Source organism: Gobius niger (genome assembly GCF_951799975.1).
Source record: "Gobius niger genome assembly, chromosome: 10".
NCBI lineage: Eukaryota > Metazoa > Chordata > Actinopteri > Gobiiformes > Gobiidae > Gobius > Gobius niger.
Genome location: NC_136861.1, coordinates 2,604,486 through 2,748,664, shown reverse-complemented (window position 1 = coordinate 2,748,664; position 144,179 = coordinate 2,604,486). Strand labels below are relative to the sequence as shown.

Below are 144,179 nucleotides of genomic sequence, written 5' to 3'. Positions count from 1 at the left end.
AAAACGGCTCTGTGTCATGTGACCCACGGCAGCCAATGGTGACACGACTCTTCTGTTTCAGGAGCCGCGGCTCAGAAGGAGAACTCGACAGGTAAATACAGCACTCGCTAACAGGGGCGGCGGACTGGGGGGGTAAAGGGTGCTGAGTACCCGGGGCCCAGAGCAGGGGAGGGGCCTCAGGATGCTGCACAAAGCGTTCTGTATTGTACTTTCTAAGTTTCCTCATTATTGATACTATAAGAACTGAACAACCGGCTGAAATACAGTGGTTTCTACACAGAAGTTTGCACAAACAATAATGATGGATAATTTCTCAGGCCCTGAAACACAGCTTTAAACATGAGCCACATGGTTCAGCCACACACGTGTTCAGCACCAGCTTCAGCTCAGCACTGACTCTGATGAGGTGACTCTGTGATGTAATGACTCAGAGCTCTGGCCTCGCTCTCATGTGCTTTTATTTAACTCTAGCCTGTTCTAGCGGAGCTGAGAGGAAACTTTCTGTCATACATGACACTTAAACATGAGGCGAGTCCTGCCTCTGCCTGAGCTGAGTCAGAGTCAGAGTCAGAGTCTGAGTCAGAGTCAGAGTCTGAGTCTGAGTCTGAGTCTGAGTCTGAGTCTGAGTCTGAGTCAGAGTCAGAGACAGAGCTCCTTCTCTCTCGTTTTAACCTCTAAAGTTTCTCTTTCCTCATGTTTATTATAATTGAGCCTCAGGCCAACACAGGGACAAAGCCACAGGTCGCGCACGCTATTTTCACCGATTTAATGATGCTAATTAGCCGCGCGCATTTGGATTCTCACATTTTAAATGAGCAGCTTTGGAGACGAGTCAACCTGGTTCTAGTTAAAGGTGGAGCTCGAGCCGTTTAGTCGATTCCAACGTAACTTTATAGAACAACAATTTACTGACAACACACTTAAAGGCTTCAGATGTGAGAGACTAAATCAGACTGAAGCCCTTGAGTTTTGTGTTCAGGCCTGTGGCCACAGAGACGTCATAGTATCATCATTTTGTGTAAAACAGCATTTTAAAGCCTATTTTAAAGTCACATGTGTTATTCTCAGCACAAACATCCCATGTCCTGGTGCAGTCGTCCTGTTTAATGAGATCTGATAATGGGCCCAATGAAAGTAGAATATTCCCCCTAATCTAAATATCTGTCATTACAACATTAAAGGTTATTCAGTTTCTGTAACTGAAGCCAAATCAGAGGCAATTTCAAGTCAAACATTGACTTGAAACAAACAAACAAACAAACCATGACCTCAGCACATCGTATTGGATGTGTTTGTAAATGAAGCACTTTTTTGGCCGACCCATTTTTCACTTAGTTAATGTAAATATAATAAAGTTATAATAGAAAATAAATGAACTGCACTGTTAAACCACTAAACCACTGTTATCACTGTCATGTGGTCAAAGAACATAGAATATGAAATGTGAGTTTCATATGGGGGGGGGGGGGGGGGTTTGTACCCAGGGCCCAAACTGTGGTGCTTCGCCTCTGCTCACTAACCACTGTGCCACTGTTGTTTCAGAGCCGTGGCTGAGGTTGGTCGATGGGAACAGTCGGTGTCAGGGGCGGCTGCAGCTGCAGGGGGCGGGGCTGCAGGTGCAGGGGGCGGGGCTGCAGGTGCAGGGGGCGGGGCTGCAGGTGCAGAGGGCGGGGCTGCAGCTGCAGGGGGCGGGGCTGCAGCTGCAGGGGGCGGGGCAGGACTGGACTGACGTGAGTCCTCAGTTCTTCCCTCAGGTGTTTGGACACAGGGCGTGTTTGGAGCTGGACTGTGGTCCTGCTCTGAGTCTGGAGAGGAAATCAGTTTCCTTCAGATCCAGCGTTTTCCTGGACTTTCGCCGCTGCGTCGACTCTTCCCTGAGCGACTGTTTCGACTCCGTCACTCGTCGCTCTGACCTCAGTCTGGAGCTCAACTGTTCAGGTGAGTCTGAAACACCACCATCAGAAACAATCGTGCTCTAATCATCTAATCATGCTGTTCTCAGTCATGGAAGAACGACTCAAACAGTTTCAATGAAAGAACACACACAGGAGCAAAGACTTTACTGCAGTAAAAGTATAAAAGTACTTTCAAAAGTAAAGGCAGATCTCTTTCCATAATTGGAATCCGGACTTTGAGCAAGGACCTTCAACAGGGACAGGGGCACAAGCTGGGTGTGGGGCTGAGGGGAGGGAGGGGCTGAGGGGAGGGAGGGGCGAGGCCCTTTATCGCAGAGAGCGGCTTTAATGATTCTTTGATTTTTTGTTTTGTTGGGTATTCAACTCATTTTTGTCACTTTATTGTCATTTTTTGTCATGTTTTGTCACATTTTTGTCAATTTTTTGTCAATTTTTTTTCATTTCTTTTTTCATTTTTTGTCACATTTTTTATTTTATTTATTTTTTGTCCAAAAAAAAAAATCATCTTTTTTGTCACATTTTTTCATCTTTTTTTTTTATTATTTCATTTTTTTTTTTTTTTAATTGTCAATTTTTTGTCAATTTTTTCATTTAAAAAAAAAAAGTCAATTTTTTGTCACATTTTTTGTAATTTTTTTGTCATTTTTTTGTCATTTTTTGGTCATTTTTTGTCATTTTTTTGTCATTTTTTTGTCATTTTTTTGTCATTTTTTGTCATTTTTTGTCATTTTTTTGTCATTTTTTTTGGTCATTTTTTGTCACATTTTTGTCATTTTTTTTGGTCATTTTTTGTCACATTTTTGTCATTTTTTTGTCATTTTTTTGTCATTTTTTTGGTCATTTTTTTGTCATTTTTTGTCATTTTTTGTCATTTTTTTTGGTCATTTTTTGTCACATTTTTGTCATTTTTTGTCATTTTTTTTGGTCATTTTTTGTCATTTTTTTGGTCATTTTTTGTCATTTTTTTGTCATTTTTTGTCATTTTTTTGTCATTTTTTGTCATTTTTTGTCATTTTTTGTCATTTTTTTTGGTCATTTTTTGTCACATTTTTGTCATTTTTTGTCATTTTTTTTGGTCATTTTTTGTCATTTTTTGTCATTTTTTTGGTCATTTTTTGTCATTTTTTGGTCATTTTTTGTCATTTTTTTGTCATTTTTTTTGGTCATTTTTTGTCACATTTTTGTCATTTTTTTGTCCATTTTTTTGTCATTTTTTGTCACATTTTTGTCATTTTTTTTGGTCATTTTTGATGATCCTGTTTGAAGTGGAGGCACTGTGGACGGCCCTCTGTGGTTATTTGACTGGTTGAGCGAGGGGACAGTACGGTGTCTCTACAAAGGATTATTGATATTGTTTGGTTAAATGGGGTTAAATGTGTGTGTGAATGTGTGGTCTGAAACAATAAACAGAAAGAAAGAAAGAATGGTGAGAAATTATTACTAAAAAAGGAAGAAACCGGGATATATAGAAATCACAAAGCCAAAAGATAATGAGGTTTAACCCCTTACCTCCCGCCTGAACCGAGAGCATTTTCTCCAGTTTGGCTTTACCCCAATCCAAAAGCTTCTGGAAAAAAGGTGAGAAAATAGCAACAAAACTGAGACGAAAACAATGATGGAAATGTGACAAAAAGGTGACGAAAAATTGATTTAAAAAATTGATTTAAAAAATGGACAAAAAAATTGACAAAAATGTGACAAAAAAATTACAAAGATTTAATTAAAAATTGACAAAAAAATGACAAAGATTGATTAAAAAAATTACAAAATGGGATAAAAATGTGACAAAAAAATTACAAAAATGTGACACAAATTTGATTAAAAAAATTGACAAAAAATTGACAAAAAATGTGATTAAAAATTTGACAAAAAATGACAAAAATGTGACAAAAAAATTAAAAAAAATTGATTAAAAAAATTGACAAAAAAATGACAAAAAAATGACAAAAAAATGACAAAAAAGTAACATAATTGAGTTGAAAACCCAACAAAAAAATGATGGAAAAAAAATGTGATGACGTGAGGAAAAAGATCCTCTCGGTTCAGGCGGGAGTTAAGAGGTTAAATAAACAAACAGGAAAATACAGAGGTGCATATGCTAATGTAGCTTCAAAACCCAGAACATAAAAATGAGAAAAATAAAGATACATCCACCTTGAAATCAGAAACGCACGGAAAAACAAAGGTAAAAGGGATTTCAGGATTTCTGACATTGGGCCTCATTTCCTCGTTATCCAGAGTGTTGTTCATTTCTGGAGATATTTTTTTTTGTAATTCATGCAGTTCTTATATTTGAAGAGTTCCGTGGCGCTAGGCTAGTGCAAGGCTAGTGCATGTCTATGGTATCAGTTAGCCTGCATTAAAAACAGTGTGACCCGCTCCACAGTATAACACCAGACTAACCATATACACGTCTGTGTCCATAGAATCATTTAAAAGACCTTATATTTGAGCAGCATCAGCCTCGTGGTTGTATGAGCTACGCGGCGGCGGAGTGATCTGAGAGAAAATAGTCCCTCAAAATGCGATCATTCATGTGATGCAGGTCAGTTATATTCCAAACAGACATTTACATGGTTAGTCTGGTGTTATACTGTGGAGCGGGTCACACTGTTTTTAATGCAGGCTAGCTGATACCATAGACATGCGCTAGCCTAGCACTAGCCTAGCGCCACGTAACTCTTCAAACATAAGAACTGCATGAATTACAAAAGAAAACATCTCCTGGGCCCTATGTCAAAAATCCTGAAATATCCCTTCAGACTGTGACCTCATCTTCATACACAGACTCGGTGCGGCTGGTCGGGGGGCGGAGCCTGTGTTCAGGATCTCTGCAGATCCAGGACCAGTCCTTGGGCCAGTCCTGGGCCGGGGTCTGTGAGGGGGCCTTGGACCGTCGCGGGGCAGAGGTGCTGTGCAGGGAGCTGGGCTGTGGGGCTCCTCTCCTCCAGGGGGCGCTCTCTCCTCTGGGGCAGACGTTCCACTGTGAGGGCCACGAGTCTAAGCTGATGGACTGTAACCGGACCAGGACCGGCCCAGAGACCTGCCCCACTCTCACCCTCACCTGTGCAGGTAAAGGGGCGGGGCCAGAGGCGGGGTCTGTAAGGGGGCGGGGCTCACCTGTGTTTGTGTCCAGACCCGCTGAGGCTGGTGGGAGGGGCCAGCCGCTGTAACGGGACAGTGGAGGCGGAGCTCAGCGGACAGTGGAGACCAGTGGTGCCCTATGACCCCTGGGACCTGGAGGCGGCGGCCATTTTGTGTCGGGGCCTGGACTGTGGCTCTGCTGTTTCCACAGAACAGAGACGAGGGTCTGACAGGAGGAAAGTGTGGGGCGTCACCACCGACTGTGTGAAGAAGAGCTCTGCTGTGAGAGACTGTTTCCTCGGGGGGGACTCAGGTGTTTCCAGCCTCCTGGTGGTTTGTTCAGGTACTGCACATTTAAACCCGAATCTCTTCTTCTCCAGAGCTGCTCAAAATGTGACCTCAGAGACGATTCTGCACCTCCAACACTGAGCATCATGGATCAGTGATTTAAACAGAAATGTGTGGAAGTTCTTCTTCTTCAGAGGATCATCTGCTCCTCAACAGGAAGGATCTCAGTGTTCCAGAAGCACACGCTCAGTCCCAGGGCCGTGGGAAGATACTTTGGCTAGGGGGTGCTGAGAGACAAGATTGCCCCCCAAAACGCTATTTCTTTGCTTATTTCCTATTTATTTAACCCCTTAACTCCCACCTGAACCGAGCACATTTTCTCCAGTTTGGCTTTACCCCAATCCAAAAGCTTCGGGAAAAAAGGTGTGAAATTAGCGACAGAACTGAGACGAAAACAATTATGGAAATGTGACAAAAAAGTGAGAAAACATTGACAAAAAATGACAAAAAATGACAAAAAATAAATTAAAAAATCACAAAAAATGAAAAAAAAATCACACAAAAAAGACAAAAAATCACAAAAAATGACGAAAATGTTACAAAAAATGACCCAAAAAAATTACCAAAAAAATTACCAAAAAAAATCACAAAAAATCACAAAAAATCACAAAAAATCACAAAAAATCACACAAAAAAAAAAAATCACTAAATAATCGCTAAAAATCACTACAAAATCACTAAAAAAAGACAAAAAATGACAAAAAATGACCAAAAAATGACCAAAAAATCACAAAAATCACAAAAAAATCACTAAAAATGACAAAAAATGACAAAAAATGACAAAACCCCCCCAAAAAAACCACTAAAAAATCACAAAAGAATCACAAAAAAATCACAAAAAAATCACAAAAAAATCACAAAAAATCACTAAAAAATCACTAAAAAAGACAAAAAAAATGACGAAAAAATGACGAAAATGTGAAAAAAAATGACAAAAAAGACAAAAAAACAAACAAAAAAAAACACAAAAAATCACAAAAAATCACAAAAAATCACTAAAAAATCACAAAAAATCACAAAAAAAGACAAAAAAATGACGAAAATGTGACAAAAAATGACCAAAAAAATGACCAAAAAAAATCACAAAAAAATGACGAAAATGTGACAAAAAATCACAAAAAAATTACAAACAAATCACAAAAAATCACTAAAAATCACTAAAAAATAAAAAAAAATCACTAAAAATCACAAAAAAGACAAAAAATGACGAAAATGTGACAAAAAATGACCAAAAAAATGACCATAAAACAAACTAAAATCACAAACTAAAATCACAAAAAAATCACAAAAAATCACAAAAAATGACAAAAAATGACAAAAAATGACAAAATATGACAAAAAATGACAAAGAGATGACAAAAAATCACAAAAAAATCACAAAAAAACCCACAAAAAAAATCACAAAAAAATTCACAAAAAAATTCACAAAAAAATGATGAAAATGTGACAAAAAATGACCCCAAAAAAATGACATTAAATTTCCAAAAAATTGTTGAATAGCCCCCTCAAAAAAAAAATGGCCTACAGGATTTGGGAAAAGCTGAACTGGAGAAAACACTCCCGGTTCAGGCGGGAGTTAAGGGGTTAGTATTGCTTGTAATGCATAGACGATCCACCAGGGGGTGCTGTAGCGCCCTCAGCACCCTGCGTTCCCACGGCCTTGCTCAGTCCGGGTCCTTCGTCCTCTCCTCTGTCCTTCACCAGTTGATCCAAGTCCACGTCTCAGCCTGATCCTGTTTAAAGTGTTTTATGTGCTGTCGTTCCAGGCCACCAGGGGGCGTGACAGGACACGGAGAGCCGGGAGACGCAGAGCCCGCCCTGAAGAAGAAGAAGAAGAAGAACGCTCTGACGTCGTTTTGGACCAGATGTGTTCATGCGTATCAGAAATGTCAGATATTCGTTTTTCAAATAAACAAATCTATGCGTGAAAACAGTTACCATGGTTACCGTGTCATTGCTCCACTTCCTGGTCCAACGGAGCTTTAAGGTCAGCTCACACGTAAAGTGCATCAATACATGACTCTAAGTCGTTGAGAGTCTTGCCGGGAGATTCCAGTAGGTTTTATTTCTCTGTTTATTGTAGGCACCCGTTTTTTTTTGGCAGCGTTTTAGGGGGGGGGGATTCTGAGCTACATGTCACTCATAGGTCCGACCTGCCGCCATTCAACAAACGCTGGTGTACGACCAAATAACTTAATACCCAAAGTAAACCAAGCATTAAACAAAACGATAATCAAAGTGCTAAACACATGACGTTTGGGTTGACTGGACAATCCAAAAGCTTCTGGAAGAAAGGTGTGAAAATAGCAACAAAACTGAGACGAAAACAATGAAGATGTGACAAAAAAGTGAGAAAACTTTGACAAAAAAAAGACAAAAAATCACAAAAAATCACAAAAAATCACAAAAAAATCACAAAAAATCACAAAAAATCACAAAAAATCACAAAAGACAAAAAAAGACAAAAAACGGAAAAACAAAAGAAAAAAATCACACAAAATCACAAAAAATCACAAAAAATCACTAAAAAATCACAAAAAAATCACAAAAAAATCACAAAAAATTGACAAAAAAATTGACAAAAAGACAAAAAAATTACAGCTGACTTACTGCTGCTTCACATCGAGCTACATTTGTGAACAGAAAGTCATAACACAAATGTCTGCAAACCTTTGTGTTGCTCATAATACACAAACGACGTAATGCCAGAGCTTATCACATGCTTTGACTGTATAAACGGACTAAAGTACATTTCTGTATTAGTAAGAGTAGATCATTAACGTGGATCGGGGGGGCGTTTGTTTGAGTAAGAAGCAGGAAAGGAGGGGGTGTTTGTCGCACACACACTATTCAAAAAGTCACATTTCTCATTTGCCTCAGGATCGTCTCCAACCCCTTTGAAGCAGTTCTTGTTTTGAGCTGAAAAACCACAGACGAGCTTCAGGAAGTGTGAAACAGGAAGCTCTGAAGTGCTGGAAGTGGCTCTTTGGTGACTTTGAAGCATGTCTCTCCTCGTCCTCATCATGGCCTGGTCCCTCTGCAGCCGCGGTAAGTGCTTTAGTAACAGCAGATCAGGATTTCATCGTAAAATCCTCTCCTTTTGTAATAGAGCCACGTTCTGCCATAACTCACTGTGATGTGATGAATGTCACACTGTCACAGTCTCTGTAAATCATTATTTTATCATTTCTAAGACTCACAAAGTGTTCCGGTCTTTGTTCATCATTTATTAGCAGTAATGACCTTCCTGAGTATGTTTAGAGGCTGTAAAACAACATAAAGAACCTTTCCCTTAAGATGAAGGAAGTGTTTGGCAAAGCTTTACAAACTTAATCAAAATAATACAAGCAGTTATTTTACTGCAGGTCATGAATTCTAAATAAAAACCAACCAACCAGTGAAGGCAACATTTTGGTAAAAGTGATCAGTTTCTTTTAAGCGATATTTACAATAACAGAATATTTATATTGTTATACTTTGAAATTGTATTTAGTTACTGAATACTTGCCTTCAAAGGTATTTTGTAACGTGTTATGTTACTTTGTCTAATTAGAGTCGTATATTCTGAATACTTTGAATACTTTAATACTTGATTGTCATTATATTCATGTTTAAAAATGGTGTAATTACAAAAACTCAAGATGAAAATGTTGGAACACTTGTTATAAACTCACTTACCTTTAATGTCCAAACACTGAAATGTAAAACAGAACAAACAGAACAGCGAGGGCTCAGACACGCCCCCAAACCCCTCAGACACGCCCCCAAACCCCTCAGACACGCCCCCAAACCCCTCAGACACGTGCCAAACCCCTCAGACACGCCCCCAAACCCCTCAGACACGCCCCCAAACCCCTCAGACACGCCCCCAAACCCCTCAGACACGCCCCAAACCCCTCAGACACGCCCCCAAACCCCTCAGACACGCCCCCAAACCCCTCAGACACGCCCCCAAACCCCTCAGACACGCCCTCAAACCCCTCAGACACGCCCTCAAACCCCTCAGACACGCCCCAAACCCCTCAGACACGCCCCCAAACCCCTCAGACACGCCCCCAAACCCCTCAGACACGCCCCCAAACCTCTAAGACACGCCCCCAAACCCCTCAGACACGCCCCAAACCTCTAAGACACGCCCCCACACCCCTCAGACACGCCCCAAACCCCTCAGACACGCCCCAAACCTCTAAGACACGCCCCCACACCCCTCAGACACGCCCCAAACCCCTCAGACATGCCCCCAAACCTCTGGGTGAGACGCTTCACCACAAGTGCACGTTTACTTTCTTTAGATTTGTAACATTTCATGAAACAGAGAAAATAGAATCAGACAAAATGGAAAAACAAACTGAAGCTGAAAATGTTTTAGACCAAAGTTTTCCCTGAACTGAAACAGAACAAAATGTTGAGCAAAGAAACAACTTTCCAATAAATATATCATTTAATGTCAGTTCGATTCTGAAAAGTCTCCCGGACACGTCAGTATTGAGACGCTTCTCCATTTTTATCTACGGCGAGCGGCCATTTTAAAACGGCTCTTTGTCATGTGACCAACAGCAGCCATTTTGTGACAAGACTCTTCTGTTTCAGGAGCCGCGGCTCAGAACGAGAACTCGACAGGTAAATACAGCACCCACTAACCACTGTGTCACTGACACTAACCACTGTGCCACTGACTCTAACCACTGTGTCACTGACTCTAACCACTGTGTCACTGACTCTAACCACTGTGTCACTGACTCTAACCACTGTGCCACTGACTCTAACCACTGTGTCACTGACTCTAACCACTGTGTCACAGACTCTAACCACTGTGTCACTGACACTAACCACTGTGTCACTGACTCTAACCACTGTGTCACTGACTCTAACCACTGTGTCACTGACACTAACCACTGTGCCACTGACACTAACCACTGTGTCACTGACTCTAACCACTGTGCCACTGACTCTAACCACTGTGTCACTGACTCTAACCACTGTGTCACTGACTCTAACCACTGTGTCACTGACTCTAACCACTGTGTCACTGACTCTAACCACTGTGTCACTGACTCTAACCACTGTGTCACTGACTCTAACCACTGTGTCACTGACACTAACCACTGTGTCACTGACTCTAACCACTGTGTCACTGACACTAACCACTGTGTCACTGACTCTAACCACTGTGTCACTGACTCTAACCACTGTGTCACTGACTCTAACCACTGTGCCACTGACTCTAACCACTGTGTCACTGACTCTAACCACTGTGTCACTGACACTAACCACTGTGTCACTGACTCTAACCACTGTGTCACTGACACTAACCACTGTGTCACTGACTCTAACCACTGTGCCACTGACTCTAACCACTGTGTCACTGACTCTAACCACTGTGTCACTGACTAACCACTGTGTCACTGACTCTAACCACTGTGCCACTGACTCTAACCACTGTGTCACTGACTCTAACCACTGTGTCACTGACACTAACCACTGTGTCACTGACTCTAACCACTGTGTCACTGACTCTAACCACTGTGTCACTGACTCTAACCACTGTGCCACTGACTCTAACCACTGTGTCACTGACTCTAACCACTGTGTCACTGACACTAACCACTGTGTCACTGACTCTAACCACTGTGTCACTGACTCTAACCACTGTGCCACTGACTCTAACCACTGTGTCACTGACTCTAACCACTGTGTCACTGACTCTAACCACTGTGTCACTGACTCTAACCACTGTGTCACTGACTCTAACCACTGTGTCACTGACTCTAACCACTGTGTCACTGACTCTAACCACTGTGTCACTGACTCTAACCACTGTGTCACTGACTCTAACCACTGTGTCACTGACTAACCACTGTGTCACTGACTCTAACCACTGTGTCACTGACTCTAACCACTGTGTCACTGACTCTAACCACTGTGTCACTGACTCTAACCACTGTGTCACTGACTAACCACTGTGTCACTGACACTAACCACTGTGTCACTGACTCTAACCACTGTGTCACTGACACTAACCACTGTGTCACTGACTCTAACCACTGTGTCACTGACTCTAACCACTGTGTCACTGACACTAACCACTGTGTCACTGACTAACCACTGTGTCACTGACTCTAACCACTGTGTCACTGACTCTAACCACTGTGTCACTGACACTAACCACTGTGTCACTGACTCTAACCACTGTGTCACTGACTAACCACTGTGTCACTGACTCTAACCACTGTGTCACTGACACTAACCACTGTGTCACTGACTCTAACCACTGTGTCACTGACTCTAACCACTGTGTCACTGACTCTAACCACTGTGCCACTGACTCTAACCACTGTGTCACTGACTCTAACCACTGTGTCACTGACACTAACCACTGTGTCACTGACTCTAACCACTGTGTCACTGACACTAACCACTGTGTCACTGACACTAACCACTGTGCCACTGACTCTAACCACTGTGCCACTGACTCTAACCACTGTGTCACTGACACTAACCACTGTGTCACTGACTCTAACCACTGTGTCACTGACTAACCACTGTGCCACTGACTCTAACCACTGTGTCACTGACTCTAACCACTGTGTCACTGACACTAACCACTGTGTCACTGACTCTAACCACTGTGTCACTGACTCTAACCACTGTGTCACTGACTCTAACCACTGTGTCACTGACACTAACCACTGTGTCACTGACTCTAACCACTGTGCCACTGACACTAACCACTGTGTCACTGACTCTAACCACTGTGTCACTGACTCTAACCACTGTGCCACTGACACTAACCACTGTGTCACTGACTCTAACCACTGTGTCACTGACTCTAACCACTGTGTCACTGACTCTAACCACTGTGTCACTGACACTAACCACTGTGTCACTGACTCTAACCACTGTGTCACTGACACTAACCACTGTGTCACTGACTCTAACCACTGTGTCACTGACACTAACCACTGTGTCACTGACTCTAACCACTGTGTCACTGACTCTAACCACTGTGTCACTGACACTAACCACTGTGTCACTGACTCTAACCACTGTGTCACTGACACTAACCACTGTGTCACTGACTCTAACCACTGTGTCACTGACTCTAACCACTGTGTCACCGACTCTAACCACTGTGCCACTGACTTTAACCACTGTGTCACTGACACTAACCACTGTGTCACTGACTCTAACCACTGTGCCACTGACTCTAACCACTGTGTCACTGACTCTAACCACTGTGTCACTGACTCTAACCACTGTGTCACTGACTCTAACCACTGTGCCACTGACTCTAACCACTGTGTCACTGACTCTAACCACTGTGTCACTGACTCTAACCACTGTTGTTTCAGAGTCGTTCAGTCTGAGGTTGGTCAATGGCACCAGTCGGTGTCAGGGGCGGCTGCAGGTGCAGAGGGCGGGGCAGGACTGGACTGACGTGAGTCCACGGTTCACTCCTCTGTGGTTTGGGAACAGGGCGTGTGCGGAGCTGGGCTGTGGTTCTGCTCTGAGCGTGAAGAGGAAAACCGTTCCAGAAAGAGAAGCTGTTGGTCTCTATTCTCGCCGCTGTGTCGACTCTTCACTGAGCGACTGTTTTGAGTCGGACACTCGTCGCTCTGACCACAGTCTGGAGCTGAACTGTTCAGGTGAGTCTGAAACAGGAACAAAGAACCTGAACCATAGTGACTTCACTTAAAGGGCAGTAACGATGGCGAGCGTTTAGCCGAGGCGAGTGTTTAGCCGAGGCGAGCGTTTAGCCGAGGCGAGCGTTTAGCCGAGGCGAACGTTTAGCCGAGGCGAGCGTTTAGCCGAGGCGAGCGTTTAGCCGAGGCGAGCGATAAATGGATGGTTGAACAGTTAAAAACATCCTGTTCGTTCATAATTTGCCGTGTTTGACGGCTAATGCTAACGGCTATAGGAAAAATACATTGCGCAGGCTCAATTTTTATGTCAATTTCTGTTTTTAATGCCCCAAACTAAATTTTAATGACACAAATGAACACACAACAAAAGCAGTGCATATTTAATTGTTAAAGATTTGACGTTGAGATTAGACTAAAATATTTTTTTGTTAAAATGTTTTAGCAGAAATATGTGGTCAGTTTCGGCCAAAACTACAGCTGAGCCTGTTTTAGACCGAAATGTTTGTATTTACCGTGAACTGATACAGAACTAATTGTTGATCCATGAAACAAGTTTCCGATAAATATATTATAGTTTAAAGTCAGTTTGATTCTGAAAAGTCTCCCGGACCAGACGACTCTCTAACAGCCAAACAGAACGTACGCTTCTTTCCCACTGATGAAGACGGCCATTTTGTGACACGACTCTTCTGTTTCAGGAGCCGCAGCTGAAAACTCAGGTACAGACGCCACCTAACCACTGTGTCACTGACTCTAACCACTGTGTCACTGACTCTAACCACTGTGTCACTGACTCTAACCACTGTGTCACTGACACTAACCACTGTGTCACTGACACTAACCACTGTGTCACTGACACTAACCACTGTGCCACTGACTCTAACCACTGTGTCACTGACTAACCACTGTGCCACTGACTCTAACCACTGTGTCACTGACACTAACCACTGTGCCACTGACTCTAACCACTGTGTCACTGACACTAACCACTGTGTCACTGACACTAACCACTGTGTCACTGACTCTAACCACTGTGTCACTGACTCTAACCACTGTGTCACTGACTCTAACCACTGTGCCACTGACTCTAACCACTGTGTCACTGACTCTAACCACTGACTCTAACCACTGTGTCACTGACACTAACCACTGTGTCACTGACACTAACCACTGTGTCACTGACTCTAACCACTGTGTCACTGACTCTAACCACTGTGTCACTGACTCTAACCACTGTGCCACTGACTCTAACCACTGTGTCACTGACTCTAACCACTGACTCTAACCACTGTGTCACTGACTCTAACCACTGTGTCACTGACTCTAACCACTGTGTCACTGACACTAACCACTGTGTCACTGACTCTAACCACTGTGTCACTGACACTAACCACTGTGTCACTGACTCTAACCACTGTGTCACTGACTCTAACCACTGTGTCACTGACTCTAACCACTGTGCCACTGACACTAACCACTGTGTCACTGACACTAACCACTGTGTCACTGACTCTAACCACTGTGTCACTGACTAACCACTGTGTCACTGACTCTAACCACTGTGTCACTGACTCTAACCACTGTGTCACTGACACTAACCACTGTGTCACTGACTCTAACCACTGTGTCACTGACTCTAACCACTGTGTCACTGACTAACCACTGTGTCACTGACTCTAACCACTGTGTCACTGACTCTAACCACTGTGTCACTGACTCTAACCACTGTGTCACTGACTCTAACCACTGTGTCACTGACTCTAACCACTGTGTCACTGACACTAACCACTGTGTCACTGACTCTAACCACTGTGTCACTGACACTAACCACTGTGTCACTGACTCTAACCACTGTGTCACTGACACTAACCACTGTGTCACTGACTCTAACCACTGTGTCACTGACACTAACCACTGTGCCACTGACACTAACCACTGTGCCACTGACTCTAACCACTGTGTCACTGACACTAACCACTGTGTCACTGACACTAACCACTGTGCCACTGACTCTAACCACTGTGTCACTGACACTAACCACTGTGTCACTGACTCTAACCACTGTGTCACTGACACTAACCACTGTGTCACTGACTCTAACCACTGTGTCACTGACACTAACCACTGTGTCACTGACTCTAACCACTGTGTCACTGACACTAACCACTGTGCCACTGACACTAACCACTGTGCCACTGACTCTAACCACTGTGTCACTGACACTAACCACTGTGTCACTGACACTAACCACTGTGCCACTGACTCTAACCACTGTGCCACTGACACTAACCACTGTGTCACTGACACTAACCACTGTGTCACTGACACTAACCACTGTGTCACTGACTCTAACCACTGTGTCACTGACACTAACCACTGTGCCACTGACTCTAACCACTGTGTCACTGACACTAACCACTGTGTCACTGACTAACCACTGTGCCACTGACACTAACCACTGTGTCACTGACACTAACCACTGTGCCACTGACTAACCACTGTGCCACTGACACTAACCACTGTGTCACTGACTCTAACCACTGTGTCACTGACACTAACCACTGTGTCACTGACTAACCACTGTGCCACTGACACTAACCACTGTGTCACTGACTCTAACCACTGTGTCACTGACACTAACCACTGTGCCACTGACTCTAACCACTGTGTCACTGACACTAACCACTGTGTCACTGACTAACCACTGTGCCACTGACTCTAACCACTGTGTCACTGACTCTAACCACTGTGTCACTGACTCTAACCACTGTGTCACTGACTCTAACCACTGTGTCACTGACACTAACCACTGTGTCACTGACACTAACCACTGTGTCACTGACACTAACCACTGTGTCACTGACTCTAACCACTGTGTCACTGACTCTAACCACTGTGTCACTGACTCTAACCACTGTGTCACTGACACTAACCACTGTGTCACTGACTCTAACCACTGTGTCACTGACTCTAACCACTGTGTCACTGACTCTAACCACTGTGTCACTGACTCTAACCACTGTGTCACTGACTCTAACCACTGTGTCACTGACTCTAACCACTGTGTCACTGACTCTAACCACTGTGTCACTGACTCTAACCACTGTGTCACTGACTCTAACCACTGTGTCACTGACTCTAACCACTGTGTCACTGACTCTAACCACTGTGTCACTGACACTAACCACTGTGTCACTGACTCTAACCACTGTGTCACTGACTCTAACCACTGTGTCACTGACTCTAACCACTGTGTCACTGACACTAACCACTGTGTCACTGACTCTAACCACTGTGTCACTGACTCTAACCACTGTGTCACTGACACTAACCACTGTGTCACTGACTCTAACCACTGTGTCACTGACTCTAACCACTGTGTCACTGACACTAACCACTGTGTCACTGACACTAACCACTGTGTCACTGACTCTAACCACTGTGTCACTGACTCTAACCACTGTGTCACTGACTCTAACCACTGTGTCACTGACTCTAACCACTGTGTCACTGACACTAACCACTGTGTCACTGACACTAACCACTGTGTCACTGACTCTAACCACTGTGTCACTGACTCTAACCACTGTGTCACTGACACTAACCACTGTGTCACTGACTCTAACCACTGTGTCACTGACACTAACCACTGTGTCACTGACACTAACCACTGTGTCACTGACTCTAACCACTGTGTCACTGACACTAACCACTGTGTCACTGACTCTAACCACTGTGTCACTGACACTAACCACTGTGTCACTGACACTAACCACTGTGTCACTGACACTAACCACTGTGCCACTGACTCTAACCCCTGTGTCACTGACTCTAACCACTGTGTCACTGACTCTAACCACTGTGTCACTGACACTAACCACTGTGTCACTGACACTAACCACTGTGTCACTGACACTAACCACTGTGCCACTGACTCTAACCCCTGTGTCACTGACACTAACCACTGTGTCACTGACTCTAACCACTGTGCCACTGACACTAACCACTGTGCCACTGACTCTAACCACTGTGTCACTGACACTAACCACTGTGTCACTGACACTAACCACTGTTGTTTCAGAGTCGTTCAGTCTGAGGTTGGTCGGTGGTACCAGTCAGTGTCAGGGGCGGCTGCAGGTGCAGGGGGCGGGGCTGCAGGTGCAGGGGGCGGGGCAGAACTGGACTGAGGTTGTTCCAGTGGTGGCCCCTCTGTGGTTTGGGAGCAGAACGTGTGAGGAGCTGGACTGTGGTTCTGCTCTGAGTCTGGATGTGAAAACAGTTCCACAAAGAGAAGGATGTTGTAGGACTGTCTTGGCTGACACGTCTCTGCAACATCGCGTGGCGGTCGGGGACAGTGCCCCTGGATTGGCAGACCGGGGTGGTGGTCCCTCTCTTTAAGAAGGGGGATCGGAGGGTGTGTTCCAATTACAGAGGAATCACCCTCCTTAGCCTCCCCGGTAAGGTCTACTCCAGGGTGCTGGAGAGGAGGATCCGGCCGATAGTTGAACCTCGGATCCAGGAGGAACAATGCGGTTTTCGTCCTGGTCGTGGCACACTGGACCAGCTCTATACCCTTCATCGGGTGCTCGAGGGTTCGTGGGAGTTCGCCCAACCAGTCCACATGTGTTTGTGGATCTGGAGAAAGCGTTCGACCGCGTCCCTCGTGGTGCCCTGTGGGGGGTGCTCCGGGAGTATGGGGTCCGGGGCCCTCGTGGTGCCCTGTGGGGGGTGCTCCGGGAGTATGGGGTCCGGGGCCCTCGTGGTGCCCTGTGGGGGGTGCTCCGGGAGTATGGGGTCCGGGGCCCTCGTGGTGCCCTGTGGGGGGTGCTCCGGGAGTATGGGGTCCGGGGCCCTCTGCTAAGGGCTGTCCGTTCCCTGTATGAGCAGCAGGAGCTTGGTTCATTGCCGGCAGTAAGTCAGACCTGTTCCCGGTGCGTGTTGGTCTCCTCAGGGCTGCCCTTTGTCACCGGTTCTGTTCATTACTTTTATGGACAGAATTTCTAGGCGCAGCCAGGGGCCGGAGGGGCCGGAGGGGCCGGAGGGCGTCCGGTTTGGGAGCCTCAGAGTCTCATCTCTGCTGTTTGCAGATGATGTTGTTCTGTTGGACCTTCAGCTGCCCTGGGGCGGTTTGCAGCCGAGTGTGAAGCGGCCGGGATGAGGATCAGCACCTCCAAATCCGAGGCCATGGTTCTCCTTCCCCTCTACAGGTCGGTGGGGAGTCCTTACCTCGAGTGGAGGAGTTCAAGTATCTCGGGGTCTTGTTCTCAGTGAGGGACGGATGGAGCGTGAGATGGACAGACGGATCGGTGCGGCGTCAGCAGTGATGCGGTCGCTGTATCGGTCTGTCGTGGTGAAGAGGGAGCTGAGTCGGGGCAAATATATGGTCATGTGATCCTCACCTATGGTCATGTGATCCTCACCTATGGTCATGTGATCCTCACCTATGGTCATGTGATCCTCACCTATGGTCATGTGACCCTCACCTATGGTCATTTGGGTCATGACCGAAAGGACGAGATCGCGAATACAAGCGGCCGAAATGAGTTTCCTTCGCAGGGTGGCTGGGGGTGAGGAGCTCAGTTACCCGGGAGGAGCTCGGAGTAGAGTCGCTGCTCCTTCACGTCGAATGGAGCAGCTGAGGTGGCTCGGGCATCTGTTCCGGATACCTCCTGGTCGCCTCCCGCGGGAGGTGTTCCATGTCCTAGTGGGACAAGGCCTCGTGGACCCAGGACACGGTGGTGGGACTATGTCTCCGAGCTGGCCTGGTGTCGCCTCGGGGTCAGAACAGCTGGAGGAGGTGTGGCCTCGGGGTCAGAACAGCTGGAGGAGGTGTGGCCTCAGGGTCAGAACAGCTGGAGGAGGTGTGTGCCGCCCCCGTGACCCGGCCCCGGATAAAGCGGAAGAAAATAAAATAATGGATGGAGTTTTCAGTGACATCACCAAAAGGGCAGTGACCATGGCGACCAGGAAGGAGGACTGAAACATTTTCAATAAAAGTACAGACACAAGAGCAAAGACTTTACTGAAGTAAAAGTATAAAAGTATCTGCTTTCAAAAGTACAAGTGAGTAGAACTTTCAGTAAAAAGATTGTTTCAGACTTTAACCACTTCACTGAGGTCACTGAGGTCAAAATGACATCGATATCGTCGCTATAGGAACAGTGTGACTGAGGCTGTATCCGAATATCCTCCCTAGTCCCTAACCCCTCATTCACTACATAGGCCCGCACTATATAGTCACTGATTTTGTTGGTGAACGGACACAAGACACGACTTTCTCCGCGGTGCGTGACGTCACGCGCGCTGCGGCTGCAGATATGTTTTTAAAAAAAAAATTTATATGAATTTATTTATTGTTACAAACGATTATTTTATGAAACAGAACGACTGTTTTGACACTTTTACAGGCGTTACTTTCATCACAAAAAAAGTAAGAAAAAAAAAAAGTCTCCCAGCTCAGAGAAGTCGGTCAGAGCCAGGTGTCCGAAGCGCCAGCAGATTGAGTCACTACATCTGCTAAAAGTTCGCGAAACTCCGGGAATAAAGTATTTCTGTGATAAAAACCAAACTCAGAGACAGTGGAATATTTATGGATTAATACGAGTCAGATACGCTTTTACTTCACATGGATTTTACGTGAATGGCTTGGATTATTCCAGAGGAAGCTGTCGGTCATTTAACAGCTCAAGCTAAAGGTTAGCCGCTAACGTTAGCATCTTGTCACTGTAACCGTTTATATTTAGGTCGTTTATTCCTGAGAAACACAAACACTCGACTGAAACAGCTGATTTACTTCAGTCGTGTTGTTTAGTTCACAGACCTGTCTCTGTCAGGCTCTTCTCCGACTCTCGCAATGCATTGTGGTCTATATTGACCCGTTTAGTGACCATCGATGCTCACTACTTTTCCAGATGCATTGTGGGAAATTTCGAGTGCACTACTTTTTTCTCTCTGGACATTCGGACACCCCTACAACATGCGACCACTATATACTCACTATGTAGGGAATAGTGTGGACATTCGGATACAGCCTGAGACTGTTTGAATCCAGTTAAAATGTCAAAGTAAAGAGTTTTCAAATAGTTCTGAAGTTAAAGAAACTAAAGTCATAGTTTTTATTGTGTTTGCCTTTGTTGTTTCCGTGGCGACGCTCTGACCCACATCAGAGACTCTGAAACTGTAGGAAACATGAGTGACTTTTGTCCATAAAGGAGAGACTTCCTGCAGAGCGGCTCACACTGTGACCTCATCTTCATACACAGACTCGGTGCGGCTGGTCGGGGGGCGGAGCCTGTGTTCAGGATCTCTGCAGATCCAGGACCAGTCCTTGGGCCAGTCCTGGGCCGGGGTCTGTGAGGGGGCCTTGGACCGTCGCGGGGCAGAGGTGCTGTGCAGGGAGCTGGGCTGTGGGGCTCCTCTCCTCCAGGGGGCGCTCTCTCCTCTGGGGCAGACGTTCCACTGCGAGGGCAACGAGTCTAAGCTGATGGACTGTAACCGGACCAGGACCGGCCCAGAGACCTGCCCCACTCTCAACCTCACCTGTGCAGGTAAGGGGCGGGGCCAGGGGCGGGGTCTGTAAGGGGGCGGGGCTCACCTGTGTTTGTGTCCAGAGCCGCTGAGGCTGGTGGGAGGGGCCAGTCGCTGTAACGGGACAGTGGAGGCGGAGCTCAGAGGAGAGTGGAGACCAGTGATGACTTACCCCTCTGACCGCTGGGACATGGGGGCGGCGGCCATTTTGTGCCGGGACCTGGACTGTGGCTCTGCTGTTTCCACAGAGACGAGAGACGGGTCTGACTGGAGGAAAGTTTGGGGCGTCACCACCGACTGTGTGAAGGACTTCGCTCTGAGAGACTGTCTGTACTACGGGGACGCTGTGGGCTCCAGCCTCCTCCTGCTGGTTTGTTCAGGTACTGCACATTTAAATCTGAATCTCTTCTTCTCCAGAGCTGCTCAGTGTCAGTGTAGCGCAACATAACGATGAGATGTTCCTCCCCAGAGTCAGAGCCGCTCTCACTCTCAGACAGTTCACTCGGGAGATATTTAGTTTGTGTGGGTAAAGGTTAAAGTTCATTGATCCCTTCCATCCGTCAGAAATCACACAGCTCCCCCTGGTGGCCGTGTGTCATTCACCTGCCCAGCCAGACTTTCCTGTTAGTGTGTATGGCAGGCGGAGGTCAGAGGTTAAAACTGAAGCCTAATTCTTTTGCGTGGTGTCGTTTCAGGCCACCAGGGGGCGCGAGAGAACCCGGAGCGCTAGGAGACCAGATCTATCACAGCACATCGTCATCATTTTCCTTTTGTATTTTTATTACTACACGATCAAAGCAAACGTGTCGAGCAACATCAGCATCATGGCCATGTTTGATTCACCAAAAAACAAATAAAAATCATCATCATTACAGTTTTTGACGTGTGACTTATATATGTATATATGTAATTTTGTCCTGATCTTGCAGATGGTCAAACTGCTGTTTAAGTTACTATTAAGGGTTTGGCTTCAGATCAGTGTTTCACTTCAGCCAAAACCCTTTTCACTCTTTGTTTCAGTGTTTTCATGTTTTGTCAATCGTGTCTGTGTGAAGATACTGAAATAAACTAAACTAAAAAACAGCTCAGCAGACGACCCTTCATCCACACAGAACTCCTCTTCCTCAGCTGCTCCGGTGAGGCTGAGGTTAAAGGAAAAGGCCAGCGTTTTAACATACTGAGATCTGTTCTTACCTGAGCTGTGACGAGTTCTTTAGGACCTGTCTGATCTTCAGTCACGTAAACACAGCGCAGACGGCGTTAGCATTTAGCCTCTCCCTCTCTCCTCTATAGCTCCAAAACAGGTCAAGATAGAAGCTACCAAGCTCTTCCACGTTTTCCCTATTTAAATATGGTTACGTGAAGTGTTCCACTACAAAGTATAATTACACACAATTAAACAATGTGGATTTTCTAAGCGGATAAAAGGGGGAACTATATTGTAAGGCGTAATAATACCAGGAGTAGTTTGGCATCCGCACAGTAAAGTGAAGATTACAGTGAAGATTACGAACTAGTTCGAATAGTTAGCACCAGAGGTCCCTATGCTAAAGTGGCTATGATAGTTAGCATCAGAGGTCCCTATGCTAAAGTGGCTATGATAGTTAGCATCAGAGGTCCCTATGCTAAAGTGGCTATGATAGTTAGCACCAGAGGTCCCTATGCTAAAGTGGCTATGATAGTTAGCACCAGAGGTCCCTGTGCTAAAGTGGCTGTGATAGTTAGCACCAGAGGTCCTATGCTAAAGTGGCTATGATAGTTAGCACCAGAGGTCCCTATGCTAAAGTGGCTATGATAGTTAGCACCAGAGGTCCCTATGCGAAAGTGGCTATGATAGTTAGCACCAGAGGTCCCTATGCTAAAGTGGCTATGATAGTTAGCACCAGAGGTCCCTATGCGAAAGTGGCTATGATAGTTAGCACCAGAGGTCACTATGCTAAAGTGGCTATGATAGTTAGCACCAGAGGTCACTATGCTAAAGTGGCTATGATAGTTAGCATCAGAGGTCCCTATGCTAAAGTGGCTATGATAGTTAGCATCAGAGGTCCCTATGCTAAAGTGGCTATGATAGTTAGCACCAGAGGTCCCTGTGCTAAAGTGGCTGTGATAGTTAGCACCAGAGGTCCCTATGCTAAAGTGGCTATGATAGTTAGCACCAGAGGTCCCTGTGCTAAAGTGGCTAGGATAGTTAGCATCAGAGGTCCCTATGCTAAAGTGGCTATGATAGTTAGCATCAGAGGTCCCTATGCTAAAGTGGCTATGATAGTTAGCACCAGAGGTCCCTATGCTAAAGTGGCTATGATAGCTAGCACCAGAGGTCCCTATGCTAAAGTGGCTATGATAGTTAGCACCAGAGGTCCCTATGCTAAAGTGGCTATGATAGTTAGCATCAGAGGTCCCTATGCTAAAGTGGCTATGATAGTTAGCACCAGAGGTCCCTGTGCTAAAGTGGCTATGATAGTTAGCATCAGAGGTCCCTATGCTAAAGTGGCTATGATAGTTAGCACCAGAGGTCCCTATGCTAAAGTGGCTATGATAGTTAGCATCAGAGGTCCCTATGCTAAAGTGGCTATGATAGTTAGCACCAGAGGTCCCTGTGCTAAAGTGGCTATGATAGTTAGCACCAGAGGTCCCTATGCTAAAGTGGCTATGATAGTTAGCATCAATGCTCCTTTCCCTAACTCCTTCTTAACTGACTGACCAATTCGGAAGCGTCTTATCATGGCGTTCTCGTTCTCGTTTTTGGCATCTCGTTTCGGACCCAGCCGTGGTGTCGCCTCAGGCTCTGGTGAGCAGTAACTTAACTTATTTGTTGAATGAGTGAATGAATAATGACGACAGTGACGCGCTCTGACAGACTCGGTCATACAGGCTTGTAAAGGCATTAGTCTTATTATCACAAAATGTAAAATACTGAAACAGTTACTTTAGTAACTGAAGCCTGTGGGCTCTGCTCAGGCGCTAACCATGGTGCCATGTCCATATTCAATGTTACAATGTTGATGCTGCTCAAACCTCAGCTTTGATCCTGTAGTGAAATAATGAAAAGCCTCATGATGGTGATCTGCTGTGATGATGCGAGCAGGAGAAGTCTGTCCATCACATCAGGGCGGGCTCTCTGTGTCCTCTCACGCCTCACAAACAGCAAGTCCCAAGTCAAGTCTTTTTGCAGCTTTGGTCAAGTCAGTGTCAAGTCCCGAGTCAAGTCATGTGACTCGAGTCTTCCACCTCTGCTGTTCGCACATAAACTAATGTCCATTATTTTCTCATAAAGGCGTCCAAAAGTGGAGGCGATGTTCAAAAACATGAGCGTGATGTTGTCCAGTCAAAAGACTTTCTGCCATAAAAATACTGTTTGTTTTTGTAGCTACACTTTCGTAAGAAACTTTGGGATTTGGGTAAAGCCAGACTGGAGAAACTGTCCTCGGTTCAACTTTCCACTACATTTCTACAGACAACAAAAAAGTGACAAAAATTCAACAAAAATTCCACAAAAAAATGACAAAAATTCCACAAAAAAATGACAAAAATTCAACAAAAAAATAACAAAAATTCAACAAAAAAATAACAAAAATTCAACAAAAAATCAACAAAAAAATGACAAAAATTCAACAAAAAAATGACAAAAAGTGAAAAAAAATGACAAAAATTCAACAAAAAAATAACAAAAATTCAACAAAAAAATGACAAAAATAAAAAAAAAAATGACAAAAATTCAACAAAAATTCAACAAAAAAATGACAAAAATTCAACAAAAATTCAACAAAAAAATGACTAAAAGTAAAAAAAAAATGACAAAAATTCAACAAAAAAATGACAAAAAAATGACAAAAATTCAACAAAAATTCAACAAAAAAATGACAAAAAGTAAAAAAAAAATGACAAAAATTCAACAAAAAAATGACAAAAAAATGACAAAAATTCAACAAAAATTCAACAAAAAAATAACAAAAATTCAACAAAAAAATGACAAAAATAAAAAAAAAAATGACAAAAATTCAACAAAAATTCAACAAAAAAATGACAAAAATTCAACAAAAATTCAACAAAAAAATGACAAAAAGTAAAAAAAAAATGACAAAAATTCAACAAAAAAATGACAAAAAAATGACAAAAATTCAACAAAAATTCAACAAAAAAATAACAAAAATTCAACAAAAAAATAACAAAAATTCAACAAAAAAATGACAAAAATTAAAAAAAAAAATGACAAAAATTCAACAAAAAAATAACAAAAAAGTGACAAAAATGGAAAAAAAAGAAAGAAAAAACATAAAAAAGGTGACCCAACACAGCAACAACGTGAGGAAAAAGATCAGTTTTGTGGGTCTTAGCTTTCAAATGAGGTTCTACACAGGCCTATATAACAGCCAGAGAGGACAGAATGCATTTGGTTTAGGCGGGGGGTAAGAGGTTAAGAGACGCACGCTGCAGCTGCGTGAGCCGTGCGTCAGTGCATACCCCGTTCCCATGGAAACGAACCTCAGAAAAGGGAGGGGGGGGAGGAGGAGCTGCAGACCGGAGCCGCAGCACATGTAGGCCCAGCGCCCTCTGCTGTTTGGAGCCGTATGTACAGCCCAGGTCAGCCGTGTGACCCACAGGTCTATTTATTTGGTTGTTTAACCTCTTAACTCCCGCCTGAACCCAGAGGATCTTCTTCCTCACGTCAGCACATTTGTTTTCCATCATTTTTTGTTGGGTTGGGTTTGTTCAACTCATTTTTGTAGCTTTTTTGTCATTTTTTCGTCCATTTTTTGTCAATTTCTTGTGACATTTTTGCCACTTTTTCATCAAGTTTTCCTCACTTTTTTGTCACATTTCCATCATTGTTTTCGTCTCAGTTTTGTTGCTATTTTCTCACCTTTTTTCCAGAAGCTTTTGGATTGGGGTAAAGCCAAACTGGAGAAAACGTGCTCGGTTCAGGCGGGACTTAAGGGGTTCATGAACATACATGGGTCTCATACATGTAAACACTGTAATAAGTGTTTCCTTGAATAAAAGCAATAAAATTGAGTTAAGTGGTTCCATTTGCCTTTTTGCTTTCACACAACTTATTCTACACCTCTTCAGGAGCTAGTTTTGGTCCGGGCATTTGGATGCAAGGTGACACAAGGGGGCGCCCTTCAAACCTTCTCAGTGTAAATGTGAGTGGACTTTCTTCAGAGTGAGACTTTAGGTCAGACATGAGTGACAGTAACATGAGGCTAAACACAGTGAGCTCTTTGTTTCCAGTAAAAAGGCTGAGGCCTCATTGCTCTTCAGTCACAGACTGAGAAGTGAAGAAGGAAGTCATGGAGCTTCTGCTTTAGACAGAACTTCAGACTCTGCTGCATGTAGGGATCATGTCATATTCTGAAACTCAAATATGCAGTAAAAACATAATGTATGGAAAATTATTATTACAAAAAGAAAAATATTTAAAAAAAAAATTGTTTTACTCTCATTCTTGCCCCAGTTCCTCTGAGTCGTGGTGGGTCCTGGTGGACCGTGACAGATGTGGACCGTGACAGATGTGGACCATGACAGATGTGGACCATGACAGATGTGGACAGGACTGTGGTAGATCTACTTTTACTTTGGAGAAAATAGTTACTATAGAAACTGTTGAAGAAATGAACCTCACAACCTTCTTCTGTAACATCTGTCCACATCAGTCCTGCTGCACCACGACTCAGAGGAACTGGGTCAAACATGACCTACAGCAGATACACATGACCTGGCTTTGTTTTATTAATAAACTAATTTAATCATATACGAGGTTTATCACACTTACTTATACCTAAATGTCCATCTTATTCTTACCTGCAGCAGAGTCTGAAGTTCTGTCTAAAGCAGAAGCTCCATGACTTCCTTCTTCACTTCTCAGTCTGTGACTGAAGAGCAATGAGGCCTCAGCCTTTTTACTGAAACAAAGAGCTCACTGTATTTAGCCTATTGTTACTGTCACTCATGTCTGACCTAAAGTCTCACTCTGGGGAGAGTCAACTCACATTTACACTGAGAAGGTTTGAAGGGCGCCCCCTGGTGTCAACTTGCGTCCAAATGCCCGGACCAAAACTAGCTCCTGAAGAGGTGTAAAAATAAGCTGTGTGAAGCAAAAAGGCAAATGGAACCACTTAACTCAATTGTATTGCTTTTATTCAAGGAAACACTTATTACAGTGAAGCCACACCTGTAGCCTTGGTTTCATTTCCATCCGTCGTCCCCCATGCGCACTCTCAAACACTCACATTCATCCTGGCCTATTGTACATGTTTTTAGGGGAAACCGGAGTACCCGGAGGAAACCTACGCAGACACGGTAGGTACGTAGAAAACAGTCCTACCAGCTCGCCACTTCTTATGGCCAGATCACGGCAACTATTCATCTTTCCACATGTTCTCGTAAACAAATCACACTTTCATGGGATCATCCTCCTCATGTCGAAACTTTAATGACGTTTGTGCCATTACTCCCTCGCTCTGCGAGCCCGGCTAACACCAGACTAACATCACAAGTCATATTAGTCTGGGGACAATTCATCTTCTGGTAGGAGAGCTGTGGTTTACGATCGTCCATAATCGTTTATTGTGCTGAACGTCTCTCATGCGTCTGCACGAGGCCACAGCCAATCGTATCATCGTATCCGATCACGTCTGACGTACCCGCTGTAAACTTTCAGTTAAACTATTTAGAACACGGCCTAAAGCTCAATCGAAAAATACCCTTGTGTCTGCTGCTGTCATGTTGGATCTGTAAATTAACTTGTTTTTATTATCCGTAAATAAACTACAAACTTCCGTTTATCGAACAGCTCGTCATCGTCTCGTCGTCCCTCCTCGCTCTGTGATTGGTTCCCAAATCCATGTGAAAATTTGGGCCATGGTCTCCAGGCTGATGTGCAGTTCCACATGATTGGAGCTCTCACAGCAGCACGGCGTTAGCCAGGTTAGCGCTCTGCAGCGTCACGCTAACACATGTAAACACACACGCGTGTAGTGTGAACAACAAACAAGCAGCAAATAAAGAAGAACGGCTCAGTCCAAAGGTCATATCAGGCACTCGCTGGGGGTGGTTGTCGTTGGGGGTGGTTGTCGTTGGGGGTGGTTGTCACTGGGGGTGGTTGTCACTGGGGGTGGTTGTTGTTGGGGGTGGTTGTCGCTGGGGGTGGTTGTCGTTGGGGGTGGTTGTCACTGGGGGTGGTTGTCGTTGGGGGTGGTTGTCGTTGTGGGTGGTTGTTCATGGTGGGTTTGTTGTCAGTGTTTGTTTACAAATATGGCTGTAGTCAAGCAGCTCTTTATAAAACACACATTGGGTCCAGGCCGGTCCTGCCATTATTTTTATCATGAAGCTAGCATTAGCATATGTAGCATGAAGCTAACATTAGAATATGTAGCATGAAGCTAGCATTAGCATATGTAGCATGAAGCTAACATTAGAATATGTAGCATAAAGCTAACATTAGCATATGTAGCATAAAGCTAACATTAGCATATGTAGCATGAAGCTAACATTAGCATATGTAGCATGAAGCTAAAATTAGAATATGTAGCATGAAGCTAACATTGGCATATGTAGCATAAAGCTAGCATTAGCATATGTAGCATGAAGCTAACATTAGCATATGTAGCATGAAGCTAACATTGGCATATGTAGCATAAAGCTAACATTAGCATATGTAGCATGAAGCTAACATTAGAATATGTAGCATGAAGCTAACATTGGCATATGTAGCATAAAGCTAACATTAGCATATGTAGCATAAAGCTAACATTAGCATATGTAGAATAAAGCTAACATTAGCATATGCATCATGAAACTAGCATTAGCATATGCATCATGAAACTAGCATTAGCATATGTAGCATAAAGTTAACATTAGCATATGTAGCATAAAGCTAACATTAGCATATATAGCTTGAAGCTAACATTAGCATATGTAGCATAAAGCTAACATTAGCATATGTAGCATAAAGCTAACATTAGCATATATAGCTTGAAGCTAACGTGGTTTCCTGGTTAGCATGTGTTTTGGGGCTGTTGTCTCTGTATCTTTAGTATAAAAAATGTTCATAATTCAGCGTTTGTTCGTGAGTAAGGGGAGAAAGTTTAGTTTTTCCTCGTTTCCTCCTCTCGACTAAAACATGACCATATTTGGGCGATTCCGAAGATGACGTCATGTTTCTCATTTCCTGTAGAGTGGTAGGTTTCCACGGCGACGTTCAAACAACAGCATTCTATCCCAGCCTGGCGTTCAGAGTCAGACAGACGAGGATTTCTCGGACAGCACTTATATCAGAGTTTATTCAGATCAGCTGGAGAGACAGAGCTTCTCTGAACAGGAGCTGGACTCAGACTGATCGAGAAGCAGAAAGACTCGACAAAGACGTCCCAGACGATGCAGGAGCTACAGAAACAAGATCTCAAAGTGGACGGTGTTCGGCCAAAGTTCACGTTTGAGAAAGAGACGTTTGTGGAGAGCGAGTCGGCAGCGTACGAGATGAACGCGGGGAAACGTCAAACAGTGGGAAGCGTCGGACGGTCCACGGAGTCGCTCACAGAGGAGACGTCACAGACCGTCCACCAGAGGGAGCAGGAACCCACCCACCTCCACGGAGGAGTCATGAACGGCTCCATCGAAACGCTGACCACACGACTCCAGGACTGCAAACAGGAACTGGTGAGGTTTGAGGTCAGACAGTGCAAGTGGAGGGAGCGGGAGAGGTTTCTGGAGGTAAAGCTTATGAATCACCAAAAGCAGAAGAACACAGAGCGAGGAGACGGCGTGGAAATCAAATCCAGTGAAGGGGTCGTCAAAGAATCCAGCGCTGAGAGCGAACGATGGACGGAACAGTCCGGCCGAGTCCCAGATCGATCTGTGCGTCAGGAGCTGGAGGAGAGAGTGGCCGTCTCTGAATCCAAGCTGAAAGAGGCCGAGGACAGTTTGGCCGCGAGAGAGAAAGAGTTACAGAAAGTGCGCGAAGAACTGTCATTGGAAAAGGAGAAATCCAGGCAGAAAGAGTGCGACGAACTCAAAGAGGAGAGTTTGAAGGAGACCCCGGCGATGGGCGGAAAGGTTCGCGTTCAGGAGAAAGAAAGTCAAGAGAAAACGCTTTTGAAGAACGAGTCGACCCCGAACTCTCCCTTCAAAGCTTTACTCAGAAAATGGGAGAAAGTGTCGACGTCTGGAACTGCAGCCACGACAGAGACTGAGTCAGAGCTCTGTGCAGACGACAGCCAGGCCAACACACGACTCACGCCCAACAAGAGCAACGACTTCGAGAAGGAGAGGGCGAGGTTTAGTGCTCGCGAGGAGGAGCTGGAGATGAAGATTCAGCTTTTGGAAAGTCAGGTAACAGAGCTTCAAGAAGAGGCTCAGAAAGATCGTCCTCAAAGAGAAACCGTGGACAAACCGTGCACCAAAGAGATGGAGGTTCAGACGATCGACGATATGGAGCAGGAGGTGGAGGACGTGCAAGAAGAACAGCTCACCTTTAATAAGGAAAGAGCGGAGTGGAGGGAAGAGCGACAGGAGCTGGAGGAGAGAGTGGCCGTCTCTGAATCCAAGCTGAAAGAAGCCGAGGAGAGTCTGGCCGAGAGAGAGGAGGCGATGGAGAAACTGTGTGAAGAGTGGGTACTCGAACAGGAGGAGTTCATGCAAAAAAAGTGCGAGGACCTCAAAGAATACCAGGAGACTCTGAAGCAATGTTTGGCCATGGGAGAAAAGGTGACTGTTCTGGAGAAGGACCGTGAAAGTCTTGAGAAAACTGTGGCACGTCTGAAGGAAGAGTTGACCCAAAAGGATGAAGCCGCGCAAAGAAAATGGGAGGAATTGTCGACGCCTGAAACTGCAGCCACGACAGAGACTCAGTCAGAGCTCTGTGCAGACGACAGCCAGGCCAACAAACAGCTCACGCCCGACAAGAGCAAAGAGCACGACTTCGAGAAGGAGCTGGAGATGAAGGAGGAGCATTTGGCCAAGAGAGAAGAGGCGTTGGAGAAAGAGCGTGAAGAGTGGTTACTTGAAAAGGAGAAATCCGCGCAGAAAGAGTGCGAAGAACTCAAAGAACACCAGGAGACTTTGGAGCAATGTTTGGTGATGGGACAAAAGCTGATTATTCTGGAGAAGGACTGTGAAACTCTGGATAAAACTGTGGCACTTCTGAAGCGAGTGTTGACCCAAAAGGATGAAGCGTTTAGTGCTCGCGAGAAGGAGCTGGAGCTGAAAATACATCTTTTGGAAAGTCAGGTAACAGAGCTTCAAGAAGAGGCTCAGAAAGATTGTCCTCAAAGAGAAACCGTGGACAAACCGTGCACCAAAGAGACGGAGGTTCAGGCGATCAAAGACATGGAGCAGGAGGTGGAGGACGTGCAAGAAGAGTTTAAACATTTAGTCCAGAGCCTTCAGAGCGAACAGCTCACCTTTAATAAGGAAAGAGCGGAGTGGAGGGAAGAGCGACAGGAGCTGGAGGAGAGAGTGGCCGTCTCTGAATCCAAGCTGAAAGAAGCCGAGGAGAGTCTGGCCGAGAGAGAGGAGGCGCTGGAGAAAGAGCGTGAAGAGCGGTCACTCGAAAAGGAGAAATCCGAGCAGAAAGAGTGCGAGGACCTCAAACAACACCAGGAGACTTTGAAGCAATGTTTGGCCATGGCACAAAAGTTTACTGTTCTGGAGAAGGACCGTGAAAGTCTTGAGAAAACTGTGGCACTTCTGAAGGAAGAGTCGACCCAAAAGGATGAAGCGTCTAGTGCTCGAGAGAAGGAGCTAAAGACTAAGCTTCAGCTTTTGGAAAGTCAGGTAACAGAGCTTCGAGAAGAGGCTCGGGAAGATTGTCCTCAAAGGGAAACCGTGGACAAACCGTGCACCAAAGAGATGGAGGTTCAGACGATCGACGATATGGAGCACGAGGTGGAGGAAGAGTTTAAATATTTAGTCCATCGACTTCAGAGCGAAAAACTCACCTTCAACAAGGAAAGAGCAGAGTGGAGGGAAGAGCGACAGAGGCTGGAGGAAAGAGCGAGCGTCTCTGAGGAGCACCTGGTGAAGTGCCACGCCCTGGAGCAAAAGCTCATTGTCCTGGAGGAGGAACGAGACAGTCTGGAGAAAACGGTGGCTCTTTTGAAGGAAGAGTCGACCCAAAAGGATGAAGCCGCACGAAGACAACAGGACAAAGCATCTACGTCTGAAACTGCAGCCGCAACAGGCGATTTCGACTTGATCACGAAACAGCAGCTGGATGAGACGGAGATGTCGAGGGTGAGAGCGCTCGTGCACAGATTACATTCACACTGTGGTCAAAGAGCCGACGCTTTGGAAGAAGAAGGCCAAAGATTGAGAAACATTGTCCAAACGCTGAGCGTAAAACTGCAGGAACGCGAGAGGAACGAGGTCAGACTGGAGGAGGAAAGGAAAGAGTTTGAAAGGAGAGCCGTGGAAGCTGAAGCGCAGCTCGGAAAAGCGCTGGGCGACGTGGCTCGAATGGAAAAGGCCTTAGAAGAAGAACGGGACATGGTTCAGGAAATGGAGACACTTCTGTATGATCAGCAGAAGGACAACGTAGATCTAAAGACGACTGTGGAGGATCTGAAAGAGCAACAACGTGAACTGGAGGAAAATGAGGAGACGAGTGGAGCCAATGAGGCGCTGGTTTTGGAGCTCAGGGGGAAGTTACAGAAGAATGAACTCTCGATAAGGTGGTTTCAGGCGGAGAGAGAGAAATGTTTGATGGCCCAACAAGAACGTTTGGAGGAGGAGAAGAAACAGCTGGAGAAGAGAGTGGAAATGTTTTCTGATGGGGCGACTCGCCTCAGTGCGAAGTTGACGGCCGAAAGAGAAAAGACATGGCAACTGGAGGAGCAGGCGGAAGAGATGAAGCAGAGGGAAGACGACGCTCTCCAAACGCTGAGCGTAAAACTGGAGGAACGCGAGAGGAACGAGGTCAGATTGGAGGAGGAAAGGAAAGAGTTTGAAAGGAGAGCCGCCGAAGCTGAAGTGCAGCTCGGAAAAGCGCTGGGCGACGCGGCTCGAATGGAAAAGGCCTTAGAAGAAGAACGGGACATGGTTCAGGAAATGGAGACACTTCTGTATGATCAGCAGAAGGACAACGTAGATCTAAAGACGACTGTGGAGGATCTGAAAGAGCAACAACGTGAACTGGAGGCAAATGAGGAGACGAGTGGAGCCAATGAGGCGCTGGTTTTGGAGCTCAGGGGGAAGTTACAGAATGAACTCACGATAAGGTGGTTTCAGTGGGAGAGAGAGAAGTCTTTGATGGCCCAACAAGAACGTTTGGAGGAGGAGAAGAAACAGCTGGAGAGGAGAGTGGAAATGTTTTCTGATGGGGCGACTCGCCTCAGTGCGAAGTTGACGGCCGAGAGAGAAAAAACATGGCAACTGGAGAAGCAGGCGGAAGAGATGAAGCAGAAGCTCTCCACCAGATATCGGAGATGACGGAAACCAAGGAACAACTGGAAACGGTGCTGGAAGAGGCTGGTGAGAAATACCTGGACCTGTGGGCGAGGGAAGAACTGTGGAGAGAAGCAAAGGAGAGGCTTTTGCATCAGATCGAGTCTCTGAAAGACACCAAGGACTTGAACCAGACAAGGACGGAGAGTGAAGGCTTCTTCTCCAGGGCTTTTGGGAGAAGGAAGTAGGAAGATGGTTTGTCGGTGTCACAGGCTGAAAGCTGACACTGACCAGACATTTCCAGTCAAGAAAAGCAACACATTCATCGTCCTGGAGCTTCAGACACGACTGTGCAGCTCCTGAAGCATCAGTGAGAAGATCTGAAGCCACGAGAGTCTTCATCTGTACTTTGCAGTTTAAGAGTCAGAGTCTTCATCTGTACTCTGCAGTTTAAGTGTCAGACTTTAACTACAGACGCAGGTAAAGGTTCGAGAGTCTTCATCTGTACTCTGCAGTTTGAGTGTCAGACTTTAACTACAGACGCAGATAAAGGTTCGAGAGTCTTCATCTGTACTCTGCAGTTTAAGTGTCAGACTTTAACTACAGACACAGATAAAGGTTCGAGAGTCTTCATCTGTACTCTGCAGTTTAAGTGTCAGACTTTAACTACAGACAAAAAGACTCCAGTCAAGGCAGGGGCTTCAGATCTTCTCAGTGATGCTTCAGGAGCTGACGGTCGTGTCTGAAAGTACAGGACTATGAAGGTGTTGGTTTTCTTGACTGGAAATGGTCGATCTCTTTGTCGTTGGTCGATCTCTTAGTCATTGGTCGATCTCGTTGTCATTGGTCGATCTCGTTGTCATTGGTCGATCTCTTAGTCATTGGTCGATCCCCAGTGTCGCCTTTTCCCTTTTCTATCTCCACAAAACAAAACAAGTCGTACGTTTTATCACCAGCGTCTGAAGCAGAAACGTTTTCATCAATAAACTGTATTAAAGTGACTTTTGTCTGAGTCTCTTCATGTTCATCCTCAGCATTTGTCACGAGAGGAACTGTCGACCAGAGGAAACAAAGCTCTGACTTTATTATGAAAAGGTCAAACTGATCTGTTTCACTTGATCTTAGACAGAACTGTTTTAATGCTCTCGGAGTGCACTTCTGTGTCAGTCCATACGTGCAAACTGAAGCATCATTCAGTTTGTTTAACCCCTTAACTCCCGCCTGAACCGAGCACGTTTTCTCCAGTTTGGCTTTACCCCAATCCAAAAGCTTCTGGAAAAAAGGTGAGAGAATAGCAACAAAACGGAGACGAAAACAATGATGGAAATGTGACAAAAAAGTGACGAAAAATTGATGAAAAAGAGGCAAAAATGTCACAAGAAATTGACCAAAAAATGACCAAAGAATTACAAAAATGTGACAAAAAATGTCCAAAATTTGACAAAAAAATGACAAAAAAATATGACAAAAATTGACAAAAAAGTTACAAAAATGGGACAGAACCTGGGACAGAGCCTGGGACAGAGCCTGGGACAGAGCCTGGGACAGAACCTGGGACAGAGCCTGGGACAGAACCTGGGACAGAACCTGGGACAGAGCCTGGGACAGAGCCTGGGACAGAGCCTGGGACAGAGCTTGGTCTAAGGGTCAAATCTGGCAATTTTCGCCAAAATTAAAGCACCACTTTCTGCCAGTGCTGTGCATAATACATGACCTCATTTGGTTTTCTCTGTCCCAGGTTCTGTCTTGTCCCAGGGGGGGCTTAGGGGGGGCTCAGGTCTTTCTTGGTGCGATCAGTCAGTATAACACACATAATTCTAAGGGATTTTTTTTTTTCATTTTCTGAAATGAAAAAAAATTTAACAAAAAATTTAATTTTTGTTAAATTTTCGTGACTTTTTTGTCGCTTTTTTGTAAGTTTTTTGTCAAATTATTCCATTTTTTTTGTCAAATTCTCATCACTTTTTCGTCCATTTTTTTCTCCATTTTTTTTAATTTTTTTGTCACTTTTTAGTCACTTTTTTTTGTCAAATTCTTAACTTTTTTGTCCTTTCTTTTCATTTCTTTCATTTTTTTGTACATTTTTCGTCCATTTTTTCTCACTTTTTTCACATTTTCATCCTTGTTTTCGTCTCACTTTTGTCGCTATTTTCACACCTTTTTTCCAGAAGCTTTTGGATTGGGGTAAAGCTGGAGAAAATGTGCTCGGTTCAGGCGGGAGTTAAGGGGTTAAACGTTGATTGAACAAACGATCCAGACTGAAGTTCTACCTGAACCTCGTGAAGATCCATCTGTCTGCGGGCGTGGATGCGCGGCTCTCCGGTCTGCAGCGGCCCCTCCGCGCAGAGGCGGAGCGCACGGGCGGCAGAGGCGGAGGAGGCGCGCGCAGGCCGGTGCTGGTGGACGTGGCGGCTCCGGTGGACTGAGGGCAGCGTCGAGGCGCCATGTACGGGAGGAACGGCAGGTAAAAAAACACATCCCGGTGTCCGTGTCTCCGTGAGCACGAGCCGCCGCTGTCTGTCGTTATCAACGCGACGCCTTTTCTCCAGGCGCGGTAACGTAAACACAGCTAACGGGGGCCACGTCTCCGCTTCTCTCGCGCGTTCACCGGATGCTACAGAGCGCTGCCCCCGCGCTCCCCTCTCCCCGGGCCCTGAGTTCAGCCTGTGGCCGGGAATCAGCGCTGCGGAGCCGGCTGAAAGGGCCGCTGCTCCCCGTGGGCTGCAGCGGGAGCTAAACGCTAGCGCCGCCGCAGCCGCTTCTGCCGCCGCTCCCGCAGCCGCTGTCCAGGTGTTACGCGTGTGTTCGTGTCCGGAGAGAGCGAGCCCCGTCTCTGTCCAGGTGCAGAGGCTTCACACAGCCCCCAGATGTGTGCAGAGGCTCGCGGGCAGACGTGCAGCTGTGCCCGGTCCGTTTGGGCCACAGTGTCCGGACAGTCCCAGAACTCAACACCTGAACCTGTGACGGGGAGAGACTGTTATAGCAGAAACTTTTATCAAATCCCAAAATATAAGGCCGTGGGCTTTAATAATGCACTAGATACACAAACAAACAAGCCAGCGTGTCATCCTGCAGTGGCCTCGAGCAGCATTTATTAATTTGTAGTAATATAATAATAATGTACTTCCTGTGCTGTCTGCCCTAAACGGCTTTATTACAAGGATAATTGCTGTGACATGTTAACAACATACTTTAGTCCTGCCCGTTAATATCATTATCCTGCACTGGAACAGTAAACCGCATTTATTTTAACCTTTAATACAGAAGTTTCATAATCTGCGTGGAAAAACTATGATTTAGTGGCCATTTTGTTTTGTTTTTGGAAGATGCAGAATTGGTCATTTTCAGACAGATGTGCCCCATTGGAATTCACGCATAACCAGGCACTTTCCTTGTGTATTCTGTCATTACACGGAGGGATTCGTGGCTTTGTGTGAGTTTAAGAAGCATTTAAGCAGTGAATTCAATAAAACAAAGTATTATTGCTTCAGAAAAGTCCGTTTTCGCTCCGGCGGCGCTCATCTTTGAAAGGGGTGCACAATTCACCCTAACACCGGGCTCCCCGCTAACACCGCTAGCATCTCCCCCCCCCGCTCTTCTGCCGCTAACAACCCGCTCATAACGCTCCTCCGCGGGGATGAAACTCCTCCGTGAGCCCCCACCCAGGCCCCCAACCCCCCCCCCACCCGCCTGTAGCACCGCTCCCCGGGGTGTCCCACACTCCGCGCCCGCCGTGCATCGCTCTCCGGGGCCGTTAGCGCCGAGGCTAGCGGCCGTTAGCATCTGTAAAACAAGATGGCCACTGGCTGGTACTGGAGCCCAGAGACATGGCAGTCTGCCGCGTCTTTGTACCGACGGGAGAGGCCTGTGCGCGGCCGGACCCGGGTCTGTGTGCCGGGGAGAGGGCGCTGCGGGCGGGGACAGAGGCTGCCACTGCCGGGGAGTCAGGAGTGAGAGCGGGGGGGGGTAGTAGAAAGTTGAAAGAGCGGCAGGTAAACAGCTGGGCACATCTGCAGCGTTCTGGCAGACCTGGGTCAACAAGCTCTAATGTGCGGCCCAGAAGGTGGAACTAGTAAATCAGGCATTATAGATTAAAAAGAATCACGTTTGACCATGAAATGAAACGGCATCTGGATGATGATGATTCTGGCATTTTCACAGCAGGAGAAATGCTTTGTTTACAGCGGCTCTGACGTAAGACGTGCGTTAAAAAAACAAAACATGTGCAAAGAATGAAATTGTTGTGATGTGTTGTGTACAAAGACGAAAGCAGAAAATATAGTTCAGATTAACTTTATTGTCCACCTCTGTGAATATGACCTTGTTTCGCCATCACAACAAATCACAGCAGGAAATCACAAAGGCAGGTCGACTCTGAATTAGGCACAAATTCTTTGTTACTAAAGGACTAAATGTGTAGCTCAACATTAATACTTAAAATAAAGGTATGCAGTGTCTTCAACAGGAGATTAAATGTAGCTGGTGATGGGTACCAAAACAAAAATAAAAGCAAAAATCTGATGACAATCCACATTAACCCCTTAACTCCCACCTGAACATGTTTTCTCCTGTTCTCCAAATTCTCCAAGTCTAAAAGCTTCTTCAAAATGGCGACAAAAAATGAGAAGAAAATGAGGATGTACATTGACAAAAATAACAAAAATCCAGCAAAAAATTAACAGAAATCCAGCAAAAAATGACAAAAAATCAGAAAAAATTGACCAAAATACAGTAAAAAATGGCAAAACTCCAGCAAAAAATGTGACAAAAATGCATCAAAAAAAAAAATAAAGTAACAAAAGTGCCATTAAAAAAGCGACAAAAACGCATAAGGGAAATAAAAAGTGACGACAATGGCAAAGAGGAGAGAATGCATTTGGTTTTAGCGGGTGGTAAGAGGTTAAACAAAAACTGTCATGAAGTTTTCAGTTTTTTAGTTTTATTAGTTTATTTGAGCAGCAAACAAGGTACAGACAACAGATGTTTTCACAGGGAAAGGAGCTCAAAAGGAGGAGGTTGAAGTTCACAGAACAGACCCAGACGTGAAGCTGCAGTTTGTGACATTTTCACTTTACAAATGTTGTTTACACTTTACCTTTTCACAGACTCCGGTAAACTCTTGATAGACTCAGGGTGCACTGGTGCATGAACACACACATTTTATATTTAGGAAAGTTGAAGAGAATACAAAAACATTTACCAAGTCCTCTGACAGGTTCATAATATCATCTATTTTATTATATTGCTCCGGTTTGTCAAAATACAGCAGAATCCACCACCTCTAACGAACCACCAGGGGGCGCCGCTGCCCTCAGGAGAAAGTCTGAGCTGAAGGGTTTAGATTCAACGTAGCAGAGTCAGAAGCTTTCACAACGTTTGTCATCTTTACCAGGCAGCAAAGTCTATTACTTAATGCAGTTGCTCCACACGGATCTACTGTTTAGTTTTTTCTGAAATAATAAACCACTGAGCCTTCATTAATGTTTGGTGGTTCTTCTGCTTCATATAGTGCTGCCTTATGAAACCAGCAACAACCACTTTCTCTCGACTGAGGCCAAGGAAAGATCCGCTGTTTTTGTTCTATATTTATCATTTACTGTTGAGTTTGAGGTGAATTTGTTTAAATACTTTATTGGGTCTCACTCAGTGTGACATTTACAGCAGACGACGAAGAGGATTATTTCATTTCTCAATTCTCATCATTTCTGTTGTTTCTGCAGCTTCAGTGACAATAATATCACGATAATATTACGATAATATCACAATAATATCTCAATAATATCACGATAATATTAAGATAATATCACAATAATATCTCAATAATATCACAATAATATCTCAATAATATCACATAATATTACGATAATATCACAATAATATCTCAATAATATCTCAATAATATCACGATAATATCTCAATAATATCACGATAATATCACAATATCTCAATAATATCACGATAATATCACGATAATATCTCAATAATATCACGATAATATCTCAATAATATCACGATAATATCACAATATCTCAATAATATCTCAATGATTTCACATAATATTACGATAATATCACAATAATATCTCAATAATATCTCAATAAAATCACGATAATATTACGATAAAATCACGATAATATCTCAATAATATCACGATAATATTACGATAATATCACAATATCTCAATAATATCTCAATAATATCATGATAATATTACGATAATATCACGATAATATCTCAATAATATCACGAAAATATCACAATAATATCTCAATAATATCTCAATAATATCACGATATTACGATAATATCACGATAATATCTCAATAATATCTCAATAATATCACGATAATATTACGATAATATCACGATAATATCTCAATAATATCACGAAAATATCACAATAATATCTCAATAATATCTCAATAATATCACGATATTACGATAATATCACGATAATATCTCAATAATATCACGAAAATATCACAATAATACCTCAACAATATCTCAATAATATCTCAATAATATCACGATAATATTACGATAATATCACGATAATATCTCTATAATATCACAATAATATTACGATAATATCACAATAATATTACGATAATATCACAATAATATAGTTCATCGCAAATATTCTGGCCAAGATTACCCTTAAGTTCATTGTCCCGATAATCGACACGTCTTTCAGTTCATTCCTGTTTGGTGCAGAAAAGCATGATTTGATGCTTTGATTCCGTCCAACTCAGAACCTAAACATCAACAATTGTTCAGGAATCACTGAGATCAGGAATCACTGAGATCAGGAATCACTGAGATCAGGAATCACTGAGATCAGGAATCACTGAGATCAGGATCCGTGGAGTCTTCTTCATCTTTGTGTGAGCCGTTTCCTGACATAAACCGTGTGTTTCTCTTTCAGGATGGTCCCGCTCTGGTGCTGACCTCACCATTAGACTGACCTTTGACCTGCAGGCCCCGTCCCCTCACAGGTACGCCCAGATGCCCTCCCATCCTCCTGCGGCTTCTGACCGAGACGGGGCAGGAATGATTCTAAAATGATCTGGGAAAAACATTTTCAAATATGGGACCGAGATCACGAGAGAAGGGCTCGACATGGACATTTATAGATTTATTTCAGGGTTTATTGAGTATTCAGCCTGCGTTATCTTTTATTTTTATGTGTAAAAAAATACCTTTTTGAAATAGTGATTTTAAAATGATGGAATTAGAATATTTTATATCATATGTGAGTTTAAGTTGAATCACAGAAGCATCACCTCCAGCTGTGGCCAGTTTTATTTTAATGCTTGAGGTGATTCAAAGTTTCTGTCACAGCCGTTATTTCAGCAGGAGATTCAGATAAAGTCGTGTTTTTGGACCAGGATGAAGCTTATTATTGTGTCACGTCACACTTAACCTCTTAACTCCCGCCTGAACCGAGAGCGTTTTCTCCACTTCAGCTTTACCCAAATCCTGTAGGCCAGTGTAACGCCTCATTTGAAAGCTAAGATCTACAAAACTCATCTAAATGGATATTTTTCCTCACGTCATCAGATATTTTTTTCCAGCATTTTTTTTTTTGGTGTTCAAGTCATTTTTGTAACTTTTTTTGCAATTATTTTTTGTCATTTTTTTTTGTCATTTTTTTATTTAAAAAATTGTCAATTTTTGGTCATTTTTTTTGGTCATTTTTTTTTAATTTTTTATAATTTTTTTGTCATTTTTTGTCATTTTTTTATACATTTTTCGACATTTTTGGTCATTTTTTTATAAAAGTTTTTGTCATTTTTTCAACATTATTTTTGGTCTTTTTTTTTATAAAAGTTTTTGTCATTTTTTCGACATTTTTTGTCACTTTTTTGTCACATTTCCATCATTGTTTTCGTCTCAGTTTTGTTGCTATTTTCACACCTTTTTTCCAGAAGCTTTTGGATTGGGGTAAAGCCAAACTGGAGAAAATGTGCTCGGTTCAGGCGGGAGTTACAAACGCATGGTGGAGGTGAAGCAGCAGGTCCATATCAACGGAGGTTTAGTGAGACTTGTATTTAAAGGACAGGCCGGTGTTTTTCCACTCTGAGATCTGTTCTCACCTGAGCTTAGACGAGTTGATGTGTACCTGTCCGGTCTTTGTGTGTGTGCTCAGTCACACAACATGTTGTTAGCATTTAGCCTCTCCCAGTAAACAGAGCCTCTCGAAAGTATTTACACACAAGTTACAGACAACTGTGAAGTGAAAGCAAAATGAAAGGAGGCCATAAGAAATCCTGTTTGAAGTTTGCAAGAAGTCATATGGAGGACACAGCTCCATGTGGAAGACGGAGCTTTGGTCAGATGAGACAAACGTTATGGAGCAAACCTGACACTGCTCATCGTCCTGAGTGCACCATCCCCAGTGTCAAATATACGGGGGGGAGCATCATGCTGTGGGGCTGCTTTTCCTCAGCGGGGACTGGGGAGATTGTAAGAATAGTTGTGAAGACGGATGGAGCCAAATACAGAGACATTTTGGAGGAAAACCTGCTGGAGTCACAAGAGAACTGAGGCTGGGGCGGAGATTCACCTTCAGCAGGACAATGACCCTAAACACAAAGATAAATCTACAAAAACAAACATATTAATGTGTTAGAATGGCCCAGTCAAAGTCCTGACCTAAATCCCATTGAAAATCTGTGGAATAATCTGAAAACTGCTGTTCACAAACGCTCTCCTTCTAATGTGACAGAGCTTGAGTTGTTTTGTAAAGAGGAATGGGCTAAAATGTCTCTACATGTGCTAATCTTGTAGATTCAAACCTGCTGTTATTGCAGCAAAAGGAGGTTCCACAAAGTATTAATGCATGCTGTATGAATACTTATGCACGCCCCACTTTTCACTTTTTTGAAAAATAACAGAATCATGTATCATTTTGCTTTCACTTCACAGTTGTCTGTTACTTGTGTGTGAACGTTCAGTAAAAAAATCAAAATAAAATCTTTATGTTTAGGGTTGTAAACATGACAAAATGTGTAACAGTTCAAGGTGTATGAATACTTTCGAGAGGCTCTGTATTCCTATGGCTCCAAGTGACCACGCCCTTCCACGGGCACCCAGGGCTGAACTCTCCCCCTCTCTCCCCCAGAGTGCCGATGGCGGACCTGGACGTGGACCTGCTCTCGGGGCCTCCTCCCCTGGACGCGCTGCTGTCGTCGGACCCCTCTCCCACGCTCAGCTCGCTCGCGCTGCTGTCGTGCGTGAAGACGGAGCCCGAGGAGCTGGAGCTGGACTCCACGGTGGACCTGTCGGAGATCCAGCCTCTGTCCACGGCCGAGCTGGCCCACGAGCAGATCCGCATGGAGATCAGCGGCCTGGACTACATCAAGTCCGAGCAGCACGACTTCAAGTGCCACTACGAGAGCGGCTCCGAGTTCGACTACATCTCCCAGGTCTGTAACCACCTGCAGATATATCGGTATCGTATCCATATCGGGATTTGAACAAGATATTAAAATAGAAAAAAAGCAAACTCTAAACGATTAGGGCTGGGACGATCGTGATACTCGGGCTGATCCGATCCATGCGATACGGTGAGTAATTATAACAAGTGATAAGTTTACCTTCAAATGTGTGAAAAGTCATTTGTCCAAAGTCTATAAACCAAATGCAGGGCTTAAAGTATTCCGGCTTGAGAGCAGGTCCGGCCTCTGGCGCAAGCAAAGTATCAGACTGCTAATTATTTGTCCCGTTTTTCCGCGCATTTGTGAAAAACTGGCGTTTCCCACACTTCTTACGGTCCATGAACGCATCTCACACGCAGCCTCGCTGTTACGTGATTCCTCTGAAAACGAAACAACTGCCACGCGGATGCTGGAGCTTCTGTTAATGGCTTATTTACAACTTTAGACGCGTAACAGAAGCGGCGATGGAAGGTGAAGGCAGGCCTTTTGTTATGGGTTAAGTTATGACCGGACCAGTGAGAATCATCGGATAAAGAGCGAAGAGCAGCAGGTTCTACGACTGATCCACAGTGAGTTTATTTACTGTTTCTGTGAGAACCCGCGCTAAAATAAGCACTAAAAGGCTCTCTCGCTCTCATGAATTCATTCCCTGCATCGGATCTGTCCATCCCCGGTGCCCCGCAGGAGAGCGCGGTGTCGGACCTGCCCCGCCCCGCCCCGCGCCTCCTTCTGCAGCCGTGCGCGCGGTGAGGCAGGTGTGCACGGGAACGACTCGCTGCGTGAACCCCCCCCCCCCCCCGAGCTCCTTCATACTGAACAGAGCCTCGCACTGTCACAAATACCCGATTCCAGTGGAGTCTATGTTCCGCAAACGACGCACACAGTGGTGTGAACGCGCTCACGTGTCAGTTAGGGCTGCAACTAACGATTATTTTGGTAATCGATTAATCTACCAATTATTTTTACGATTAATCGATTAATCGCTTGGCTGTGAAAGGTGCGTGGAAATTGTATTTCTTCATTTTTTTTTTATCACATGAAGCTAAAGTGGCGCCGCTTGAGGACATGTTGATGGAGTAAACTTAAAGTAAACGTTTGTAGGAGGCTCTTTGTGCTAATTCTGCTTTCTGATTGGACGAGACAAAGACAGATATTTATGAAATTTATAATGTACAAAACACTGCAGACCCTCACTTTAAAAACAAAGTAGGTTTTCATCCAAAATACATAATTGTCATGTCTTTTTTGCTCTATTTTAGTCTGTGTTTGCTAGAAAACGATTCATCGATTACTGAAATTGTTGACAACTATTTTAGTAATCGATTAGGTGTCGATTAATCGATTAGTTGTTTCAGCCCTAGTGTCAGTGCGGCCAGTGTTGACCCACTGGACACAAGCTGAAAGTGGCTCCAGGTCATTATTTTACAGCAGTTTTCCTTTAGGCTCAGTCCCAATAGCTCCAGCCAAATCTAACCAACAGCCTGATTAACAAACATGTGTGACACTTAATCCTTTACTTACTAGATTATTTAGAAAAATATTACACTTTATATTTTGGTCTGTACTTGTATTTTACCTCCCATATATTAAGTGTTTGCACAAACTGGAAATAAATTAGGTCCAAATGTAGAGTAAATGTGTAATAAAAAAGTGTAATAAAAATATTGGCCTAGGCTACATTGCTGATATACAGTAGCCTCTATCAAACGGTTTCTTTAAAGTACCAATAAGAGCACCGTTAAAGTACCGGATCGATAAGGAGTATCGATAAAAGTCCTGGTTGAGCCACAGAAAGTTCAGGCTCAGGATTTGTTTACACTTTAAGCCCTGCCCCTTGACATATACTGTGTTTCGATTGAAAAGTGCAGTAACTTAATTAAATGCTGTAACTGTTACAGTGTAGGATAAAAAGTGCCTCCAAACACAAGTATTGAAAATCTTGCAGCACAAATTATTGCGATCCAAGTCCGATCCGATACTTTGTCCCAGCCCTAATGAACCACACAGACTTTCATCAATAAAATGGTGCATTTTATTATTGTTTTAATGTTTCTGAAAAATGCTTGGTTTTCACCTAACCCATAGTTATATCGAATCGATATCAAGAGATCTTCATGAATCTGGAGATATGATGTTTTGTCCACATCGTTCAGCCCGGGCGAGGTCTTCTCCGTTTAGGACTGTGATTGATGTGAAGGTCAGGTGTGGGACTGGCTGGACCACATAAACCTCACGGCCCTGAGATCATGTCCTCCCTCGTCCCCCCGGATTTTACATGAATGGATTATTGCCTTTTTGTCCAAGAGAGGAAGTTATGGATCATTTAACGGCTAAAGCTCAGCAGCTAACGTTAGCAACTTTTCACCGTAACCGTATCTTCATTCATCGTATTGCAATGCATTGTGGTCTGTATTGACCCGTGGCTGGTGGGACGGTCAGGTGGGGGCGTCGACCTATGGAGCTCTTTTTTGACAGAGAAAGGAAGCGTGTATTAATAAATAATAGGAGGCGTGTAAATACCTATATGCCAGTTCCCCGTGAGCCTCCAGCTCCAGGTTAGCCCCGCACATGCTCACTGTGGAGCAGCCGCCCGCAGTAGGGTGTCCCAGAACAAAAATGCCAGTGCAGTCCCCCTAAAACCTTTCACTATGACACAATGAAACTACTTTAAACATTTCAGCTCATTTAGATCATATTTCGAGGTCCCCCAAGGTCACTGAAGATTCACCATTATGACATATAGGTGACACAAGCGTTTTTCAAAACTGTCTTGTATTATTGTTATTGCTCATGTAGCAACATGTTTATGTTTACAGCAATATGCAAAGCTCTCAGTACTTTTACTCTGCTCACAAGCCTCACAATAAACCCAACAGTCCACTTCAGCTGAACTACATGTCCGCAAGATCGTCACGGTTACACTTTAGAAAGTCTTTCATAACATCTGGACCGTATGGAAGGCGAGCTCCGTTTACTGTGTCGCATGCAGGGACGTGCACAGATAGAGCCCAGGTGGTGCTCAAGCACCTGCCCCTCTGCCCTGTGCCCTTTAAGTGCCCTTCTCAAGACCTGTTTTTTTTCTCCCCAATATTGAGTATTATTTATTTTATTGTTCTTAGATATTTGCCCTATTAAGCCAACATGTGCTGAAAATACAGTTTTTAACGTTCAACAACTTCAAATCGCGCTTCATTCCTCCTCTGCCTCTCGAGCCGCGGCGGCGCTGACGCTCCTGATCACAGAAGGGCAGCTGTGCTGTCCCCGCGTTTCCCCCTGTTTGAGAAGATGGTACAGCCCATCACTGTGAGACGCGGGGCTAAAGTAAACTGAGTAAATTCAATAACTTTATGAACGAGCCAGCGCGACATGACTGGATTATTAAAGGGAAAGGAAACAAAAGGGCCGTCGGGGCGAGACTGTCAGCGCTGCGCGTGTCGAGACCGTCCGGATAAAGTCCGCAGTAAGAAGTCACTCACTTTAGCGGTTCTGTTTGTCGCGCTATAAAATGTTCTGAAAATGAGCTGTATTATTCAGACTAAGTCAGGGCTGAGCGTAGACCAGGGCCAGAGCAGAGTGAACTGAGCTGAGGAGACAGAGGGGAGAGGAGGAGAGAGAAGGTGAGGAGGTGCCTGCGTTCTGGACACTGTGCCTCTGTGTGAGGAGCACAGGAACAGCCCAGGATTATTGTTATTTAAGATATTTTTGACATGGACTAAAATATCCATGTCATGATATTGACAAACCAGATGTTTTAAGGTTAGTCTATAGTACCTTTGCATCATTTATTTGTATTTGTGCTAGACTTAAAGCCACACCGTGTAGAATTTTACCCAATAAATAAAATTGAAATACCAGCATTTACTTTATGACCATTATTTTCATCATTGAAAAATACCTCAGAATTGTACAAACAAACATCTATGAGGCTCACCCCGCCTAAGATATGGCTGTAAACTTTACTGGGAGTGGGCACGTCTCCAGCTCGTCTCCATGGAGATGTGACTAAAGGCAGTAGAATTTGAGATTTAAACAGGTTAGTTTCACATCCAAATCCATTCTTTTACTACACACTACAGTAACAGTATTTTCTGTGTTCGAGCTGGTCATTAGGAGCATGTTTTGTTTTGCCACAACAATATAGTCCAAAATGTTACGCAGTGTGCCTTTAAGTGCAGAGCCTTGTGATAGTCCTTTAAAGTCTATGTAGTTTACTATTAGGTCCACATAGTTGGACATTTTATGTTGCTGTGTTAATCAATGGTGTGTTAGTGTCACTAATTACAGAAAAATCACTTTTTTGTCTTTTTTTTTTTTTGGGGGGGGGGGGGGGGGGGGGTTGTGCCCTTTTGTCTTGGTTGAGCACCTGCCCCTCAAAATGTCTGTGCACACCACTGGTCGCATGGATGACCGATCAACCGAATCAAACCTAGCAAAAAGCTTTTCCTAAATAATTATAATTATTCACTTCTTAACCCCCACCTGAACCAAGCACATTTTCTCTAGTTTGGCTTTAACCCCATCTTAAAGCTTCTCGAAAGACAAGCGTCAAAACAGCGACAAAAGCAACAAAAGAGCGACAAAAACGTGCTGGAAAAGCAACTAGAGCACAAAGAAATACAAAAATAAAAAAGCTATGAAGAAAGGCCCCACTCGGTCAGCGGGCGAGCACAACAAACTTCAAACTGTCCAGTCTTGGACTTAACAATATTTTGAAGGATTTTTCAGAGGGATTTTTTAATATCTAATTCCAAGGCTGATTTATTCAGCTTTGAACCCAAAAAAAAACAGGCAGAGTTTGAGTTTTTATAGATCTTTTCACTTGTTATTAGTTCATTGAAACAGTTTAACAGTAACAGTATGTCCAAAATCCCCTCTGAAAAAAATCTTAGTTACTAATATGTCCATGAAATAAAACCATACATTTTAATCTGGCTCGATCCATTATTTAGATTTTGTTGCCCAAAAATCTGCAATTTTGGTCATTTTGGCCAACAATAGTGACCTGCCAGTGTCACCTATAATGGTACAACTTCAGTGACCTTGGGGGACTTCTAAATGTTGCCCAAATGAGCTCAAATTTGGTGTGTAGTTTCATGGATAGTGAAACTTTATGGGGCGACTGCATTGCAATATTACAATTTTAAACATTTCGCTGTATAGCCTGGGACACCGTCGCCCGCAGGCCCGGCTACTCCCGAACCCCGAACCGACAGAGGCACCGCTGACACTCAGGTGGAAGTTACACCGCTGTAAATCACCACGTGTGAACCTTTGCTTTTCTTGAGCAGCGGCGGCGCTAATGCATCAGTCAGCACAGAGCGCAGAGCGGAGGAGACAAACCAGTCTAATGTTTTATGATGACTGTAGTTTTCATGTTTGATCATAGCTGCGTGAAACGTGAGTGCATCTACAGGCTAACCTATGACGCTAACGGATAGCGGCAGGGCTGGACTGGCGGAAAAAATTGGCCCGGAACTTTTGGGTCAAGACCGGCCCTCTAAAAAACTGTCATGTTCAATACAATAGTGGAGGTGATGAGCAAAACAATCAACCCTCGGCTTGAACTACAACAGTATAAGCTACGACTCGAGGACAAGCTGCTGCTGTTTCTGCCTCAGAGACTCAACACTTTAATCTTGTCGTTTACAACTTGATGGAACTTTTGTAAAATTACTAAACAATCTTAAAATGTGCGTTGCATTAAGGAGGTTACAATAAACTATTTCCTCTTATATTGAGCATGAGTGTGATGTCCCAGAGGCCCACTGCTCATTATAGAGATTATCTGGGAACCATGAGTGAAGAAAGCGCCACCAGAGGGGAATAAAAGGCGTCACATCTCTCTAGTGCATGGGTAGGCAATGTCAGGCCCGGGGGCCAAAACCGGCCCTCCATCATCAAACTCTGGCCCTCGAGATGATTTTGAGAAATATTATGACTCAAATCAGAGATCGAATGCCTGTTAAAGTACTCTAGAAATGTGAAAAATAATCAATTTCCTTAAAATGTCTTAGCAGAGCGCCCTTTAAAGGGGCTGGATGCAAGTTTGCCATTTTATACTCACTACTGCCACCTCAGGCCATATGTGTAACTGCACCTTCTATATTAAGCTATTAAGCTCGTGCATGACGGCAGTTTGGGCAGAAGTGACACTTTTTTGAGTGACGGTGCAGGATTTTAGAGGCAGTTGTGGTGAACAGGTCTGAGCTCAGTCTACACATTAGGACATGGAGGAACATGTAGGGGGAGGAAAATACATCATTTTAACATTTTTAAACTCCCTATAGTCCCTTTAAGGCCATAATCCTAAAGGAATAATCATCTAAAGGAAGCAATGACTTACATCTACTTGAATTCAAAGATCAAATCTAAAGTTTGAGTGGATTTAGTCTGGCCTTAGAGCAGATATAACCTATTCTTGCCAATGGAACAAGCACAAGTTTTTTCTTAATTTAGATTATTTTGAACAATTTCAAGTGAAAAATGAAAAAAATATGTACAGTAAAAGTTAATTCATCTGATTTCCAGTGGGATTTCTATTTGTTCCATTGCCATTAGCGGTTTTATCTGATCTGCTTTAATTGGAGGGTCCGGCCCTTGGTCTTTTGACGATGAAGAAAACCTCCAACGAGCAAACTCGCCGACCCCTGCTCTAGTGGAGGAATTGTGTAGTTGCATCTATGTAATGATAGAGATTCCAATAGCTTTTGTAGCTTTTGGTGCTATTGTGGGCCGGTGTCAGGTATTACGGGGCTTATCTCTCAATCTGACCGGCCCGACCGGCCCAAAAGTACGTCGGCCCACCAGGAAAACTCCCGGATCTCCCGATGGCCAGTCTAGCCCTGGATAGCAGTCATTACTCTGAGGCTAAACTGACAGGGCGGTTCCCCGAGGCTCTGGGCTGACCTCTCCAGGTGGACCCTGTGGTCATCGGGGTCATGTCGTGGTCAGGTGTGGGACTCCCTGGACCACATAAACCTCGTTACTAAAGATGATTTACACTGAATTGTAACGCCCCTTTTCGTGGTCAGGTGTGGGACTCCCTGGACCACATAAACCTCGTTACTAAAGATGATTTACTCTGAATTGTAACGCCCCTTTTCATGGTCAGGTGTGGGACTCCCTGGACCACATAAACCTCGTTACTAAAGATGATTTACTCTGAATTGTAACGCCCCTTTTCGTGGTCAGGTGTGGGACTCCCTGGACCACATAAACCTCGTTACTAAAGATGATTTACTCTGAATTGTAACGCCCCTTTTCGTGGTCAGGTGTGGGACTCCCTGGACCACATAAACCTCGTTACTAAAGATGATTTACTCTGAATTGTAACGCCCCTTTTCGTGGTCAGGTGTCGGACTCCCTGGACTACATCAAGGCGGAGCAGGTGGACTTCCAGTGCTACTACACGGAGCTGCGCTCGGACTTCGACCCGAGCCTGGAGTCCATCCACATGGCGGAGCTGCGGTCCGAGCTGCACAAGCTGCGGCCCGACGCGCTGCTCCTCGACGGCCTGAAGGCGGAGCCAGAGTTCAGCGCCGAGGCCGGACTGTACGAGCTGCAGCCCCCGGGCAAGAGCGAGGCGGGCGAGAACAGCGGCCGCAAGAGCGCCTCCAGCAGGAAGCCACGCAACATGCAGGTGAGACATCGAACACACAGGTGAGAGGCCTAACGTTAGCTCTCTGTTAGCTTTACGTTAGCTCTCTGTTAGCTCTCTGTTAGCTCTACGTTAGCTCTCTGTTAGCTTTACGTTAGCTCTCTGTTAGCTCTCTGTTAGCTTTACGTTAGCTCTCTGTTAGCTTTACGTTAGCTCTCTGTTAGCTCTACGTTAGCTCTCTGTTAGCTTTACGTTAGCTCTCTGTTTGCTCTCTGTTAGCTTTACGTTAGCACTCTGTTAGCTTTACGTTAGCTCTCTGTTAGCTCTCTGTTAGCTTTACGTTAGCTCTCTGTTAGCTCTCTGTTAGCTCTCTGTTAGCTTTACGTTAGCTCTCTGTTAGCTCTACGTTAGCTTTACGTTAGCTCTCTGTTAGCTTTACGTTAGCACTCTGTTAGCTTTACGTTAGCTCTCTGTTAGCTTTACGTTAGCTTTACGTTAGCTCTCTGTTAGCTCTACGTTAGCTCTCTGTTAGCTTTACGTTAACTCTCTGTTAGCTTTACGTTAGCTCTCTGTTAGCTTTACGTTAGCTCTCTGTTAGCTCTCTGTTAGCTTTACGTTAGCTCTCTGTTAGCTTTACGTTAACTCTCTGTTAGCTCTCTGTTAGCTTTACGTTAGCTCTCTGTTAGCTCTACGTTAGCTTTACGTTAGCTCTCTGTTAGCTTTACGTTAGCACTCTGTTAGCACTCTGTTAGATTTACGTTAGCACTCTGTTAGCTTTATGTTAGCTCTCTGTTAGCTCTCTGTTAGCTTTACGTTAGCTTTACGTTAGCTCTCTGTTAGCTTTACTTTAGCACTCTGTTAGCTTTACGTTAGCTCTCTGTTAGCTTTACTTTAGCACTCTGTTAGCTTTACGTTAGCTCTCTGTTAGCTTTATGTTAGCTCTCTGTTAGCTTTACGTTAGCTCTCTGTTAGCTTTACGTTAGCTCTCTGTTAGCTTTACTTTAGCACTCTGTTAGCTTTAAGTTAGCTCTGTTAGCTTTACGTTAGCTCTCTGTTAGCTTTACGTTAGCTCTCCATTAGCTTTACGTTAGCTCTCTGTTAGCTCTCTGTTAGCTTTACGTTAGCTTTACGTTAGCTCTCTGTTAGCTTTACTTTAGCACTCTGTTAGCTTTACGTTAGCTCTCTGTTAGCTTTATGTTAGCTCTCTGTTAGCTTTACGTTAGCTCTCTGTTAGCTTTACGTTAGCTCTCTGTTAGCTTTACTTTAGCACTCTGTTAGCTTTAAGTTAGCTCTGTTAGCTTTACGTTAGCTCTCCGTTAGCTTTACGTTAGCTCTCTGTTAGCTTTAAACACACAGGTGAGAGGCCCCTTTCTCCTGTGTTGTTTGTATAATCATTAGTAAAGTGTTATATATATAAAAGTATTTATATATATATATATATGTATATGTCCCTCCTCAGGGGGAGAAGCCGTTCTCCTGTGTTGTTTGTAGTAAAGTGTTATATAAAAGTATTTATATATATGTATATCTCCCCCCTCAGGGCGAGAAGCCGTTCTCCTGTGTTATATAAAAGTATTTATATATATATATATATATGTATATATGTCCCTCCTCAGGGGGAGAAGCCGTTCTCCTGTGTTGTTTGTAGTAAAGTGTTATATAAAAGTATTTATATATATATGTATATCTCCCCCCTCAGGGCGAGAAGCCGTTCTCCTGTGTTATATAAAAGTATTTATATATATATATATATATATATGTATATATGTCCCTCCTCAGGGGGAGAAGCCGTTCTCCTGTGTTGTTTGTAGTAAAGTGTTATATAAAAGTATTTATATTTACACTGTGTTCCAAATTATTATGCAAATGACATTTTTCTAAGATTTTCTAAATTGTCAACTCAAATGAGAGTCAGCATAATTTTTAAGTCTTTAACTGGTAGAGGATCATTTAAATGTGGTGGAAAAAAATTCCTAGTGATAACAGTATTTTTTTCAAAAATAAATATAGTAAAAACCTCAAAACCCACTGTTCCAAATTATTATGCAACTCATCGTTTCAATACATTTTAAAGCTTGTGATTAACTGAAAATGGTCATTTGTTGTCTTTGTAGCATTAGGAGGTCATATTTACTGAAATCAAAAGCTATTTCAATCAAAAATATAAAAATATAAAAAAATATTAACAGGTCAAGTTATATTTTAACATAGGAGCCCTTGTGTGAAAGAAGCTTTAAAATTCTTAAATCCATTAAAATTGTAAGTTTTTGGACAGTTTCTGCTTGGATTTGTTTGCAGGATGTTAGAATAACCTCCCAGAGCTGCTGTTTGGATGAAAACTGCCTCCCACCCTCATAGAAGTTTTTTTTGTTGAGGCTCCAAATGTTCTCAACAGGGTTGAGGTCAGGGGAGGAGGGGGTCCACATCATGAGTTTCTCTCCTTTTATGCCCATAGCAGCCAGTGATGCAGAGGTTTTCTTTGCAGTAGGACATGGTGCGTTGTCATGATGAAGAGGATTTTGTTCGGGAAAACACAGCTCTTCTTTTTGTAGCATAGAAGACAGTGGTCAGTCATATATCTTTCAAAGGTCATTTTCACACCTTCAGGGAGCCTAAAAGGGCCTAATGGGGCTGACCAGCTCTCTCCCCATGATTCTGGCCCAAAGCATGACTCCGCCCCCTCCTTACTGACGTCACAGCCTTGTTGGGACATGGTGGTCATTCACCAACCATCCACTACTCCATCCATCTGACCATCCAGGGCTACACGGCCTCATCAGTGAACAAGACTGTTTGAAAATGAGTCTCATGTATTTCTGAGCCACTGCAGCCGTTTCTGTTCATCAGCTTCAATTAACCGTTTAGGGGAGGCCGGATAGAAGGTTTATGCACAACTGCAGCCTCTGGAGGGTCCTACACCTTGATGTTTGGGGGACTCCAGAGGCACCAGCAGCTTCAAATACCTGTATGCTGCTTTGTAGCATCTGTTCTCTTAATCTGATGTGTTTATCTGGCAGAAACCGTCCATATTGTGCCTTTATCGGCACAAACCGGAGTGTGCTCAGAATCATCCACAAATCTCTTATCTGTATGATGATTACGCTTAATCTTTCATGAAATATCGAAGCTTTTCATACCTAGACCAAGGCATTCAACTATTTCACGCTTTTCATCAGCAGAAAGTCCCTTTTTCTTTCCCATATTGCTTAAAAATTATGATCTGCATAATAAAGTGGAACATCCTTTTTCAGTAGTTTTTCCCTTAACTGGGCTTAACCTGAAAACTGATCATCCCAGGTCTCTGAGATTAATGTCAGTGATTCATAGAGCCTGAGACACGATACCATCCATGAGTTTCATTATTATTGTATTTTTTTTTACCTTTTTGACACAAAAATCCAATTTGCATAATAATTTGGAACGCAGTGTATCTCCCCCTTCAGGGCGAGAAGCTGTTCTCCTGTGTTATATAAAAGTATTTATATATATATATATATCTCCCCCCCTAAGGGGGAGAAGCCGTTCCTGTGTGTTGTTTGTAGTAAAGTGTTATATAAAAGTACTTATATTTATATATATGTCCCTCCTCAGGGCGAGAAGCCGTTCTCCTGCACTCAGTGTGGGAAGAACTTCAGCACTCTGGGGAACCTGAAGACGCACCAGCGCATCCACACGGGCGAGCGGCCGTACTGCTGCACCCAGTGCGGGAAGAGCTTCGGGCAGGCGGGGAACCTGAAGAGACACCAGCTCATCCACACGGGGCAGAAGCCGTACGTCTGCGCCCACTGCCCCAAAGGCTTCACCAAGGCGGACGACCTGCGCTCGCACCAGCGCCTGCACACGGGCGAGCGCCCGTTCCTCTGCTCCACCTGCGGCAAGAGCTTCGGCCAGAGCAAGGAGCTGAAGGCCCACCAGCTGAGCCACACCGGGGAGCGCCCCTACTGCTGCCCGCACTGCGGCAAGAGCTTCACCAAGGAGACCAGCTACCGCAACCACGTGCACATCCACACGGGCGAGCGCCCCTTCGCCTGCTCGCAGTGCGGCAAGAGCTTCAGCAACGCCGGCGTGCTCAAGACGCACGAGAAGATCCACTCCGGAGTGCGGCCCTTCGGCTGCACGCAGTGCGGCAAGAGCTTCGGCCGCCTGGGCCACCTCAAAGCCCACCAGCAGATCCACACGGGGGAGCGCCCCTACGCCTGCCCCCAGTGCGGCAAGACCTTCAGCCAGTCCGGGCACCTGCGGGCGCACGAGCAGATCCACAAGAGGGGCGGGGACAGCAGCTAAGCCCCGCCCCTCACCAGGCCGGCCTCCGACAGCAGCTAAGCCCCGCCCCCTCACCAGGCCGGCCTCCGACAGCAGCTAAACTCAGTCTGACTTTTCAAACGAGCGGCGGCAAGAGCAGGTTCTCTGTGGCGGGTACTCGGCCGCGGGTACTCAGCTGCGGGTACTCGGCCGCGGGTACTCGTGGCGGGTACTCGGCCGTGGGTACTCGTGGCGGGTACTCGGCCGCGGGTACTCGTGGCGGGTAGGGGAGAGTGGGGTTGAGACATGTAAATATTTTTTTCCTCGTGTTGGTGGTTTTGTTCAGTGTAAAACAGATTAAAAGTTTAGGCAGATTTATTCTTAAATAAACACAACGATCCTGGTGTTTTCAAAGAAGTAATAATGGGGTAAATTGACCTGAAATATTACACTAAATTATGTGGGGTTTTTTAGAGACAAAAGAAAAATATTAATTATAATTTTTTTTTACTACATTTTCTAATGAGAAACAGTGAAATGTAAAAAAAATAATTATGTTTAGTGTCAATTTCTCCTTTAAATCTGGAGGTTCAGCTTCCCCTGGGGGTAAAATGAGCCACAAGACACTTTATTTTGACCGACATCTTTAAAACCATTTTTTCCAGACGATTCTTAAAATGCAAACGACTAAAACGTCCCAAAATAAATGTAAATAGTAGTTTTTTAAAAATCTATTTTACACTGTTTTTACACAACAACCACCAAAGCAAAAAGTGGCTCATCTCACCCCACTCTCCCCTGCTCTGTCGGGTACTCGGTGTCGGGTACTTGCCGTTGGGTACTTGGCGGAGCAGTCACAGGGCGCTCACGCCGAGGGCCACCCCGGCTCCAGGGCAAACAGGGTCAAACCGCCGCCTTCTCTTTCACGTCAGTGTTTACAGCCGCTCCTCGGGTTTCTGGAGGTCACCCACAGACCTGATGATCCTCCTCCTCCACGCCAGAACCAGCCACGGCCGCTCGTCCTCTTTCACAGTCGCCGTAGGATCAGTTTTTCGGCCTCACGTTCAGGCCGGACCCGGACCCGGACTCGGACCCGGACCTGGACCCGGACCCGGACCCGGACCCGGAGTTACCTCAGCTCAAACTGCCTCCTCCACCAGAGACGCCGCCGCCCCGCCCCCAGCACTTACCTCCCTCCGCACACAGACTTCATTCGGAGCCGGCGCCGGGGGGAGACTCACCTTTAAGACTGACGTGCCAAACTGCGTGTCCCAGAATGCCGTGCGGCGGAGCGCCCAGTATAACCTTTTGTATGAATCGTATATCGAGCTGTTTTTGTACATTTTCGTATTTGGCCCTCAGTATCGCCAGGGCTGGACTTATGCAAGTGTTCGTGACGTCGTCGTGTCCTGTGAAGAAAATACAACTGTTCAATCTGAGCACAACCTGATCCAGACCAGCAGGGGGCGCTGTTACACCAGACCAGCCAGCAGGGGGGCGCTGTTACACCAGACCAGCCAGCAGGGGGCGCTGTTACACCAGACCAGCCAGCAGGGGGCGCTGTTACACCAGACCAGCCAGCAGGGGGGGTTCATGTGTGTGTTCTGACCTGGTTTATGGGTCGCATTAATAACTCCCGCCTGAACCGAGAGTGTTTTCTCCAGTTCAGCTTTACCCAAATCCTGTAGGCCAGTGTATCGCCTCATTTGAAAGCTAAGACCTACAAAACTGAATTGATCTTTTTCCTCACGTCATCAGACTTCTTTTATGAGTTTTTTTTGGGGCAGCCGTCTCATTTTTGTCAAATTTTCGTGACTTTTTTGTCACTTTTTCGTCAAATTTTTCTATTTTTTTTGGGGGGGGCAATTTTTTTGTCGCTTTTTTTTTCACTTTTTCGTCCATTTTTTCTCAATTTTTCGTCAAATTTGTCTCACTTTTTTGTTAATTTTTTGTCCATTTTTGTCATTTTTTTGTAGATTTTTTTTTTCTTTTTTTTTCACTTTTTCGTCCATTTTTTCCCAATTTTTCGTAATTTTTTCTCACTTTTTTGTCAAATTCTTATCACTTTTTGGCCATTTTTTTCTCACTTTTTCGTCATATTTTTCTCACTTTTTTGTCCATTTTTTGTAAATTTTTTCTCACTTTTTTCACATTTTCATCATTGTTTTTTCGTCTCACTTTTGTCGCTATTTTCACACCTTTTTTCCAGAAGCTTTTGGATTGGGGTAAAGCTGGAGAAAATGTGCTCGGTTCAGGTGGGAGTTAAGGGGTTAAAAACATCAGCGTTGAGATTTGTGTCTGTTGTTTTTACTCCGTTAACTAACTTAGTTTTGAGCAGAAGTTTGGAATCGATTTCTCTAAATGTATTCGTGGATTTTACTGTAAACTCCCCAGCAACCAATCAGAGTCCAGTATCCTCCCGTGTTGACCAATGAGACGAGCTTTTCTTTTTTCCCGCCTGTCAAGTCCAATCAGGAGGGGAGGGGGAGGAGCTTAATCGTTCCTACTCCTCATTTTGGCAAACGAGACACTGAGAAGAGGTAAACTAGCCTTTACTTCACCGATGTTCTTTATCCTCCGTCAGGCAGAGCGGGTTTAATGAAAGCGGCCATTTTGAACACGCCCTCAGCCCTGTCACGTTTACAGGAACTTAGGGACGGCTCATCCATTTCCCAGAATCCTTTGTGAATGACAGTTTTTTACTGTTTGCGTCGGCCGGCTTAGCCTCAGTCGTTATGACTTTATGACTGACATTATGACTCCTTATTTAACCTCTTAACCCCCGCCTGAACCGAGGGCGTTTTCTCCAGTTCAGCTTTACCCAAATCCTAACACCTCATTTGAAAGCTAAGACCTACAAAACTAAATTGATCTTTTTCCTCACATCATCAGAATTTTTTTCATCACTTTTTTTGTTGGGCAGTCGTCTCATTTTTGTCAAATTTTCTTGACTATTTTGTCACTTTTTCATTCCAATTTTTTGATTTTTTTTTTTGTCCATTTTTTTGTCACTTTTTTGTCAAATTATTCGCATTTTTTGGTCCATTTTTTGTCCGTTTTTTGTCAATTTTTTCTCACCTTTTTGTCAATTTTTGGTCCATATTTGTCATTTTTTGTACATATTTTGTACATTTTTTCTCACTTTTCCGTCTCACTTTTTTCACATTTTCATCCTTGTTTTCGTCTCAGTTTTGTCGCTATTTTCACACCTTTTTTCCAGAAGCTTTTGGATTGGGATAAAGCTGGAGAAAAAGTGCTCGGTTCAGGTGGGAGTTAAGGGGTGAATGTGAAGCCTGGTCCTATTGTAGATGTTTTGCTTGACGGCTGGTCTGGTGGAACGGCGTTCCTTGGCGGCGTTGCGAGCTGCCAGCGCGAGGCTCTTTCTGGAGCTCGGAGCGTATATTATATCTGCTTTTTATTTACCGTTTTGTTTTTTACGATATTTGTACGTTTCCGTTTCTTTGTTACGAACATTCCACGTTTTCTCTCCTGGAGTTTTTTTGCCGTAAACTCGTGGGACCAAACGCAGCACAAACTGGGATCGCTCACTGTGTCAAGACTTTTTCAGCAACTCCAGACTTTTTTCAAAATATCTGCAAAAAAATAAAAAAGTGCGTAACGATGCAGCGACTTGTATCTGAAAGAGTTAATAAAGAAACTAACCACACACGGCTCAGGCTTCATTCCAGAACCTTAGAATCACTGTTCCATGGTGATCCCTATGCTAAAGTGGCTATGATAGTTAGCACCAGAGGTCCCTAAGCTAAAGTGGCTATGATAGTTAGCACCAGAGGTCACTATGCTAAAGTGGCTATGATAGTTAGCACCAGAGGTCTCTATGCTACAGTGGCTATGATAGTTAGCACCAGAGGTCCCTATGCTAAAGTGGCTATGATAGTTAGCATCAGAGGTCTCTATGCTAAAGTGGCTATGATAGTTAGCACCAGAGGTCCCTATGCTAAAGTGGCTATGATAGTTAGCACCAGATGTCCCTATGCTACAGTGGTTATGATAGTTAGCACCAGAGGTCCCTATGCTAAAGTGGCTATGATAGTTAGCATCAGAGGTCCCTATGCTAAAGTGGCTATGATAGTTAGCACCAGAGGTCCCTATGCTAAAGTGGCTATGATAGTTAGCATCAGAGGTCCCTATGCTAAAGTGGCTATGATAGTTAGCACCAGAGGTCCCTATGCTAAAGTGGCTATGATAGTTAGCACCAGAGGTCCCTATGCTAAAGTGGCTATGATAGTTAGCACCAGAGGTCCCTATGCTAAATTGGCTATGATAGTTAGCACCAGAGGTCCCTATGCTAAAGTGGCTATGATAGTTAGCATCAGAGGTCCCCATGCTTTAGTGGCTATGATAGTTAGCACCTGAGGTCCCTATGCTAAAGTGGCTATGATAGTTAGCATCAGAGGTCCCTATGCTAAAGTGGCTATGATAGTTAGCACCAGAGGTCCCTATGCTAAAGTGGCTATGATAGTTAGCACATGAGGTCCCTATGCTAAAGTGGCTATGATAGTTAGCACCAGAGGTCCCTATGCTACAGTGGCTATGATAGTTAGCACCAGAGGTCCCTATACTAAAGTGGCTATGATAGTTAGCATCAGAGGTCCCTATGCTAAAGTGGCTATGATAGTTAGCACCAGAGGTCCCTATGCTAAAGTGGCTATGATAGTTAGCATCAGAGGTCCCTATGCTAGAGTGGCTATGATAGTTAGCATCAGAGGTCCCTATGCTAAAGTGGCTATGATAGTTAGCACCTGAGGTCCCTATGCTAAAGTGGCTATGATAGTTAGTACCAGAGGTCCCTATGCTAAAGTGGCTATGATAGTTAGCATCAGAGGTCCCTATGCTAAAGTGGCTATGATAGTTAGCATCAGAGGTCCCTATGCTAAAGTGGCTATGATAGTTAGCACCAGAGGTCCCTATGCTAAAGTGGCTATGATAGTTAGCACCAGAGGTCCCTATGCTAAAGTGGCTATGATAGTTAGCACCAGAGGTCCCTATGCTAAAGTGGCTATGATAGTTAGCATCAGAGGTCCCTATGCTAGAGTGGCTATGATAGTTAGCACCAGAGGTCCCTATGATAAAGTGGCTATGATAGTTAGTACCAGAGGTCCCTATACTAAAGTGGCTATGATAGTTAGCATCAGAGGTCCCTATGCTAAAGTGGCTATGATAGTTAGCACCAGAGGTCCCTATGCTAAAGTGGCTATGATAGTTAGCATCAGAGGTCCCTATGCTAGAGTGGCTATGATAGTTAGCATCAGAGGTCCCTATGCTAAAGTGGCTATGATAGTTAGCATCAGAGGTCCCTATGGTAAAGTGGCTATGATAGTTAGCACCAGAGGTCCCTATGCTAAAGTGGCTATGATAGTTAGCATCAGAGGTCCCTATGCTAAAGTGGCTATGATAGTTAGCACCAGAGGTCACTATGCTAAAGTGGCTATGATAGTTAGCATCAGAGGTCCCTATGCTAAAGTGGCTATGATAGTTAGCACCAGAGGTCACTATGCTAAAGTGGCTATGATAGTTAGCACCAGAGGTCACTATGCTAAAGTGGCTACGATAGTTAGCATCAGAGGCCTCTATGCTAAAGTGGCTATGATAGTTAGCATCAGAGGTCCCTATGCTAAAGTGGCTATGATAGTTAGCACCAGAGGTCACTATGCTAAAGTGGCTATGATAGTTAGCACCTGAGGTCCCTATGCTAAAGTGGCTATGATAGTTAGCACCAGAGGTCCCTATGCTAAAGTGGCTATGATAGTTAGCACCAGAGGTCCCTATGCTAAAGTGGCTATGATAGTTAGCACCAGAGGTCCCTATGCTAAAGTGGCTATGATAGTTAGTAGTGATGCGCGGGTCAGGGTTTTTTTCAACCCGCGGGTCCCGCATTTGGAGCAGGTTCTAACCCGACCCGGCCCGCCCCGCAACGTTGTTCTATTTTTACAGCCCGCCCCGCCCCGCCCCGCACCCGCACCTGCAACCATTAAAAATTACGCGTTACAACTATGATCCGTATGAACAGCACCGGCGTGTCAGCCCCTCGCGCGCGCGCGCGCTCTCTCTCTCTCTCTCTCCCCCTCCGAAGAGCGCTGGGCAAGAGGGAGAGAGGAAGAGAGCAGAGATAGGCCTAACGCGAAGTCACACACAGTCGCACATACGGTGGAAAATAGGAAACATGAGCTCCACAAAAGCGTTCTCTGGATCACAAGCTGCAAAACGCTGCTTGTTTTATGAAAATCCGACGTATATTTACGCTAAAAACCTGCTGTAAAGACTACGGAATAAGTTGTGAATGAATTCAATGAATGCGCGTACGGAGGCATAGAGTGCCCGCGACCGGCATTTTTTGACCCGCCCCGCGATCGAAGGAGAATTTCACGACCCGACCCGACCCGAACCGCGGGCAGACCGCGGGGCCCGCGGTGGAACCCGCAACCCGCGCATCACTAATAGTTAGCATCAGAGGTTCCTATGCAAAACAACTTTCTCCAACTAAATGCAGACAAAACTGAGATCATTGTTTTTGTCCCACAGGCACAAAGACAAAGTGTTATCAGTCACTTTGAGTCTCTCTCTCTAAAACCAAAAAATCAGGTTAGAAATCTAGGAGTAATCATGGACTCAGACCTGAACTTAAACAGCCACATCAAAGCAATAACATCAGCAGCTTTTTACCATTTGAAAAACATTGCTAAGATCAGAGGAATAGTGTCAAAACCAGACTTAGAGAGACTGATCCATGCATTTGTCTCCAGCAGGTTAGACTACTGTAACGGCTGCTCACTGGCCTCTCTAAACGAGCTATCAGAGCTGCAGAACATCCAGAACGCTGCTGCTCGAGTCCTGACAAGAACCAGGAAATACGACCATATTAGTCCAGTGCTCCGGTCTCTGCACTGGCTTCCTGTCACTCAGAGAATAGACTTTAAAACAGCTCTGCTTGTTACAAGTCTTTTCATGGTTTAGCACCAAAGTACATCTCTGACATGTTACAGCCGTATGAACCATCTCGGGCCCTGAGAACTTCAGGGAGGGGCCTCCTGGTGGTTCCCAGAGTCAGGACTAAACACGGTGAGGCTGCGTTTCAGTTTCATGCAGCTAAAATCTGGAACAGTCTTCACGAGGATGTGAGACAGGCCTCAACTCTGACAATGTTCAAATCCAGGCTGAAAACAGTTCTTTTTACCGATGCATATGACTGAAAGTCTTGTATCTGCACTCTCGCCTTTAACTGTAATTGATTAATTCTATGTTGATGTTTTTATTGATTTTATTTGCTTTCTTGTATTTATGCAACTGTGAAGCACTTTGAATTACCTTGTGTATGAATTGTGCTCTACAAATAAACTTGCCTTGCCTTGCCTTGCCTATGCTAAAGTGGCTATGATAGTTAGCCCCAAGGGTCCCTATGCTAAAGTGGCTATGATAGTTAGCACCAGAGGTCCCTATGCTAAAGTGGCTATGCTAGTTAGCATCAGAGGTCCCTATGCTAAAGTGGCTATGCTAGTTAGCATCAGAGGTCCCTATGCTAAAGTGGCTATGATAGTTAGCATTGAGGCTCCTTTTCCTAACTACTTACTAACTGACAGCACAATTCGGAAGCTTCTTGTCATGGCGGACGTGACGCACATCCGGCTTGAACGCAGCCCTGGTTCCCTATTGTAACTTCTAATGAGCAGTGACAGACTTTTTACTCACTCAGTGAAACCACTTCATCATGACCTAAAGCAGGGGTTCCAAATTTTTTGGCTGGGACCCCAAAGCTGACGCATAAACAACTCGGGACCCCATTGCACAAAGTTACTGCCTCTTGTGCTACTTTAGGTAAAGACAAACAGAATTAAGTTAATGTGTCTAAACACTTTACTTTGAATAACTGAATGGATTTCACTAATTATAGGCTGGTTAACACTAACAAAGGTGCGAAAAACAGGAAATCATTTTGGGCCTCGCGACCCTCCAAGGGGTCCCGACCCCCAAAGGGAACCACTGACCTAAAGAACCTCAGCCTTCTGCTCTGAGGCAGAGAACTGCAGTACACAGGGAGGCCACCAGAGGGCCCCCCACCCACACTCTTGCTTGGGGCCCCTTGGTGCCACTGTGGGTGTATTTTATAATCTGTGTTTATGGGTGTGGAGGGCCATGGACAACCCCCCCCCCCCCCATGGACAACCCCCCCATAAAACAGACACATGACACGGCAGCGTTGTGTACTCGGCGTTTTATTCCTCTCAGAGACAGACAGGGGGCGCTCACATCACTCTCATTGAGGTGGAGGCGGCGCCCGGGCTCCTCTGGGCGTGGCTTCGGCGTTCCCTCAGGTGCAGTGGGCGGGGACAGGTGACGAGGTGGGCGGGGTCTATTCCACGACGGTCTCCTCCACCACCGTGGTCACGACTTTGGTGGTGGTGGTCGTGGACGAGGACGACACCGAGGAGGAGGAGGCTTCGAGGACGGCGGAGGAGGCGGCGAGGGCGGCGGAGGAGGAGGACAGGGAGGAGGAGGAGGAGAAGGAGGCGGAGCTGAAAGACAAACAGGACATTAAGCACCTGCAGACGTGTGGGCGGGGCCGTGTGAAGGTGTGGGCCGTACCTGGTGCTCCCTCCGTCCAGCAGGCGGCGGTATTCCCCGATCTCCATTTCCAGCCGGGTCTTGATGTCCAGGAGCATCTGGTACTCCTGTCCCTGTCGCTCCAGGTCGGCCCGGATCTGGACCAGCTGCTCCTCCATGGAGGTCACCTGGGGGAGGGAGAGAGGGGGGGTGAGGAGAGGGAGGGAGAGGGAGAGGAGAGAGAGGAGAGAGAGAGGAGAGAGAGGAGAGAGAGAGAGGAGAGGGAGGGAGAGAGGAGAGAGAGAGAGGAGAGGGGAGAGAGGGGGAGAGAGAGGGGAGAGAGGAGAGAGGGGGAGAGAGAGGAGAGAGAGGAGAGAGGGGGAGAGAGAGGAGAGAGAGGAGAGAGGAGAGAGAGGAGAGAGGGGGAGAGAGAGGAGAGAGAGGAGAGAGGGGGAGAGAGAGGAGAGAGGGGGAGAGAGAGGAGAGAGAGGAGAGAGGGGGAGAGATAGGAGAGAGAGAGAGGAGAGGGAGGGAGAGGAGAGGGAGGGAGAGGAGAGAGAGGAGAGAGAGGGGGGGGAGGAGAGAGGAGAGAGAGAGGGAGGGAGAGGGAGAGAGGAGAGAGAGGGGGAGTTAGGGAGATACTCATGTGCACAAAGTAAGGAAGAAGATGTAGGAGTGAGGAAGTAGGAGTGAGGAAGTAGGAGTGAGGAAGTAGGAAGTAGGAGTGAGGAAGTAGGAAGTAGGAGTGAGGAAGTAGGAAGTAGGAGTGAGGAAGTAGGAGTGAGGAGTGAGGAAGCAGGGGTGAGGAAGTAGGAAGTAGGAGTGAGGAGTGAGGAAGTAGGAAGTAGGAAGTAGGAGTGAGGAAGTAGGAAGTAGGAGGTAGGAGGTAGGACGTACCTGCCCCTGGAAGCCGTTGAGCTGCATGGCGTATCTGCCTTGAATCTCTGCCAACGACGCTTCAACAGACGCTTTCTACAAAACACCAACAAACCCGAGGATCAGAGCGGGCGGGGTCTGTGTGTGGGCGGGGTCAGTGTGTGGGCGGGGTCAGTGTGGGCGGGGTCTGTGTGTGGGCGTGTCTTACCATGCTCATCTGTGACTGCAGCTCGATCTCCAGCGCCTGCAGTTGGCTCTTCACTTCTTTGATTTCTGACGTGGACGACCTCAGGGTCATCTCTGTGGTGGCCACTTCCTTCGCCAGAACCTCCGACTGAAACCACCAAGACACCAGACCGGGTCAAACCGGGTCAAACTGGGTCAGAACCGGGTCAGAACCGGGTCAGAACCAGGTCAGAACCTTTTGAGAGTATGAGTGGCGTGTTCACCTTGGCCTGGAACCAGCCCTCCAGCTCCTTCTGGCTCTTGGCGGCCACGGCCTCGTAGTGGTCCCTGATCTCCTCCATGACCTTGGTCAGATCCTCCTGAGGGGCGGAGTCCACCTCCACGTTCACGTTCCCGCTCATCTGGGAGCGCATGAGCAGCAGGTCCTGCAGGGGGCGCCACAGAAACACATGTCAGACATGTTTTTACTAAAGCTGAGATGTTCCTCCTCACCTCCTCGTGGTTCTTCTTCAGCGACACCAGCTCGTCCCTCAGGCTCTCGATCTGCATGGCCAGGTCGGTCTTGGCCGCGCCCATCTCGCCCAGCATCATCTTCAGCCCCGCGATGTCGGCCTCCACGGACTGACGCATGGTCAGCTCGTTCTCGAACCTGCGGGAGGCGCCCGGTCAGATACTGCAGTACTGTAGGTACTGTAGGTACTGTGGTTACTGTGGTAGTACTGCAGTACTGCAGTACTACCACAGTAACTACAGTACTGTAGGTACTGTGGTTACTGTGGTTACTGTGGTAGTAGTGGTAGTAGTAGTCGGAGTAGTAGTAGTAGTACTGCAGTATCAGTACTCACTTCATGCGGAAGTCGTCCTGAGCGAGCCGCGCGTTGTCGATGGACAGCATCACGCCGCCTTTGAGCAGGATGGCGTCGAGGATCTGAGGGACACAAGGGGGCGCTCATGAGGCACTTTCACAGATCCATGATTAAACTGCAGACTGTTCTCCGGGGCCTTTTTGTTTAAAAGTGGAGTTGAGTTACTTACAGTAACTCTGGTTCTCTGAATGTCTCATTAGTCAGACAGAAATAACCGTCAGGTTTCAGTGAGTTTTAAATCAGCGGTTCCCAAACTGTGGGTCAGGGACCAGAGGTGAGAGAATGGGACCATTTTCTATTTACCATTTTAAAAGTGGGGAAATACACTTACAGTAGTGCTAAACCCAGTCTCACAGTGGCTTAGTGGTTAGTGGTTCTCACACAGGGGGCGGGGGCCTCCCCTTCGGCCCTGCATTACTGCACAGGGGAACTGTTTTTGACCGTAAATGGATTCGCTCTTCGTCGAATAGCCATGGGACGCTACTGTAGGGCCCCAGAAGGGCCAGCACCGGACGCCCCCTGTGTCCAGGCAACACCAAGCCCCTCCCATTCCACACTCGCCAGGTAGGGGAGGGTGGTGCTGTGGCAAGAACGTTATCAAGTGTCCAACATGTTACACACATGTGACACACATGTGTGTAACATGTGTGTCACATGTGTGTAACATGTGTGTCACATGTGTGTCACATGTGTGTCACATGTGTGTCACATGTGTGTCACATGTGTGTCACATGTGTGTAACATGTGTGTAACATGTGTGTCACATGTGTGTCACATGTGTGTCACATGTGTGTAACATGTGTGTAACATGTGTGTCACATGTGTGTCACATGTGTGTCACATACTCACAAAAGGTTTGACATGTTTGACACATGTTCTGTAGCTAAAGATTAGCCTGAATGACTCCAGATGTTGCTCTTCCTAAAATGGCGGCTGATCCAGGTGGGTCCTTCTAACTGGTTCTCTCTCTCTCTCCCCCCCCCACCCCCCCCCCCCCCCCTCTCCTCTGAACCTCCTCTACCTTGGCCTGCAGCTCGGCGATGGTGGCGTAGAACCCGGTGAAGTCTCGGGTGGACGGTCCCACGCGTCCCTCCACGAATGTGCGGATCTTCAGCTCCAGCTCGGTGTTGGCCTTCTCCAGGGCGCCCACTTTGGCGAGGTACGTGGCCAGGCGGTCGTTCAGGTTCTGCATCGTGAACTTCTCGTTCCCGATGACTCCACCATCACCACCAGCTCCACCACCGAATCCAGCTCCACCACCGAATCCAGCTCCACCACCGAATCCAGCTCCACCACCGAATCCAGCTCCAGAGCCGAATCCAGCTCCAGAGCCGAATCCAGCTCCGCCCCCAAAGCCTCCTCCTGAAACAGAGTCAAACCTCAGGATCAGGTGAGGAACCCTGTGGTTTCACCCTCTCATCTGGATGATGTTTGTGTTTGTGAGGATGTTTGAGGAGCTGTAGCTCAGCAATGGAAGCAGGTCCAAGGCTAGAACTTGGTGTGTTCCATGTCCCTTAAAGATATTTCCAGGAACAATCATCAAAACGGAGCTTGTGTGTAAACTTGTGGATTTATAGGCTGCTAAACATGGTAATGTTTTAATTTTGGAACTTTTTTTCCAGAAAAAGTGCATTGAGTGATCGTCTTCATATTCTAGTTGCATTATAGTGCTTTTATTGTGAAAATCCATATTTAGTTGCATTAAAGCCCCTTTATTGTGAAAATCCATATTTAGTTGCATTAAAGCGCTTTTATTGTGAAAATCCATATTTAGTTGCATTAAAGCGCTTTTATTGTGAAAATCCATATTTAGTAACATTATAGTGCTTTTATTGTGAAAATCCATATTTAGTTGCATTGTGTTGCTTTTATTGTGAAAATTCACATTTAGTTGCATTAAAGTGCTTTTATTGTGAAAAGAAGTACACTGAAAACTAAATAATTTGAAAGGAAAAAATGTATTTGCTAAACTTGACGACTAAGTGTTGATAATCAGGACTCGGTCCCGTTAACCTCTCAACCCCCGCCTGAACCGGGCACATTTTCTCCAGTTCGGCTTTACCCAAATCTAAAAGCATCTTGGAAAAAAAACATAGGGGGGAAAATGAGAATGAAAACGCAATGAAAAAAGGCCTCAAAAAAGCAATAGAAAAGCGAAAAATACGTGATAGAAAGCAACAATAATACAACAAAAACGTAACTAAGCTGCGGCAAAAAAGTGATGAAAACACAACAAAAGATTAGATTAGGGTAAAGCCGATCTGGAGAAAGTGTGCTGGGTTAAAACTGAGGAACTGCATTAAAGGAAATGACTTAGTTGTTTCAGCTCAAATAAATGATTTCTCTCCCCATTTTTCATTAGTTTTTTCCCATTTTTATTATTATTATTTTTTTGCCCCATTTTCCCCAAAATATCCCCAATTTTTCACACATTTGTTGACATTATTTTAGTTTTGGGTTAAACGGTCCCAGCCCGACAGGTAATAAATAAGTTTAGTTTTGGACTCACCGGAGGAGAAGGACTTGGAGGAGGACGACATGCGGAGGCTGCCGCCACCGCCGCCCCCGAGGCTGAACGAGGACATGCGGCCGCCGCCCAGGCCAGCGGACATGCTGCGGGAGGATGTCATCAACATGGCAACCACGGGATCTGCACGTCTGATTGGACGAGGAGCCGAAGTGAAGCGAGAGGCTGTGAGAGGCAGTTTATGTAGGGGAGAGCAGGGGGCGGGGCTTGGAGGGACCGCCCCTCATCTGCCCCGGGACACACCTGGGCCTCCTCCCACCTCCCCACTCTCACACACACACACACACACACACGCACGCACGCACGCACGCACGCACACGCACACACACACTCACGCACACATTATGAAAATCCCGAATGTTCTACAAATCCTAATTTACATGTATGATGCTGTTTTTATTATGAAAATCCATATTTAGTTGCATTATGGTGCTTTTATTGTGAAAATCCATATTTAGTTGCATTATGGTGCTTTTATTGTGAAAATCCATAGTTAGTTGCATTATGGTGTTTTTATTGTGAAAATCCATATTTAGTTGCATTATGGTGCTTTTATTGTGAAAATCCATAGTTAGTTGCATTATGGTGCTTTTATTGTGAAAATCCATATTTAGTTGCATTATGGTGCTTTTATTGTGAAAATCCATATTTAGTTGCACTATGGTGCTTTTATTGTGAAAATCCATATTTAGTTGCATTATATTGTTTTTATTGTGAAAATCCATAGGTAGTTGCATTATGGTGCTTTTATTGTGAAAATCCACATTCAGTTGTATTAAAGTGTTTTATTGTGAAAATCCATATTTAGTTGCATTATGGTGCTTTTATTGTGAAAATCCATATTTAGTTGCATTATGGTGCTTTTATTGTGAAAATCCATATTTAGTTGCATTATATTGTTTTTATTGTGAAAATCCATAGGTAGTTGCATTATGGTGCTTTTATTGTGAAAATCCACATTCAGTTGTATTAAAGTGTTTTATTGTGAAAATCCATAGTTAGTTGCATTATGGTGCTTTTATTGTGAAAATCCACATTTAGTTGCATTATATTGTTTTTATTGTGAAAATCCATAGGTAGTTGCATTATGGTGCTTTTATTGTGAAAATCCATATTTAGTTGTATTAAAGTGTTTTATTGTGAAAATCCATATTTAGTTGCATTATGGTGTTTTTATTGTGAAAATCCACATTTAGTTGCATTATATTGTTTTTATTGTGAAAATCCATAGGTAGTTGCATTATGGTGCTTTTATTGTGAAAATCCATATTTAGTTGCATTATGGTGCTTTTATTGTGAAAATCCACATTTAGTTGCATTATGGTGCTTTTATTGTGAAAATCCATATTTAGTTGCATTATATTGTTTTTATTGTGAAAATCCATAGGTAGTTGCATTATGGTGCTTTTATTGTGTAAAATCAACATTCAGTTGTATTAAAGTGTTTTATTGTGAAAATCCATATTTAGTTGCATTATGGTGTTTTTATTGTGAAAATCCATATTTAGTTGCACTGTGGTGCTTTTATTGTGAAAATCCATAGGTAGTTGCATTATGGTGCTTTTATTATTGTATTAACTATTGAATAAGGCGTTGTTGTCGTGAAAGAGTGTGAGATGTGTTTTTCGAGTCGTCCCGGTTCCCCACAGACTCCTCTCCGAGCGTCGGGTTTCCGCGACTCTCGGGGCGGTTGCCGGTTGGATCCTGTTTCGTCCTGAATCTGCTGTGACCGAGCTCCAGTTACGTCTCATAGAAGCATATAAACCATTAAAACGAGTCAGACGGAGGTTCGGGCGCGGGTTCCAATTCTGGGCTCGTGTTTCCTGTTGTGCCCTCGAGCAAGACACCAGACCCGGCGTCTCCTCTGTCCCTGAAACACGGCTTCAGAAAACGTTTCACTGAACACGTGGTGGTTCTTGGAGAGTCCCAGCTTGATCTTGAGTTCAAGTCTCTCTGGATCCAACAGAGTTCAGGGAGTTTAGCTTCCCGATGGGTATGAAACTGTTCATCAGTCGACTGGACCTGGCCTGTGGATTCCGCAGTCTCCTCCCTGGTGTGTAGGGTCCCCTTTGCGGGTGAGACGGGTGGAGAACATGTCCTTAATGTTGGGGAGAGGGTGAGACAGATCTTCTCCTCTGCTCTCACGATGCACCGGAGGCTCCTTCAGCAGGTCAGGATGCTCTCTATAGTCCCTCTGTAGAAGAACCACAGTGATGGTCAGGATGCTCTCTATAGTCCCTCTGTAGAAGAACCACACAGTGATGGTCAGGATGCTCTCTATAGTCCCTCTGTAGAACCACACAGTGATGGTCAGGATGCTCTCTATAGTCCCTCTGTAGAACCACACAGTGATGGTCAGGATGCTCTCTATAGTCCCTCTGTAGAAGAACCACACAGTGATGGTCAGGATGCTCTCTATAGTCCCTCTGTAGAAGAACCACACAGTGATGGTCAGGATGCTCTCTATAGTCCCTCTGTAGAAGAACCACACAGTGATGGTCAGGATGCTCTCTATAGTCCCTCTGTAGAAGAACCTCACAGTGATGGTCAGGATGCTCTCTATAGTCCCTCTGTAGAAGAACCACACAGTGATGGTCAGGATGCTCTCTATAGTCCATCTGTAGAACCACACAGTGATGGTCAGGATGCTCTCTATAGTCCCTCTGTAGAACCACACAGTGATGGTCAGGATGTTCTCTATAGTCCATCTGTAGAACCACACAGTGATGGTCAGGATGTTCTCTATAGTCCATCTGTAGAACCACACAGTGATGGTCAGGATGCTCTCTATAGTCCCTCTGTAGAACCACACAGTGATGGTCAGGATGCTCTCTATAGTCCCTCTGTAGAAGAACCACACAGTGATGGTCAGGATGCTCTCTATAGTCCCTCTGTAGAACCACACAGTGATGGTCAGGATGTTCTCTATAGTCCCTCTGTAGAAGAACCACACAGTGATGGTCAGGATGCTCTCTATAGTCCCTCTGTAGAAGAACCACAGTGATGGTCAGGATGCTCTCTATAGTACCTCTGTAGAAGAACCACAGTGATGGTCAGGATGTTCTCTATAGTCCCTCTGTAGAAGAACCACAGTGATGGTCAGGATGTTCTCTATAGTCCCTCTGTAGAACCTCACAGTGATGGTCAGGATGTTCTCTATAGTCCCTCTGTAGAAGAACCACACAGTGATGGTCAGGATGCTCTCTATAGTCCCTCTGTAGAAGAACCACAGTGATGGTCAGGATGCTCTCTATAGTCCCTCTGTAGAAGAACCACACAGTGATGGTCAGGATGCTCTCTATAGTCCCTCTGTAGAAGAACCACAGTGATGGTCAGGATGCTCTCTATAGTCCCTCTGTAGAAGAACCACAGTGATGGTCAGGATGCTCTCTATAGTCCCTCTGTAGAAGAACCTCACAGTGATGGTCAGGATGCTCTCTATAGTCCCTCTGTAGAAGAACCTCACAGTGATGGTCAGGATGCTCTCTATAGTCCCTCTGTAGAAGAACCACACAGTGATGGTCAGGATGCTCTCTATAGTCCCTCTGTAGAAGAACCATAGTGATGGTCAGGATGCTCTATAGCCCCTCTGTAGAACCTCACAGTGCTGGACCTGTGGAGTCCCCCAGGGGTCAATCTTGGGACCCCTGTTATTCAACTTAAACATGCTTAATAAACTCATACCCAATGGAAGTTTCTTACAGTTTCCAATGTCGACAAAGTACGTCCCGTCCTCGAGGCAGGACTTGAACCAGTTTAGAGCAGCAGCAGAGATAAGAGGAAGACGCTAAATGAAAATGTCAGTTGAACATTCCGTCATATCTGCAGCACCCAGACCAGTTTCTGAAGCACGGTCACAGGAATGCCACGACCTGCAAGTTCATGACATTGAAACAAATGCTTCATAATTAGATGCAGTGTTTCTATTTTGTCACTTTTTGTAATTTTGTTGTAATTTTAAATAATTTTCTTTGTCACTTTTTTTTGTCACTTTAAGTATTTTTTTGTAATATTTTAATACTTTTTTTGTCTCTTTTTTGTCTCTTTTTTGCCCCTTTTAGCATTTTTTTGGTAATATTTTTGTCACCTTTTTTGTAATTTTTAAAAATAATTTGTAAATAATTTTCTTTGTCACTTTTTGTCTCTTTTTTGTCACTTTTAGCATTTTTTTGTAATTTTTTTGTCACTTTTTTTTGTAATTTTTTAAATGATTTTTTTTGGTCACTTTTTTGTTACTTTTTGTAATTTTTTAATAATTTTTTTGGTCTCTTGTCACTTTTTTGTCACTTTTTGTAATTTTTTTGTAATTTTTAAATATTTTTTTTTGTCTCCTCTTGTCACTTTTAGTATTTTTTTTTTGAATATTTCTGTAACTTTTTTGTCATTTTTTCATAATTTTTTCATAATTTTTTTATAGGGACGACAGTGGCGACGGTGGCGCAGGTGGTAGAGCGGGACGTCTCATGATCGGAAGGTCAGGGGTTCGAATCCCACCTCCTGAAAGTGCACATTGTCGTTGTGTCCTTGGGCAAGACACTTCATCCACATTGCCCCCAGTGTCTGCGTGCATTGGTGTATGAATGAGAGCATGAATGGGTGAGTGGATCCTTGCTGTAAAGCGCTTTGAGTGCCTAATGTAGGTGGAAAAGCGCTTTATAAGTGGAGTCCATTTACCATTTTTTGTCTCTTTTTTTTGTAATATTTTTGTCACTTTTTTGTCACTCTTGGTAATTTTTTTGTAATTTTTTTGTTACTTTTGTGTTGCATTTTCAGCCTCATTTTCGTGTCGTTTTTTTTGACACTTTTTTCCAAGCAGCTTTTAGATTTGGGCACAGCTGAACATGTGGGAGTTAGGAGGCTCAGAGGCTCAGAGGTTCAGAGGTTAAGAGGTTCAGGTCTCGTTCTCGTCTCCGTGGAGCCGTGTAAAGGTCATGTAGTGCGTTAGAGCTGACCTGCCCACACACGCTTAAGCCGCGTTATAACTTTTTTTTGTGTGTGAAATCCGTGCTCTTTGGGAAACGAACCCGCGTCGCCTCCGGGGCTCGTCGCTCTTCGCCGAGTTCATTCTGTCATGAAGCTGGAGCTCGATGGCAGCCGGCGGGGAGGGAGCGGGAGACAGGCCTGAACACAGGAGGAGGCCCGCGCCGCGCTCTGATTGGGCCGGAGCGGAGGGAGGAGGCCCGCGCCGCGCTCTGATTGGACCGGAGCGGAGGGAGGAGGCCCACGCCGCGCTCTGATTGGACCGGAGCGGAGGGAGGGGGCCCGCGCCGCGCCCGCAGGTGTAGAAGGTCATCCGTGCGCCTGACGGATCTGCAGGAATCAATCACGGCTGAATGAAAAAATGTTAATGTTTGAGTTTATTTTTCAAAGCTGCGCCGTCAATCTGGATTAAAATATACATAAACATGTTCCCTCTGCACACATGAAGCCTGAATGGAGTCCAGGTGGTGCTGCAGAGCCTCCAGCCTCTCCTTTTTACATTTAAAGCAGAACTAAGTAACTTGTTCATCATAATAAATCCTCTCCATAGTCCTTACAAGTAATACACGTGTTAATGGGATGATTGGGGGGACTTCCATCGCCCCCTGGTGTCTGTGGACAGAAAGCCACACACTAATGGAATCACGAAGAAGAAGCTAACAGGCTAACTGTGGGCTAGCTCCACCTAAACAGTATTTACAGCCAAGTCTGAGTGAAAACAATGATCTTTATTGTGTAACTGGATGAACAATATCCCTCTGTCCTTTTGTCGTTTCTGTCAGTGTAGGATTTACTCTCACGGACGATTACTGAGTAAAAACACAACATGTTCGACAGCTGCAGTGGTGCTTACGGCCTCTGCTTACTTTTTAGTATTTTTTTTGTGGGATTTTTTTTGTCACTTTTCTGTGATTTTTTTTGTCACGTTTTGTGATATTTTGTTACTTTTATGTCACTTTTTGTGTGTTTTTTGTCACTTTTTTTTTGTTTTTTTGTCACTTTTTGGTAATTTTTGTTGTAATTTTTTGTGATTTTTTTGCTACTTTTTATTTCACTTTTTTGTGTTTTTTTGTGATTTTTTTAAATTTTTATTTTTCTGTGATTTTTTTGCTACTTTTTAATTCACTTTTTTTTGTGATTTTTAAAAAAAATTTTTTTTTTCTTTTTTTGATTTTTTTGCTACTTTTTATTTTACTTTTTTGTGATTTTTTTTGTAATTTTTGAATACTTTTTTTGTCACTTTTTGTCATTTTGTTGTCACTTTTACTATTTTTTTGTAATATTTTTGTAACTTTTTTGTCACTTTTTTGTGATTTTTTGTCACTTTTTTGTGATTTTTTGTCACTTTTTTGTGTTTTTTTTGTGTGATTTTTTTGTGATTTTTTGCTACTTTTTATTTTACTTTTTAGTGATTTTTTTGTAATTTTTTAATACTTTTTTTGTCACTTTTTTGTCATTTTGTTGTCACTTTTACTATTTTTTTGTAATATTTTTGTCACTTTTTTGTCACTTTTTTGTCACTTTTTGTTTGGCTATTTTAACAAGAGGCTTTAAGATTTGGGTAAAGCTCTTATATAAAGCGTAGCAGGAACATGTCAGGTTTAAAGTGAGTTATGGAGCAGAGACAGGTGCGAGGAGGGGGCGGGGCCAGGCTGATTGACAGGTGACTCCTGATGAACCAGCCTCGAGGCAAAACACATAAAGTTTAAATTAATTTAAAAAAGCACAGAGAGAGAGAGGAGGGGGGAGAGAGAGAGGAGAGAGAGAGAGAGAGGAGAGAGAGAGAGTGGAGAGAGAGAGAGAGAGAGAGAGAGAGAGGAGAGAGAGAGGAGAGAGTGGAGAGAGAGAGAGAGAGAGAGAGGAGAGAGAGAGAGGAGAGAGTGGAGAGAGAGGAGAGAGAGGAGAGAGAGAGAGGGAGAGAGAGAGGGAGGGAGAGAGAGAGGAGAGAGAGAGAGAGAGGAGAGAGAGAGAGGGAGGGAGAGAGAGAGGAGAGAGAGAGGAGAGAGAGGAGAGAGAGAGGAGAGAGAGAGAGGAGAGAGTGGAGAGAGAGGAGAGAGAGGAGAGAGAGAGAGGGAGAGAGAGAGGGAGGGAGAGAGAGAGGAGAGAGAGAGAGAGAGGAGAGAGAGAGAGGGAGGGAGAGAGAGAGGAGAGAGAGAGGAGAGAGAGGAGAGAGAGAGGAGAGAGAGAGAGAGGAGAGAGAGAGAGGGAGGGAGAGAGAGAGGAGAGAGAGAGAGGGAGGGAGAGAGAGAGGAGAGAGAGAGGAGAGAGAGAGGAGAGAGAGAGGAGAGAGAGAGAGAGAGGAGGGAGAGAGAGAGGAGAGAGAGAGAGAGAGGAGGGAGAGAGAGAGGAGAGAGAGAGAGAGGCTCAGGGTGAGAGAGTGCAGAGTCTTTTCTCATAGAACTAAAACTCCTGCATCAGCACAAAACCACACATACTTTTACTACAACAGGCCCACGTCAGGCCGGGGGCAGAACACCCCCCCTCCCCCCCCTCCCCCGACCCCGCAGCACAGAGCACACGCCCCCCCCCCCCTCCACACACACACACACACACGCCGCGTCTGTCACTCACATGAAGAGACGCCGCAGGTGAACAAGGAAACTGTTGAATTAAAGATCAACCTGAAACTGTCACTGATTTAAACTTTCTTTTCTTTGATCAACATAAATAATGACAGTTTTACTTTGACATCGTTTTACGGAAAGAATAAAGTTCATGCTGATGACTAAGAAAAGACTAAAACATGCACAATAGGCTCCTGTTCCTGTGTGATGGGACACGTGTGCAGCCACAGCTGCCGTGGGGACATTCTTCCGCGGTCACAGAGTTACAGAAGTTACATAAGCACCAGTGTTTCCTCCTGAAGCTGAACCTCTTACCCCCCCCCCCCCCCCCATTCTGTCCTCTTTGGCTGTTATATAGGCCTGCGCAGCACCTCATTTGAAAGCTAAGACCCACAAAACTGATCTTTTTCCTCGCGCTGTTGCTGTGTTGAGTCACCTTTTGCATGTTTTTTCTTTCTTTCTTTTTTTCCATTTTTGTTGAATTTTTGTCACTTTTTTGTCGCGTTCACATCCTTGTTTTCTCATTTCATGGCTGTTTTGGTGCTTTTTTCCCATGAAGCTTTTTGATTCGGGTAAAGCCAAACTGGAGAAAATGGGATCCGTTCAGGTGGGAGTTAAAGCTACAGATGTGCCGAACATCTGGGGACAAAACAAACATGGTGACAAATAAAAAACATACTTAAACCCTTCGCACCAGCTCTTCAGGGAGGAGACTGCGGAATCCACGGGCCAGGTCCAGTCGACTGAACAACAGTTTCACACACAAGGCCATGGGAGGAAGCTGAACTCCCTGGTGTTTGTTTTCCAGAGGCTTCAGATAGTGCAGTGTTCAGGTGAGGGTTCAGAGGTCTCTCAGGTCTCTCACATGAAACAAAAACGGTCCCAAAGCTCATGAACTATGGTCTCATTATTATTTATTTAACCAGGACAGTCCCACTGAGATGAAGAACGGGTGAAGAACAGGGGAAACTATTGTACGTGTTTTTTTTATTTACTTCTTTTACACCTTGAGCTGCAGTATACAAAGAGTAAAATCATATATTACAGAAAATAAAGGACACAGACTTTGGTTCCAGTGCCATGGTTCTTGTTAGATGTATATGTTCATGTCCTCGTGGTGTGAGGCTCTTTCAGAAGAACATCATTGTCACACTGTTACGTCCGTATCAGGCGGGTGACGTCCCAGTGGAGCGGCCACTGAAGCGACCGCGAGGGGGGCTGACGGCCCGGCGCTCGCCCCACCCAGCGATATTACACAACGATGACATTCTAACAACAACAACAACAACAACACAAAGACATAACATATCAATACTTTTTACTGTGACATAAGGCAAAGGCTGCGGGACGACGCTGTTCAGCGATTTTTGAGTGATTGCAGATAGTTGCTCTCCATCCATCCATCCATCCATCCATCCATCCATCCATCCATCCATGTTCTTCCGCTGTGTCCGGGGCCGGGTCGCGGGGGCAGCGTCTCAGCAGAGATGCCCAGACTCTTTGCCCAGACTTGTTGATCTCCGTACTTAGTCATTTGATCGAAAGCTTGTACGTTAAGAATTTAGGTTTGTGTATATGAAATTTTCCATAGAGAATAAATAAGTTAACCATATATTCAACATTACTATTTTTGTGGTTAAAGCGCGTGATAATATGTTGATAATCTAATTTAATAGGACAAGTGATTTTTTGTGATAAAAACATTTGTAGTTTGGACAATACTTCGTGAGTATCTGCGCAGTCGTAAAATAAATATTTTAGAGTTTCTGTTTCCTGATTGCAAAATGAGCATTTCTTGTCAATATCGCTAAATTTTGCTATATATATATATATATATGTATATATATATATACATATATATACAGTGCCTCTGGAAAGTATTCATACACCTTGAACTTTTGCACATTTTGTCATGTTTACAACCCTAAACATAGAGATTTTATTTTTATTTTTTTAGTGAACGTTCACACACAAGTAACAGACGACTGTGAAGTGAAAGCTAAATGATACATGATTCTGTTATTTTTCAAAAAAGTGAAAAGTGGGGCGTGCATAAGTATTCATACAGCATGAATGAATACTTTGTGGACCCCCTTTTGCTGCAATAACAGCAGAAAGTCTTTTGGGTCTGACTGTACAAGATTAGCACATGTAGAGACTGACATTTTAGCCCATTCATCTTTAAAAAACAACTCAAGCTCTGTCAGATTAGAAGGAGAGCGTTTGTGAACAGCAGTTTTCACTTTATTCCACAGATTTTCAATAGGATTTAGGTCAGGACTTTGACTGGGCCATTCTAACACATTAATATGTTTGTTTTTGTAGATTTATCTTTGTGCTCCGGGTCATTGTCCTGCTGAAGGTGAATCTCCGCCCCAGTCTCAGTTCTCTTGTGACTCCAGCAGGTTTTCCTCCAAAATGTCCCTGTATTTGGCTCCATCCATCTTCCCAACTATTCTTACAATCTCCCCAGTCCCCACTGAGGAAAAGCAGCCCCACAGCATGATGCTCCCCCCCGTATATTTGACACTGGGGATGGTGCACTCAGGACGATGAGCAGTGTCAGGTTTGCTCCATACATAACGTTTTGCATTTGGGCCAAAAAGTTACATTTTTTGTCTCATCTGACCAAAGCTCCTTCTTCCACATGGAGCTGTGTCCTCCATATGACTTCTACAAACTTCAAACGGGATTTCTTATGGCCTCCTTTCAATAATGGCTTTCTTCTTCCACTCATTCATGAAGGCCAGATTTGTGTAGATACGACTTATAGTTGTCCCATGTACATGTGGTAGTACGCACTTCCGCTGGCAAACCAATCACCGCTACACCCGACGCTATATTAGGGGCGCAACGCACCTTCTGCCCTCCCTTTCGCCTCTGACGTCGCATAGCTTAGCCTGGGGATGGAGCTGCTGCGTTTGGCCGGCGTCTCGTGCCAAACACACGATTCAGTTGCACAAGGCAACTGAACTACGCTTTCGGCGTATGCGTCTTTGCATGTTGGCGTTTTCTCGAGCTCACGCCTCTGCCGTGCGCGTGCTCTACCTGCCGTCCCCGTGTGCTGTGGCGTTGGGCTTTTCCTCGCCGTGCGTATGCTGTGCAACGCGCTCGTATTGAGAGAGGACCGGGTGAATCGTGTGCGGAGTGCTTCAATTGACGGATCCTGTTCCTACCTCCCCTCGTTTTTCCATATGGTCGTGGTCGCTTCGAACTGCTGGTCGCTTGGTTAAAGTAAGCGCCCACCCGGCGCACAAAGTTAAAGCTGCGTACGAACTGAACTGAACTCAATTGACCAGGGCGTGAGGGCTCCCGCACCTGAGTGCTGGTCTCACAAACTCCTCCTCCACAAACAAGGTAACAAAGGCTATCGCCATCTGCGTGGCCCGAATACGCAACGGCTGCTGTAATACTTTGTTCCTATCCTGGTCTCCAAGTTGTGGAGCTTGGCCCTGAGCGCCACACTGCAATAGGATTATCAGATTTTGTTTTATTTTATTCATGGTTTGAGTGGATGTGGATACGAATGAGTGTGAATGCGGTTGTGTGTGTTAAATGCTTTTAAAGTAGATTTATACATTTAACAAAAAAAATGCTTTTTCTATAAAACTAAAATAAAGTATTTTGTATAATAACTTTTGCTGTCTGTCCATTTTCACGCTCCTCTCGAACCTGTGACCTTGTAAACAAATAATTGTGGTTCCTTGGGCCCAGAATCCAAGGTGGCGTTGTTGGTAATTCTTAAAGTAGCTACACTTTTGATTTAAGTTAAGCCTCGGCTGCTACATACAGATTCCCCCAGCTCAGCGGCAGGACTTCACAGCTCCTCCAGAGTTATCTTGGGGCACTTGGTTGTATTTCTGACCAGTGTCTCCTTGTTCAGTTTGTTAGTTTACGTGAACAGCCGTGTCTTGGTAAGTTGGCAGTGGTGCTTTACTCTTTCCATTTCCGAATGATGGATTGAACAGTTGCTCCGGGAGATGTTTAAATCTTTGTATAACTTAATGCTGCTTTAAACTTCTCCACAGCTTTATCCCTGACCTCTCTGGTGCTCCTTGACCTTCATGATGTTGTTTAGTGACCAATACACTCCGACCACAGCTCTGAGGGCCTAAAAGAACAGCTGTAATTATACTGAGAGTAGATTACACACAGGTGCCTCTATTTAACCGTTAGGCCAAGGTGTGAACATTCTGGAGTCATTAGGAATGTTTTAAAGGCAATTTAATGCACTCAGAAAATGCTGTATGAATACTTATGCACGCCCCACTTTTGACTTTTCTATTTTTTGAAAAATAACAGAATCATGTATCATTTAGCTTTCACTTCACAGTTGTCTGTTACTTGTGTGTGAACGTTCAGTAAAAAAATCCAAATAAAATCTTTATGTTTAGGGTTGTAAACATGACAAAATGTGCAAAAGTCCAAGGTGTATGAATACTTACGAGAGGCACTGTATATAGGCATTAGTAGGTAAATGTTGTGAATAATCTTCCTGTGAATTTCTTTGATTTTGTTACTAATACAGTACTTAAAGGCCACCAGCCACGTTTGTTCCATTTCACTTCCCTAAAAGTGGAGCTCCAATGAGCTTTGCAGGCTGGTGAGATTTTGTTTTGGTTTTGAATGTGGTGGCGGATGAACTTGTTGGAGCATTTGTTCCTGGTAATGTTGACCACGTTGATTAAAATGGGTTCTGTAATTATAGCGGTTTCTTCCACCACAGGAATTCAACTCGGTCATGAGAGCTATTCCTATCGGTATAAAAGAACCAACGAAAGCTCATCAAAGGAGAACATGCAAGCTCCACAGAAGGGGTTGTACAGAGATGACGTCACAGCCTGAGCTCCTGAATGACAGACACATGAACAGCTCGGCTTTGGCGCCCCCTGGTGGAACAGAAGCATCACAGCAGAAGCAGTTTAGGCCTGATCCGAGTCCGGCTGAGACTTGAAAGGTCAAATAAATATCACTTTTTTTTTTTTGGGTCTTGAGTGAAGGTCTGACATATAATCCTTTATTTCTTTCATGTTTTAACAATTGTTTTTATTTCAAACCGTACATGTACTGATTTGTATCTGCTGATCGGTGGAGGCGTCGGCCAGCCTCTTCCTGCACTTCCTGTATTGCAAATCAATCAAATGTAAAACATAGAAATGCATTGGCCACACTCGTTCTTCTGCTGAGGGTCTCTCCTGATGTTCTCCCTGTGGTTCTCCCTGAGGTTTGGGGTCTGGACATCACCTCTGTTGGACCTGTTTGCCTGGACTCTTCTCTTTCTCATTTTTTCAGTTCTTCCAATTTTTGTACACAAAAGAAAAAAAAAACACCAAATTTTTTTGGCCATTTTTTCTTTCTATTTTTCCATTTTTTTCCCAATTTACCCAATTTTTTGCACTTATTTTTCCCAAATTCTTCCCCTTTTTTCCAAATGTTTTCAAAACCTGAATATAAAGATTTAATATACCATGGTCTGGGTGAATACTGGATTCTGATTGGCTGGTGCATTATTTTGGTATAACCGCACACGTAGTCCGGTAGTTAAATCACTGGGATGTCACTCCGCTGTGGCGTCGCCGTAGCAACGCATGACACAGCTGAATCAGATACAGGCGTAATTAGTGACTGACAGGAACGTATGAGATGGATTTAGTGTTTGCTAAATGTTTGTAGAGGAGAGTGAGCAGCTAGGTTAGCTACTGTTAATAACATATGAGCTTTACATTTCGATTGGAAACGGTTAAGGCTATTCATCATTTTCAGGCGTACATAAAATGATCCAGCATTTAAGCATCTTTGTCTGGATTAGTAAAGTCAAACATAAAAGTTTCAGTTGGGGGGGCCCAGGTGTGAGCGACTCCACCGCAGCTGTTTCCATAAACAGTTGAGCTGGTTGAGCTAGCTAGCTTCAGGTTAAACAGCGCAAAAGTGAAATAACTCCTGCCCACGAGTGCCGCATATCGGTGTTTACTTCCAGGGAAAAGTGTTTCCGGGTTAGTCCTGTTGTGTTGTGATTCTGTGCTGATGTTGTGTCGTTGAGCCTGACTGAGATCCTCGTAATAGCTGCGGAGAATGACTCGCTCTGAGACCAGCCTTCAGTGACCGGCTAATAACCCACACAAAATAGTCCCGTAGTCTGGCAGATTTAGTGAGTTTAGTCAATGAAAAAAACATTTATTATAAATGTTACGTTTGTGGGACCCTGGTATAAGCGGATTAAACAACGAGGAGCCGCGTTAGACGTTATAATGCAGGAGGAACAACACTGTGTCGGGCGTTAGAACCGTCGAACGCGGCTCCGAGTTGTTTAATTCTTACTTATTTCTTTTCAGTGCCTTCTTTCGATGCTTTTATGTTTCGATCCCTGTAGCTAAAGCTTTCTGTTCGACACCAGACTGAATCTTTTCATCGCGGCTGAACTGACCAGAAGGTTTTGTGGTTCAGACGTGATTCCAGGAGGTCAGTCACACAGCCGACAAAGGGGCACGAGCACGAAGAGCACAAAGAGCACGAAGAGCACGAAGAGCACAAAGAGCACAAAGAGCACAAAGAGCACAAAGAGCACAAAGAGCACAAAGAGCACGAAGAGCACGAAGAGCACGAAGAGCACGAAGAGCACGAAGAGCACAAAGAGCACAAAGAGCACGAAGAGCACGAAGAGCACGAAGAGCACGAAGAGCACGAAGAGCACAAAGAGCACAAAGAGCACAAAGAGCACAAAGAGCACGAAGAGCACGAAGAGCACGAAGAGCACGAAGAGCACGAAGAGCACGAAGAGCACGAAGAGCACGAAGAGCACGAAGAGCACAAAGAGCACGAAGAGCACGAAGAGCACAAGAGCACGAAGAGCACGAAGAGCACGAAGAGCACGAAGAGCACGAAGAGCAACTTAAAACTCTAAAGAGGTAAGGATTCCATGGCGGTAACTATGGTAACTGTCTTTATACAGATTTGTGTCTCTGTTGCTCATTTCTCTGTATTTCCTGATGAAACAAAAACTGTCTCGAAGTTCAGAGTCGTCTCTTCAGCTCAGATGAACTGTGGTCGGATTATTTCCTCCAGAGGTGGAGACGATCTTCAGAAACGCCAGAATGATGTGAATCCAGTCACTTACTGCTTTTCTGTCCCGTACATCGGTATCGGCTCCTGCTCCATCACATGAGCTCTGCAGGTTCAGGAGCGCTTTAGGACGTCACATTATAAATGACGTCTGAGGTCAACCTGCTGCAAAGACTCTTCTTAAACATCACATTTACTCTGGAGTTTCTTCACTTTTCTCACATTATTTTCTCACAAACACAATGAGGCAACAAGGTTTTGGTCCTGCAGTGCAAATCTTAGAAAAAATAAATAAAAAGAACAAAAGAACAAGGGGCATGGTATAAATGGCATCTATAAAAGAAGAACGCTTTTCTGCCTTTTGGGTGTTGATCAATAATAAAGATTTATAAAATAGTTCCAGCTCATTCCTCCAATGACTGATGTTGGGTTTATGTTTATAATGTTTGATTATTAGTTATTTATTAACCTCTTAACTCCCACCTGAACGGATCACATTTTCTCCAGTTTGGCTTTACCCTAATCAAAAAGCTCCTTGGGGAAAAAAGCACCAAAACAGCCACAAAAAAATGTGACAAAAACTGAACAAAAATTTGACAACAATTCAACCAAAAAGTGACAAAAATTCGAACAAGTGACTAAAAATGTTAAAAAATGTGAGAAAAACTGAACAAAAATTCAACCAACAAGTGGCCTTTTTTTTTTTTTAAATGTGCGAAAAACTCAACCAAAAATATGACAAAAACTGAACAAAAATTTGAAAAGAAAATGAAATAAAACTTAACAAAAATTCAACAAAAAATCAACCAACAAGTGACCAATTTTTTTTTAAATGTGATAAAAACTCAACCAAAAAGTGACAAAAATTCCAACAAGTGACAAAAAAAAAAAAAAAATGTGACAAAACCTGGACAAAACATTTGACAAAAATTCAACCAACAAGTTACTAAAAATGTGAGAAAATGTGACAAAAACTCAACCAAAAAGTGACAAAAAGTGACAAAAAGTGACAAAAACTGAACAAAAATGTGACCAAAAAGTGACAAAAAGTCAACCAACAAGTGACCATTTTTTTTTTTAAATGTGAGAAAAACTCAACAAAAATGTGACAAAAAAAAAAGGATAAAAAACTGACACAACACAGCAACAACGTGAGGAAAAAGATCAGTCTTGCGGGTCTTAGCTTTCAAATGAGGTGTTACACAGGCCTATAGCCAAAGAGGACAGCATGCATTTGGTTTAGGCGGGTGGTAAGAGGTTAATAATAGTAATAGTAATAATAAGTAAAGTAAAGTAAAGTAAAGTAAAGTAAAGTAAAGTAAAGTAAAGTAAGTGAAAGCAAAACTGGCGCAGGTGCGGTGTCCTCTGACCGCGGCCGCCATGTTTGTAGTCCTTCGGCGCAGCTCCTCTGTAGTCCTCCGTGCATCCTCTCAGCTCCAGCTCCTGCAGCAGAGGCGTGTGTTTGTCCCCGGGCAGAGAGACGCCGTTTCCCCGCCGCCGCAGCCGCCGGACCCCCCTCACGCTCTCGCACCGGGCTCTGCCTCGCTCCGGCGTCGCGGGTTTCACTCCCGTCCAGGACGTGCTGCTAACGGCGCTGCTAACAACATGGGAGCGCTGCATTGTACTGTGATGCTAACGGGGGCTAGCTGCTAACTCAAGGAAGGAAGGAAAGAAGCTGCGTGAGGAAATTACTGGATACATTCTAATGAGCGACTCAGGGGCATGCCACTGGAAACTAAAAGGCGAGTCCGACACCTCACACACGTTTCCCGCTTCCTCCCGCGTTTGTAAAATATCCCACAGTCATTAAAAACAGCCCCGAAACGCGCGATGTGTTTATGTAAGAATGAAAGCGGACGTTAGCCACTTAGCACGCTATCACCTTTCTCTAAAACATGATGTCCGTTTCCATGTTTCCCCCCGGTTTCCAAACGCACTGACACGGGGGATACTCACCGGTGCCTGTTTGTGGAAAATGCCCAGTCACATTTTTGTCGTGGCTGTTTTAGTTCCTCGCGGGTGAATAAGAATGTCCGGGGTGCGTTAGCCGTTAGCCGTTAGCCGCTAGCCGCTATCTCCGCCGCAGCTTCGTTATTGTGGGATGCTAACCTCTGCTGGCTGTGATTTGGCTGAGATTTATCCACTCTGTGCGCTCGTGCTTGGTTTCCTAAACCCGTTGAAAGAGCGTGGACGCGTTGGGTGGATCTGGGGGATGTTGTGGAGTAAAGGAGAGTTTTAAATGAAGGTTAAAGTGGATGTTAAGGAGCCCAGTGTAAACAATGGGATTCACAACAAACCTTTAAAACCAACAATATGCGCATTAAAGTGATGAAGAGCAGAGTATGTGATGATTCACGGCCTCCAGTGTTTAAACCGGGGTCAGAGTTCAGTGTAAATGTCGTTAATATTTTTAATTTAGGGTAATTATCAAATCAAAATTCCCCCAAAGATTTGATGAAGCGAAAATAATCTGTTTCCACTTGTGTTGGATGATCTTCAGTTACAGATCTGATATTTTACCTGAAGGCTCAGTCATACTTCACAAGACGCAAGAACTTCTTGTTCTTTCACCCTGAGCTGCAGAGCAAAATTAAGTCACTTTTGACTTGTTGCCACGGAAACGATTGTAACAGTTTCACGGCGACTTCATTTTGTTGATTTGTTTGTGCGTCTTGTGAAGTATGACTGAGCCTAAAGGAGCAGTTCAGAGTTTCCGTATGAGATAAGTTCTTACTGAGGCCTTAGTTCTGACTAGGGATGGGCACCGTTAAACTGTTCCTACTTGGAACCGACCGAGGCGGTATCGAAAATTTTTAATTCTTTCGGTGCCAACTTCCGGTTCTTTTTCTCTCCAAACGTCAATATATGACCCTCAGCGAGTCTTAAAAAGGCAACATGAACGTGTGCAGGTACTGAGCGGCTTCAGCGCAAATGGAGCGAAGCAAAGATATATTTCATAGATGTAGCCTAACTTATAGCGAAGCAAAGCTATAACTTGCTAAACTTCTGTAATAGAGATGGCAGAGCCGCTGGTCTGCATCAGGACTGAGCAGGACTGAGCCAGGACGTGGACTACACCGGTTGTAAAACCCAGAGCTAAACAAAATCAGTTATGAACCAGGACTAAACCAGGACTGAATAAGAAACTTGAGCTTTTAGTCAAATTGAAAAGCAAAAAAGAGCAGTGACAACAAGAAAGACGTCTTTACCTTTAGGACAGACCCGGAGGCTGAGCTTACGTGCTCTTGTTTACAACTTTACAGCAGCTGCAGCGACAGGAATATCAAAGATGGTTTGTTGAAAGCGAGCGCTCACTCTGTATTAGACATTGTTGGTCCAGTTTTGGTAAATTGTTAGTGTCAGAGTGAGCGCTCACACCATGTGAGGATCTTTGACGTGTGAAGTTGCTTTCGCTTCGTCGAACAGCGCAGTGTGTTTAGAAAGGTTTAGCTGAAAGAAAACCATGTCCCGATGTGGATCTGTCCTGTCTCTGCAGCTTAAGAGGTAATAACGTCCTTTCTTTCTTTTTATTACTGCTTAAGTGGAAATTGTGCTCAAAACACGAAGTCACAGGCGACGCTGCTGCTCCTGTGTAGCTTCTGCTGTGCCGTTTTAGGATTTTTTCCTGAACTATACTTTTAATACACGTTATTTTTATTGAATTAAAATAACATAGGTATCGAAAAAAGTACCGGTAAGGCACCGGAACCGAAAAGCAGGTATCGTTAAAGTACTTGGTATCGATAAAAAACGAACGGTACCCATCCCTAGTTCTGACCTGAGCTTAGACGAGTTGATCCGTACCTGGTCTTTGTGGAAGAGCTCGGTCACTTCTTACTTCACCCTGTTGGTTCAGTCCTTGTTCAGTCCTGGTTTAGTCCTGTTTTAGTCCTGGTTTAGTCCCAGTTCAGTCCCGGTTTCGTCCTGGTTTAGTCCTGGTTCAGTCCCGGTTAGGGCTGGATACCTGCTTTTCGGTACCGGTGCCTGAACGGTACTTTTTTCGATACCTGTGTTATTTTATTTGAGTTAAAATAATGTGCAGGAAAAGTGTGGTTCAGGAGGAAGTCCAAACACGGCACGTCAGAAAACAAGAGCAGCAGCGTCACCTGGAACTTCATGTTTTGAGCAGAATTCCCACTAAAGCCGTGATAAAAAGAGAGTTGGGACATTATTCCCTCCTGAGCTGCAGGAACAGACCAGATCCACATCAGGACCGTTTACTGAAGATAAACTTTTCTAAACTCACTGAGCTGTTCCACAGTGAAAGCTCCTCACACGTCACAGATCTGTTACATAGTGAGAGCGCTCACTCTGTCACTGACAATGCACCATAACTGTTCCAAACATGGCTGATGCAGAGTGAGCCTCACCTTTTCCACAAACAATCTTTGATCCAAACGCTCCGGTGCAGCTGGAGTTTAAACAACAGCAGGAACTTCAGGCTCTGCGGCTAAAGCTAAAGCTAAAGGTAAAGCTAAAGGTAAAGCTAAAGGTAAAGGTAAAGGTAAAGCTAAAGCTAGAGCTAAAGGTAAAGGTAAAGGTAAAGGTAAAGGTAAAGGTAAAGCTAAAGGTAAAGCTAGAGGTAAAGCTAAAGCTAAAGCTAAAGGTAAAGGTAAAGCTAGAGGTAAAGGTAAAGCTAAAGGTAAAGCTAGAGCTAAAGGTAAAGGTAAAGCTAAAGCTAAAGGTAAAGCTAGAGGTAAAGCTAAAGGTAAAGCCCATGTGTTTCTTGTTGTCACTGCTTTTCTATTTGTCTAAGAGTCTAGTTTCTTATTCAGTCCAGGTTTAGTCCTGGTTTTTAACCAGTTTACTGTAAGTCCTGGTTTAGTCCTGGTTTAGTCCTGGTTTAGTCCTGGCTCAGACATCTCTGATGCCATCTCTGATAATGACTGAAGTGTGAGTAAGTTATAGCTTTGCTTCTGCATTTGCGCTGAAGCTGCTCATGAGTTCAGGCTTTTTTAGACTCACTGTGGATCATTTATTGACGTTTAGAGAAAAAGTACCGAAAAGTACCGAAAATTAGCACCGAAAACGGTTTTTCGATACCGCCTCCTACCGGAGCTTTTCAGTCGGTACCAAGTAGCAACCGTTTAACGGTACCCAGCCCTAATCAGGACACGGGTTTACTTCAGATAAACTTTCCCCTCAGTGCAGCTGCAGCAGCACGTAAGCTCCGCCTGCAGCAGCACGTAAGCTCCGCCTCCGGGTCTGTGGCTAAAGGTAAACAAATCTTATTGTCACGGCTGGTTTGCTTTTTAATCTGCCTAAAAACTCAAGTTTCTTATTCAGTCCTGACTCCTGGTTCAGTCCTGGTTCAGTCCTGGTTCAGTCCTGGTTTAGTCCTGGTTTAGTCCTGGTTTAGTCCCTATGTTGACGTATGGAGAGAAATATCATAAAATAAATTATATAGAAAAAAATGGGATAAAATTGAGAAAATCAGACAAAATTGAGGCAAAAATAATTTTAAAAAAAGTGGGAAAATGGGGCAAACATCGGGCAAAAGAATTGGAAAAGTGGGAAAAAATAGATAAAAAATAGATCTGGAAGAAGCTGAAAGTCCATTCCTTTAATCGCGTCCCTGGACCAGCATCAAAACTTAGATCTAAAGATAGAAGAGTTTTTTCAGTGATAAAGCTCAGTTTGTGTCTGATTCCAGAGCTGTGGCCCAGAAATGTTCCCGTTACAGACTCTGCATGAAACCCGGACAGTTAAGATAAGATGGTACTTTACAGTTATGTTTCATTTAAACGATGCCTCATTGTAGAAAATAGCATCACTTGTAATATTTTTACCACAGGCCTGTTTTGGTTTCATTTCTACAACTGAACTACACAGGTTTGTAAACTGCTTTTTGTAAACTGAAAACCATGAAATAGCATTTTAGAGATAAAATCATAACTTTTTTGAATTGAGCCACGACTGAGCCAGGTCTGAGCCAGGTCTGAGCCTGGACATAGACTACACCGGTTGTCAGGACTGAATAAGAAACTTGTTTTTAGGCAGATTGAAAAGCAAACGAGCCGTGACAATAAGAGGTTCTTTACCTTTAGGACACGCCCACAGGAGGCGGAGCTTATGGTGCTACAGCTACAAGCAGGTGCAGTGAGGGGGACGCCAGAGATCGTTTGTGGAGCAGCTCAGTGAGTTTGGAAGCGGCGCCTGATGTGGATCTGTCTCTGCAGCTCAGGATAATAATGTCCGAACTCTCTCTTTATCAACGCTTAACTTTTTATACACCTTATTTTTATTGAATATTAAAATAACATTGGTATAGAAAAAAGTACCTTTAAAGGAACAGGCCACCGTTTTCACACACTGAGATATGTTCTTACCTTAGCTTTGATGAGTTCTTTAGGACCTGTCTGATCTTCAGTCACGTAAACACAGCGCAGACGGCGTTAGCATTTAGCCTCTCCCTCTCTCCTCTATGGCTCCAAAACAGGTCAAGATAGAAGCTACCAAGCTCTTCCACGTTTTCCCTATTTAAATATGGTTACGTGATAGCCTGGCTAACACCAGACTAAAATCACAAGTGATATTTAGTCTGGGGACCACCAATTCATTTTCTCGTAGGAGAGGTGTGGTTTACGATCGTCCATACTCGTTTATTGGGCGATACGAAAAAAAAAAGAAAAAAAAGTCTCATGCGTCTGCACGTAGCCCCAGCCAATCGTATCATCGTATGAGATGACGTATGACGTACCCGCTCTAAACTTTTGAGCTAAATTATTTAGAACAAGGTCTAAAGCTTGATCAAATAATACCATCGTGTCTGCTGCTGTCATGTTTGATCCGTAAATAAACTTTTTTTTTTATTATCCGTAAATAAACTACAAGCTTCCGTATATCGTCTCGCCGTCCCTCCTCGCTCTGTGATTGGTTCCCAAATCCACCGGAGATTTCGGCCATGGTCCCCAGGCTGTTGTGCAGTTCGAAATAATTCGAGCGCACACAGCAGCCTGGCGTTAGCCAGGTTAGTTACGTGACGTGTTCCACTACAAAGTATAATTACACAAAATTAAACAATGTGGATTTTCTAAGCGGATAAAAGGGGGGACTATATTGTAAGGCGTAATAATAGCAGGAGTAGTTCAAAATCCACGCAGTAATCTTCACTTTACTGCGCAGTAATCTTCACTTTACTGCGCAGTAATCTTCACTTTACTGCGCGGATGCCAAATTACTCCTAAAAATTACCAAAAAATACAGTTTAACAGCCTTCGTCCTAGAACTACATTACCCAGGATGCTCGGGAGTCCCATGATCTACTATGAGGCTTTTGATTGGTGGAGCTTCACGTTCCCACACGTGTTTATTATTGTAATGTAGACGACATATTATAAACAATGTATTCAAACATAATGCAGGCAGATAGTGGACGTTTTATCCATGTCTAACACTGAGAGTAAGAAAAACGTCAGAAAAATGTTCCAACGATCCAATTAAATGAACCACCATCATCTTTATTCCCATTAGCAGGATTCAGACTGTTTAACAGTGAAATAATATAGAACTTTTGTCTGCAAAGTAAAAGAAACTGGCCGTGTTTGCTGAAAACCTGGTTGCCTTGACCAGCGGGCGCGATGTCGCAATGGTTCTTGGGATACGGAGTTTCTATAGTCAGGAAGTGAATGATGTCACAGCCTTGTACCTTTGCCTTTTCTTCAACATGTCGTCGTCTTTTTGGATTGAAATCAAACATTTTATGGTCATGAATCGCTACAGAGCTGACTAGCTTTTGCGCTGACGTTAAACTCTTAATATTTGAATTTTTGGAAAATCAACGGTCATGTTGACGGGGATTTTTTGCTTCCGGAGCAACAAGACTGCAAGGGGCGGGACTGTGGAGCTCTAAAGCGCCGCCCAGAGGCCGTCAACAGAACCTCAGAGGACAGACTGGTGTTCGGCCTCATCAGTAACTCGCTTTTAGAGCAGCTTTTTACAGTGTTTAAACATCTGGATCCTGATCATGTGGATGTATCCGTAACCATGTTCCCGTCTGTCCCCCACAGCTGACCGGGGGGGTGATGTCCGGCGCTAAGGCCCCTCCCGTAGGGGTGGGGGGAGTGGGGGGAGGAGCGGGCGGAGCTCGCCGCAGGAGGACGCGCTGCCGCCGCTGTCAGGCCTGTCTGCGGACCGAGTGCGGCGAGTGCCACTTCTGCAAAGACATGAAGAAGTTCGGGGGCCCGGGCCGGATGAAGCAGTCCTGCCTGCTGCGCCAGTGCACCGCGGTGAGAGCCACAGCGCCCCCTGCAGGCCGCTCACAGCTCACACACATCACACACATCACAGCCAGTGCACCGCGGTGAGAGCCACAGCGCCACCTGCAGGCCGCTCACAGCTCACACACATCACACACATCACAGCCAGTGCACCGCGGTGAGAGCCACAGCGCCACCTGCAGGCCGCTCACAGCTCACACACATCACACACATCACAGCCAGTGCACCGCGGTGAGAGCCACAGCGCCACCTGCAGGCCGCTCACAGCTCACACACATCACACACATCACAGCCAGTGCACCGCGGTGAGAGCCACAGCGCCACCTGCAGGCCGCTCACAGCTCACACACATCACACACATCACAGCCAGTACATCCCTGTTCACACGGGATCAGCAACGGCAGGAGCTCACTCACCTCTACAGACTGATATTTGTGGGGAATCAGGAAAACATGTGAAGAAAATGGGGAAGTTTGGAATAAAAAAGGGAAAAATAAAAAATGAATAACAAGGCAAAAAATATAGGAACATTTAAGAAAATGTTGGGTAATTTGGGAAAAAAAGGGAACATTTAAAGGGATAAATAAAGAAAAAAATACGAAAAAAATAGACAAAATATATAGGAAAAAATTAGAAAAAAAAATGGGGATATTTGGAAAAAAAGGGAAAAATGAAAAAAAATAGGGTAAAAATAAACAACATAAGGCAAAAAATATAGAAAAATAAATAAAAATTAAAAAATAAATTTTGGAAAAAAGGGAAAATTTAAAGGGAAAGATAAAAAAATAGGAAAAAAATGGACAAAATATATAGAATGTTTTTGGGAACAAATTTTATAAAAAAAAATTGGAAATTTGGAAGAAAAAAAAAGGTAGATTGAATGGGAAAATAGAAAAAAAAAGGAAAGAAAATGGGCAAAATATGTAGGGAAAAAAAGTGGAAATTTTGAATGAAAATAGGGAAAAGTTTAAAGGGGAAATTAGAAAAAAAATAGATAAAATAGAGCAAAATATATAGGAAAATTTGAAAAAAATCCGGGGAAAGAAAATCATAATTTTGAGCAACCAAGGGATTAAAATGGACATATTTCTGATCATCCCCTGCGGTTCCTCCTGGCAGAGCGATGCCACGTTATTATTATTATTATTATTATTATTGTTATTTTTGCCCCCCCTCCGTCTCTGAAGTCAGAAATACCTCCTGATACGGTGGAGCTGCTGATCAGCTCCATTTGAGGAGCTTCAGAAACACCAGAAACAGATGGAGCCGTTTCCGTGGCAACTGCGCGCTGACTGTTGCCTGGCGACGGGTTTCAACAGTGTCCGACGCCGCGGGCCAATCAGAGGCCTGTCACCGGGCAGACTCCAGAGAATTACTGCGAAACATGGAATGAAATACGCAGCCGTTATAATAATATGATACTGAGTTTACAAGGGCTCCAGGTTATTAGTGACATGTGGCGATTATACGGGAAACTTTAATCCCTTATTTACATGATCGAATAAGGAAACCCGCCTTTTGTATTTAGGCTCTGTCCACGCAGACGTTATATTTTATATTATAGCACAATACGTCCACTTTGGGCCCAGCTCGTCCTCAACATCCTGAGCGACGGCAGATTGTGGATAAGTCGTTACCTTTACCCGTCCTGGGTCTGTCTTTATCACTGAGTGGACCAGGCAGGACTGGGGGCCGGTTTGAAGCCGGGGCTGGTGTGAGAGAGCGGAGCTGATGTTCACCGAGAGTTAGTGGAGGAAAAACTTTATCCAGCTCTGTGTCGACTCCTCTGTGTCCAGAGGAAAACCAGCCTTTATACTGTCACTGACAGTGTTGCATAAACTAGGGCTGCTCGATTATAGAAAAAATAATGATCCCGATTATTTTAGTAATAATTGAAATCACGATTATTCAAACGATTATTTGTTTCCTTAAAAAAAAATCGTATTTATTTATTCATTTTTATTATTATTTGAAAAACAACTATGGACTAAATTTTCTTTGGACAATAAAAGCTTTTTTTTTTAAATGCTCACGTTTCTAAACTAGTCCTACAGGGACACCTGCCCCCTGCTGGCCAGCCCTCACACCTGTCCAACAGAGCGGCGCGGCCTGATGACATCATCACTCAGCACTAATGTTTTTATGTCAGACCAAAGCCTGAGCCTGTAGCGCGTGAAATGCGAAGGGAACAGAAACAATCATAACAGCAGCATGAAGTAATAAGAGTTTGTAGTGATGGCAAGATGAAGCCCCATGAAGCATTGAAGCCTCACAGCCAATTGCATCACACATGGTTCGAAGCATCAAGGTGCTTTATTTGCTCCACTACGCCATCATGTGGACAAGAAATGTATCAATCAATCAGTTAAAGTTTATTTATATAGTACTTTACAACACCAGGAGGACCAAAGTGCTTCACAGAAAGATGAAAACAATTAAAAAAAAAACACCAAATGTTTACAACCTGGACACAATTCAGTGTCTCTAAGTATTAAAAGCAAGTTTGAAAAGATGAGTCTTTAATCTGGATTTAAAAAGGGACAGGTCTGAATGTATAACATGCTGAGTGCTTACAATAAATGGTGGGGCTGACAGACTAAATTTGCGAATTTATAGAGTTAGAGAGTTGTGATGGAAAATATGCTTGTGTTACTTTGTTTATGTCCAACCCAAACACACAAAATGTCACTGTCGCTTTTGTTTTGAATCGAGCTTCAAACCCGCGAATCATTTCCTGAATCAGTCACGTGGTGCGGCCACTTCCCGAAGCTTCGAACGCCACCACACACGTGATCAACACACGCATCGATACGCGCTTCAATAGACACTCCTCTAGATTACTCGGCACACGCTTCGAAGCCTCGACACGATCGGCACATCACTAAGAGTTTGTTTGAGCTCCGTTGATCTGCTCCTGAAGAAGAGTTTTAGACTTTTCTACAAACAAAACCAGGGCCTGAGCAAAGGATGTGGAGGCTTCTGAACAGCTTTTCTCCTTCAGCACAAGGTGAGCTCTTAACAGAGGCGTTATCTAAGAGTTAGGTATATAAAATATTAGTACGATGTTATTTACAGTTCTGTCACGCTGGTGTTTCAGCTGATCAGACGCGTCACACAAACCGCACAGGACGAGCGGGAGGGCATCCTTCATAATCCTTTGTTCTCGATTATGCTATTTTTGTGATCGTCAAGTGCATAGCTGTCAAACTCTGGCCCGCGGGCCAAATTTGGCCCGCAATGTAATTATATTTGGGCCGCGAGGCTATACCAAATGACTACTCGAGCTGGCCCACAGGTATTATACATTTTTTTTCAGATTTTGCATATCTGGACTATTAAGTTATATATTGTATAGTAATAAGTGTTCCTTGTTCCATATTCAATATTAAAGCAAATCTTGTTTGGGTCCATATTAAAAGGTTCATTTGTTCAATGGTGGCCCGCGACTTTGTTCAAGTTTTACATTTTGGCCCACTGTGTATTTGAGTTTGACACCCCTGGTCTAGTGTTATAATCGTAATCGAATTTCGATTAATTGCACAGCCCTAGCATAAATCCACATTACGATGCCTCTTTTCATCTTAAATATTCACGACTTTTAGTTCTTTCATGGTTATGATAAAAAAACACAGAACATGAACAAGAAATGAGAAGCTGAAACCGTAAATAGAGTAGACATGCTGTTTTATCCTGATTACTGCTATTTTCGGGTTTTTATAATCGGGAAAGTGTTTATATGATCAAAGACAAAAACCGGAATATTAAAAACTCCCGCTAATAACCGGGAAAGTCGAGCCCTTGTAAACACCCTCACTGATGGGTTTGTTTAGTTGGACAAAAGTCAATGGGCTCCAATCGGTGGAAGTGTCGGCCTTTGTTTGGATCTTTTCTGTGGAGACATGTTCTCCCCATATCCCATTAAAACATGTGCAATAGGAGACTGTCTGTGAGCGCCGGCCTCACTGAACTTCATAATGTAAAGCTGTGAATGACCAGGATGCAGAGAAACGCATTATTCCCACGTCCATAACATATGACATGTATGTTAGTATGTTATTACTGTGGCGTAACATGTGGAGCTGATGCAAAGTTCTGTGTCCTCAGCCGGTGCTGCCTCACACGGCCGTGTGTCTGGCCTGTGGAGAGGCCGGAAAAGAGGACACTGTGGACGATCCAGACGACAAGTTCAGCCTCTGCCTCATGGAGTGCACCATCTGCAACGAGATCATCCACCCCAGCTGCTTAAAGGTACAGGTTTACTCACAAACATGAGTAAGAACAGCAGAGATCCTCCCCCAGCTGCTTAAAGGTACAGGTATACTCACAAACATGAGTAAATACAGCAGAGATCCTCCCCCAGCTGCTTAAAGGTACAGGTATACTCACAAACATGAGTAAATACAGCAGAGATCCTCCCCCAGCTGCTTAAAGGTACAGGTATACTCACAAACATGAGTAAATACAGCAGAGATCCTCCCCCAGCTGCTTAAAGGTACAGGTATACTCACAAACATGAGTAAATACAGCAGAGATCCTCCCCCAGCTGCTTAAAGGTACCGGTATACTCACAAACATGAGTAAATACAGCAGAGATCCTCCCCCAGCTGCTTAAAGGTACAGGTATACTCACAAACATGAGTAAATACAGCAGAGATCCTCCCCCAGCTGCTTAAAGGTACAGGTATACTCACAAACATGAGTAAGAACAGCAGAGATCCTCCCCCAGCTGCTTAAAGGTACAGGTATACTCACAAACATGAGTAAATACAGCAGAGATCCTCCCCCAGCTACTTAAAGGTACAGGTGTACTCACAAACATGAGTAAATACAGCAGAGATCCTCCCCCAGCTGCTTAAAGGTACAGGTGTACTCACAAACATGAGTAAATACAGCAGAGATCCTCCTCCAGCTGCTTAAAGGTACAGGTATACTCACAAACATGAGTAAATACAGCAGAGATCCTCCTCCAGCTGCTTAAAGGTACAGGTATACTCACAAACATGAGTAAATACAGCAGAGATCATCCTCCAGCTGCTTAAAGGTATAGGTATACTCACAAACATGAGTAAATACAGCAGAGATCCTCCTCCAGCTGCTTAAAGGTACAGGTATACTCACAAACATGAGTAAATACAGCAGAGATCCTCCCCCAGCTACTTAAAGGTACAGGTGTACTCACAAACATGAGTAAATACAGCAGAGATCCTCCCCCAGCTGCTTAAAGGTACAGGTATACTCACAAACATGAGTAAATACAGCAGAGATCCTCCTCCAGCTGCTTAAAGGTACAGGTATACTCACAAACATGAGTAAATACAGCAGAGATCCTCCTCCAGCTGCTTAAAGGTACAGGTATACTCACAAACATGAGTAAAAACAGCAGAGATCCTCCTCCAGCTGCTTAAAGGTACAGGTATACTCACAAACATGAGTAAATACAGCAGAGATCCTCCCCCAGCTACTTAAAGGTACAGGTGTACTCACAAACATGAGTAAATACAGCAGAGATCCTCCCCCAGCTGCTTAAAGGTACAGGTGTACTCACAAACATGAGTAAATACAGCAGAGATCCTCCTCCAGCTGCTTAAAGGTACAGGTATACTCACAAACATGAGTAAATACAGCAGAGATCCTCCTCCAGCTGCTTAAAGGTACAGGTATACTCACAAACATGAGTAAATACAGCAGAGATCATCCTCCAGCTGCTTAAAGGTATAGGTATACTCACAAACATGAGTAAATACAGCAGAGATCCTCCTCCAGCTGCTTAAAGGTACAGGTATACTCACAAACATGAGTAAATACAGCAGAGATCCTCCCCCAGCTACTTAAAGGTACAGGTGTACTCACAAACATGAGTAAATACAGCAGAGATCCTCCCCCAGCTGCTTAAAGGTACAGGTATACTCACAAACATGAGTAAATACAGCAGAGATCCTCCTCCAGCTGCTTAAAGGTACAGGTATACTCACAAACATGAGTAAATACAGCAGAAATCCTCCTCCAGCTGCTTAAAGGTACAGGTATACTCACAAACATGAGTAAATACAGCAGAGATCCTCCTCCAGCTGCTTAAAGGTACAGGTATACTCACAAACATGAGTAAATACAGCAGAGATCCTCCCCCAGCTGCTTAAAGGTACAGGTATACTCACAAACATGAGTAAATACAGCAGAGATCCTCCCCCAGCTGCTTAAAGGTACAGATATACTCACAATAGGGATGTCACGGTAACCGGTGTAGCGGTAAACCCCGGTAAAAATTTTGACGGTGAAAATTACCGTCTTGTTTTGTGTTTTTATTATTATCTCGGTGAATAACCGCACCCGCGGTGTAGGCACGGTGAGCCTCACCAGCCACCGTCTCATCTGCTGCAGTTTCCGCGGCTATTGTCAAATATAAAGCTACAGGCATCACAAAACTTAGATCAGTTTGGTGCTCAGTCTCCTGCACAGTTGCGCGCTGTGTCGGCGTAGCTTTGTTGTGCAGATGCATTAGCCGCTCCCACTAGCTATGAAGTAAAAGCAGTAAAAGTTCACTTGTCGTAATATAAAGCCGTATAACTTTCACCTCAGCGTCAGCGCGATGTCTCATGCGGTTCATCGCCCTCGGTGGTGCGTCTGTTAGAGCGGGGTTAGTTTAATATAATAGATCCATGGGTTAGCGAGTAGACGAGCTACAGTCAGCCGGCGGATGCGGGCGGCTGTAGCGCTGCTCAGGTGAAGTGAGGGAGCGAGAGGGCGAGCGTGGGGCAGCGGGGCTCACTCAGCCTGGAGCTGGAGGCTCCTACGGCTGAAGCCACGGGGAAATGGCATAATTGTATGTTATAGCAAGTAAGTTAGCGTTTTAGCTGGAATGCTGATGTGGGACTTTGGGTTGAGGGAAAATGTAACGAGTCGCCCCATAGTGCGGCTGCAGCGCCACCGCCAGTACATAAACATGTCGCGGATACCTCCGCACGATGGCACAATGTGTTACGGGGCTCCCGGTGGCAGATTGCAATAGATTTACTCTCGCCGCAGTATTAGGAATTTAATAATGATGGTATTTTCCCAAATCTGCAAAGCGAAAGCTCACTGGAAGGACAACAACAATGTTCCTGATATAGACGGTTTATCTTCGTTTCTGACGCTATAAATAGTACATGTAAAACCCTCGAAACGATCAACAACACATCATTAGAGTTCCTTTACTTTGATGTGAAAAGGCTTTGTCTGTATTTTTTTATGTAACAAGCACAGTTAAACTTTTTTGAAACGATTTCAGTTTGTGTAGGACTATCAATGCTTTCTGAACATATTAACACACATTTAAAAAAAATACCGCGATAATACCGAAAACCGTGATAATTTTGGTCACAATAACCGTGAGGTAAAATTTTCATACCGTGACAGCCCTAACTCACAAACATGAGTGAATACAGCAGAGATCCTCCCCAGCTGCTTAAAGGTACAGGTATACTCACAAACATGAGTGAATACAGCAGAGATCCTCCCCAGCTGCTTAAAGGTACAGGTATACTCACAAACATGAGTGAATACAGCAGAGATCCTCCCCAGCTGCTTAAAGGTACAGGTATACTCACAAACATGAGTAAATACAGCAGAGATCCTCCCCCAGCTGCTTAAAGGTACAGGTATACTCACAAACATGAGTAAATACAGCAGAGATCCTCCTCCAGCTGCTTAAAGGTACAGGTATACTCACAAACATGAGTAAAAACAGCAGAGATCCTCCTCCAGCTGCTTAAAGGTACAGGTATACTCACAAACATGAGTAAATACAGCAGAGATCCTCCCCCAGCTACTTAAAGGTACAGGTGTACTCACAAACATGAGTAAATACAGCAGAGATCCTCCCCCAGCTGCTTAAAGGTACAGGTGTACTCACAAACATGAGTAAATACAGCAGAGATCCTCCTCCAGCTGCTTAAAGGTACAGGTATACTCACAAACATGAGTAAATACAGCAGAGATCCTCCTCCAGCTGCTTAAAGGTACAGGTATACTCACAAACATGAGTAAATACAGCAGAGATCATCCTCCAGCTGCTTAAAGGTATAGGTATACTCACAAACATGAGTAAATACAGCAGAGATCCTCCTCCAGCTGCTTAAAGGTACAGGTATACTCACAAACATGAGTAAATACAGCAGAGATCCTCCCCCAGCTACTTAAAGGTACAGGTGTACTCACAAACATGAGTAAATACAGCAGAGATCCTCCCCCAGCTGCTTAAAGGTACAGGTATACTCACAAACATGAGTAAATACAGCAGAGATCCTCCTCCAGCTGCTTAAAGGTACAGGTATACTCACAAACATGAGTAAATACAGCAGAAATCCTCCTCCAGCTGCTTAAAGGTACAGGTATACTCACAAACATGAGTAAATACAGCAGAGATCCTCCTCCAGCTGCTTAAAGGTACAGGTATACTCACAAACATGAGTAAATACAGCAGAGATCCTCCCCCAGCTGCTTAAAGGTACAGGTATACTCACAAACATGAGTAAATACAGCAGAGATCCTCCCCCAGCTGCTTAAAGGTACAGATATACTCACAATAGGGATGTCACGGTAACCGGTGTAGCGGTAAACCCCGGTAAAAATTTTGACGGTGAAAATTACCGTCTTGTTTTGTGTTTTTATTATTATCTCGGTGAATAACCGCACCCGCGGTGTAGGCACGGTGAGCCTCACCAGCCACCGTCTCATCTGCTGCAGTTTCCGCGGCTATTGTCAAATATAAAGCTACAGGCATCACAAAACTTAGATCAGTTTGGTGCTCAGTCTCCTGCACAGTTGCGCGCTGTGTCGGCGTAGCTTTGTTGTGCAGATGCATTAGCCGCTCCCACTAGCTATGAAGTAAAAGCAGTAAAAGTTCACTTGTCGTAATATAAAGCCGTATAACTTTCACCTCAGCGTCAGCGCGATGTCTCATGCGGTTCATCGCCCTCGGTGGTGCGTCTGTTAGAGCGGGGTTAGTTTAATATAATAGATCCATGGGTTAGCGAGTAGACGAGCTACAGTCAGCCGGCGGATGCGGGCGGCTGTAGCGCTGCTCAGGTGAAGTGAGGGAGCGAGAGGGCGAGCGTGGGGCAGCGGGGCTCACTCAGCCTGGAGCTGGAGGCTCCTACGGCTGAAGCCACGGGGAAATGGCATAATTGTATGTTATAGCAAGTAAGTTAGCGTTTTAGCTGGAATGCTGATGTGGGACTTTGGGTTGAGGGAAAATGTAACGAGTCGCCCCATAGTGCGGCTGCAGCGCCACCGCCAGTACATAAACATGTCGCGGATACCTCCGCACGATGGCACAATGTGTTACGGGGCTCCCGGTGGCAGATTGCAATAGATTTACTCTCGCCGCAGTATTAGGAATTTAATAATGATGGTATTTTCCCAAATCTGCAAAGCGAAAGCTCACTGGAAGGACAACAACAATGTTCCTGATATAGACGGTTTATCTTCGTTTCTGACGCTATAAATAGTACATGTAAAACCCTCGAAACGATCAACAACACATCATTAGAGTTCCTTTACTTTGATGTGAAAAGGCTTTGTCTGTATTTTTTTATGTAACAAGCACAGTTAAACTTTTTTGAAACGATTTCAGTTTGTGTAGGACTATCAATGCTTTCTGAACATATTAACACACATTTAAAAAAAATACCGCGATAATACCGAAAACCGTGATAATTTTGGTCACAATAACCGTGAGGTAAAATTTTCATACCGTGACAGCCCTAACTCACAAACATGAGTGAATACAGCAGAGATCCTCCCCAGCTGCTTAAAGGTACAGGTATACTCACAAACATGAGTGAATACAGCAGAGATCCTCCCCAGCTGCTTAAAGGTACAGGTATACTCACAAACATGAGTAAATACAGCAGAGATCCTCCCCCAGCTGCTTAAAGGTACAGGTATACTCACAAACATGAGTAAATACAGCAGAGATCCTCCTCCAGCTGCTTAAAGGTACAGGTATACTCACAAACATGAGTAAAAACAGCAGAGATCCTCCTCCAGCTGCTTAAAGGTACAGGTATACTCACAAACATGAGTAAATACAGCAGAGATCCTCCCCCAGCTGCTTAAAGGTACAGATATACTCACAAACATGAGTAAATACAGCAGAGATCCTCCTCCAGCTGCTTAAAGGTACAGGTATACTCACAAACATGAGTAAATACAGCAGAGATCCTCCCCCAGCTGCTTAAAGGTACAGGTATACTCACAAACATGAGTAAATACAGCAGAGATCCTCCCCCAGCTACTTAAAGGTACAGGTGTACTCACAAACATGAGTAAATACAGCAGAGATCCTCCCCCAGCTGCTTAAAGGTACAGGTGTACTCACAAACATGAGTAAATACAGCAGAGATCCTCCTCCAGCTGCTTAAAGGTACAGGTATACTCACAAACATGAGTAAATACAGCAGAGATCCTCCTCCAGCTGCTTAAAGGTACAGGTATACTCACAAACATGAGTAAATACAGCAGAGATCATCCTCCAGCTGCTTAAAGGTATAGGTATACTCACAAACATGAGTAAATACAGCAGAGATCCTCCTCCAGCTGCTTAAAGGTACAGGTATACTCACAAACATGAGTAAATACAGCAGAGATCCTCCCCCAGCTACTTAAAGGTACAGGTGTACTCACAAACATGAGTAAATACAGCAGAGATCCTCCCCCAGCTGCTTAAAGGTACAGGTATACTCACAAACATGAGTAAATACAGCAGAGATCCTCCTCCAGCTGCTTAAAGGTACAGGTATACTCACAAACATGAGTAAATACAGCAGAGATCCTCCTCCAGCTGCTTAAAGGTACAGGTATACTCACAAACATGAGTAAATACAGCAGAGATCCTCCCCCAGCTGCTTAAAGGTACAGATATACTCACAAACATGAGTAAGTTTCTTTATTGCGAGCCTCTTCTCTTCTTCACTGGTTTAAACAGTTATATTGTGTTCCAGATGGGTAAAGCTGAGGGCATCATCAACGACGAGATCCCCAACTGCTGGGAGTGCCCCAAGTGCCACAAGGAGGGCAAGACCAGCAAAGTGAGCCACGTTATTCTTCCATAAACACCAGTTAGACCCTTAGAACATCTGTGTAAATGCAGATGAGGTCACTGTGGGGTATGCGGATGAGGTCACTGTGGGGTATGCGGATGAGGTCACTGTAAATGTGGGGTATGCAGATGAGGTCACTGTGGGGTATGCAGATGAGGTCACAGTGGGGTATGCGGATGAGGTCGCTGTAAATGTGGGGTATGCGGATGAGGTCGCTGTAAATATGGGGTATGCGGATGAGGTCACTAAATGTGGGGTATGCGGATGAGGTCACTAAATGTGGGGTATGCAGATGAGGTCGCTGTAAATGTGGGGTATGCAGATGAGGTCGCTGTAAATGTGGGGTATGCGGATGAGGTCGCTGTAAATATGGGGTATGCGGATGAGGTCACTGTGGGGTATGCGGATGAGGTCACTGTAAATGTGGGGTATGCAGATGAGGTCACTGTAAATGTGGGGTATGCAGATGAGGTCACTAAATGTGGGGTATACGGATGAGGTCACTGTAAATGTGGGGTATGCAGATGAGGTCACTGTAAATGTGGGGTATGCGGATGAGGTCACTAAATGTGGGGTATGCAGATGAGGTCGCTGTAAATGTGGGGTATGCAGATGAGGTCACTGTAAATGTGGGGTATGCGGATGAGGTCACTGTAAATGTGAGGTATGCAGATGAGGTCATTGTAAATGTGGGGTATGCGGATGAGGTCACTGTGGGGTATGCGGATGAGGTCACTGTAAATGTGGGGTATGCGGATGAGGTCATTGTAAATGTGGGGTATGCAGATGAGGTCACTGTAAATGTGGGGTATGCAGATGAGGTCACTAAATGTGGGGTATGTGGATGAGGTCACTAAATGTGGGGTATGCGGATGAGGTCACTAAATGTGGGGTATGCAGATGAGGTCACTGTAAATGTGGGGTATGCGGATGAGGTCACTGTAAATGTGGGGTATGCAGATGAGGTCACTGTAAATGTGGGGTATGCAGATGAGGTCACTAAATGTGGGGTATGTGGATGAGGTCACTAAATGTGGGGTATGCGGATGAGGTCACTGTAAATGTGGGGTATGCAGATGAGGTCACTGTAAATGTGGGGTATGCAGATGAGGTCACTAAATGTGGGGTATGTGGATGAGGTCACTAAATGTGGGGTATGCGGATGAGGTCATTGTAAATGTGGGGTATGCAGATGAGGTCACTGTAAATGTGGGGTATGCGGATGAGGTCATTGTAAATGTGGGGTATGCAGATGAGGTCACTGTAAATGTGGGGTATGCGGATGAGGTCACTGTAAATGTGGGGTATGCAGATGAGGTCACTGTAAATGTGGGGTATGCGGATGAGGTCACTGTAAATGTGGGGTATGCGGATGAGGTCATTGTAAATGTGGGGTATGCGGGTGACGTCCCTCCCTCTCCGCAGGACCAGACGGACGGCTCGGGGAAGCGTCGCCTTGACAACGGCGAGGTCGGGCGCTGGAAGATCACGGACGACCCGCCGCCCAAGAAGAAGGCGCCCCCCGCGGGAGAGGAGGTGTCGCGCGGCGGTGAGGGCCGAGCTGAGGCGGGGGGCCGTGGCGGCGGCGAGGGAAGAGCCGGGGAGGGCCGGACGCCGGACGGAAGAGCGGAGGGGCGGAGCAACGACGGCCACAAGAGGAAGAAGGAGAAGGAGGCGGCGACGGACAGCGGCAAGAAGAAGGTCAGGAGTTTAACGATACTGGGTTTACGATATCTGAACGATACTTTTACACACACACACACACACACACACACACACACACACACATACTTGTAAATCAGTACAAATGGGGACCTCAAGGCAAACTGCTCCATATGGGGACCCCATTTTTTTTAAGGGAATAGAGCCACCAAAACCACTCTCAAAATTTTTTCTTGAGCCTTGGGCTCCAGATGCAAATTTTGAACCAAAATCTCTTAAGTTTTCTTTTTTATTTTTTGTCCGGTAATTGGTGACTTTTGGGGACCTGTCTATTATGTAGTACCTGAAACAACCACCAGATGGCAATAGTGGGGAAAATGGTATTTCTTGTATTTTTTGTTATTTTTGAATGTTGGTAGATAGGTTAACAGGAAAAAGGAGGAGGTTTAAAACAAAAAAATCAATGCCCAACAAATGTTCATTAACAATGAAATATTTATTTACAAAAAAGTGAACATGGGTCTGTCGCCCAACGGTTTGCCAGTTATCATGCATGTTCTTCAACACGAGTAAGTTGGAGGGAAAGTTTAATAGAATTCTTGACTAGAGACCTGCAACGGGCGGGAATTCTCACGAGACTTGCAGGACTCGACACTAATTTTGTAGGATCGGTCAGGATTCATAAAGCCTTAGGCGGGAACGGGCGGTCAGACCAAAACATAATCCACAAAATCCATTCCTGTACAGGTCTCTACTTTAGACTCTTGCATAACTTTACGATTGCACAACAGTATGAAAACTCTACCTCTAGCTGTTACTTCCTGTATTTAAAGGAACAGGCCACCGGTTTTCCATACTGACATATGTTCTTACCTGAGCTTAGACGAGTTAATGTGCACCTGTCTGGTCTTTGTGCGTGCACTCAGTCAAAAAGACCAAAGATGTTGTTAGCATTTAGCCTCATCTCCACTCCTCTATGGGGCTAAATGGGGTTAAGTTAGAAGCCACCAAGCTCTTCCACGTTTCCCATATTTAAATACAGTTACATGAGTAGTTGCACCTCGACATCTGCGCAGTAAGACGCCAAAGTGCTTCTTAAGTGTTATTACGCCTTACAATATAGTTCCCCTTTTCATCCACTTAGAAAATTGACATGTTTAATTTTGTGTAACTATACTTGGATCTCACATAACCATATAGGGGGAACGTGGAGGAGCTTGGTCGCTTCTAACTTCACCCCCATTTGGCCACATAGAGGAGAGGAGGAGAGGCTAAATGCTAATGTCTATGGTTTCACACATCAAATCACAATCAGGCTCAGGCAAGAACATATCTCAGACTGAAAAAACAGTTGCCTGTTCCTTTAAAGGAATAGGCAACTGTTTGTACATACTGAGATATGTTTCTTACCTGAGCTGTGACGAGTTCTTTAGGACCTGTCTGATCTTCAGTCACGAAAAAACACAGCGCAGACGGCGTTAGCATTTAGCCTCTCCCTCTCTCCTCTATAGCTCCAAAACAGGTCAAGATAGAAGCTACCAAGCTCTTCCACGTTTTCCCTATTTAAATATGGTTACGTGAAGTGTTCCACTACAAAGTATAATTACACAACATTAAACAATGTGGATTTTCTAAGCGGATAAAAAGGGGAACTATATTGTAAGGCGTAATAATACCAGGAGTAGTTCGAAATCCGCGCAGTAATATCTTCACTTTAATGCACAGTAATCTTCACTTTACTGTGCGGATGCCAAATTACTCCTGGTATTATTACGCCTTACAATATAGTCCCCCCTTTTATCCGCTTAGAAAATCCACATTGTTTAATTGTGTGTAATTATACTTAGTGTAACACTTCACGTAACCATATTTAAATAGGGAAAACGTGGAAGAGCTTGGTAGCTTCTATCTTGACCTGTTTTGGAGCTATAGAGGAGAGAGGGAGAGGCTAAATGCTAACGCCGTCTGTGCTGTGTTTACGTGACTGAAGCCACGGGGGAAGACCAGACAGGTCCTAAAGAACTCGTCAAAGCTAAGATAAGAACATATCTCAGTATGGAAACACGGTGGCCTGTTCCTTTAAGGATCAATAAAAGCCAAAAAATATATATACAACAGGACAACGTTTTCTTTAGCCAACTCTTACAAAAACGGTTTCTGTCATCGTACCTAATGTGTCATAAGCACTTACTTACTTACTTATTACTTTCTTTTACAACTTTGTCGTCTCCCAGCCTCAATCCGGTTTTTGACGTAAAATTTGACACCCTCCCATTTCCTTGTTTGAAGTGCCCCAGCAGACTCTTCAATACATTGGATGCACTGCGCCTTACCAGGGACCTTTCCAGACTGAATGTTGTCCATGAGGGTTTCTTCTACTGCATTCACTTCCTGCACTGTCCACGGTCTCTTTTTTCCTTTAGATCCTGGAAGATATGCAAAAACTAGAATCAGAACACTTTTTATTGCCATTGTTTGAGAACAGGTTCACAAACTAGCAATGTTTCTCAGTACAATCGTGCAACAAACATAGAATTCAGGTAAAAATAAGCTATACAAACTTTAAATCTACAAGGCCATAAGGGCATGCAGAAAAAAAAAAAAAGTAAAATATAACAAGACGACAACAAAGACATAGACATGACTTACTATGACTTTACAGACAATAACCAATTGTATTGCAAGTAGTTGGAATGAGCTTTACCAGTGGAAGTAGACATTTCTTCTGTTGGCGTCCGTGTCTGCAGTCCCTTTCCTCCCGTCTGTCCTGAGTGTTCAAGACAAGTTATTAGTAAACTAAACTAGTATATAGCTAAAAATTCTCTTTTCCTTGGTTCTATGGGCATAAAGAAATCATTGATTTCACTCACCAACATGAAATTGTTTTTTTTTATGTTTTTTTTTTTTTTTTTTTTGTAATTACAGCTTCAGCTTTATTTCTGTCCCTTTTAAATTAAATGTATGAATTGTGAGAGCAATATATACATGGTTCACACAGTAACTAATGCCAACGTCAACACGTGTTTGAAGACCCACAGAATAATAGAGGGGCCGGGGACTTAGCACAAGTTCCTGGATGTTTCTCCCATAAAATGTATCATCACTTCATTCTGCAACACTATCAGACATTTCTGACCAGTACCAATCCTTCCACTTCTGTTGCTCTTGTGTTGCTCGCTCCAGTCTCCCTCTCTTTACTCCTCCATCCCTGTTTGCATCCGTTTCTCCTTCGTCTTCTCTCCCCCTTCCTCTCCCATTTCTACTCCTCTCACTCCCCTCCTCCCTCTCATCCGTTTGCCTCTCTCCCCTCCACCTGTCCTGTATTTCTCTCATCAGTCTCCTCCTCTCTCCCCTCCGCCTGTCCTGCATCTCTCTCCTCAGTCTCCTCCTCTCTCCCCTCCGCCTGTCCTGCATCTCTCTCCTCAGTCTCCTCCTCTCTCCCCTCCGCCTGTCCTGCATCTCTCTCCTTAGTCTCCTCCTCTCTCCCCACCGTCTGTCCTGTATTTCTCTCATCAGTCTCCTCCTCTCTCCCCTCCGCCTGTCCCGTATCTCTCTCCTCAGTCTCCTCCTCTCTCCCCTCCGCCTGTCCTGCATCTCTCTCCTCAGTCTCCTCCTCTCTCCCCTCCGCCTGTCCTGTATCTCTCTCCTTAGTCTCCTCCTCTCTCCCCACCGTCTGTCCTGTATTTCTCTCATCAGTCTCCTCCTCTCTCCCCTATGTCTGTCCTGTATCTCTCTCACCCGTCTCCTCTCCCCGGTCACACTCTCTCTTCTTTCCTGAATCTCTTCTTCCCGAATCAAACAGCCAAACTCTCTCCTTCATTGATTGTTTAAAATACCTGGAGACTTCGAAGAAAACCCAGGGATATGATCTTCACTTCCTGGTTGAAGGTTTTGGAGTGCAGGCTCTCCCCTCTTCCTGGTTCCTGTGGACATAATGAGATTAATCTAAGCAAAATACAGGAAATAATTGTCTTGTTTTCTTGTCCTTGGTCTCCTCCCTTTGTGTCCTTCGCCTCCTCTCCCTCTCCCCCACATGTGTCAAGTGTTACTTGTTCAAATACCTGGAGATTTTGAAGATGACCAATCTGGGGCTGAGATTGGATCAGTTTCATCATCTGATGCCTCTGTGTCTTCCATGACCCCCTCTAAAAACAAAAATGAAATGGTTACCAGGACACTTAATAGATAACAGGAAGTAACAGTACATGGCATTGTGAAACTTATCTTACCTTGTGGATCTATATTTATTTGATCCAGATTCTTTCTATGTGGTTGCTTCTGGTGGGCAGATGAATCGTCGTCTTCACTGTCTGTGCTGCTCTTTGTGTGATCTGGGACATACTCATCTTGGCTACCTTCAGATGTGGACATGTCATCCTTTCTGGGGTTTGACTGAAAAAGACAAGACTCAATTATGGATTTGGGCATGCAGTCATTTAACAGGACACAACCTGGACGCAACTAGACCTGGACGTGAACAGGTCTGGACAGGAGACCAGACCTGGCTTGTGTCCGAATGTCCCTAACCCCTCATTCACTATATAGGCCTGCATTATATAGTAGTGTATAGTCCACTCATTCTGTTGGCGATTTGGACAGAAGCCACTACTTTCTCCGAGCTGCGTGACGTCACATGCACTGCGGCTGCAGATTTCTTTATTTCTTTTTTCTCAGAACTTATTCATTATACAGAGAGACCTTTTTTTGACGGGTTGACCTTGCTAAAGTTTCTCCATGAGTTGAGTGGCTGAGCTAAACCTCAGCAAAATAAAAAAAAAATGCAAAGTCAAACTTATTTGCTATATAAAAAAAAGTGTTGGGAAAATATATAACTTTCGTGGGATAGAGTAATCTGTTTTGCGCATAATCTGTCATGTGGACAGAGATATTTGTTTATATTGCTGTAGAAAACTCTTTATTAAAATATCCGGTTAACTATGGGGCGTTATTTTTTTCCTTATAGGCTATATGCACAGTTTCCCCACGTGACGTCTTCCTGGACAGTCAGCCAGACGCTGGACTTCTTGTCGCTGATCGTTTACGTTCACAATTAGCAGGTTCCCACACAAATGTAGAGAAGCTCAGGATCTGGTTAAGGACAACGAGTTACTGATGGAGTCACAGAAACGTGTTACAAACATCATGTTCGCTGTGAATCTGCCCCAAAGGAAACGCCAGCTGTCGTAAGGGACGGAGCTTTATCTTTGAGCTAAAGGCTAGTGTTGAAAAATGATAATATAACATGTAAACAAGTAAATATAATTTAAACTAACAGGACGATTCTTTTTTGCGCAGGCTCGTTCCAAACGCCTCGCTAGTTTTATTTTTTATTTTGCGTTAGCCGCGTTAGCCTCAAGACAAAAACATCCACGTTATGAACACGGAGTTTCCTCCAGTGAAGTCGTTACGTCTCATGTAATATTTTCTAACCTGCTCCAGTCACATCTGAACTTTTACTCGCTGTCCTTTACCAAATCTTAAGCTATTGCTTCATTTCTGTGGGACCTGCTAATTCGGACAGGAAGGACAGCGTCTGGCTGACTGTCCAGGCGGAAATCACGTGGGGTCACTGTGCATATAGCCCATTACCCTGCAGTGTCTTGCCTTAAACAATATTGTATGCACAGACTTACAATTTGAGGTAGTGATGTAATTTCAAAGTTTTTGTGTGTTTCCTTTGTGAGCCACTCTTCTTGTCGGGTCACACAGGCATCGTGGTGATTTCTCAATGTCTGCAGCCAACGAAAATATCTTACTTGTGACTACAAAACAAAACAAAAAAATCACTCGCTGTGTTTACATGTATCTGCCCTATAAACAGCATGAGACTTAAGGTTAAAACGTTGGATAAAACATTATGGCCATGTAGTGGTATTCCTTTTATACATGTATTAAAAAATGAATGAATAAATAAAGCCTTTTCTATACAGTACAGTGGTTCACAAGAAGAAGAAAAAACATCTCACCTCAGATTTCCCATGTCCCTCTTTATCCTTCGACTCATTCATTGTTGCTGAAAAAATAAAGTTGAGTTAACTATGGTAGCTGTGAACAATCTTTGCTTAACGTCCTGAGATCTCAGACATAGTCTATTGTCCCATTGTTAGATGAGTTATTTATGTTTAATGCCTCTGTGGCAGTCTCAGCTCCACTTCCCACAGCACATGGTGCTACAGAAGCTTCTTACCACTATGCTAAACATGTTCAATGTTATGGTTATTCTCAAAGCTAAGACTGGGTCAGACAGAAAAGTTATGGACGACCCAATGCAAAAAAATGCCCACCAGTATTGTGGAGCTCAAAATAAATGTCTAATTACTTTACACCAACGTTTTAACTGTATAATGTATTCCTTGTTAAAGAAAAGTGAGGCCACGTGAGTCTGGTTTTGCTAATGTACAACTAGCATGATAGCTAACCACCATGCAGCTAGCTAATCAAGCTAATATCCACTAAACTTTTCAACAATCTAATCTAAAAAAAAAAAAGAGCCTCATATACCTTCCTTCAAGTAGACAGTTGAGCAAAAAATAAGTCTGTCTCTTTATGTATTGTGGTAGAAATGAACAGAAAAGCTAGCACATTGCCACAGTACTTAGCACTGTTTTTGAAACGTTTTTGAGCACATATCTTAGAACATTGCAAACTAATTTGTCATCTCTAACTTAGTTAACTCTCAAAAAAAGACTTACCAGTTTGTTGACTGTAGGCTACGTGACATCTGTCGTGGACGCAGATGCAGAGAGATGCAGAGCACGGGTAGTGGCACCACTAGCTCCTCCCCCGCAATGCAAAATGGCGGCCAGGGATTTTGCAAACCAAAACAAACCAATGCTAATTTTTTAAAGAATATCAAAAGACAAAGGGTTAAATAAATTAGGCGAAGGAGGAATGGCATTTTCACATATGCCTACAGTGAAAATTGTGCCTGTGTCCACAGGCTACTTAAAGCCTTAATATCCAATTTATTTTTAGCATTGATTTCAAAAGAAGAATTCAATATTAAGAGTTTTAAAGCATGATGTCTGCTAATCAGCTATGCTCCAACTTTTGGACACAGAATAAAAAAAATTAAATTGAAGATTTGTCTAAAACTTTATAAACTGAAAAGTTTTTCAATGTAGTATTGAATGTTTTCTTTCTTGTAAAATATTGTGCAATGGTCGGTAGTTAGCACATAGCTGATACCTGTGTGTCACGATGTAGTCAAGCCACCATTTTATATAATGAGACAGTTTAGAGATGAACATTATGAGGACCTGTTAACCCAGGTTTGTGTATCACGATGTAGTCAAGCCACCATTTTGTATAATGAGACAGTTTAGAGATGAACATTATGAGGACCTGTTAACCCAGGTTTGTGTATCACGATGTAGTCAAGCCACCATTTTGTATAATGAGACAGTTTAGAGATGAACATTATGAGGACCTGTTAATCCTGGTTTGTGTATCACGATGTAGTCAAGCCACCATTTTGTATAATGAGACAGTTTAGAGATGGACATTATGAGTACCTGTTTATCCTGGTTTGTGTATCACGATGTAGTCAAGCCACCATTTTGTATAATGAGACAGTTTAGAGATGAACATTATGAGGACCTGTTAATCCTGGTTTGTGTATCACGATGTAGTCAAGCCACCATTTTGTATAATGAGACAGTTTAGAGATGAACATTATGAGGACCTGTTAATCCTGGTTTGTGTATCACGATGTAGTCAAGCCACCATTTTGTATAATGAGACAGTTTAGAGATGAACATTATGAGGACCTGTTAATCCCAGTTTGTGTCATGATGGAGCATCACCACCAGTCTGTTGTTATTGTTGATAGGGATGCACCGATACTACTTTTTTCTAAAACTGTTATGAGTACTTTGACTTGAGTAGCCTACTTGCCAACACCGAATACCAAAACGAGTACCATGCATTTTTCTCAAACATTCTTGTGTATAGATGGTTTATAGACTATATCATAGCAGACTAGTTAGTAGTTACCCATTTACCTGAGAAACGTAGATTTAGTTATATGAGAATCTTACATATGCTATTTTATTCTTTTTTTTTTATTGAATATAATTTTCATTATTATTAATCATTTTTTCCAAGGCTTAATTTGTCATTTGTTTCCTGGGTCCTGGATACCTGATACTATCGGTGCATCCCTAAATGTTTGTTTTCTAGTTCGTTTTAATGGACCTCTCAGTCTTAATTGTTCTTTAAACGTCACTATTGTAAACAAAACAACAATATTAACAGCTTTAATATAGCTCCTTTTTCACAAATTGTCCCGACCGGCTACAAAGTTTTACTACAAAAATGGCAAAGGTGGCTGGAGACCAGGCTGGGACTGAGCTGAGCCACCAGGCCAGATGCAGCCAATCTTAGGGGACAGCTGAGAAGCCACACCCAGTAGCCATGGGGGAGGGTGGAGCACCTGCATACAGAGAGGTGAGAGGGAGGAGCAGAAGCAGGACACAAGTCCCTCCCCAACACTCAGACAAGCCAATTTATAATTCTATTTGTCAGTCAATCAACTGTATTTGATGAGAACCATTCATGTAAAATAACTCAAAGTGCTTTACAAATATTCACGCAATGGTTAATGACATAGATTTAATGACTGATTTAGACTTGATTCAAAGCAGCCAGCGCTGTTAATAAACGCCCTTGTAGTGAAGATAAAAAGATAGAGGCCGCTATGAAAGTTCATGGGAGGCAAATGATGTGGTGCACATTGAAGTTGGTTTCACATTGGATGTTGGATATTCACTTCCAACACTTAGGTAGGCTACTGCTCTGGAGACACCTACAGCATGTTCCACACAGCCCACAGCTCTAGACTGGTGAAATCCTGTTCATGTGAAGCCTACATAAAATCACATTTATGGCGCTTTTCTACCTTCATCTGGTAAAAATCGTGGAGGCAAACAATAACAGTGATCGCTCCTACAGGCTATAGATAGACTCAGGGCAGATAAAAGTCCCTCTGCAGATAGGGCTGAAGGCTGAAGAGAACATTTATTTTATTTTTTATGATTTTCTTTTGGGTTGTCTGTGTTAACAAATCATGTTAACATTACGCTTATATTGAATTAAGTTGAAATAATAATCATTAAACGATTATGGTGGTGACTGTGGCACAGTTGGTGGAGCGGGTCGTCTCATGATCAGAAGGTCGGGGGTTCAAATTTGCATACTGTCCTTGTGTCTTTGGGCCAGACACTTCACCCTCCCTGCCTCAAGTGTCTGCGTACACTGTTGTATGAATGAGAGAGTGAATGGTTCCTTGCTGTGTGCCTACAGTATGTAGGTGGAAAAGCGCAATATAAGTTACCATTTACCTATAAAATATATCCATTTTAGTTTTAGCAGTGGTAGCTAGTAACTTAAGAAAACCAGTTACTGTATTTCTCATATCCTGCTTATTTGCTTTTTTTTAATTGCCTGTTACATTAAGAAAACAACTAATATTTTCATGTATTTATAATGTAAAAGGTTACAAAGGTTGAAGTTGTAATAAGTGCAGTGCAACAGCAAACACATGGTGGTGGTGTTTTGTGGGGACTTGATGATACACACTACCAGAACATGGTGTCATATGAGGACTGATGCAGTACCAACAGCCACCTTGTGGGGGCGCTGTTTTGTGGGGACCTGTGATACACAGAACCAGAACATGGTGTCATATGGGGACTGCAGTACCTCAGTGTGTCCACTAGGGTCGCATACACTCACACTAATTCAGGTTTTGGACATTCTGGGGACTTCTCAGGAAAAGTACATGGGGCCCATCTTGAGGCCATTTCTAGCCGTTTAAAAGCATTGTGCCTCTGGGGACCTCGAATGAGGTCCTCATAAGGTTTTAGGTCCCCACATGGCTGGTGTGTATACAGGCGGACGTCCCCACATGTGATGCTTTACAAGAACACACACACACACACACACACACACACACACACACACACTTTACAAAATGTCCTCTGTTGTCAAACTTGTCCTCACAATGTCGTAATTACAAGAACACACACACACACACAATCTTGTACTGCTATCTTAGTGAGGACACTCATAGACAACATATTTGGGAAAGATGGTGAAGAAAAATCTGAAACAATGGGCCGGAATTGGGGTGAAATTTGAGAAAATTTGAGTAATGAAAAATTGGCAAAACTTGGGGCTAAAATCTGAAAAAAATGGGGATTATGTGGAAAATATAGAAAGTATTACTAATGAATGAAATGAAATGAAAAAAAAAAGGGAAGAAATGGGAGAAAATCTTTGGCAAAAATGAGGAACAAATAGGGATGAAAATAGAGAAAATATTATATACAAAACATTGGGGGTAAAAAAAATCATTCATTTGAGCTGAAAGTCTCTTCCTTTAATTCTGTCCCTGGACAAACAGTCATTCCTTTTTCCAGTTCCTGCTTTCGATACTTTAATATTTTTATACCAGTTGTACCCGTGCTTTATTGTCGACCCCGCACAGGTGAACCCCCCTTCACACTGCGTGCTCTTTAGTAATAATATTAGTGATAATGACCTGGTACATCTTACCGCGGTTAAACTCGTGCTTTTCCATAAACACGTGTGAAGTTTGGAATGTGGTGCTGAGTCTGAAGCGTCTCCTGCAGACGAGGCTGAAAAACCATATTGTGTTTTTTATAACCTGATGATGTCGTTTCAGATCAAAGGGAACCACGAGAAACGCCTGAAAAAGGTTCGTGCTCACGTCTGTCTAATGTGTTTGTGATGTTTCATTCATATACATTCAGAGGCCGATATATCGTCTACACGATCGTATCGACAGGAGGGATGGGACGATAATCACTCTGTCTCTCGCCCCGCCTCTTTTGGCCCCCGGTCCACACGTCGCCGTAGCATCAAAGCACAGTAAAGGCGGGGCCCTGGACGGGATTGTTTCATGTGAATGACGTCACAGTCCCGAGCTCTGAAACATAAACTACTGTTTTTCTCACACGGCGAGTTACACGCCTGTAACCTGCGACCTCGAGCCCCAACATGCATAAGCTACTATTGTAGCCGCAGCTGCCCTGGGGCAGACTGACAGAAGCGAGGCTGCCAGTCTGCGCCATCACCACTCACTCACTCACTACACTCCCCCAGGCTTCCTGGTGTTAGGTCACCCCCCTCACTGATTAGGGACGCCGGGGCCCCCTGGTGGTGTAACACCATCATGCCCCGAGCTCGTTACAGCAGAGGGAGTGATTCTCCTCCAGCGCCGTCATCAGTTATTAAACAATATTATAGTTTATCCTGTTTATGGAGACATTTATAACACCGATAATAATGAGGATTTACATCACAAAGTGTCTAGATATATGTTATACACATATACACATGTATACCCAAATACATATATACATATACACATATACACATATACACATATATACATATACACATATACACATGTACACATATACACATATATACATATACACATATACACATATATACATATACACATATACACATGTATACATGTGTATATGTGCATATACACATATACACATATACATATATACATATACACATATACATATACACATATACACATGTATACATATACACATATACACATATACACATATATACATATACACATATACACATATACACATGTATACATATACACATATACACATATATACATATACACATATACACATATATACATATACACATATACACATGTATACATGTATACATATACATATACACATATACACATATACACATATACACATATACACATACACATATACACATATACACATATACACATGTATACATGTATACATGTATACATATACACATATACACATATACACATATACACATATATACACATACACATATACACATATACACATATACACATATACACATATATACATATACACATATACACATATACACATATACACATATACACATATACACATATACACATATATACACATATATACACATACACATATACACATATACACATATATACATATATACATATACATATACACATATACACATGTATACATATACACATGTATACATATACACATGTATACATATACACATATACACATATACACATATACACATATACACATACACATATACACATATACACATATACACATGTATACATATACACATACACATATACACATATACACATGTATACATATACACATTTACACATACAGGGCTTAAAGTATTCCGGCCGGGTGCCGGATTTCCGGCTTGAGGCCTCTGGCGCAATCAAAGTGTATCAGACTGCAAATTATTTGTCCCGTTTTTCCGCGCATTTGTGAAAACCTCCCGTTTCCCGCACTTCTTACGGTCCATGAATGCATCTCACGCGCAGCCTCGCTGTTACGTGATTCATCTGAAACCAAAACAACTGCCACGCGGATGCTGGAGCTACTTTTGTTATGGATTAAGTTTTGCCAAATGGACGCTATGACCAGACGAGTGAGAATCGGATAAAGAGGCGAAGAGCAGCAGGTTCTACGTCTGATCCACAGTGAGTTTATTTACTGTTTCTGTGAGAACAGTCGGGCTAACGGGGTCACATCACCCGCGCTAAAAATAATAAATTAAGCACTAAAAGCCCCGCACGAGAGCGCGGTGTCGGACCTGCCCCGCTCCGCGCCTCCTTCTGCAGCCGTGCGCGCGGTGAGACAGGTGCGCGCGGGAACGACCGAGCTGCTGCCGCTGACCCGCTGTTAAAAGCGAAACGTAACGCCTTCATATTGAACAGAGCCTCGCACTGTCACAATACCCGATTCGAGTGGAGTCCACAGACTAAAAAATAAGTGGAGTCTATTTGTTCCGCAAACGGCGCACACAGTGGCGTGAACGCGCCCACGTGTCAGTGCGAGCAGGTGTTGACCCGCTGGACACAAGCTGAAAGTGGCTCCAGGGCATTATTTTACAGCAGTTTTCCTTTAGGCTCAGTCCCAATAGCTCCAGCCAAATCTAACCAACAGCCTGATAAACAAACATGTATGACACTTCAGGCTCATTCATACTTCACAAGATGCAAGAACTTGACAAGCAAAAGTTACTTCATTTTGTTCTGCAGCTCAGGGTGCAAGAACAAGATGTTCTTGCATCTTGTGAAGTATGAATGAGCCATTAATCCTTTACTTACTAGATGATTTTGAAAAATATTACACTTTACATTTTGGTCTATACTTGTATTTTACCTCCCATATATTAAATGTTTGCACAACTTGGAAATACATTAGGACCAAATGCAGAGTAAATGTGTAATAAAAAAGTTTAATGAAAATTATTGGCCTAGGCTACATTGCCTATATACAGTAGCCCCTATCTAACGTAGCTCTTTTTTTCTTTTAAAGTACCGCTAAGAGTACCATTAAAGTACCGGATCGATAAGGAGTATCGATAAAAGTCCTGGTTGAGCCACAGAATGTTCAGGCTCAAGATTTTTTTTCACTTTAAGCCATGCACATATACACATACACACATACACATATACACATATACACATATACACATATACACATATACACATATACACATGTATACATATACACATGTATACATATACACATATACACATATATACATATACACATGTATACATATACACATATATACATATACACATATACACATATACACATATATACACATACACATATACACATATATACATATATACATATACACATATACACATATACACATATATACATATATATATGTATACATATATACTTGATACTTAATACATGTGTTGAATGATAAACGTTGGATTGTCTCTGAATGTCTGTGATTTGTCTCTGTGTCTCGTCAGAAACCTAAGGAAGAGTCCGGTCCGGGCTCCGGCTCCGGGTCCCAGGGCTCATCCCAGTCGGGTTCAGGGGGTGGGTCCTCGGGGGGCGGGGCCTCCGGGTCGTCCAATCAGGACCAGCGCTCTCACCAGAGGGAGAAGCTGGAGCGATTTAAGAGGATGTGTCTGCTGGAGCGCCGTCCGTCCACCTCGTCGTCCTCCTCGTCCTCAGAGTCCGACTCCTCAGACTCCGACAGCGACGCGGCCAATCAGAGAGCGGCCACGCCCACCGAGGCCTTCAGCCCCGCCCACAGGTACGCCGCCTTAATGACTTCACTCCAAACACCTGCCAAACTACGGCGAGACGCGCCTGGTGAGAACGACACCATCGGTTTATGAGCTACTGCTTTTTCACACACTTACAAAGTTCACATATGAAACACTAAACAGCAACAAGAATCATGAACTACCTGTAAACTATGGTAAACGACTTTTTACAAAGTGCACCTTTAAGTTACATTAAGTACCATTGCATTATAATGTAATGATTAAAATGTTCAAAAACAAAAATAAACATTCACATTTGCATTTGAGGAATGATTTTTTGCAAAATCAAGCCTGAGAATCTCACCACAGCGCTTTTGTTTTGGTCACGTTAATTAGGGCCGAGCGAGCGCCGCCCCGCGCCACAGCGTATATATATATATATATATACATATATATCTATAGCCTCACACTTTAACCTCTTAACCCCCACCTGAACCAAGCACATTTACCACAGTTTGTCTGTACCCAAATCTAAAAGCTTCTGGAAGAATGCCTCATAAGAGCAACAAAAACGAGACCAAAATGCAACAAAAGTGAGGTTAATAAAGAGGTTAATAAACGTTATCCTTATGTTGTGAAGCTGTTTAACCTCAGGCTCCGCCCACAGGGACCGCGGCCGCAGCGAGCGTGAGAAAGAGCGCGAGCGTGAGCGGGAGAAGGAGCGCGAGAAGGAGCGCGAGCGACGCCTGGCCGAGCTCGGCTTCAGCGCCAGCGACGACTCGGACGACGCGGCCAACGAGCGCGAAGAGGAGAGGGAGGAGCCCAAGAGGAAGGGGGAGGGGCTTCAGCTCAAGAGGAAAACCATGGAGACGGACGAAGACGAGGTGAGGCTGACTTTAAAACGCTAATATATTCTGTTTTAGTAGTTACAGCTTTAAGTAATATGTTTGTATTAGACATTACTGTTTCATTATGTAGCTGAGTTACACGACTTTGAGTTACGTTGAGTTACTTTTGAATTACTTTGAGTTACTTTGAGTTACTTTGTTACTTTTGAGTTACTTTGAGTTACCTTGAGTTACTTTGAGTTACTTTGAGTTACTTTTGAGTTACTTTGAGTTACTTTGAGTTACTTTGCGTTACTTTTGAGTTACTTTTGAGTTACTTTGAGTTACTTTTGAGTTACTTTGAGTTACTTTGTTACTTTTGAGTTACTTTGAGTTACATTTTGTGTTACTTTGAGTTACTTTGAGTTACTTTGAGTTACTTTTGAGTTACTTTGAGTTACTTTGAGTTACTTTGAGTTACTTTGAGTTACTTTGAGTTACTTTGAGTTACTTTTGAGTTACTTTGAGTTACTTTGAGTTACTTTGAGTTACTTTGAGTTACTTTGTTACTTTTGAGTTACTTTGAGTTACTTTGAGTTACTTTTGAGTTACTTTTGAGTTACTTTGACTTACTTTGAGTTACTTTGAGTTACTTTTGAGTTACTTTTGAGTTACTTTGAGTTTTACTTTGTTACATTTGAGTTACTTTGAGTTACTTTGAGTTTTACTTTGTTACTTTTGAGATACTTTGAGTTACTTTGAGTTTTACTTTGTTACTTTTGAGATACTTTGAGTTACTTTGAGTTACTTTGAGTTACTTTTGAGTTACTTTTGAGTTACTTTTGGCAATATATAAACTGAAAATAGTAATAATGTAATAATCAAGGTCGTCTTCAGTTTGTTCTTCCTCGTGAACACAGACCTGTTCCTTCAGCTGTGGATTTAAGTCAGTGCAGGGGTCAATTATTTTGAAAACACTGCAGATTTAAGGCTTTTATTTTGAAAACACTGCATATTGAAGGGGGGTATTATGCAAAATCGACTTTTTCAAGCTTTACATCATGTTATTAAGTCATTCCCTCATTAAAACTAGGGATGTCCCGATCAGGTTTTTTTGCCCCCGAGTCCGAGTCCAAGTCATTTGATTTTGAGAATTGCCCGATACCGAGTCCCGATCCGATACCTAATAAATTGTTTTAAAAATTAAGGAAAAAAACTATATTATTCAACTTGTTTTCATTCATGGTTTTGGATATAGAGAGTAACTCTACTGTGTCTGTTTTTCTCAAGTAAGCAAGACTATTAGTCTTTACAGTGTAATATAGTTTTACACAGAGAGGCTGATCTAAAATCCCATTCTTTATTAAATGTGTTTGTTGCACTGCAATGTAAAAAAAACTGTCTGGCAGCACAGACAAAAAACACAGCAGTAATGTGGCCAAACAGTTAAATAACAATATATTTGGCCAAAAGCTAAATGTGCCATGTTAACCTGATTACAGTCTCTTTAATAAGTAGATATACAGTGACCACATTTCCCAGCCTGAAAACCGGGACAGGGTCGAGGTCCGCGCGCGCAGTGCACCGTTCACCGAACTGTGCACGCGCGCCGTTCACCGTGGCTTGAGCGCGTGTCATCTACTGTACTGTGGGCGTGTACAGGGTGCGTGTGTTTTACTAAAAGCGTAAGACAACCAGGAGTGACAACAAGTGCTTCAATTCACCTCCTGAACATAGCGCGGGGAGAAGCGAAGAGAGGAGGCGGTGGTTATCAGGTCATAGAGACGAAGTTTCCCCTCGTCTTTCAGCGTTTGCGCACGTATGAGCGCAGCTGGCCATCACAGGCTTTTAAACATCTCCGCAGAAACGCGAGGAGGGTTTGTCTGCTCAGTGCGGGTCTGAGTAGGCCTGGTTTAATCACATGTAGCGGTAATAGCGATAAAAAACAGCTGTTTGCTACTTCTTACCGCTCTCTCCCCGTCCTGTCTTCCCGTCTGTTCTCACTCCTCTCTCCTCGCTTAGCCTACAGTAAACTCTGCACGGGTTATGGGAGATGTTGTTATTGTTCTCCTGCGCTGGCACTTGAGTGGATTTGTGGATTTCTCAGAGGGGGGGGGGGGGGGGGGGGACACGGACTGTCCGATGGTGCGAGTGGTTTGACGCAGCAGGTGGAGTGAGTGACAGAGGCGCTGGGGGAGAGGACAGAAAGTGGTTCGCGGTAGCTCGAAATCTGATCAAAAGTAACGAGAATGGACACGCATAAATATCCGAGTCCTGATCGGGAGGTGTGGTCCGATTCCGATCGAGTCCGTAGCCACGTGATCGGGCCCGATTTCCGATCACGTGATCGGATCGGTGCATCCCTAATTAAAACCATGCCTGAAGTGTTGCCTTGGCACATTCACGTATTTTCAGTGTTTGGAATAACGCCGTTTAAAAGAACGGCGTTAGGTAACGGCGTTATTTTTTCAGTAACGGAGTAATCTAATTCATTACTCTCCTCGTCGTTACAACGCCGTTATCGTTACTGGGTAAACAAAGTGGCACGTTACAATTGGGCAGAATGAAGCGCCGCGGTGTCAGCATGGGGAGAGCAGTGGAGAGGGTGGGCGGAGTCTGACGGAGCAGAACACGCACATCTGACTGTCCGTGCAGAGTACTGCATCGCGCTCTCTGCTCCATAAACTACTTGTGTCCCCGACCCGCGGCTTGTCATCCCCACAGCGCGGTGCAGCCGCAGGGGAGAATCAAGTTGGTGATCATTGATCAGTAGTGTTGGAACTTATTTTTAACCCAAAGACGCAGTGGACGCGGTGGAGACACGTCTTTCTCCCTCTCTCTCTCAGCGCCTTTCTTCTTCCTCTCTCCCCGCTCTCCGCTCCATAGAACAGTGCAAGGCCACTAACCTTCTGGGGCATGTAAACTTATATTTGCTGTCGATTGTTTCACGGAGAGACATCATGCTTGTGCGTAAAGTCTGCCCTGATCGTTGGCACATGTTACTCTTGTTCCTCCCCATTCTCTTTGAATACGGCCATATTCCTACATTAATAAAACAGCGGCGCAAATACAATACCACTCAGTCACAGGGGCCTCCCCCACTCACCCCCCATTCAGTTCATTCAGTTACTATGAACATCTTTGAACATCTTTGAACACCTGTCTGTTCTAACCATTTCAATTGACTTGTGAAAACAGCAACAACAAAAAAACAAAATTCTTTGACATATAGCAACACAAATAGTTACTTTCCCTGGTAACGAGTTACTTTTATTATAGAGTAATTCAGTTACTAACTCAGTTACTTTTTGGAACAAGTAGTGAGTAACTATAACTAATTACTTTTTAAAAGTAACGTTCCCAACACTGCGTATTTTCGAGTAATCTGTAAAAACTCTGATGGCGGCCATTTTAGGGATAAAACGCCTGATTCCTTCAGGGAACGCCTCGACCTCCAGGATACGCCTCCGACCTTTCGTCACCAGCCGAGTAACCAACCACTGCCCCTCAGCAGAACCCCCTCCCCGCAGTGTCTAGGCCTAAGATGTAAACAGAGTCATCATGGAGGATTAGCTTCATGTGTTGTGAACCGGAGCCACAGCAGACTTTTATAAAGACACACATCACACACGGAGCCTGGCTTGTTGATTTGGAAGTTTATTGCTCACATTTCATCTACAATGGGTCATAGCCGAGTGGCTTTCTCCCGGAGCTAACAAGCTAGCTGTGACAAGCTAACGGGAAAATTCACTGAATATACATATATATATATATACATATTTTGCATTGAAAACGTCACTAAAACAGGCAACTGCTTGAAGCAGCCTTTATGATGATCACACACTGAGCCGGGCTTGTTGATTTCGTAGTTTATTGCTCACATTTCATCTACAGTGAGTCGTAGCCGAGTGGTTTTCTCCCGGAGCTAAGGCACTATTAGCCGCGACAAGCTAACAACCTTCACCTTCACAACATTCATTGAAAACAGGCAGCATATTATGCACAAATAACGTCAATAAAGCAGCAACTACTCGAAGCAGCCTTTACGATGATCGCACAATGAGCCTGGCTTTACACATTTGTGGTTTATTGCAGACTTTTCATCAACAATGAGCTGTAGTCGATTATAACAAGCTAACGGGTAACCTCGAAAAACCATTGTCCACCTGCACAGATAATGTCCGTCTTTGAATCGTATGGGCTCCTGCAGATCCTGGTGTCGTCCATGGGGGTATAGTTAGAGATCCATAGGGCATGGCAGATGCAAAGAGAAGCCTCCAAACAGCAGTTATTTTTCAGGCAAGAGCCCCTTCCAAGCGTCCGGTGTGGAAGGTTCATCTCCAAATAATATCCTGTGTGGCCATTGTTCACAAAGTGATAAACAGAAGCTCCTTTCCAACAATAAAAATTAAAATGGGGCGTGTCGGAAAGGGTCAGGGAGCGTCTTAAAGAGACAGGGGCCTATTTCAAGTCATTTGCTACGGCCATTTTGAAAGAGCAATTTTATACAAGGCAGTTATTTTAATTTACTGCATTGACAGACCAACAGAAGGTTTGGTCATCATTGTAGTGTGATATAGACTGGTGCTATGTGGCTGAAAAAAGCATAATACCCCCTCTTTAAGAGTTTCATTCCACTCTTTAACAACATCTGCATTTTGCACTTTAAAGACTCCACTCAGCTACACTTTAAGGTTTTTACACACAAGGATTTTTCCAGATCTGATTCTGACAGATTTGTTCAGCTTGGCCGATTCTTTCACTAATAACTAGTTTATTCCAAAAACGAAACATTTAAACCTCGCTCTGAACATTATTCAGATTTCACTTAAAGGAATAGGCCACTGTTTTTACATACTAAGATATGTTCTTACCTAACCTTAGACCAGTTAATATATCCCCGTCTGGTCTTTGTCCGTGCGCTCTGTCACGCAAACGGAGCACATACGCAGCCTCTCCCACATGTCATATAGCTCCAAAAAAGCTCACAATAGAAGCTACCAAGCTCTTCCACGTGTTCCCTATTTAAATAAAGTTACGTGAAGTGTTTTCATGCGAAGTATATTTACACAGAAATGTAGCATGTCGATTTTATAAGCAGATAAAAAGGGGGACTATATTGTGAGGCGTAATGATACGAGGAGCACAGCGTCCGCGCAGTAACTCCTAAAGACTCCCCCGCTCACTTCCGTCAATAGAAGCTGCGTGACTTGTAGAGCAGCAGAGAACAGTTGAAGAAGCGTGGATAACTTGTGAACGATGCCTTTTACGTGCATCGTGCTGGGCTGTGATAACAAGCAGAAAGTATATAGTGTAGTAATGTTTCACAGATTTCCAACTCACCCCGGACGACGACACAGGACTCAGGAGCTCCACCATGAGGTAGGAATGCGAGAGCACTTCACGAAAATATATTTTCTGCTTGTTGTAAAAGGCTCTGTACAAGTCACGCAGCTTCTATTGACGGAAGTGAGCGGGGGAAGTCTTTAGGAGTTACTGCGCGGACGCTGTGCTCCTGTATCATTACGCCTCACAATATAGTCCCCCTTTTTATCTGCTTATAAAATCGACATGCTACATTTCTGTGTAAATATACTTCGCATTAAAACACTTCACGTAACGTTATTCAAATAGGGAACACGTGGAAGAGCTTGGTAGCTTCTATCGTGAGCTTTTTTGGAGCTATATGACATGTGGGAGAGGCTGCGTATGTGCTCCGTTTGCGTGACAGAGCGCACGGACAAAGACCAGACGGGGATATATTAACTCGACTAAGGTTAGGTAAGAACATATCTCAGTATGTAAAAACGCTGGCCTATTCCTTTATTTGGCCATTTTCATGTGTAAAGAGTCAATTTTTTTATATGAAAACATAAAAAGTCTGATGCTCACTTTCTTCTTTCTTCTGGACATTTTAGTCACAAAAATAGGACTTTGAGTGAAATTATGCCGAGATATTTTATTGTTATTGTTATATATTATGATCTAAAGTTCGTTCACTGTGGATAAAACCTTTAGCCCTGTCTGATTCCGAAGCTTCAGTCTCAGGACGCTGCTGAACTCTCCCCCTCTCTCTCAGACGGAGGAGCGCAGAGACCGGAAGTCGTCCCTCCCCTCTCCGCTCTCCACCAATCAGATGTCGGCGTCCGGACCACACGACATGTTCGCGACGAAGCGCAGCAACGGCACCGACTCGCGGAGCGTCAGGAGGACGGCGGGCGGCGAGAAGGAGAACGCCTCGGCCAATCACAGGCTCAGCACGGCCTCAGGGGGCGGGGCCAAGGCCAGCGCCAGGTAACCAATCACAGCTCAGCGTTTCAATCAATAGTTCTATTCAGCATGTGTGGCTTAGCTGTGAGTCTTGCCCGGATACCTCCTTGTTTGGCCCAGTTTCCCACTGTGCTGCAGGCGGGGGGGGGGCTCTCGGTGCCTCTTCAGTGTTTCATAAAACCTGCAGCACATTTTCCTCATATTTATGTCGTTAATCTTTGTTCCAGGAGCCGCTCGAAGCTTCGCTCCAAACCCTCGTCCGGCCCGCGCCTCGGCTCCGCCTCCTCGCTGTCCTCGTCCAACGGCGGCCCCGGGGGCGTGTCTAACGGGAGCGTGGGGGGCGTGTCCCTGCCCCTCCCTCGCTGCAGGCCGCCGGCCCCGCCCTGCCCCCCCAGGCCCCCACGGCCTCTGGAGCGTCACCTGGTGAAGCCTCCGCCCCTCTGCCCCGAGCCCGCCCTCCTGCCCCTCACCTCCGGCCACGCCCACATCCTCCACCGCGACACCTGGGTCCGAGTGTTCGCCCACCTGAGCCACCGCGAGCTGTGCGTGTGCATGAGGGTGTGCCGCACCTGGAGCCGCTGGTAAGTGTGCCCGCTTACCGTATACACCTATGCCCGTATACACCTATACCCGTATACACCTATACCCGTATACACCTATACCCACTTACCGTATACACCTATACTCGTATACACCTATACTCGTATACACCTATACCCGTATACACCTATACCCACTTACCGTATACACCTATACCCGTATACACCTATACTCGTATACACCTATACCCGTATACACCTATACCCACTTACCGTATACACCTATACCCGTATACACCTATACCCACTTACCGTATACACCTATACCCGTATACACCTATACCCGTATACACCTATACTCGTATACACCTATACTCGTATACACCTATACCCACTTACCGTATACACCTATACCCGTATACACCTATACCCGTATACACCTATACCCATATACACCTATACCCACTTACCGTATACACCTATACCCGTATACACCTATACCCGTATACACCTATACCCATATACACCTATACCCACTTACCGTATTCACCTATACCCGTATACACCTATACCCACTTACCGTATACACTAGGGTGCATCAAATTTACATGGTGAAATTTTAATTCCAAAATATCAATTTGGCTGGCATCGCATTTTGTTCCTATTCATATACAAATGACTTTTGCAAAGTTTCGTTGAAATCCATTGAGATTTAGGGGTACCAACTAACACATGAACTTCTGTAAAATATCAAAAAATGCGCATTTTTTAGTCTATTTTCCAAAAGGTTGACCCAGAAAGGTAAAATAAGGTTAGATTTTATACAGAAACATGTTCTATAGGGTAACTCAAGCAACATTAGTGTGTCTGTCCTTTGGGAAACTTTGGGAATTTCTTAGAATTGACCTTTCTAGATTCTTTATTTACAACAGCTTATAGACAAATGAATGGAGGGCAATGGGACATCCTCGCATGGCCTGTGAACCTTCCTTGTGGGTTGGATCCACACCAACATTTTAGTGTTTCTAGGTTGGCTAGCCTGTATCAAGTTTGTTTAAAATCTGTTTTATATGTTGTTTAATTCTGGTCCAAACACCTAATGGAAATCACGGACAGACGCGTTAGATCCAAAACAAAATGTTTTGGGCGCCATGTTGGAATGGATGATGCTTCACATTTTTCTTTGTCATCTAATTGACTTTATTGTTACCATAGATATAATATACAAGAGATAGCTGGTGTTTCATTCAGCCCCACTCATAGTTTTGGTCCCAAGTCATCTGTGAAACTAACCCTAAACCTAACATGGATGCTTCTCCGAAGCCTGTTCCTTAAAAGGGCAAAAAGGCCCTGAAAAGGCTTCCACTTTTTAGTGCTGATGTACAAAAACCAGCGTGGTTAAAAATATGTCGCCCAGCGTTGTCACATGGATCATAGCGAGTTCTAGAAAAAATATAAATCTTTGCTAGGCTTTTAAGCTGTTCTAGGGAGGTCTGAAGTCCCAAACAGAACTACAGGTACTACAGCAATGTCAGCTCCATGAGGACCATAGAGAAGGGCTTTCCTCGCCCATTGAATTGTGAGACACTTAACCCTCGTGGGGCCTTCGCGGGTCTTTTTGACCCGTTGTCATGTTCCGGGCATTTGGATGCAAGGTGACACAAGGGGGCGCCCTTCCAACAAATGTGAGTTGACTTTCTTCAGACTTAGACTTTAGGTCAGACACCATGAGTGACAGTAACATGACACTAAATACAGTGAGCTCTTTGTTTGCAGTAAAAAGGCTGAGGCCTCATTGCTCTTCAGTCACAGACTGAGAAGTGAAGAAAGAAGTCATGGAGGTTCTGCTTTAGACAGAACTTCAGACTTCTGCTGCATGTAAGAGTCATATTACATCATATCAAATGTTGTAATCTGTAAAGCACTTTGTGATACCTTTTGGTATGAAAAGCGCTTTATAAATAAAGTTTTATTGATTGTTTGATCATATCCTGAAACTCAAATCTGTAGTAAAAATATAATATATGGAAAATAATTACAATTACAAAAATGCTGTATCTAATAAAAAAGTTTATTTTTTATTTTTTATTTACTCTCATTCTAAAAACGAAAACCCAAACAAACCCTAACCATGTGTATCTGCTGTAAAGTCATGTGTGTCCCAGTTCCTCTGACTCGTGGTGCAGCAGGACTGATGTGGACAGATGTTACAGAAGAAGCTCATGAGGTTCATTTCTTCAACAGTTTCTATAGTAACTATTTTCTCCAAAGTAAAAGTAGATCTACCACAGTCCTGTCCACATCTGTCATGGTCCACCATGACAGAGGAACTGGGACAAACATGACTTTACAGCAGATACAAATGGTTTGGGTTTGTTTGTTTGTTTGTTTGTTTTTTAATTTAGAATGAGAGTAAATAAAACTTTTTGATTAGATACATGATTTTCAAATATTTTTCTTTTTGTAATTGTAATAATTATTTCCATATATTATGTTTTTACTACAGATTTGAGTTTCAGGATATGATCAATCAATCTTTATTTATAAAGCACTTTGCATACCGAAAGGTATCACAAAGCGCTTAACAGATTACAACATTTGATATGATGTAATATGACCGCTACATGCAGCAGAAGTCTGAAGTTCTGTCTAAAGCAGAAGCTCCATGACTTCCTTCTTCACTTCTCAGTCTGTGACTGAAGAGCAATGAGGCCTCAGCCTTTTTACTGGAAACAAAGAGCTCACTGTGTTTAGTGTCATGTTACTGTCACTCATGGTGTCTGACCTAAAGTCTAAATCTGAAGAAGGTCAACTCACATTTACACTGAGAAGGTTGGAAGGGCGCCCCCTTGTGTCACCTTGCATCCAAATGCCCAGAACATGCCAGCGGGTCAAAAAGACCCGCGAAGGCCCCACGAGGGTTAAAAGGACAAACCCTAGTGGAAAATCCATCCATCCATATTCTTCCACTTTATCCGGAGCCAGGTCGTGGAGTCAAAAGACAGAGAAGAGATGCCCAGACTCCCCGATCCACACAGACCTCCAGCTGTTCTGGGGGGACCCCAAGGTGACACCAGGCCAGCTCAGAGACATAGTCCTTCGAGCATGTCCTGGGTCTGGGCCTCCTCCCAATAGGACTCCCACCCTGCGAAACTCAATTTGGCTGCCTGTATCCGCAATCTTGTCCTTTCGGTCATTACCCAGATCTCATGACCATAGGTGAGGGTGGGAACCTAGATCGATCGGTAAATCAAGAGCTCAGCTCCCTCTTCACCACAACAGTCCGATGCAGCGACCACATCACTGCTGAAGCACCTTTTTCATGGCCTCGGATTTGGAGGTGCTGATCCTCATCACGGCCACATCACACTCAGCTGCCCAGAGCACGCTGAAGGTCCTGATTTTGAGGTTCCCAAAACGGACACCCTCTGCTTGGCAAGCGTGCATCGCAAGATCTGACAGCTTAACCCCAGTGATGCCATCCTCACTGGTGATGCTAGGGCCCAGAACAAAGACCAGGCTGTGACTGCTAGTCTGGCTTGGACCACTTGGTGAGGGCAGCATCTTAGCTGAATCCTGGGACTTTGATTGTTTGTGGCAGCCCGTAAGGAGCAGTGGGCAACGGCAGCGCCACCATGTGGAGCCAGGCTGATGGTCAGAATCACTTGGCTGAAGGATTCACCTACAATACATGTTCTTAGTGGTAGGGGAAACCGGAGTATCCCGGAGGATACCTATGCAGACACGGAGAGGGAGAACATGCAAACTCCACACAGACAGGGTGGGAATCGAACCCAAGACCTTCTAGCTGTGAAGCACGAACGCTAATCACTGTACTACCGTGCCGCCCGTTTGTTGTGTTGTAGAGTGCCTGAGAATGAAAATGATACAAAATGATACGACAATATTGGATTGGGCATCTTGGCATACCTAATATCACTCAATTATGATGTATTATGCATGCATAAGCCTCAAATCTAAGCTCTACATAGTCAAATTCATCATAACAATGAGAATCTACAACAACATCACTGTCAGAGTAACTAGCTGGACTCACAAATAAATTAAAGTGAATTGAACAGCTACATTGCTACACTCAATAAATGAGACCTCAATACTCTGAATATGATATTTTCTCCTCTAAAATACTGTTGTTGATAAGCTTGATAGCTTTGCTAACATATTTATGTCCGGGTTCGATTCCCACCGAGGGACTGTGTGGAGGTTGCATGTTCTTCCCGTGTTTGCACAGGTTTCCTTCAGGTACTCCGGTTTCCCCTACCACTAAAAATGAAGGATGGGTCAAATGCAGAGAACAAATTTCTCTACAGACATTAATAAAGGGAACTTAGCGTAACTTAACTTATCTAGCTAACTGTTGCTAGCAAGCTAACCTTAGATGTAGTGAGCATGAAATACTTCTAAATATGACAACATTTCACTAAAATAATTTCAATATACAAAGAAACAACTGCAGATATGGTAATTATATGTAATAAGAGTACACATACCCAACAAACACTTATAAATACCTTATAAATTACCTCAGAGCTTTATGGTGACCGGTTAGCACCATTGCCCCTTTATCCACAGAAACACATGTGAGTTGGCCCCCCTAAACCTTGATGTATTGGAAAAATATTTTGCATGTGTTGTTAAAACATACATTGGAACACTTTTGGCACCCAGCCATATCAAAATTTAAAAAAATGTTTTTTTGATGCACCCTAGTATACACCTATACCCGTATACACCTATACCCGTATACACCTATACCCACTTACCGTATACACCTATACCCGTATACACCTATAACCGTATACACCTATACCCACTTACCGTATACACCTATACCCGTATACACCTATACCCGTATACACACCTATACCCACTTACCGTATACACCTATACCCGTATACACCTATACCCACTTACCGTATACACCTATACCCGTATACACCTATACCCGTATACACCTATACCCACTTACCGTATACACCTATACCCGTATACACCTATACCCGTATACACCTATACCCACTTACCGTATACACCTATACCCGTATACACCTATACCCGTATACACCTATACCCACTTACCGTATACACCTATACCCGTATACACCTATACCCACTTACCGTATACACCTATACCCGTATACACCTATACCCGTATACACCTATACCCACTTACCATATACACACCTATACCCGTATACACCTATACCCGTATACACCTATACCCACTTACCGTATACACCTATACTCGTATACACCTATACCCGTATACACCTATACCCACTTACCGTATACACCTATACCCGTATACACCTATACCCGTATACACCTATACCCGTATACACCTATACCCATTTACCCGTATACACCTATACCTGTATACACACCTATACCTGTATACCCACATACCGGGATACAACCCAGTACCGTCTGCATGAGGGTGTGCCGAACCTGGAGCCGCTGGTAAGTGTACTCACTTACCGTATACCCTTATACACCTATATCTGTATACCCACATACCGGGATACACATATACCCATATACCTGTATACCCACATACCTGTATACAAACCAGTGTGAGGGTGTGCCGCCCCTGTACCCACATACCGGGATACACCTATACCCACATACCTGTATACAAACCAGTGTGAGGGTGTGCCGCCCCTGTACCCACATACCGGGATACCAGGGCTCTGTCTTCACAGGGTCATTGGCCAATGGGCCGGTCAGAAACATATACATATTTTGGGGATAAATAAATGAGAATTTCATTATCACCAATGCTTTAATAGAATTGGGCCTAAACACAATAGCTGTTTTATATTCCTGCATTTTAAGGCTTTAAAAACATTGCAATAACATTTGAATACAGAATAATAAAGAGCCTGATAATAAACTAGGACAACTCTGAAGGCAAGACAGTGAAGTGAATATTCCTCCATTTAGCCGAAAGAGTCACGGACACACACTTCTCCCCCGTTAGAAAGTTATTAGTACATTTGCTAAGGGGGCGGCACTTTCACACCCATTGAGTACGGTGTAATTCGAGTACATGATGCCCATACTTTAGGTTCGTGGGGACTTTCTCCATAACGATGACAAAGCGATATTTTTGCAAAACATCAGAACTATGAAAAAATGCGCTGCAAACATCTACATTTACATGGCGTCGTCGCTCTGGAGATAATTGTTCTAAACAGACAAAAAGGAAGAAAAAAGCTCTTTCCCTATATTCTGCCACTTCCCCTAACCTGGCTAACACCAGGCTGCTGTGTGCGCTCGAATTATTTCGAACTGCACAACAGCCTGGGGACCATGGCCAAATCTCCGGTGGATTTGGGAACCAATCACAGAGCGAGGAGGGACGGCAAGACGATGACGCGCTATTCGATATATGGAAGCTTGTAGTTTATTTACGGATAATTTAAAAAAAAGTTTATTTACGGATCCAACATGACAGCAGCAGACACGATGGTATTTTTTGATCAAGCTTTAGACCTTGTTCTAAATAATTTAGCTCAAAAGTTTACAGCGGGTACGTCATACGTCATCTCATACGATGATATGATTGGCTGGGGCTACGTGCAGACGCATGAGACTTTTTTTTCTTTTTTTTTTCGTATCGCCCAATAAACGACTATGGACGATCGTAAACCACACCTCTCCTACGAGAAAATGAATTGGTGGTCCCCAGACTAAATATCACTTGTGATTTTAGTCTGGTGTTAGCCAGGCTACCACTTCCCCCATAATTTCACCCCAATTTTTACAACTTTTTTCCACTTTTTCCCCAAAAAGTTTGTTTTTTCCCATCTTCTAAGCAGCATCTTCTCCCACATGTTATTACGAAATGATCTTGTAGACAACACATGGCGCACCTCTACCCTGTGGTGGCAGGTGATAAGTGTGTCTGTGGTTGCAGGTGATAAGTGTATCTGTCTGTGGTTGCAAGTGATAAGTGTGTCTGTGGTTGCAGGTGATAAGTGTGTCTGTGGTTGCAGGTGATAAGTGTGTCTGTCTGTGGTTGCAAGTGATAAGTGTGTCTGTGGTTGCAGGTGATAAGTGTGTCTGTGGTTGCAGGTGATAAGTGTATCTGTCTGTGGTTGCAAGTGATAAGTGTGTCTGTGGTTGAAGGTGATAAGTGTATCTGTCTGTTGTTTCAGGTGATAAGTGTGTCTGTGGTTGCAGGTGATAAGTGTGTCTGTTGTTTCAGGTGATAAGTGTGTCTGTGGTTGCAGGTGATAAGTGTGTCTGTGGTTGCAGGTGATAAGTGTGTCTGTGGTTGCAGGTGATAAGTGTGTCTGTGGTTGCAGGTGATAAGTGTGTCTGTCTGTGGTTGCAGGTGATAAGTGTATCTGTCTGTGGTTGCAGGTGATATGTGTATCTGTGGTTGCAGGTGATAAGTGTATCTGTGGTTGCAGGTGATAAGTGTATCTGTCTGTGGTGGCAGGTGATAAGTGTATCTGTCTGTGGTTGCAGGTGATAAGTGTATCTGTCTGTGGTGGCAGGTGATAAGTGTATCTGTCTGTGGTTGCAGGTGATATGTGTATCTGTGGTTGCAGGTGATAAGTGTATCTGTGGTTGCAGGTGATAAGTGTATCTGTCTGTGGTGGCAGGTGATAAGTGTGTCTGTCTGTGGTTGCAGGTGATAAGTGTGTCTGTGGTTGCAGGTGATAAGTGTATCTGTCTGTGGTTGCAGGTGATAAGTGTATCTGTCTGTGGTGGCAGGTGATAAGTGTGTCTGTGGTTGCAGGTGATAAGTGTGTCTGTGGTTGCAGGTGATAAGTGTATCTGTCTGTGGTTGCAGGTGATAAGTGTATCTGTCTGTGGTTGCAGATGATAAGTGTGTCTGTGGTTGCAGGTGATAAGTGTATCTGTCTGTGGTTGCAGGTGCTGTGACAAACGTCTGTGGGCGCACATCGACCTGAGCCGACAACGCTCCATCTCGGCACCGATGCTCAGCGGGATCATCCGCCGTCAGCCCGTCTCCCTGAACCTGGGCTCCACCAACATCTCCAAGAAGCAGCTCATGTGGCTCCTCAACCGGCTGCAGGGTAAGGCTGGGCTCGGGATTTCAGCTTCAGTGGGGATTTTGCGATGCTGAAAATACACTTCCAGTGGCTGGGTCGCAGGCGACAGAGGACTCGGGCTATCACGTTCGTTTCTCTGCTTTTCAGGGTTGGAGCAGCTGTTCCTCTATGTTCCTCTGTGTTTTACGCTGGTTTCTCTGTGTTTCACGCTCGTGTCTCTGCATTTCAAGGCTGGAGCAACTGTTCCTCTGTGTTTCACACTCGTTTCTCTGCGTTTCACACTCGTTTCTCTGCGGTTCACGCTTGTTTCTCTGCATTTCACGCTCATTTCTCTGCGTTTCACGCTCGTTTCTCTGTGTTTCACGCTCGTTTCTCTTTCTGTGTCATGCTCGTTTCTATGTTTCACGCTTGTTTCTCTGCGTTTCACGCTCGTTTCTCTGCGTTTCACGCTCGTTTCTCTGCGTTTCACGCTCGTTTCTCTGCGTTTCACGCTCGTTTCTCTGCGTTTCTCTGCGTTTCACGCTCGTTTCACGCTCGTTTCTCTGCGTTTCACGTTTGTTTCTCTGCGTTTCACGTTTGTTTCTCTGCGTTTCACGCTCATTTCTCTGCGTTTCACGCTCGTTTCTCTGTGTTTCACGCTCGTTTCTCTGCGTTTCACGCTCGTTTCTCTGCGTTTCACGCTCGTTTCTCTGCGTTTCACGCTCGTTTATCTGCGTTTCAAGTTTGTTTCTCTGCGTTTCACGCTTGTTTCTTTGCGTTTCACGCTCATTTCTCTGCGTTTCACGCTCGTTTCACGCTCGTTTCTTTGCGTTTCACGCTCGTTTCTCTGTGTTTCACGCTCGTTTCTCTGCATTTCACGCTTGTTTCTTTGCGTTTCACGCTCGTTTCTCTGCGTTTCACGCTTGTTTCTTTGAGTTTCACGCTCGTTTCTCTGTGTTTCACGCTCGTCTCTGTGTTTCACGCTCGTTTCTCTGTGTTTCACGCTCGTTTCTCTGTTCACGCTTGTTTCTTTGCGTTTCACGCTCGTTTCTCTGTGTTCACGCTTGTTTCTTTGCGTTTCACGCTCGTTTCTCTGTGTTTCACGCTTGTTTCTCTGCGTTTCACGCTCGTTTCTCTGTGTTTCACGCTCGTTTCTCTGCTTTTCATGCTCGTTTCTCTGCGTTTCACACTCATTTCACGCTTGTTTCTTTGCGTTTCAGGGCTGGAGCAGCTGTTCCTCTCCGGGTGCCTCTGGTCGTCCGTCTCGGCGCTGTGTCAGACGTCATGTCCGTGTCTGAAGCTGCTGGATCTGAGTCGAGTCGAGGACCTGAAGGACTCGCACCTGAAGGAGCTGCTGGCCCCGCCCCCTGACGCACGCACCGGTAAGCCCCGCCCCCTGCGCAGGTAGCTCACTGTGAAAACAAGGGAGCGACAGGAGTCAGTGTGAAAACAAGGGCTCGACAGGAGTCACTATGAAAACAAGGGAGCGACAGGAGTCAGTGTGAAAACAAGGGAGCGACAGGAGTCACTATGAAAACAAGGGAGCGACAGGAGTCACTATGAAAACAAGGGAGCGACAGGAGTCACTATGAAAACAAGGGAGCGACAGGAGTCATTGTGAAAACAAGGGAGCGACAGGAGTCACTATGAAAACAAGGGAGCGACAGGAGTCACTATGAAAACAAGGGAGCGACAGGAGTCACTATGAAAACAAGGGAGCGACAGGAGTCACTACGAAAACAAGGGAGCGACAGGAGTCAGTGTGAAAACAAGGGAGCGACAGGAGTCACTATGAAAACAAGGGAGCGACAGGAGTCAGTGTGAAAACAAGGGAGCGACAGGAGTCAGTGTGAAAACAAGGGAGCGACAGGAGTCACTGTGAAAACAAGGGAGTGACAGGAGTCACTATGAAAACAAGGGAGTGACAGGAGTCACTATGAAAACAAGGGCGAGTCGGGAGTCAGTGTGAAAACAAGGGCTTGACAGGAGTCAGTGTGAAAACAAGGGCGAGTCAGGAGTCACTATGAAAACAAGGGAGCGACAGGAGTCACTATGAAAACAAGGGAGCGACAGGAGTCAGTGTGAAAACAAGGGAGCGACAGGAGTCAGTGTGAAAACAAGGGAGCGACAGGAGTCACTGTGAAAACAAGGGAGTGACAGGAGTCACTATGAAAACAAGGGAGCGACAGGAGTCAGTGTGAAAACAAGGGAGCGACAGGAGTCAGTGTGAAAACAAGGGAGCGACAGGAGTCACTGTGGAAACAAGGGGGCGACAGGAGTCACTATGAAAACAAGGGAGCGAAAGGAGTCAGTGTGAAAACAAGGGGGCGACAGGAGTCAGTGTGAAAACAAGGGAGCGACAGGAGTCAGTGTGAAAACAAGGGAGCGACAGGTTCATGTGGGAGTTAAAGGTTTTAACGTCCCTTGTTTTTTATTTAACAATGTCTCTCATCCTGATTGGCCGTCAGTGTGAAAACAAGGGAGCGACAGGAGTCACTATGAAAACAAGGGAGCGACAGGAGTCATTGTGAAAACAAGGGAGCGACAGGAGTCAGTGTGAAAACAAGGGAGCGACAGGAGTCACTGTGAAAACAAGGGAGTGAAAGGAGTCACTATGAAAACAAGGGCGAGTCGGGAGTCAGTGTGAAAACAAGGGCTTGACAGGAGTCAGTGTGAAAACAAGGGCGAGTCAGGAGTCACTATGAAAACAAGGGAGCGATAGGAGTCACTATGAAAACAAGGGAGCGACAGGAGTCACTATGAAAACAAGGGAGCGACAGGAGTCACTATGAAAACAAGGGAGCGACAGGAGTCACTATGAAAACAAGGGAGCGACAGGAGTCAGTGTGAAAACAAGGAAGCGACAGGAGTCATTGTGAAAACAAGGGAGCGACAGGAGTCAGTGTGAAAACAAGGGCTCGACAGGAGTCACTATGAAAACAAGGGAGCGACAGGAGTCAGTGTGAAAACAAGGGAGCGACAGGAGTCACTATGAAAACAAGGGAGCGACAGGAGTCACTATGAAAACAAGGGAGCGACAGGAGTCACTATGAAAACAAGGGAGCGACAGGAGTCATTGTGAAAACAAGGGAGCGACAGGAGTCACTATGAAAACAAGGGAGCGACAGGAGTCACTATGAAAACAAGGGAGCGACAGGAGTCACTATGAAAACAAGGGAGCGACAGGAGTCACTACGAAAACAAGGGAGCGACAGGAGTCAGTGTTAAAACAAGGGAGCGACAGGAGTCACTATGAAAACAAGGGAGAGACAGGAGTCAGTGTGAAAACAAGGGAGCGACAGGAGTCAGTGTGAAAACAAGGGAGCGACAGGAGTCACTGTGAAAACAAGGGAGTGACAGGAGTCACTATGAAAACAAGGGAGTGACAGGAGTCACTATGAAAACAAGGGCGAGTCGGGAGTCAGTGTGAAAACAAGGGCTTGACAGGAGTCAGTGTGAAAACAAGGGCGAGTCAGGAGTCACTATGAAAACAAGGGAGCGACAGGAGTCACTATGAAAACAAGGGAGCGACAGGAGTCAGTGTGAAAACAAGGAAGCGACAGGAGTCATTGTGAAAACAAGGGAGCGACAGGAGTCAGTGTGAAAACAAGGGAGCGACAGGAGTCACTGTGAAAACAAGGGAGTGACAGGAGTCACTATGAAAACAAGGGAGCGACAGGAGTCAGTGTGAAAACAAGGGAGCGACAGGAGTCAGTGTGAAAACAAGGGAGCGACAGGAGTCACTGTGGAAACAAGGGGGCGACAGGAGTCACTATGAAAACAAGGGAGCGAAAGGAGTCAGTGTGAAAACAAGGGGGCGACAGGAGTCAGTGTGAAAACAAGGGAGCGACAGGAGTCAGTGTGAAAACAAGGGAGCGACAGGTTCATGTGGGAGTTAAAGGTTTTAACGTCACTTGTTTTTTATTTAACAATGTCTCTCATCCTGATTGGCCGTCAGTGTGAAAACAAGGGAGCGACAGGAGTCACTATGAAAACAAGGGAGCGACAGGAGTCATTGTGAAAACAAGGGAGCGACAGGAGTCAGTGTGAAAACAAGGGAGCGACAGGAGTCACTGTGAAAACAAGGGAGTGAAAGGAGTCACTATGAAAACAAGGGCGAGTCGGGAGTCAGTGTGAAAACAAGGGCTTGACAGGAGTCAGTGTGAAAACAAGGGCGAGTCAGGAGTCACTATGAAAACAAGGGAGCGATAGGAGTCACTATGAAAACAAGGGAGCGACAGGAGTCACTATGAAAACAAGGGAGCGACAGGAGTCACTATGAAAACAAGGGAGCGACAGGAGTCACTATGAAAACAAGGGAGCGACAGGAGTCAGTGTGAAAACAAGGAAGCGACAGGAGTCATTGTGAAAACAAGGGAGCGACAGGAGTCAGTGTGAAAACAAGGGCTCGACAGGAGTCACTATGAAAACAAGGGAGCGACAGGAGTCAGTGTGAAAACAAGGGAGCGACAGGAGTCACTATGAAAACAAGGGAGCGACAGGAGTCACTATGAAAACAAGGGAGCGACAGGAGTCACTATGAAAACAAGGGAGCGACAGGAGTCATTGTGAAAACAAGGGAGCGACAGGAGTCACTATGAAAACAAGGGAGCGACAGGAGTCACTATGAAAACAAGGGAGCGACAGGAGTCACTATGAAAACAAGGGAGCGACAGGAGTCACTACGAAAACAAGGGAGCGACAGGAGTCAGTGTTAAAACAAGGGAGCGACAGGAGTCACTATGAAAACAAGGGAGAGACAGGAGTCAGTGTGAAAACAAGGGAGCGACAGGAGTCAGTGTGAAAACAAGGGAGCGACAGGAGTCACTGTGAAAACAAGGGAGTGACAGGAGTCACTATGAAAACAAGGGAGTGACAGGAGTCACTATGAAAACAAGGGCGAGTCGGGAGTCAGTGTGAAAACAAGGGCTTGACAGGAGTCAGTGTGAAAACAAGGGCGAGTCAGGAGTCACTATGAAAACAAGGGAGCGACAGGAGTCACTATGAAAACAAGGGAGCGACAGGAGTCAGTGTGAAAACAAGGAAGCGACAGGAGTCATTGTGAAAACAAGGGAGCGACAGGAGTCAGTGTGAAAACAAGGGAGCGACAGGAGTCACTGTGAAAACAAGGGAGTGACAGGAGTCACTATGAAAACAAGGGAGCGACAGGAGTCAGTGTGAAAACAAGGGAGCGACAGGAGTCAGTGTGAAAACAAGGGAGCGACAGGAGTCACTGTGGAAACAAGGGGGCGACAGGAGTCACTATGAAAACAAGGGAGCGAAAGGAGTCAGTGTGAAAACAAGGGGGCGACAGGAGTCAGTGTGAAAACAAGGGAGCGACAGGAGTCAGTGTGAAAACAAGGGAGCGACAGGTTCATGTGGGAGTTAAAGGTTTTAACGTCCCTTGTTTTTTATTTAACAATGTCTCTCATCCTGATTGGCCGTCAGTGTGAAAACAAGGGAGCGACAGGAGTCACTATGAAAACAAGGGAGCGACAGGAGTCATTGTGAAAACAAGGGAGCGACAGGAGTCAGTGTGAAAACAAGGGAGCGACAGGAGTCACTGTTAAAACAAGGGAGTGACAGGAGTCACTATGAAAACAAGGGCGAGTCGGGAGTCAGTGTGAAAACAAGGGCGAGTCAGGAGTCACTATGAAAACAAGGGAGCGATAGGAGTCACTATGAAAACAAGGGAGCGACAGGAGTCACTATGAAAACAAGGGAGCGACAGGAGTCACTATGAAAACAAGGGAGCGACAGGAGTCACTATGAAAACAAGGGAGCGACAGGAGTCAGTGTGAAAACAAGGAAGCGACAGGAGTCATTGTGAAAACAAGGGAGCGACAGGAGTCAGTGTGAAAACAAGGGAGCGACAGGAGTCACTGTGAAAACACGGGAGTGACAGGAGTCACTGAAAACAAGGGAGTGACAGGAGTCACTATGAAAACAAGGGCTTGACAGGAGTCAGTGTGAAAACAAGGGAGCGACAGGAGTCAGTGTGAAAACAAGGGAGCGACAGGAGTCAGTGTGAAAACAAGGGAGCGACAGGAGTCACTATGAAAACAAGGAAGCGACAGGAGTCACTATGAAAACAAGGGAGCGACAGGAGTCACTCCGAAAACAAGGGAGCGACAGGAGTCAGTGTGAAAACAAGGGAGCGACAGGAGTCACTATGAAAACAAGGGAGCGACAGGAGTCACTCCGAAAACAAGGGAGCGACAGGAGTCAGTGTGAAAACAAGGGAGCGACAGGAGTCACTGTGAAAACAAGGGAGTGACAGGAGTCACTATGAAAACAAGGGAGTGACAGGAGTCACTATGAAAACAAGGGCGAGTCGGGAGTCAGTGTGAAAACAAGGGCTTGACAGGAGTCAGTGTGAAAACAAGGGCGAGTCAGGAGTCACTATGAAAACAAGGGAGCGACAGGAGTCAGTGTGAAAACAAGGGAGCGACAGGAGTCAGTGTGAAAACAAGGAAGCGACAGGAGTCATTGTGAAAACAAGGGAGCGACAGGAGTCAGTGTGAAAACAAGGGAGCGACAGGAGTCACTGTGAAAACAAGGGAGTGACAGGAGTCACTATGAAAACAAGGGAGCGACAGGAGTCAGTGTGAAAACAAGGGAGCGACAGGAGTCAGTGTGAAAACAAGGGAGCGACAGGAGTCACTGTGGAAACAAGGGGGCGACAGGAGTCACTATGAAAACAAGGGAGCGACAGGAGTCAGTGTGAAAACAAGGGGGCGACAGGAGTCAGTGTGAAAACAAGGGAGCGACAGGAGTCAGTGTGAAAACAAGGGAGCGACAGGAGTCAGTGTGAAAACAAGGGAGCGACAGGAGTCACTGTGAAAACAAGGGAGTGACCGGAGTCACTATGAAAACAAGGGCGAGTCGGGAGTCAGTGTGAAAACAAGGGCTTGACAGGAGTCAGTGTGAAAACAAGGGCGAGTCAGGAGTCACTATGAAAACAAGGGAGCGACAGGAGTCACTATGAAAACAAGGGAGCGACAGGAGTCACTATGAAAACAAGGGAGCGACAGGAGTCACTATGAAAACAAGGGAGCGACAGGAGTCACTATGAAAACAAGGGAGCGACAGGAGTCAGTGTGAAAACAAGGAAGCGACAGGAGTCATTGTGAAAACAAGGGAGCGACAGGAGTCAGTGTGAAAACAAGGGAGCGACAGGAGTCACTGTGAAAACACGGGAGTGACAGGAGTCACTGAAATCAAGGGAGTGACAGGAGTCACTATGAAAACAAGGGCTTGACAGGAGTCAGTGTGAAAACAAGGGAGCGACAGGAGTCAGTGTGAAAACAAGGGAGCGACAGGAGTCAGTGTGAAAACAAGGGAGCGACAGGAGTCAGTGTGAAAACAAGGGAGTGACAGGAGTCACTATGAAAACAAGGGAGTGACAGGAGTCACTATGAAAACAAGGGCGAGTCGGGAGTCAGTGTGAAAACAAGGGCTTGACAGGAGTCAGTGTGAAAACAAGGGCGAGTCAGGAGTCACTATGAAAACAAGGGAGTGACAGGAGTCAGTGTGAAAACAAGGAAGCGACAGGAGTCATTGTGAAAACAAGGGAGCGACAGGAGTCACTATGAAAACAAGGGAGTGACAGGAGTCACTATGAAAACAAGGGAGTGACAGGAGTCACTATGAAAACAAGGGAGCGACAGGAGTCACTGTGGAAACAAGGGGGCGACAGGAGTCACTATGAAAACAAGGGAGCGACAGGAGTCAGTGTGAAAACAAGGGGGCGACAGGAGTCGGTGTGAAAACAAGGGAGCGACAGGAGTCAGTGTGAAAACAAGGGAGCGACAGGTTCATGTGGGAGTTAAAGGTTTTAACGTCCCTTGTTTTTTATTTAACAATGTCTCTCATCCTGCCAGCGCATGGCGACAGCAGAGGTGGGCGGTTCCAGAGCGTCACTGAGCTGCGATTGGCCGGTTTGGAGCTGACGGACGCGGCGTGTCGTCTGCTGCCGCGCTTCACGCCGCACCTGCAGAGGCTGGATCTGAGCTACTGCCCCCTGCTGTCCGACCAGAGCGTCGCCACCCTCACCTCAGGGCTGTCCCCGCAGCGAGAGCGGCTCACGCAGCTGAGCCTGGCAGGTAAACAGAGCGTGAAGAGCGGCTCACGCAGCTGAGTCTGGCAGGTAAACAGAGCGTGAAGAGTGGCTCACGCAGCTGAGCCTGGCAGGTAAACAGAGCGCGAAGAGCGGCTCACACAGCTGAGCCTGGCAGGTAAACAGAGCGCGAAGAGCGGCTCACGCAGGTAAACAGAGCGCGAAGAGCGGCTCATGCAGCTGAGCCTGGCAGGTAAACAGAGCGTGAAGAGTGGCTCACGCAGCTGAGTCTGGCAGGTAAACAGAGCGTGAAGAGTGGCTCACGCAGCTGAGCCTGGCAGGTAAACAGAGCGTGAAGACCGGCTCATGCAGCTGAGTCTGGCAGGTAAACAGAGCGTGAAGAGTGGCTCACGCAGCTGAGTCTGGCAGGTAAACAGAGCGCGAAGAGCGGCTCACGCAGCTGAGCCTGGCAGGTAAACAGAGCGCGAAGAGCGGCTCACGCAGCTGAGCCTGGCAGGTAAACAGAGCGCGAAGAGCGGCTCACGCAGCTGAGCCTGGCAGGTAAACAGAGCGTGAAGAGCGGCTCATGCAGCTGAGCCTGGCAGGTAAACAGAGCGTGAAGAGCGGCTCATGCAGCTGAGCCTGGCAGGTAAACAGAGCGTGAAGAGCGGCTCATGCAGCTGTGCCTGGCAGGTAAACTGAGCGCGAAGAGCGGCTCACTCAGCTGAGCCTGGCAGGTAAACGATATAATGTATCTGACAGTTTCAGGGCGTTTTCACACTCTGGCTCTGTGCTTTAAAACGGACCTACAGGCATTTCTTTCCGATTTTTGGCAACATACTGTAGCTGCTTTTGCTAATTCAAGGGCGCTGCTTTAAAAAAATCAATGTTGCCAAAACCAATTCCTCCGGTCATCTTTGATGACCGATTTTAATTTAAGAATTGGACTTGAATTAACGTAGCTATGTTGCCCGTATGAAATGCCCGTAGGTGTCACATATTTCCCCCTGACTTTAGATATAATATATAGGAGATAACCGGGGACGTGAGGAAACGCCCCCGTGTGTGCCCCAGTGTGTGCCCGTGTGTGCCCCCGTGTTTCCCCGTGTGCACCCCCTGTCCCCCGGCGCTCTAACCCTGCCCCCCCCCTTGTGTCCAGGCTGCGTGCGGCTGTCGGACCAGTGCGTGCCCCCCTGTCCCCCGGCGCTCTAACCCTGCCCCCCCCTTGTGTCCAGGCTGCGTGCGGCTGTCGGACCAGTGCGTGCCGCTCCTGCGCCGCTGCTCTTCCCTTCAGACCGTGGACCTGCGCTGCTGCTCTCAGCTCTCCTCAGACTCCGCCCAGATCCTACATCTCCCATCATCCTCCTCTGCAGCCGCCGCCTCCGCCCCGCCCTCCTGCCCGCCCGACGACAGGCCGCTGCTAAAGAACAGCTAAAGACTACACTACTCCCGCCACGCCACAGTATTTATTATTATTAATGTGAGGGGAACGCCGTGATGTCACTTCCTGTACATAATGATCCACAGAGGCGTTTTCTCTGAGGCTGGACGCGATAAATGCCACGTTTACTTTCACGAAGGGGGATGGTTCCGGAAATATATAACTCATGTTTGCCCAATTTCAGCCCCGGTTTATCCACAGTTTATCCCCGGTTTATCTCAATTTTTTTCCACAGTTTATCTCAATTTTTTCCCCCGGTTTATCCCTGGTTTCTCTCCAGTTTATCCCTGGTTTATCCACAGTTTATCCCTGGTTTATCCACAGTTTATCCCTGGTTTATCCACAGTTTATCCCTGGTTTATCCACAGTTTATCCCTGGTTTATCCACAGTTTATCCCTGGTTTATCCACAGTTTATCCCTGGTTTATCCCCGGTTTATCCACAGTTTATCCCTGGTTTCTCTCCAGTTTATCCACAGTTTATCCACAGTTTATCCCTGGTTTATCCTCGGTTTATCCACAGTTTATACACAGTTTATCCCTGGTTTATCCACAGTTTATCCCTGGTTTCTCTCCAGTTTATCCACAGTTTATACACAGTTTATCCCTGGTTTCTCTCCAGTTTATCCACAGTTTATACACAGTTTATCCCTGGTTTATCCCCGGTTTATCCACAGTTTATACACAGTTTATCCCCGGTTTATCCACAGTTTATCCCTGGTTTATCCACAGTTTATCCCCGGTTTGTCCTCGGTTCATCCCCGGTTTATCCCCGGTTTATCCCGGTTTATCCCGGTTTGTCCCGGTTTGTCCCGGTTTGTCCCGGTTTATCCCGGTTTATCTCGGTTTATCCCGGTTTATCCCGGTTTACCCCCTCTCTTCCTGAACATGGCACTCACCGCTCCGCCTCGTCCTCGGTACAAACAGGAGAATTGACTCTTGTACATATTTCTGTGTAAATAACTGTAAATGACATCATCATCCTCTCAGCCAATCACCTCGCTCCACGCTCGGGCTGCAGCCAATCACAGCCCGGCGACCATCATCCCGCTAAGCTAAGGCTAACAGTATCACGGCAGTCCTTTAGTGTTTACGGACGTTCGGGAGAAGAATCCCGGCGTTTCCTCCTGAGATTGAAAGTATTGGGTGATGATTGTGACCTTTGACCTAGGCCCAGTCGATGGATCGATTTAAATAAAGTGTTACTGTACTTCCTGTCCCGGTGAACGTAGCGTGAGGCGAGACGCTGCAGGGGAACACACGGACCTTCATCGCCCCCTGGTGTCTCGGACAGAAAAACCACCGTTTAAACTTTCCCCAATACACACTACTGTAATCATGCAAGCTAACAGGCTAGCGGGCAAAGCTAACTGCGGGCTAGCGCCATTTAAACAGTATTTACAGACAAGTATTTACTCTCACGAACAAAAACACGACATGCTACAATGACTTCAGGACCTCGGGTAAAAAGTGAAATAACCGACGATTCTACGAACGCCTCAAATGATCCAAACTTCCACTCTCTTCAGTCTGAAAGGCCAAAGGAGCAGCTCTGAGCTTTGTTCATGTGAAGAAGAACCATAAAGGAACAAGATGAACCTCTTAACTCCCACCTGAACGGATCCCATTCTGTCCAGTTTGGCTTTACCCTAATCAAAAAGCTTCTTGGGGATAAAGCACCAAAACAGCCACAAAAAATGAGAAGAAAACAAGGATGTAAACGCAACAAAAATGTGACAAAAATTGAACCAAAAAGTGACAAAAATTCAACCAAAATTCAACCAAAAAGTGACAAAAATTCAACAAAAATGTGACAAAAATTCAACCAAATATTGACAAAAATTCAACATAAATGTGACAAAAAATCTTCAAAAAATTCAACAAAAATGTGACAAAAATTCAACAAAAATTCAACCAAAAAGTGACAAAAAATCAACAAAAATGTGACAAAAATTCATCAAAAAATTCAACAAAAATTCAACAAAAAAATCAACAAAAATTCAACAAAAATGTGACAAAAGTTCATCAAAAATTCATCAAAAAATCATCAAAAAATCATCAAAAATTCATCAAAAATTCAACCAAAAAGTGACAAAAATTCAACAAAAAGTGACAAAAATTCAACAAAAATGTGACAAAAATTAAACAAAAATGTAACAAAAA

At 44.5% G+C, this 144,179-nt stretch overlaps 3 protein-coding genes and 1 long non-coding RNA gene across 4 annotated transcripts in view; 3 read left to right on the top strand and 1 right to left on the bottom strand.

The window, feature by feature from the left end:
• The window catches only part of LOC306968712, a 51,428-nt gene extending 46,704 nt beyond the window's left edge, over window positions 1–4,724 (top strand). The window contains exons 2-3 of the long non-coding RNA XR_013793278.1: window positions 1,701–1,938; window positions 4,704–4,724. This is a non-coding gene — a long non-coding RNA (uncharacterized lncRNA). The remainder of the gene's footprint in view (window positions 1–1,700; window positions 1,939–4,703) is intronic.
• A 30,470-nt stretch (window positions 4,725–35,194) lies between these two features.
• LOC306969436 (uncharacterized protein) lies at window positions 35,195–54,261 on the top strand. The gene is made up of 5 exons (XM_079565057.1): window positions 35,195–35,363; window positions 39,824–39,893; window positions 42,023–42,326; window positions 49,690–49,977; window positions 53,527–54,261. The coding sequence occupies exons 1-5, from the start codon at window positions 35,207–35,209 to the stop codon at window positions 54,217–54,219; spliced, it is 1,512 nt and encodes a 503-aa protein (XP_079421183.1). The 5' UTR covers window positions 35,195–35,206; the 3' UTR covers window positions 54,220–54,261.
• Window positions 54,262–62,392: 8,131 nt separating this feature from the next.
• On the bottom strand, window positions 62,393–67,333 carry LOC306969715 (keratin, type I cytoskeletal 13-like). The gene is made up of 9 exons (XM_079565418.1): window positions 67,174–67,333; window positions 65,686–66,026; window positions 64,644–64,726; window positions 64,291–64,447; window positions 64,062–64,223; window positions 63,821–63,946; window positions 63,634–63,708; window positions 62,779–62,924; window positions 62,393–62,708 (listed from the first exon to the last, which is right to left on the bottom strand). The coding sequence occupies exons 1-9, from the start codon at window positions 67,298–67,300 to the stop codon at window positions 62,546–62,548; spliced, it is 1,380 nt and encodes a 459-aa protein (XP_079421544.1). The 5' UTR covers window positions 67,301–67,333; the 3' UTR covers window positions 62,393–62,545.
• Window positions 67,334–83,182: 15,849 nt separating this feature from the next.
• On the top strand, window positions 83,183–142,143 carry fbxl19 (F-box and leucine rich repeat protein 19). Its single transcript, XM_079564178.1, has 14 exons — window positions 83,183–83,536; window positions 89,804–90,022; window positions 94,118–94,261; window positions 100,996–101,082; window positions 102,520–102,795; window positions 113,444–113,476; window positions 116,612–116,901; window positions 117,522–117,738; window positions 123,761–123,975; window positions 124,179–124,532; window positions 132,399–132,562; window positions 133,738–133,899; window positions 140,401–140,622; window positions 141,812–142,143. Exons 2-14 carry the CDS (start codon window positions 89,819–89,821, stop codon window positions 142,009–142,011), a joined length of 2,568 nt encoding a protein of 855 aa, XP_079420304.1. The 5' UTR covers window positions 83,183–83,536; window positions 89,804–89,818; the 3' UTR covers window positions 142,012–142,143.
• Window positions 142,144–144,179: the final 2,036 nt, after the last annotated feature.

Bases quoted from the DNA above. Each gene is read 5' to 3' on its own strand.
- fbxl19 (XM_079564178.1), top strand. From the start codon at position 89,819: ATGTCCGGCGCTAAGGCCCCTCCCGTAGGGGTGGGGGGAGTGGGGGGA. The intron at 101,083-102,519 runs GTGAGCCACGTT...CCCTCTCCGCAG, and splicing joins AGGAGGGCAAGACCAGCAAA to GACCAGACGGACGGCTCGGG. The intron at 113,477-116,611 runs GTTCGTGCTCAC...GTGTCTCGTCAG, and splicing joins ACGAGAAACGCCTGAAAAAG to AAACCTAAGGAAGAGTCCGG.
- LOC306969715 (XM_079565418.1), bottom strand. From the start codon at position 67,300: ATGTTGATGACATCCTCCCGCAGCATGTCCGCTGGCCTGGGCGGCGGC. The intron at 66,027-67,173 runs GTGAGTCCAAAA...ACTCTGTTTCAG, and splicing joins CTCCAAGTCCTTCTCCTCCG to GAGGAGGCTTTGGGGGCGGA. The intron at 62,925-63,633 runs GTACGTCCTACC...TCCCTCCCCCAG, and splicing joins TCAACGGCTTCCAGGGGCAG to GTGACCTCCATGGAGGAGCA.
- LOC306969436 (XM_079565057.1), top strand. From the start codon at position 35,207: ATGCGCGGCTCTCCGGTCTGCAGCGGCCCCTCCGCGCAGAGGCGGAGC. The intron at 39,894-42,022 runs GTACGCCCAGAT...TCTCTCCCCCAG, and splicing joins CAGGCCCCGTCCCCTCACAG to AGTGCCGATGGCGGACCTGG. The intron at 42,327-49,689 runs GTCTGTAACCAC...TTTCGTGGTCAG, and splicing joins AGTTCGACTACATCTCCCAG to GTGTCGGACTCCCTGGACTA.